This window comes from Enhydra lutris, unplaced genomic scaffold (assembly GCF_002288905.1).
Source record: "Enhydra lutris kenyoni isolate GAN:26980312 unplaced genomic scaffold, ASM228890v2 scaffoldscaffold76, whole genome shotgun sequence".
NCBI classification, from domain to species: domain Eukaryota; kingdom Metazoa; phylum Chordata; class Mammalia; order Carnivora; family Mustelidae; genus Enhydra; species Enhydra lutris.
The window spans coordinates 3,983,112-4,127,290 of record NW_019154160.1 but is presented as its reverse complement, the minus strand read 5'-3'; the positions used below and the strand labels follow the sequence as shown (position 1 = coordinate 4,127,290).

At 42.5% G+C, this 144,179-nt stretch overlaps 3 protein-coding genes across 5 annotated transcripts in view; 1 reads left to right on the top strand and 2 right to left on the bottom strand.

Annotated features, from left to right (window-relative positions):
• Positions 1-2,081, bottom strand: part of LOC111160499 (exocyst complex component 8) — a 4,723-nt gene extending 2,642 nt beyond the window's left edge. The window contains exon 1 of the mRNA XM_022523645.1: positions 1-2,081. This exon is cut by the window's left edge and continues 2,642 nt beyond it. Within this exon, the coding sequence (XP_022379353.1) occupies positions 1-2,081 (2,081 nt within the window).
• Positions 2,082-2,453: 372 nt separating this feature from the next.
• On the top strand, positions 2,454-15,217 carry LOC111160530 (SprT-like N-terminal domain). Its single transcript, XM_022523694.1, has 5 exons — positions 2,454-2,925; positions 3,922-4,021; positions 8,901-9,029; positions 11,710-11,974; positions 12,905-15,217. The coding sequence occupies exons 1-5, from the start codon at positions 2,705-2,707 to the stop codon at positions 13,651-13,653; spliced, it is 1,464 nt and encodes a 487-aa protein (XP_022379402.1). The 5' UTR covers positions 2,454-2,704; the 3' UTR covers positions 13,654-15,217.
• Positions 15,218-26,003: 10,786 nt separating this feature from the next.
• LOC111160510 (egl-9 family hypoxia inducible factor 1) lies at positions 26,004-87,217 on the bottom strand. Of its 3 annotated transcripts, XM_022523657.1 has the most exons (5): positions 86,249-87,217; positions 33,473-33,592; positions 30,392-30,528; positions 27,712-27,779; positions 26,004-26,564 (listed from the first exon to the last, which is right to left on the bottom strand). In XM_022523657.1, the coding sequence occupies exons 1-5, from the start codon at positions 87,143-87,145 to the stop codon at positions 26,500-26,502; spliced, it is 1,287 nt and encodes a 428-aa protein (XP_022379365.1). In that variant the 5' UTR covers positions 87,146-87,217; the 3' UTR covers positions 26,004-26,499. The 3 variants fall into 3 exon arrangements, with proteins under 3 accessions (XP_022379365.1, XP_022379366.1, XP_022379364.1); XM_022523658.1 differs by lacking the exon at positions 30,392-30,528 and having other exon boundaries at positions 26,504-26,564; XM_022523656.1 differs by lacking the exon at positions 26,004-26,564 and having other exon boundaries at positions 26,641-27,779.
• Positions 87,218-144,179: the final 56,962 nt, after the last annotated feature.

Below are 144,179 nucleotides of genomic sequence, written 5' to 3'. Positions count from 1 at the left end.
TCAAACCTTTTCTCTACCACAGGGAGGACGGTCTCATAGAGAAAGGATGCATTCTGTCTGATAAAAGCCTTTTTCTCCGGATCCTGCTCGCACCGAAGGCTGTAATCCACATGCTGCACGGCAACCAAAATGATTTCCACCAGGCTCTCCAAAAGTACCATGTGCAGCTCTGGGAAATAGAGCTTCAGAGCTTCTTCCAAGAAGCCCATGGTCTGTTTGGTGAAGGCAACCACGGTGTAACTCAGGTTCACCCAGCAGTCATCCCCGGTGTACTGCTCAAAGTTTCGGACCCCACAACTCTTCATCTCCTCTTTGAGCTTGCCCAGGGCCTCTGGGGTCATCAAATTCATCCTCCTCCACATCTCCTCAGAGTTGCGATGTTTAGTGGCTTCGATGATGATTTCTTTGTAACTGTGCAAGGCCCCTTGGATGTCCTTCACCAGAAGGGCATGGATGATGAAGGTGAGGTCGAGTCCGATGTCCCCCAGTTGCTGACAGTGCTCCTTTGCCACTTTCACACACTCGGCCGCGGTAGAGAGGCTCTCCTTACTATCAAACACCTGCTTGCTAAAGGCATCCACAAACATGCCCATGGCTGATCTCGCCCAGACCACAAAGGCAGAGTAGCAGCCACTGTCTGTGCCTGCAAAATCCATCTCAAATTCCCGTGCGGTTTCAAGAAGGCTGGTAAAGAAGACATGGCACAGCTTATGAATGTAGAGTAAGGTGGCACCCTCGATGCGAAGCTGACGTATTGCAGTGTGCACAGCTGCTGCCCTGTTTCTCAAAAACAGCTCACAGGCCTTTGTGCACTGGCCCAGCCGGATCAGCTGAGAAACTGCCCTACGTGTAGCCTTGGGACCACCTCTCAGGGAACGATCTGGGGAGAGTTCAAACACCAGCACCTCCGTGAGCTGCCGGACACGCTCATCCACCTTGGCCCTTAGCTCTTTAACAGGAGGTGGACTGGGCTTATCCTCCAGGTAATGGTTTAATTTATCCAGCAGGTCAACAGCTCCTTCAAAGTCCCTCTGGGCAATACAGACATCCAGGTCTTCCGGCAACTCCTGGATCCATTCCATTGAGAGGTCCACCTTCTCCTCTTCTACCTCAGGAACGGCCGGTTCTTCTTCTTCTTCATCCTCAAATGGGTTACTGGCCTTGGAAGTCACCTGGGGTGGTGCTCGAGGGGTCGCTGCCTCCTCCTGCTCCCTTCGTCTTTTCTCACTGAGGGCCCTCTTGGTTTCCTCCAGCACTTCCAGCCACTCTCGTTTGATTTTAGCATTTTCCGCCTGAAAAATACGGCTCTCGGGAAACATGAGCAGCTTGAACATGTCCTTCATGGGCGGGTTGTCCTTGACGTTGACCACGGCCAAACCATCCAGGGGATAGAGGGCGTTGTAGCGGTACATCCCCCGCCGCTGGGGCAGCCAGGTGGCCACCAGCAAACAGTCGTTCATGAGAAAGCCGTGCACCCGCTGCAGCTGGGCCATGTGGTCGGCCTCGTATTCCACCAGGTCCCCGTTGTACACCAGGTACTGCCCCGGCGTCTCCAGCAGGTGCCTGCAGCCTTCCACCTTCTCGAGCAGGGTGGTAAGAGTGCGCTGCTTCCCTTCCTCTCCCGGACCCGAACTGTCGCGGGAGGCGCCCCCGGGAGTGGGGAAAAAGCCTGCCTGGCCCCGCAGGTGGTCTCGGCCCCCCGCGCCGCCTCCCCCTTCCTCCCCGCCGGAGGCCGCGGCAGCCCCAGCGGCGGCGGCCGCCGGCAGCAGGGTGAGCGGGATGCTCTCCAGGCTGCTCTTCTGCTCGGTCAGCAGATGGCTGAGCTGATACATCTCGCTCTCCAGGTAGGAGATTTCGCGGGCTGTCTCGATGAACTGCCGGTAGTTCTGGTAGACGTTGCGCTTCAGGTTCTGCGCCGTCTCCTCCGCCAGCGCCTGGATGCGCTGCCGGTGCTCCTGCAGGTCCCGGTCCCCGTCCGACTGCTGCGAGAGCTGCTTCACGTACAGCCGCGCCTCGAAGCCCCCCGACTCCAGCTGCCGCCGCAGGCGGGTCGCCCCACTGTCCGACATCGCCATCGCCATTTCCGTCCGAGTCTCACGCAGTCACTGTCACTATCGCCACCGCCGGTGCTGCCGCGGTTGAGACCCACCCAAGCCCCGCCGAGCTCCAGGACTAAGGAAGCAGGATGGAAGGGAGACGAGTACGCCTGCGCCTGGGTCTGAGCTTCGGACACCGCGCCTGCGCAGGGGCCGGGCGCAGAGAGCGCGCCTGCGCAGGAACGCCCGCAACCTACGGCTCATGCGCAGGAGGCGCTATTGCGGAAGAGAGTGGAGGGCAAGGCAGAGGGACGTGGGTACTGCGCATGGGCTGAGCGTGATGTAAGTGTTTGAAGTTAGCGGCGAAGCGTAAAGGCGGTAACCAGTTTCCTGAAACCCTCCTCGAGTCCAAGCCCTGGAAACCCAGGTTTTGAACCCACTAGCAGGCGTCTTGCCGAGTTCTCTTTTTTAAGCCCCAGAATCTTGGCTTGGGGCAACCTCAGTTCTCGTTCTACAGCCAGTTATTCCCGAGTTCTCGCGAGACTGGCGGGCCGACCCGAGAGCAGCCCGAGAGCCGGTATCTCCTAGGAGCTCGGCCGGGCCCTCGGAGCTTCGGAGACGCGGAGCCCGCCTAACGCCGGCGCACGCCGCCTGGGCTCCGGGAAGAGATGGATGAGGATCTTGTGCTGGCGCTGCGGCTTCAGGAGGAGTGGGACCTGCAGCGGTCGGAGCGTGACCGGGCCCAGGCGCCCCTGTCGCTGGTGGACGCGTCCTGGGAGTTGGTGGACCCAACCCCGGATTTGCAGGCCCTGTTCGTGCAGTTCAACGATCGGTTCTTCTGGGGCCAGCTGGAGGCCGTCGAGGTGAAGTGGAGCATGCGAATGACCCTGTGAGTCCCGAGCCCCGCTGGGGGAGCGAGAACGGCTGGCAGCCCCTCCGCAGCCCCCGGCCCTGGGCTCCCCTTCTCGCTCCGCCCCGATGGGCCCGGGGGGCGTGAAACGCGGGGTCTTGTTTTGGACCAGCAGCCGCTCTCGGGGTACCTCTCTCTTCCTGCTCCGTCTGTCTCCCGCTCCAGCAACTTTCGGGAGCGGTGTGGCCCATCCCGGTAGCAGTTTGATGTGTAAAGGCCACAGTGAGGGAAAAGGAAGTGTCTTTGGATCTCCCCCAGTTTGGAAGTAAATTAACACATTTCTGACCCAGGAAGGAGAAGCATCCAGAGTCAGTCGCTAAGAAAGAATGCCGAGGAGGCGGGGAAGCCGCCCAAGGACGTGTGTTGCCCTGTTCCACGCTTTTTGAGATAACGCCACTCAGTAGTGAGATCCGGTGTTAGAAGGGGGACGGGCTTGACGTTTCCGTATTTCTGCACCCAGAGGATCTTCGGGGATGCCTCCAAAAGGATGTATACTGAGGTTGAGAAATCCCGATTTGAAATAATCTGTTCCTGCACCTGAAGGGGGTTTGCAAGTTTAGGATGGCGTTTATACCACGTGCTTGTGTTCCAAGTGATACAAAACAGCCTAAAGTAAGACAGATTAAGATCAGACACAGAACTGTGTGTAAAGAACCAGTCTCCTTCACAGTGGCTTCTGTTACAGTTTTCTAGTCGTGCTGTTGGAGATCTGGTTGTTAACACAAACTGATTACAGTTTGTAGGGAGGAGACTGGGAGCCACAGAACAGGATTGTCCTCTTTGGGGCCCCTGCAGCCTGGCGAGGGAAAGGGACGCATTACTGTTGACACATCTCACTGGGGTGAAATGCAAATCTCTCCTAACCAAGAAGATACTTGGTGTGACCTGCCCAAGAATGTATAAGGATTTCCTCTTTCATGTCTATTTCTTTTGTTGTATATTAGGTAAATAATTTTTTGTGGTGTTGTTTTCCAGGTGTGCTGGGATATGCAGCTATGAAGGGAGGGGTGGAATGTGTTCCATCCGTCTCAGTGAACCTCTTTTAAAGTTGAGACCAAGAAAGGATCTCGTAGAGGTATTCTTTGCATAAACTTGATTCTTTAGCTGAGTAATTTGAAAATGCTTATGACTGATTTAGACTGCTGTGACTTAACCTGTAATGTAAAACCAAAACCCAAACCTCTTTTTTTGTCATTGCAGACTTTAACTGCAGGGTAAATGATAACAATTACCTTATATTTTTATAGTTTTTCACAGCGAAAGTCTTTCAGGTGTTTTATCTGATTTGATCTTTGCAACAACCCTGTTTATGTACAACATGTGTTGTCCTCTTTTTTGTAAATGAGGACATTAAAGCTCAGAGAGGATAAGTAACAGGTTTAAGTTGCATACTTAGCGGCGGAGAAAAAATTAGGACCCATATTTTCCAACCAAGGCACACAAACTTTGATTCTCTGTTCAGACACTGTGGTGCTGCCCTCCCAGAATATCTAGCTGAGCTGGTATAACCAGCCAGCACAAGCGAGGGCATGCGTCACTAGCAAAATGGAGGAGTAGGAGCTCCCAGATTAAGGTTAGTTGAGTCTAGAACATGCCTGAAATTCCCTAAGATGCACCCAGTGTGACTGGTCTTGCCCCAGTTACCTCACTTGAAGCATATGCATTACAAAGAGGATAGAGTGGTAGAGATTGGATGGGAAATATGTTAAAACATACTCGGAAATAAAAAAGATGGTGTTTTTAAGGATAATGAAAGGTGATGGGTTTCAGAACAATGTGAATATAATTCACATTCCAGAACTGTACACTTAAAAATAGTTCAGCTGGTAGATTTTATGTCACATGCTTTTTACCACAATTAGAAAAAAAAAGAAAATGGCTACTAAGTATAGAATGGTACAACAGAAATAATTTAAAAAAGGAAGGAGGGATAAAGGAACAAAGTCCTGCAAAGAAAAAAGAGGTAGGCATGAAGACAATATCAGTAGTTATATTACATATAAACGGACTAAGCACTAAAGACTTGGAATGACATACTGGATGAAAAGAGATAGGCTTAAGGTGAAGACACACATACATTATATGTAGAAGGTTGGAAAAAAGTACACCATCCAAACAATAACAGAAAGCTGTTGTATCAAACTAAAGATTTTAAGGGAAGAAGTTTTACTAGAAAAAAAGGTTAACATTTTAGAATGATAAAATAATCTATTAAATAAAAACACATAATTTGATCCTTAAAGTAATAATATAACCTTAAGCTACATGAAACATAAATTAGTAGAAGCAAAAAGAGAAATAATCCACAATCGTAGTTGTGTGTTAACATGACTCTCTTGGTAACACAGTGAATAAGCAGAAAAGGTAGGCATAAAAAAAATTTGAACATGATTAACCTTATGAGGAGCTCTAATTAGAACAGTAGTTGCTTAAAAATGAGTATTTATTGGGCGCCTGGGTGGCTCAGTGGGTTAAGCCGCTGCCTTCGGCTCAGGTCATGATCTCAGGGTCCTGGGATCGAGTCCCGCATCGGGCTCTCTGCTCAGCGGGGAGCCTGCTTCCCTCTCTCTCTCTGCCTGCCTCTCTGTCTACTCGTGATCTCTGTCAAATAAATAAAATAAAAAAATCTTTAAAAAAAAAATGAGTATTTATTATGTAAATGATTAAACACACGAACAATTTTTTTTTAAAGGTAATGGGCGAGAAGAGAATGGGAAATGTGTGGTAATGCTATCAAGGGAGCACTTGCTGTTGGCAGAAAGTTTCAATATCAAATCAGGGTGAGAAGGACCGAGGAGGAACCATGTGACTCTGGTCTGTACATAGAGTATGACCTAAGTTATCATGAAAAGGGTTCAGAAAAGGAAACGATTTTGTGTGGTCGAGGACAAAGAAAAGCTTCATGGCTGTGTATTTTGTGACTAATGACATCGCCATTCCTCCCACTCACTGTTGAGCACATATTGTGGCCAGATTTTGGACTAGATTAACACTAGTTAATAACAATAGTTAATCTAGTGTGTATGGCCCTCCAGGATCAGGACATCCTCATTTTAGGCGTGAGGAGCGCGTTGTAACTGGTCCAGGGTCTTGAGCGTGATAAGTAACAAATCCTTGGTTTAAGTCCCTGACTCCAAAGCTCTTGTCCTATCCCCTGTACCACTTGGCCTCATTACTACCACTTTATAATTGTTACTTCTGCTAATTAGAACATGGAGGTGAGCCTTACAGGACAGACTGGATTCTGACAAGCAGATATGGCGGAGGAAAACTACCCTTGGCAGAAGAAATGGGCATGCAGTGAGCGAAAGCGAGGCCTGAAATTAGGGCATATTGAGGACCAGAAGTAGTTGCTTTTTCCAGATAGAAAACAGTGGTGGAAAGTAGAGGTGTTTTGGGACCGTGCTGAGTAGAGCCTTGAATCTAGCCTAAATGTGGAAAATGGTGGATATATAAAGATAGAAATGGTTTGGTATGGTGCCATGGGCCATTCCATTTTCAAGGTATTTAAATTGTACCTAAAATTAGGAACTAAGTTTCTTTCCCTTTATAAGAATAGTTACTGATCATTACTTTAGAATATAGGAAAGCATTTGAAATGTAGAATGCTCTTTGAGTTTGAGTCCCAAAAGAGAGGCATTTACTTAAAAAGATTAAGTTCATTTTCAGAGATGGAGTTGATAATTTTAAAAGGGATGTTTTCATAGTGACCAAGTTAAAATGTTTGATTCACCCATTTTTCTGTTCAGCAGAATTTGATAAGACTACAATTCATTAATGGCAAGTCTAGTTCTTTTGATAGAAATTCTTTGTAAAAACATTACGAACAAGGTTTGCTCTTGAAGACCTTCATGACTTTCACTTTTTAAGAAAGCATATATATTTTTTAAAGATTTTATTTATTTATTTGAGAGAGAGAAGGAGTGCACAAAGGGTGAGGGAGAGGGAGAAGCTGACTCCCTGCTGAGCAGAGACCCCTGATGCAGGGCTCGATCCCAGGGTCCCAAGATCATGACCTGAGCCGAAGGTAGACAATTAACCAACTGAGCCACCCAAGTGCCCCACTGACTCTCACTTTGTAAAAAATGTATTCCTATTTCTTTAGGATACATTATGAAACGGCAGCCTTAAATACTTCTCTGAATTTTGCACCTACACTTTGGCATCCTTGGTGTGGAAATGAGCAGTAGGCTGTTGTTTTAATTCAAACAAGATTTATGTAAATTCAGATGAAATTTGGGCCAATCACATGATTTTCCGTCAGATGCTATTCACTAGAGCAGTAGATTTTATTGTTTTTGTTCTGAAATTGTCACGATTCAAAATCCCAAAGCTATCGAAAGCTATACACCTAGAAACATTGTCCTACTCCTTCCCTCTATATGCTGAACTCCCCAACTACTATAAGATACTCTTGTTATTAGTTTCTTTGTTGTTTCATTGTTCTGTTTTGCAAATTTTTTTTAAAGATTTATTTATTTGAGAGAGTGAGCATGAGCCTTTGGGAGGGTGGGAAAGGGAGGGAGACAACCTCAGGCAGACTGCGCTGAATGTGGAGCCGGATAGGGGGCTCGATCTCACAACCCTGAGATCATGACCTGAGCTGAAACCAGGGGTCAGACGCCTAACTGGTGCCCTTGTTTGCAAATATTTATGTCCATTCTTATTTCCTCTCCCGACCACTTGACATACTTCTCATACAAAAGACTGTGTACATTCTTCTTTGTACTTTGCCTTTTTCATTCAAAAGCATACCCTGTAGGTTTCTCCAGATGACTTCATAGAGATCTTTGCGTTCTTTTTTAAGTCTCTATAGAATCCCATGTTGTGGGTTTTCCGTGGTTCCTTCAGCCGGGCCCTTGTTGCTGAACACTTATTTCCGGTCTTAACATAATAAACAATGCTACAGTGAAAATGCCTGGTACACGTGACCTTTCCTGTTAGTCTCAGGATTGCTGGGTCAGAGGATATGTGCATTTGTAGTTTGTGAGATGTTACCACATTCTCCACCGTGGGCTTTGGCTCATTTTGCTGTCCCATCGGAGATAGACGGGAATGTTTGTTTCCCCTTAGCTTTCCTAATGGTGTCAAACTCCAGGAGTTCTACTAATGTAGGTAAGCAGAAGTGACCTACTGGTGTAGTATTAGTTTGTATTTGTTTTATAAATGAAGTTGCCCATTTTTTTCATGTTTATGGTTTATCCTAATTTTTGATCATTTTACAGTTTGGTTTCTAAAACTTTCAGCGTTGACAGAGGCTTTTTTTTTTTTTTAAGATTTTATTTATTTATTTGATAGAGATTACAAGTAGGCAGAGAGGCAGGCAGAGAGAGAGAGAGAGGAAGGGAAGCAGGCTCCCCGCCGAGCAGAGAGCCTGATGCGGGGCTCGATCCCAGGACCCTGGGATCATGACCTGAGCCAAAGGCAGAAGCTTTAACCCACTGAGCCACCCAGGCGCCCCTGACAGAGGCTTTATATTTCTTTCTCTGAGAACCCATCTATGACCTTCGCCCACTTAAAAATGGGTTATTGGTCATTTTCTGTTGACTTTAATAGCTCTTTATAGTTTAAGAATTAATAGCCTGAGGGATGCATTGCACATACATTGTTCTGAATTAGTCTTTTCAGTCACCGTGTTTCTCCCCCACACAGAATTTTAAGATTCTTATGTAGTTGAGTTCATTGATCTTTCCTTTTGGGTTTCAGTGAACAGTTAAAAAGCCTTTCTTGGAACACAGAGTTCCAAGTTAACCTGGGATCTGCAGAGCTTCAGAGAATATATGCAAAGTTTTGTGAATGTATGTGTATGTAATTTCTCTAGAAAGACAGTTTATGACTTTTACCAGTTTTTGAAAGGAGCCTGTGATCTAAGCAAAGTTAAGACGCCACGTGGAGTAAGAAAATGCATTTTTATTTTCAAAAGCACCCTAACAAATTAATGTTTTCTGTTTCAGACCCTCTTGCATGAAATGATACATGCCTATTTATTTGTCACTAATAATGATAAAGACCGGGAGGGGCATGGGCCAGAGTTTTGTAAACACATGCATCGCATCAATCGCCTGACAGGAGCCAATATAACGGTATGTGATTTAAATAATAAATATAACATCTATTAATTTAATCAGCTTATTAAATATTAAATAAGTATAACGTTTATGATTTTTAATAGTTATTTATTCAGTAATTCTTGGGATTTAACTAAAAATAGACAACCTGGGTCGGAACAAATACTATCTTTGAGGAATTTCCACAGTAAATGGTAAGACAAGCAAAGAGAAGCTGACCGGCTCGTCTTGGGCTGGGTGTCCCCGCAGCCCCCGCAAGGCCTCTGGTAAAAGGGCGACACTGTACACACGGTGGCTGCAGGCCTGCCCTACCTCTGGGTCATCACAACTGTCCCTCAGCTTTGTTTCCATGTGACAGTCTCCTTCGGTCGCTCCTGTATCATGTGTCGTTCCCATCACCCGAAGTCTTGATTCATATTTCTGCATGACCCTGTCGGAAGCAGAGCCTGGGGTCAGAAAACCCAGGAGTCTGAGGCTGGGGTTCCGAGGCCGGCTCCACGGATGCCGGACGGTGGGGCGTCTGCATAGGAGGAGGAAACGAGGGCCGTAAGGACACTTACCTTCGGGTCCTTGAGGAGTAAAGGAAAAAAATACACACAAACGTTGTAGCCCAGTTTGAGTACAAGGTAAATACTAGAAGTTTCTATTTATTACGGATTCATTTGATCAGGTGACCATCCTGTTCGTTGTCTCTTGCCTCCCACAGCCACGGCTTGTCTTGGTTCTGAGAGAACTTTCCCGCCCCCGCGCCGCCCCTCACACGTGCTCTCCCTCCCATGTGCCACTTCCTCTGTGCTGTCACGTGCCCCTCCTCTTTGCGGCAGGCCAGGACTGCTCTGTCCTTTGAGTGTCCTCAGCAGCTCCTGGACCTTCTACAAAATTTTGTTCTGCTGTCCGACCTCTGAACACAGGGCGGTTCTCCTGGTCTCCTGGCACCTCCGTAGAAGCTGTGCAGCGCCCCCACGAGGGCCTAATGAGTACGACATTGGATTGAACCGAATAGGATATTCATCCCTGCAGACATTTCCTGCCTTTGAAAGGCATAAAGGCCAGTGTGGTGGAAAATGGAAAGTGCTCACCTTCTGTATATATGTTTTTCTAGCTGCTGGCTTTAATATTCTAGAGAGCTCATGTAATTATCGAATAGAGTTACTTCAACATCAAGAAAGTGGCTTGCATTAAAAAACAGTCACATAAAGTCCCGACTAGCAAAAGAATTGTGGAGGTGCTGGTGCAAAAGGCTTTTAGTTTCCTCATCAGCGTTTTCACTGTAAGCAAAGTCCTGGTATACTTCCTACTGTTCATTTGGAAGAGGATATATTCTTTTATCTTGCGCGTCTGTGTTTTCACCGAGGAGCAGTTTCATCGAGTGGACAGCCCTTGCTTTTACAGGTTACATCCTGTTATAACAAACTCCACAGGACATTCAGTTGCACAATTTTATTTTAGTGACGACATCGTTAAAGAAGTCACATCCCCAGGCTGTAGGAGTTACAAGACTTGGAAGCAAAACAGATTCAATGCCCTGGCTGTTTGGCCAGTGAATTAAGTGCAGAATTCTCAGTGTAAGGGAGGAGGGTGTTCCGTACATCTTTGTCCCCAAACCCCTGCCCTCCGGTGTCTCGTGCACCGAACGTAATACGCACTGTTGGGCGCGCTTGCCAAGTCACGCAAGGGTTTTGCTTAAGACGGAGAGGCAGGATGAAACCTTGAGGGAGAGTGACCGAAGGCTTCACGTTCTTTCCCTCGGGAAATTCATGAGAAAGTTAAATGTCTTTGGTTAAAAAAAAACCTCATCCATGGATGCTGCTTATCCTGTACAGTCGTAATGGTTATTTAGGATTTATTTAGGGTTATTTAGGATTAGCAATTTTTTAGTGGTACCCTGCTGTCCGCAGGGCCACCGAGAGGGGAGGGCTCACTTTCCTTTCAGACCACTTTTCCCATAAGTAAGGTTCCTTCTAGAGGGTGAAACTAAAGGATCCTGTGTAAGGACTGAAAAGCACATTCGCAGAGAATGTTCTTTGGGTCAGTGACGAAGCTTTTCCTTTAGGCAGGTGGCAGATGCAACTGAGCACCTTGACTGTGCCAGAGCCTGTGTTAGCCACGAGGGACACAGAGATGAACCAGTTGAAATCTGGGGCGCTCTTTGCCTTAAGCAGATAAAAATGATGCCCCGTAAGGGCTCATTACAAAGACCGGAGCAAAGAGCCGCGCGCATGTGGCATGTGGCGTGGGCGTAGCGGAGGCGGCGTCCGGCAAGGTGCTCGTGGGGGTAGGGGCGGAGCGTTTATATTCCGTATAAACGCACCCTTGGGTGGTGTTACTTGTAGGAGAAAATTCGGTTCAGCGGTAGGAACAATTCTTGCATGTTATGGCTTATATAAAATTGTGTCTTTACCCTAAATTTTGATAATTTTGAAACTTGGTTTCTAAAGCTTTTAGCATTGATAGGGGTTTTTGGGCGTTAAAAATTTTTTTTTTCTAATCTCAGATTTTTCTCTCTTTAGACAGTTCATGAAGTATTAGCTGCTGCTAGTCCATTAAAATGAACTTTTGCTCAGAAGCTCAGTGTAGTCGCTGTCTTCCCCAAAGTGTCACAGAAATGGGGACGTTTTGACAATAAAGGCTGCTTATCTATTTTCTTAAACTTGTTAACGTGCCTCGTTAACACTGAACACGCTCTCTCGCCCAGGTGTACCACACTTTCCACGACGAGGTGGACGAGTACCGGCGACACTGGTGGCGTTGCAATGGCCCGTGCCAGCACAGGAAGCCCTACTACGGCTACGTCAAACGTGCCACCAACCGGGCGCCCTCTGCTCACGACTACTGGTGGGCCGAGCACCAGAAGACGTGCGGCGGCACTTACATCAAAATCAAGGAACCAGAGAATTACTCCAGGAAGGGCAGAGGAAAGACAAAACTAGGGCAGCCGCCAACGCCCGCAGAAAATAAAGGTACCTTGCTGTCTGGTCTTGCCCCTTTGCTGGGACCACAGCTAACCGGGTAAAGCCAGTGGCGGCCTCTGCAGGATGGGGGTTAGGATGACCTTAAGGATTCTTTCTCGTGTAGATATTTTTAAGTGTGGACTTAGGAAAAACAGTTCCCGTTTATGAAGTGACGGTAGAAAAATGTGCTTTGCTCTATGTAGATGTGAGTTAAAGTAGAAATAGTTTCCACGGATAATACTGGAGGGTAAAGTCCCTTTTCCTATCTTGACTTGATGAGTCATTGGGAAACAGAAGGCAAAATGATTGTCAAAATAAAAACAACAATTCAAATAACAATGCCCGGAATTAGTCCTAACTCCACCCCTTCCTATCAGCTGGACTCTAGCCGAGAGACTTCTGCTGGTGATGTATGTATTTTCATTGGGAGAAAAATGGGAAAAGGATATGACATGTATGTGCCGGTACTTCATCTTCCAGATTTATCCCTTTCCTATGAAGTTCAGAGTAACTGAGTTTTGACAGGGGACCCAGGTCACTAACGATAAGGCTTCTTCCCTTGGGAAGTTGTTGGTTGGATCCAGAAACATAATAAACTACTGTTCCTGAATCCAAAATGTTGAGAGGAGCTAGAGAAGAATTTACGTGGAGAGATTGTATATCCTCATTCTGTGGGAGTAGGAGGAAAGGTGAGAATGTGGGAGCGTACTTTTACCTCTAGAACTAAACTTCTAGAATGCTACTGGATTTTCAAGGTAAAAGTTCCTTTGCTGGTAGTGTTTGGATGCTGGAACTCCTTATCTGAATAGGAGAAGATGTTTTTTATCCTTTGTGTCCTCTCCATCCCAGAAGCTCCCTGACCTCTGCAGAACGTCCGTCAGCTTAACATTGGTTACTATATTGATCTCGAGTCAGGAAAAACCTTTGCTTCTTTTGCAGATAAGCCCAACAGAGGTGAGACCCAACTGTTAATCCCTTTCAGTGGGAAAGGATATGTTCTGGGAGAAAGGAGCAGCTCGCCTTCATCTGGGAAGTTTGTCGCTCCATATACAATTAATAAAACCCAAGATCTTTTAGGTCAAGACCATTCAGCAAAAGCCCTCAGACCCAGCTCTAAAATTGAGGTGAAATTTGAACATAATGGTTCAAGTAAAAAAACTCCTCTTGTATCCCCTGTTCTGACTACCAGTCACCAGAATGTCTTAAGCAACTACTTTCCTACAGTCTCAGTTGCCAGCCAGAAGGCCTTCCGAAGTGTGAGCGGCTCTCCCACAAAAAGCCTGACAGTCGGGGACATCCCTAAAAACTCGGTCTCTTCTGGTTCTCAGAGAAGGGTCACCTCTTCGAAGATATCCCTGAGGAATTCTTTAAAAGCCCCGGAATCGACATCTCTGACTGCACCCCCGGACGCGAGTGGGCCCGAAGAGAAATTTCCAAGTAAACGACCCAGGCTAGAAGACAAGACTGTTTTTGACAAGTTTTTTATCAAGAGAGAGCAAGTACAAAGCGGTGGAAATGGTCCAGAGTGGTGGTCCCACCCTACAGCTGCGACTCCGAGTCCCAGCAGCCCAGCCAGCTGCCTCAGGATGGTTGATTGTCCCGTCTGTCAGAATGAAGTTTTGGAGTCTCAGATTAATGAGCACTTGGACCGGTGCCTTGAAGGTGATAGCATCAAAGTCAAGAGTTGAAAAGCTTTGAAGATGGGTGCCACACGCCCACCTGTGTTACCCCGCGAACACGGCGTCAACTGCTCAGGAAGCTCTGGGGAGCTCTGAGATCGGCGGGTTATGATCTAGTTCTGTTTCCCATGCACATGTATGAGATTGTAATGGAAAATGTTCTGTCGGAAGGTGCTGTATTTTTCACTCTTGCCTCGCATATCCTGTGGCCGAGTTTATTCTGCTTGTATACATGCATAATTTTTAGAAACTTTTGTTCTTTCTTGCTCTTAAAGGCATTTGGATATGTTAATCTTTTTATTTATATACTTCCTCAAAATACTCACTGAAGAATCCTGGCAGGTATTTGGTTAAACTGAGTATTTTTTTATTAATATTAAAACTCAGTCCAAGAACTGTAGTTTAATATTCAGAACATGAGACACATTGACCAAAAATACAATCTAGAGGACAAAGTATATCAGTTGTTTTAGGGTACTCAGAGTTTTGGGGGTTTTTGGTTTCTTTTTTTAACCTTAGCAGGAAATAGATTTTCTGTATTTTAAAGAATTTTATTCCTGTCATCACTAAAAGGTGGCAGCAGGTTTTAGGTTAAAGTACAGAAGGAATATAGTGAAATAAAAATTTTAGACTATGACTCCTGCAGTCCTGTAGGCCAGAGTTGAGCGGTTTTCTCAAAATGTAACCAAATGAGTGGGTCGGAGGCTTAAGGAACCGCGTAAGTAACATCACAGAGTTGCCTGGTTGGTGTTAACGGAGGAACATTATCTGGAAACAGTATTATGAACCTTAAACCAAAGTTGTAACCGTTAAAATAAAAAGGAATACCGTTTGTGCATTTTAAAAACTATACAGTTCTTTCTAAAAACATCCTTTTCCATGTTTTACAGCAAAGAGACAAAGATACTTTTATCAGTTTTCTTTCTGGAGGCTTTGCCTCTGGCATGTTGGCATTTTCCCAAGAGTTTAGTTCACAGGTTTTCTGTTTTCTGACCTTCGTTGCAGCATGACCCTCACACACCTGAGGGGCCAGCTCCTAAGCGTGAACTTGGACATCGCGCTCTCCTGGGCGACCGCTGCCCAGGTCAGGAAGGGACACTGCGGCTCCCGCAGAGGGCGGCCGCGTGGGTGCCTCTTCCCGGTTCCAGCCACAACCTCTGGATGAAACAAACCACCGTTTACATCTCCTGTCACCGCGCGTTGCTGGAGCTCGTTTTTGAACTTCACGAAGCACCACCCTGGTTGCCACGTGCGGAAGTTCCTTCTGTTTCACTGCTCTGTAGTGTCTGAATATGCCAGAGTCCATCCCACCATTCTGTTAACTACTCCCCGTGTGGAGCCGGCTGCGATCTGTAATGCTGCTAAGAACATTCTCGCTCCCGTCTGCTGGGTGTACACCCGGGGTCGGACGTGCGGGGGCACAGGGTGTACGCGGGTTTGGTTTGAGTCGATACCGCCGGCGACGCGGGAGAGCTCCGGCTGTCTCACTGTCTTCACGCTACTATCAGGCCTTTTCGTTTTAGCTCATCTAGTTGAGTGTTTACAAGTTTGGTATTTTTTAAGTATGAAGTTGAAAAATGGTATTTAATAAATATTTATAGATAAATGACTTAAAATGTATTATGTTGGATATATGCAACTATGTACTTTCATAGAGGATAATTTTTTCTTAATTCAATTTAGGAAATTACGTGCAGGTAAACAGTTTTTGAGTCTCTATGAGGTTCTGGGGCAAAGAAGTAAACAAGATAGTCCATGTCCTCAAGCTTTCTAAAACGGCCTCGTCGGGTAGTGCGATGAGAGCAGATTAATCTGAACACAGAAAGGGCTCTTGACTGGTTTCTGCTGGGAGCTGCGGGGATTGCAGGACCATCAGCACAGCCAGGCCGTCGGGGGAAGCTTCCTGGAGGAGACAGCTCCTGAGCTGGATCCTCTAGGGTGAGTCAGGGTAGCCTGGAAAGGAAGGATGGAAGGGACCTTGCAGAGTGAAGGAGCACGAGAAAGGCATTGGAGCTAGACCACGTTCTACTGGGGGAACAGCCACTCCAAATGAACAGGCGGATGTGAGGGGTAAAATGGCAGAAGGACTGCGGACAGACCCAGCCAGGCGGAGTTTAGAGGGTGGGGTCATGTCCACTGTATGTTTGGTTTGTGTGGTCCCCGATAACACACATCTCTTGATTCGGTGGGTGCGGTGTTTGGGGAAGGGGGCAGGGGGAGGGGTTGGAAAGGTTTGTAAGCTGTTTAAGAACATTTGAAAAGTGTTTTTATGGCTTCTCTGGGGGCAACATACATGGGAGGAAGAAGGGCAGTGGCAGGGCAGGAGAGAGGATGGGTTGAGGAAGAGCTAGGTGGTAAAATCAAGAGCTGGTCAGTTTTGGGGGGGAGGAGCAGAGAGAGGGAGAAAATATTTTTTTTTTTTTAAGATTTTTTTAAATTTATTTATTTGACAGAGCATAAGTAGGGAGAGAGGCAGAAGGAGAAGCAGGTTCCCCGCTGAGCAGAGCCCAATGCGGGGCTCGATCCCAGGACCCCAGGATCATGACTTGAGCCAGAAATCAAGTCAGACAATTAACCAACTGAACCACCCAGTCGCCCCGCGAGTTGGTCAGTTTTAAGGGATGATGACAACATGTTAGGTGGCAAGAAGAAAGTTAACTTTAAATTTGGAATTAAATAGGCTTCACTTCAATTTGTGTTAAAGCTTTTGAGAAATCTTGCACCAAAAGAATTGCTAACCTCAACTCTGAGTCATTATTATGAAAGAAATAGTGTTCTGTTCGGTTGGTTTAGTTTTTTTTTTACTCTTTAAAGTACACGTCCTGCACTAGTAACAGCTGGTAATCCTGGGTCAACCTTTAAATGCTATCAGCATACATTCTGGAGAGATGGGGTCGGGGAGAAGGGTGGTAGACTGAATTAAGAACTCAAGTCGGGGCTATTCCATTATCTACCTAATTTTAAATTTGGAAAGTTCTCTGTCTTGCTTTGTAGACTATAAATGCGTATCTAAAGTGGAAAGTACAACAAAAAACTCATACTGTCCCATTGTCCTAAAGCGCTGAGCTTGTTTTCTTCAAAGTTTACAGGATTTCTGTTTATTACTGTGCTCAGTTAGCCAACATGTAGAACATCACTAGTCTTTGATGTAGCGTTCGACGATTCATTAGTTGTGTATTAACACCCAGGGCTATATAGGGTGTATATATATATTTTTAAAGATTTTATTTATTTATTTGACAGAGATCACAAGCAGGCAGAGAGGCAGGCAGAGAGAGAGGAGGAAGCAGGCTCCCTGCTGAGCAGAGAGCCCGACGCTGGGCTCCATCCCAGGGCCCTGAGATCATGACCTGAGCCGAAGGCAGTGGCTTAACCCACTGAGCCACGCAGGTGCCCCCAGGATGTATATTTTTTAAGACTGATTGATTTGAGAGAGAGCATGAGTGGGATGGACAAAGGGAGAGAGAGACTCTCAAGCTGACTGCACTGAGCACAGAGTCCCAACACAGAGCAGGACCCTGAGATTAAGAGCTGAGCTGAAACCAAGAATCAGAGGTTCAGGGCACCTGGGTGGCTCAGTCGGTTAAGCATCTGCCTTCAGCTCAGGCCATGATCCTCGGGTCCTGGGATCAAGTCCCACATCGGGCTCCCTGCTCAGCAGGGAGCCTGCTTCTCCGGCTACCCTCTCTCTTCCGCTTGTGCTCTGTGTCTCTCTCAAACAGATAAAATCTTTAAAAAAAAAAAAAAAAGAATCAGAAGTTCAACCGACTAAACCATCCAGGCACCCCGCAAAGCTTACAGGATTTGTTCAGTAAATTTCACTGTCAAAGTGAAACAGTGACTGAGTATCTTCCTGCAAACTTGATGCCTCCCTGGGATCCCGCACCCGGGCGCACACACGACCTCCTCTCCCAGGGCTGCTCGGAACAACGCTGAGCTCCATGTGGTTTGTTTGTTCTCACTGAGGGCCGCTGGCTTCTTGTTCTCGGTTGTCTTGCTTTTTTAGCAGTTTGTTTTAGTTGTTGACTAGCAGCATGTCCACCACTGAAGTGAAGCTCTGATATGACAATTACTATTACCGATTAAACTGCCTAGAGAGTTAAAAGAAAAGGACGCCACGTGGAGGTTAGTGCTGGCTTCTTTTTGCTAATATTCCACCAGAAGGTTACAGGATACATACTTCATCATCATAGGTCTTTTGAAATGAAAAGACTGTTCTCTTTGGGGGACTCTGCAGCCAGATCATTATTAAAGTTCACAATGTTGTGCGCTGTAATTCGGAAACAAGCTGCTGTTGGCTGCCTCGCCGACCGGAGCCAACCCTGCCAAAAGATTTACCCCTCGTCCACTGAGCACCAGGGGGCGCTCTTGGGAAGTTCAATTTCTCAAAAACACCCAAGCAGAGGACAAACCAAATGGACAAAAAACTTACCAACGACGTAACAATAATTACCAGTCCCGATTCGTAGCAAGGAAAGGATAGGTTATGATCGCAATTCCTGTGAGAAGAGACACGGCAGGCCAACAATGTGCTTGTTCCAACAAACAAGGAGCGACATACAGGGCACCCTAACCTCCTAGCCTTGTTTTCATTCCACCTGTCACTCAAGCGCTCTGCAAGCAGGCAGTCACCCACACATACAGCAGAACGGGGCGGTTCATAACAGGAAGGCTTCTAGACAAGGCAAGACCTATACTTTCCTACTATTTCTGAAATTACAGTCTGAGACACAGCACTTTCCTCGTGTCGCCTACAGCAGTCTGAGGGCTTCCCAGGACACCAATACTGTCCTCCGCCCCGACAGCGGAATTGAACAGAACACAGAGGAGCCTCAGACTGTTGGGTGTGCAGTGGCTGAAACGGCTGGGCATCGTCAAGTTCCGTTTCTGTGTGGTTTCTCGATGATACTCCCGTGAACACCGACTCTTGCCCGTACCTCTCTGAAGAGTCCAAGGCTGTGTATTGCCAGCTAAAACACTCTCTAAGACCCAGATCATTCCAGGGGTAAGTGTTCCTTGCAAACTAAATATAGGAAAATCTGCGCCTGATGAAAGAAACAGGGAAGGCATTTGGTTTTTTGTTTTCACAGAAGATTCCTCACATGATTCCTTTATGTATTTGTGTACCTTTAGAGTAGCTCAGTAGAGGGGCACGCGGCTGGCTGAGTCAGTAGAACATGCGACTCTCGATCTCAGGGTTATGAGTTCAAGCCTCATGCTGGCTGGAGATGTTACATAAGAATAAGATCTTAAAAAAAAAAAAAAACAGTTCCAGAGATGAACGTGTGTGTACCTACACATACACACAGGTACAAAATGGTTTCCAGGAATGCATTTATTTTTATCTTTTAAAAGATTTTACTTAGAGACCAGGAGTCAGGGAAGGGTTAGAGGGGCAGAGAGAGAGAGAGAGATTGAGAAGCTGACTCCCACTGCGCCGGGACCTTGGCACAAGGCTCCATCCCAGGACCTGAGCCCAAGGCAGATCTTAACCGACTGAGCCACCCAGGCACCCCAGCACCGCATTTACGAAGAGGGACCCCCCCCCCAAACACCTGCTCAGTTCCATTCTTACCACCACATAGGCAGTAGCCGCAACTACAGGCTCCACAAGGCGATCTTCTTAGCACATCTGGGAGCCCTCCATGCTGTGTGTTGGCCGACTGTCCATGCCCACGGCTGTGTACCAGGTCTCTGTGCGAGCTGCCTCACTGCACACGCACTCATGTGCGCCCACTCTACTCTCTTGTAACTTTTGTTATGTACTCTTGGCTGCTTTTCTACTTTTTTCCAGTACCCGTCACTATTTTCAGCTGAAATGTATTCTTCTTGGCCACCCTGTAATTTAATCTTGAGATAATTTTGCCTTTTTCAATTTTTTATAGGTTGTTGCAGGTTTTCTTGTTTTGTTTTTGTTCTGACATTTTGAAAAATTTTTTTAAAGGTTTTATTAGAGCGAGCGTGAGGGCATGCACATGCAGCAGGGGGAGGGGGAGGGGCAGAGGGAGAAGCAGACTCCCCACAGAGCAGGGAGCTTCGACAGGGGGCTCGATCCCAGGACCCTGGGATCATGACGTGGGCTGAAGGCAGACACTCGACCGACTGAGCCACCCGGGCGCCCCTGACATTTTGAATTTTTAAGTTCCAGTGTTGAGTTTAATTTCTGAATAGTCCAGCTTAAGGATGTCTGACTCAGGCTCGCTCTCCCTGCGGTTTTCTTCGGCCTTCTTGCTGAGGAGGGACTTCTTTCACCCGCTGTCAATGACTCTCATTTTGTTTTCTTCTAATGGCAGTGTTGAGAGATGTCGTCTTCGTTGTCGTGCTCATTTTGGAAGGCGTTCTCTTCCTGACTGGCAGAGCTAGCTGGTTCTACCCAGGCAGAGAGGAGGGGTCTGTGTGGCAGACCGGGTGGAGTCACACGCGCTCTGTTGGTTCAGCAAGTGCAGTGTTCCCCAGAGAGGCACTTGTATTTTTGAGCTGGAGGGGTTGTTCTCTTTGGATTCTGTGAGACTCCCCCCACCGCCCCTTGAGACCCTTGCTTCCTTCTTGCACTTGACCATCAAGCCTCCAGGAGACATCGACGCCTCCTCCCAGGAACAGTACTTGTCCAAACGTCTTCCTCTTGATGACCCAGTGGCCAGTTCTCTGGCGAACCGGGCTCAGAATTATCAACACAGATCTTCTTCCGCTTACAACGGAATGAACCTGTCGTAAGCTGAAGACGCACTTAGTACACTACCCTACGGGGCATCACAGCTCAGCCCCGCTGACTCTGAACCTGCTTAAGAGCACTTAGGTCAGCCTACAGGGAGGCAAAGTCACCTACCACACAGGCTGTTTAGTAATGATGTGCTGCATAGCTCCTGTAAGCGACTGAACACTGCCCCGGAAGTGATGAGCAGAATGGCCATAGGGCTACAGGAGGCGGGAAGGGTGTCGGTTGTTGACCCTCATGATGGTGTGGCTGCCTCTGAGTTGGAAGGCACTGCCGTCACCCAGCATCGTGAGTGACTCTGTACCACGAACCACTGGCCTGGGAAAAGACCCGAACTCAAAACCCCAGTATAGTTGCTCCTGAATGCCCATTGCTTCCGCACCACTGTAAAGCTGAAAAATCCTTGAGTCAGCCACCATCAGTTGGGGACTGTCTGTATATGCATCACTCGAGGTGGGGCCCCTGCCTCCCCCCCAACCCCCCGCTGTGTATTGCCACCTCTAGGCCCCTACTGCTCTCGTCCCTTCATCGTACAGTTTCCACCTGACTCTGCCTTCACATGGGGCCTGACGCTGGCCTCGGAGGCGGACTTCTCTGCTCTCCTGCAGGTTGAACTTCTGTGTGTCACTCCCGGTTGTGGTGTAGGCATGCGCTCTAGGTGACCTGCTTGGTTCTCCTTGTCTGTATGTGTCAGGAAGACTATGAAAGAGATTCCGATTTCAGCGGCTGCCAATATTTCTTGGAAAACCAGAAGCTCAAGTACCTCCCCTTAGACACGAACACCCAGCAAAAATGACCAGACCTGAGCAAAACCTCTGTGAAACAGAAACATTAAAATGGACGCAAAGCAAGGTTAGATACTGTATCTTTTTTAAAAAAATATTTTATTTATTTGACAGAGAGAGAGATCACAAGTAGACAGAGGCAGACAGAGAGGAAGGGAAGCAGACTCCCCACTGAGCAGAGAACCCGACGTGGGGCTCGATCCCGGGATGCTGGGATCGTGACCTGAGCCGAAAGCAGAGGCTTTAACCTACTGAGCCACCCAGGTGCCCCAGAGATACTGTATCTCTTAAGTGGAACTGGTTCTTCTATACTAACCATAGGGCTCTGGGGACAAAGAGCGATTCCACGAGCTTCCAGAGGAAAAGCGGCCTCCTTCTGAAGAGTCAGGCACATAGGAATGGCGTCAGAGTTCTCCACATCCATGCTGGAACCTAGAACCAGTGAGGCGATGCCTTCCAAATGCTGAAGGAAAATGCTTTCCGAACGAGAGTGGGAAGCTTGGGCAAGTTACCAATGAAGTGTGAGGGTAAAACAAAGACACGGGTCTTGAAAAATTTACCACCCACCTACTCTTTCTCAGGAAGACATGTGAAGGACACGCTCCCCCTCCCGGACTGAGGAAGTCGACCAAGGAAGGGGAAGATAAGGGATCCAGGAAACCAGAGACCCAGCAGAGTGGTGGAGGGGGTCTCCAGAACAATGGGGAAAGGAGACCTCAGGAAGACGGCTGTGTAGCAGGCAGAGGGGACAACGGCTCCAGACAACTGCAGGCAATAAGCCGCAGGAAAAGTAGGAAAATCAGGCAGGAGGATACAAGCAAATTGTGGATGTAAAGTCACCATGATTTACTCTGCGTCCCAGCTCTGAGTGTCACCAACAGTCTGAACGATCAACCTGAGCTAAGTTACAGCAGAATTATATGAGGAAGGCGGGGGGTGTGAAGTGTGCTGTCCGTGCGTCGGCGGGGGGCTGGCCTGGGGGGCTGGATAGGGACCTGCAGTCGTACCTTTCAAGTAGGGAACCGGTTAGCAGATAAGCCCTCACCCTGGAAATCCAACACGTGGCAACATGATTATGTCACTAAGAACTAATCAGGCAACTAATTACATCCAAAGAATCACTTAAGAGTTAAAATTTGTCCTCAGGGGAAGCACATGAGGGGCTCATCTCCTTAAAAACCCTTCGAGAACAAGCTGACTTAGCTACATATACAGTAGAACTTTGACTTTAAAAAAAAAAAAAAACAAGAAAAGGACGTCCACGCTCAAGTCCTGGCTCTCTTCCACTTCCTGGCTACACGGTCCTGGACGAGTCACTGCTCTCAGCTGCTCTAACTGTCAACGGAGATGACGTTCGCCTACTCCGTGGGTTCTGAGGAAAAACTGTGGAGCGATTTCACAGAACTCATAATAGTCATTAATTTTGGCAGAAAATGTCTTAATCTCAGTAAAAAGATGACCTGATCCAAAAATGCCCTGATGATCTTTATGACCCCTGGCCCCTTGTTTCAGAGTCGAAAAATCATCCATTTGATAAAAGGAGCTTTGGCTGCCAGCAGCTGGGAAGGCTCTGCTTGTCTTGTGAAGTGGTTTGTCTTGAAGTGTTTTCTCCTCACAAAACTCCTTCCAGCTCCCGAGGCCCAGCCCTTCATACGGGTCATTTGTCCAGTGGTTCATCCCTTGGGCGCTTGCCAAATTTCAGGTGAAATTTACTCGCTGGCGATGAGGAAAAGAATCTGCATTAAAATCATCAGAAGCATGGGGGGGGGTACGGATTCCTGACCTTGGATGTCCAAAGACTGATCCTGAAGCAGTGGAGTCTGGGCATTTCCTCGTGAGTGTAAGTGAATTAAAAACCACCTGCACACAAGGCCATGGTTAAACATACGGTATACATATTTACCATGGTGGCCTCTGGCCACCGCAGAGCCCTCATGCTTGGGCCACGCGCACCTCAGAAGTAATCTGGACTTCATTTAGGTCTGGCTCCAACGGTCACCTAATTAAGTGCCTGGACCAGAGCTAAACCGATTTGTCAGTCCTGTACTCTCTTTACAACACTACCTAATTAAATTAGTCTTCATCTCTGACTCATTTGCCCTCATCTTTAATCCACCCCACTATATTTCAGTACCTTTTCCCACATGCCCCATGACAGGCTAGAACACAACAAAACCACCACACCAAACGTCCTTTAGCTAAGAGATCAATGAACAAGGACACTGATCTCACACTGTAAGAGCTCTTACATTTTAGGCTCTAACCATGACTACATGAATTAAATTTCCATGCATACACACACAGGACACCTATGAAACTGCAGATCTATGCCTAATGCCCCTTCCTGTTTGCTGCAGAGGGGTGACACAGATGTACCCAACAGCACTGGTGTTGGAGTAATTTTTAAAAATCCTATTCAGGGACGCCTGGGTGGCTCAGTTGGTTAAGTGGCTGCCTTCGGCTCAGGTCGTGATCCCGGCATCCTGGGATCGAGTCCCGCATCGGGCTCCTTGTTCAGTGGGGAGCCTGCTTCTCTCTCTCTGCCTAGGCCTGCCATTCTGTCTGCCTGTGCTTGCTCTCTCTCCCTCTCTCTCTGACCCAAAAAAAAAAAAAAAAAAAAAAAAATCTTAAAAATCCTATTCAAAGGGCAAGAATCCAAATGTTGAGAATTCAAACAAAGAACTCATGGATCCCGTGGACAGGCCAATTACCCCCAGGATGTTTCTAGAATTGTTAAGACTCCTGTGTTTACTGTTCTCTCTCTTTCCCTTGTTATCATTTATAAAAAGCAATACCAAACATTCTGGACTATGCCAGAGATGTGTGACAGAAAAGGACCTTATCTGATGGAAGGGCCCATTAAGAAAGTCAATGTATGAGAAAGGATTTAAAAAAAAAAAAAGACAGCTGGAAATAACCACCATAGTTTTTCAAGATCATTTACACATCTTTTTAATTAGATTAGCTTTACAAGCAACTTGAGAGCTCCTTCATAACGAAACACCACTTTTCAAATTACATGACTTCACCATCTATCTGTGTATGAATCCTGAAATTCCTTGCCTGCTGTTGATAAAGGTCTGTGTTTTACAGCTGGTTAATGTGTTGAAAAACAGCATTAGAGGCTTCATCTTTAACCAGGATTAAACACATAGAGGCCACAAGTAGTTTTAAATAGAGTCCTGCTTGGTGACAAGTTAAGGTCCCACTAACATGAAATGAACAGATTTTAAGTGGATACTAAAGAAATGGCTACACCGGATTTCTTGATCCTTTCACAATGATCTCCAAGAAATTAGATACAATTTTCTGAAAAATACCGATTTTAAGACCTGTCTGGAAAGCACACGCACAGAGAGTAGAATCTGACACTTTGCACAACTGCAGACATACACACGCGAATGACCCTGGGGCTCCCAGAAGCAAGGCTGCTGCAGGACCACCCTGATGACCACATGAATCCCCTCAACAGAACACAATCTCTACTAGACCTAAAAACGACAGCGCTTCCAAGTGGCGGCCTAGCGCAGCGCGCCGCAGACCAGATGGCAGAGACAACCCGCACTCCCAGGTCCGGCCGGCAGAGGCACTTACTACAGAGATGTCACATGGCATTATCTGGAACACAGAGAGGAAGGGGAACAAAACCGAACAAGGGCAAGGAAAAACAACAATAAACTCATTTTCTCCCGCATGTTCCTAAGTGAGTTCACAATACTGAAACCTTTCATCCCACCCTAAGTCTATACTGTCAGTTTCACTAAACAACCTTTTTTCATGTTTTACATGAACAACAGCAATCTTTTAATAAAAATTACTGAGCTTTCCATAGAAAAGGTCTCTAATTGAATACAAACTATACAGATGCTAAAACTGTCATGAGTTGAAATATACAAAGTATTTCTGTGCACACATTTTGGCAAAGATCAAGGGTAGACATAGAAAACTGAAGTGGGCAAGGTCTGACCCATAATTCATGTTAAATATGGATCCCACCCTTTGGCCTCTGCTAAAGACTGGCCCAGGAAAACGAAGTCTTGGATGTCCATCCCAGTTCATCCATCAAAAAACAGAAGTCTGGGAGGCCTTGTGTGTTATTGTAATAGTCCCTTTTTTTTTCTGAAAAGTAAAGAAAAGTCACAAAACAGAATAATAAAATTACCTGGTTTTCCACTTCTTTTGTATTTTTAAGCTAAACATCCAGCTACTGACAAAGAGGCGAAAATCACGTCATGCCTGGGGAAGGCCTGCCCTGGCTCGGGGCAGAGGATTCACTAACATCTGGTCTGCGCTAACACCGCCCAGCCCTCGTGCTCCGTCCCCGCTGATGCTAGCCAACAGAAGCCGGGTTCTCCACCGCAGATCACGTGCGTCGCAGGAGTGGGAAGAAAACGTTAACAGCAAAACGGGAAGTCCGATCAACTTGACGGGAAGCAAAAGGAAAAGTCTTAGGAAGGGGACGTCACCTATTACATCTATAGGATAGACCTGAAAAGCATGAGAGAGCCCTTTGTCTTGGGAACTTGATGCTGAGGACAAACTCAAGTTCATTTAGTGCCAGTCACTTTAGTCTTTTAAAAATACTAACTTAAAAGAATAAAACCTGGGTATTTTTCCGTATAAAACATGAACTGAAAGTTATTGGTAGTAAACAGTGATGGTTTTACTGTTAACGTTTCGTTACGAACAATGTCAAAAACACAACAGCAGCAATCTTTTAAGAGCTCAAATTAGTGTAAAAGACAGGACTACAAAACAATCTGAGTTTTCAGTTGGCGATTAAAGTGCTCCTTTTCTTACGGTAAGTAAAAAGGAAAGGAAAGGAATCATCAGTCACTGGCAACAATCATGATAAGAGGTCTTTTTTAGGGCAAAATTTAATAGTTCGAACAAGTTTACAAAAATAGATCGATGCTATTTGGGGGAGTAATACTGTACTTTTTTCTCAATTCAGTTTTGATGTATTGTACCTGATCATACAAAAATTACTTCAAATTCAAACGACTATATAAAAAAGGGAGAGATGAAATGAACTCATCTAAATGACAGATCTGGCAAAATATAAGAATGAAAAACTTCTACCTAGGGCACTTATTTCACGTCCAGATGTCACCCCCATTTTCAGCCGGTAGCTTGTATCCTTCCCATGAGCAATCACAGGTTTGGAAAGTCATGCAGTACAGAGTCACAGTCACAGTCTTCTTTCTGAGGCAACACGACCAAGTTGTTTCTGTTTCCTTATTAAAATGCCAACTGGTTGTCTATTTTTCTTTATCCCATTTATTCGTATTCACAAGTTAACGAAGAGCGTCAACAATTCTTGTAGGTGGAGTGGGGTTTGCTGGACTGAAGGCTCTATAAGACGTCTTTACTGATGGAATCAGAAGGCTTATTGAGTTCAACCCTCACACCTTTTTCACCTGCGAGGTTAAAAAAAAAAAAAAGTCATTCATTCATTCCTTCATTCCTTCATTCATTCAGCACCAGAGAGCTTCTGTTTTTCTGTTGCTGCTTCCCACTGAGCTCCTACCAGTGCGCACAACGCCACAGCTTTGCAAACATACATCATCTGAAAACTATCAGACTTACTACCTTGCAGCATTGTTATAATGAACGCGTTACTCTGAACTGGTAAACCCTCACGGGGGAAAGCCATTCTCTACAGAGATAATAATTTTATCTCCTTTTTACTTAAAAAGCAATTTGAATTGCTATAAAATAGCAGTGTGTTCAGCGTCACTGAAAGCACACCACTAGGGTTCTGCCACAAATAATAACTTTAAAAATACATAGAAAAAGCAATGCACATCCAATTTTATAATTTTACAAAAGGATGATGTGGGATTATCAATGGCTCATGAAAATACAGCACATCAGTAATGTGAGGACGGAGCAGACTTTTGGAGATATAAGATAGGGTTGAAGAAAAGAGGGAAGTGCTCCATCTGATGGAAAACTAAGACCCCCTGCTCTCAGGAGACAGTTGGTGGTGGGGGTTGGGGGGATGGGGCTGGCATCCTGAAGGATCTTCAGATTCGGTTCGAGCGTGTTGATCTACGGACACCACCGCTGGCAGGGATGGCCTCGACGTGCTTGGCTACCTTATGATTTCGGCATTTCAATTCGTCTCCTTTGTATTCACTTTCTTCACGTCCACATTCAACGTGGAAGACCCGGATATTCTCTAGAGAGTGTACGTTTAACAGGGAAAGGGTATTTACTGACTTCCTTCTAACGGGAGAGTGAGAGAAGTCAGATGGCATTACCACGAGCTGGGCAGCCGGTGACTGGGAAGGGTAATCACAGAAAAACTCAGCTTGTACTTGAATCATTTTCTCAGGTTTCTGGCCTCAAACTTTCCTCATCTTCGGACAGTGTTGGTTAAAGAGAACAAGGAAGATGACTTGAGAGAAGTCTCCCTTTTACATCAGGGAACTAAGGAATCTGACAAAAATAAGGGGCAAGCCTTCGTGGAGTTAATAAAGACCGTGCGTGCACTCAGGGACAGCAGCGCGGGACTGTGGGCTGCCCGCCTTACGGTTGACCCTGGCCCCAAATAACGTTTACCTGTTAGATATTTTACTTTAGCTCGTGCTCTCTCATCTGCATCAAAATACCAAACAGTTATTGCGTACCTAAAAGAAAATTTAGAATAGGGTAAGAACGATCACACTGGGGGAAAAAAAGAGTGGTATGCTCTTGCAATGGTCTATGACAACGTGTAACGCCAAAACAATGCCTCGACCGAATGTTATCAGAGGAACACCGAGCTCAGCGGCGACCCACCTCTCCAGGAACCTCGCCGTTCAAGAGCGCAGCGGAGAACCAGAAGTAGCTAAAACAGATGTTGCGAAGTCGAGTTTTGGGGGCTCTTCTTACTACCGGCTTAACCTACTTGATTATTGTTGCGGGTCCACGGCAGATCAGAAACAGACAGTAAGAAGGGCAAAGAATGGCCCCGACAGGAAAAGCACAGCATCACTAGCGAAAGTTCTCAAAAAAGAGAAGAGAAGCAGAAGAGGAGCCACGGCCTGGGGCCCTGTGGCAGAAGGGACGGCTCCCAGTTCCAGCAGCTTCTGAGGACACCACAGTAGGACAGCGAAGACTAACAGTGGGTGTTTATAATTTTATAATCTGGTGTCATCAAGATAGAGGTAAATTATGCTAAGAGTTTTGGGGATTTTTATCAAAATAATTTTACACTGTGTTTTGACATGTGAAGTTTATTTAGCTAAAATTAATTCCTCCGAAAATTTCACTTGTTTGGAATAGCTAGTTCCCCAAATAGAGGAAGAATCTCTGGTTTATTAAATGCTACAAAGCACACTGTGACACCTCCTGGTCCCAATAATGGGGAAAGTGTTCACACACTGTAGGAAGCAGAAACGCACTACACGTGGGGACTGCTCAGCAGAACACAACAGTCACAGCATCTTAACTAGGGCTGGGCGGGGACCCGGGGGGGGCATCAGTGACCGAATGAAGAGCCCGTGCGTGTGACAGACCTGCACCAGGTAACGTATCTGAAGGAAAGAGTCAAATGCAGACTGGAGGCAGAGTCTGGGAGTCTGGGCCAACGGGGAAAGGCAGATCACTCAGCTGCTGAGTGACCAGGCTGAGGTCCGAGTCTGGCGTCCTGACTTCCAGATTCTGCTCCCTCCACGTAGCCTCCTCTATCTTCCCAGGTGGCCTTGGGAAGGGAAAAGGGCACAGACAGATAATTTTCTCTCTTTTTGCCCATGCCCCAAACTTCCAGTTACTTAGTAATTAGAGTCTTGAACAACCTTGACCTTTGTCCCAGGGCTTCCCTAACTGCCATACTCCTTGCTTCTGGTCATTCTGGGCCCCGCTGAGCTCCCGTCTTCACGATGACACCTGGGCCATCTACGCCATCTATTCCGATTAACACCATTTTCTCCCTCCTTGAGTTCTGTAGTATGTACCCTCCACAACTGTCTGACATTTACTACTTAAAAATGTTTGTCATTTCTTCATTTAGAAATGATACAGGCAGACCATACTCAAGACTCCTTAAAAGGGAAGGTTCCTGGAGCAGCTTCTTGGTCAAAAGGGTTGAAGCAGCAGCACAGGCAGAGATGGGCACTGGGAAGCCAGGAGAGATGGGGGATTTAGGACAGCACATCGTGTGATGGGACAGGATGGTTTCCATTCATGGCTTCTTAGGATCTCCAGCCACAAATTACTCAGCTTGCTGCTCACTATGTGAATTAGGGTTAGGGCAACACAGCTCAGAAGGAGGCAAGTTAAAAAGGAGTGCCTGGCTGGCTCAGCTGGTGGAGTGTGCGACCCTTCATCTTGGGGGTCATGAGTTTGAGCCCCATGTTGGGTGGAAGGAAGGGAAAGAGAAAAGAAAGAAAAGGAGAGAAAAGGAAAGGAAACAAAAGAGAAGGAAAGGGAAGGGAAAGGGAAAGGAAGCAGCAAGAAAAAAAGGTGATCAAGTTTTGGAATTGGAACCTCATTAGGCTGGCCCATGCCTGATACCGCCGGGAAAAGCCAGCTCTTCTCCCGGTGTGACTACAGCTCGGCCCCTTCTCACCAGACCCAACCACTGCTGGCCAGTAACTCACAAGATTCAGAGTCCCTTCTACAGTGAAAAACAGGTATTTGCAAAATAGTGCAATTTTTCTACAAATATTTGTAACAATGTCTACAACATCTTCTATTTTAAGAGTCTTAACATTTCAAAGTAGAAAGTGTCAAAAGTATAATAAGGCTCATAGATACTTATTATTAAAGCTACTGGGTTATTTTTCTCACATGAACTCCCACACATGGCAACCTTTCTTCTCCTCTCTTCATTTCTACTCTCCAGGTGCCTCTTATTTTTCTGCTTTGTTTAATTTTTCAACATCTTCCCTCTCATTTTCCTCCCTTTGAAAAGCTGTCCTTTTCTTTCTCTATCGAGCCTTTCTGTCCCCCAAGTAAGTCCTCTCACAGAATCAGAACAGATTATAGGTAGAGATGCACAAAATAATGAGACAGGATAGAGAGAGGAGAGGGCCTGTACTTCAATTTCTTACCCCAAATGGAAGTGGTTACACAAAGAAAGTCACAAACATTAAGCACTAACCGAGAATAAGTAGTAAATAAAATTATTCAATTTTAAAAAGTCACGACTGAATAAAGAACAGAAGATGCTCACTAGAAAACTCTCAAGTACATCCTGTCCATCCCCTCCGCTCCTACCACAGTCTTTACCAACTTTTTCTTAAAAGGAATACTACACCTTGTAGAATATGCTGGTTGTACTTCGTGAGGGTTGCGACGGTCAGACCAGAAAAACAGCAGTCTATCAAATTTGGGTTCAATGTCAGCAAACTGGGCTTTGCCTTCTGGAAAAATTCGAAGTATACCTCCACTTACCTATGGAAAAGAGCCCAGTATGTAAGTATGAGAGCAAGAACGCTACCAAATGAAATTTAGGGAGGGAAAAAAAGACCATTTCAGAATTAAAACTCTTAGCTGGATTATTCGTAAAATAAAAGGTATGAAGAGAAGCTGAGATTCCAAGTACACTCACTGATAAAAGGAAAAATTCAATTCTTGTTTTAGGGATTTCTGTAAATACCGATGAAACAGATGAGTATTATCTGAATTCAAAAGGCTTAAAATGACACTGGAAAAAAGTTTTAAAAACTAGCACATGTCTTTTATGTAGGTATGTTTATGATGTGCTTAATTAGCCTATTCTTTTAAAATGTGTCCATTTCAAATTATCTTGAAGTGGTGATGTCAACTCAGCAGTTTATTGTGTTTCAGGGTTCAACAGTAGTAAGACAGCAACAAGTTTAATACCTCTTATTTGAAGAATTCAACCAGGGACACGTGCACACCTGGCTGGATCAGTCAGTTAAGCATCTGTCTTGGGCTCAGGTCATGATCCCAGGATCCCGGGATTGAGTCCCGCATCGGGCTCCCTGCTCCGGGGGGAGCTTGCTTCTCCTTCTCCCTCTGCCCCTCTCTCTGACTCTCATGAATAAATAAAAATCTTTTTAAATAAATAAGGAATTCAACTACATCAGTAGAAGGTGTCATCACTTATTGTCACCACCATCATCACTGTGGTCATTACCAGAGATTACAGGTCTCCCTTTCTAGCCTGGGCCTGACACACTGATGGCCACCTGTGTACAGAATGGGATTCCATCCAGAAATGATAATTACCATTTACCTATCTATCTGGGATTAGATGGACTCACCTATTAATTCCTAGTGTTCTAGGACCTGAGGGGGACCCCGGGTACAGAGTAGGGAGTAATGTACACAGACGTCATCCTCCTGATAATTAGTCTGGGGGGAGTGAGAGTGAGGCACAACCCACCTGCAACTGAGGAGCTCTTTACCCTTGAAGAACTAACTCCTAAGCAGGTAGATGCTCGAACTGAAAGGAACTTTCATACTTAATCTACACACCATGGACGCTGACCCTAGAATGTCTAGCCAGACAAGCTGTTCATCAGGCTCATCTTTAAGTTAAATTCAAAGTACCCGAACCTTCCTCAGGTTCTGTTCAGACTGATTCCCACGGCACTCATGCAAACATCTAAAGAATCTCTAGACTGTGACCAAGAACACATCCTTTTCTTCCCCCTGACCGCTGACTGCAGGCACGGGGAGTATCACAGTGATCTGCTGCAAATGTTTAAAGAGATAATTAAAGCTTCCAATCTTCCTCTGACCCCTGAAGCAGATGTCCTCCCGCCCCCTCATGCAGTCGGTCTCATAGCAATCTGTCCTGTGCTGGGCAGAACCACTTATCAGTCGGTCACTGTTCATCTACTGCTAGCTTTCCTCTGCTAGATCCCAGGCTCTGTGAAAGCTACTGTATTTCTCTTCCATCTCCAGCACCCAGAACGGTATCTGGCACACTGCACACATTCCTGTAATCTTGCAAAGAAGTTTTCAGTTCTACCTACAAAAATACTGGGGAGTTTTCTCAGCTCAGGCACTAATTTAAAAACTATATTATTAATGACCTTGGCTGGGTCAGATCAAAACTAGAAAGAACCTAACAAAATACAGAAGTTAGGAGTTGCTCAAACATTTTTAGCTTTCAAGATATTCACAAAATTGGGGAAAAAACAAATTTTGAAGTTTTAACTAAAGTTACACCAATCTGTTTTGTCTATTGGGCTCAAGGTGAATGACCAGATCTATGTTTCTATTTTAAACTTTGAAAACTAGACTGGAAAAAACAAAATTTACTTAGCAATAAAACTTACCTCCCTTTTCAACTCGGACTGAGGAGAATCTTTAAATCTGTATGACACAGAAAGATTACTGAGCCCTGTGAGCATATCCTACATTTTAGGACAGGACTAGGTTTTTACATATTTAAGACTTGGTGGTTTTCCCTCCTGTGTATATGTTTGTGTGTTGGGGGGAAGTGTTTTAAAGGTTATTTGATTTTTAAAACTTGCCCTGGCTACCCAGGTACGTTCATGCTGTGAAAATCCACTGAGCTATACAATGTGTTCACTTTTCTATTTGAATTTCTTGCTCCAATAAAAGTAAATAAGGATTTCTAAAAATCAACCAAACATTAGTTTAGACAACCTCCAAAGTAATATAAAAGCATGACATACTTCTGAAGTTTCAATCATTTAAACTCAAGTGAAACTCAGGCCAATATTAAGGAAATAAACATTTAAAATAAGAGAAAATTAAATGGATACTCTAATTGGTTTTAAAGGATTTGTCAGTATTGATAAACTTCAAGTTTTTTCCCACAGTCAGAAAAAGAAGGAATCCTGCCTCCAATATTCGACTCTGCAATCCAATGCCAGATAACATCTGTGCAAGAGGAGTAAGCAGGAAATAATCCGCCAACAGCTATTTATACATAATCTCTCTCAGAAGCCATGATTAAACAGTTATTCTCAGCAGAGTTTTTTGTAAAAGCTATTAAAAGGTATATATTTTAATGAAATCCACTGTGGTAACAGTTAAATTCTGGGGAGCACCTGGCTGGCTCAGTTGGTGGAACGTGTGACTCTTGACCCCGGAGTCATGAGTTCGAGCCCCACGCTGGGCGTAGAGCTTACTTAAAAAACAAAACAAAACAGCAACAAACAAAAAAAGTTAAATTTTGTATGCATGCCTCAGTATCTGAAAAAAAGGGAATCCACTTTTTGAGATAACATAATGTTTCAAGTTATAAAGATACCCTCCTAAGACCCAAAACCGAAACAAATCTAAGAAAATTTTAACTATTCCATGTGTTAAAGTAAAGACAGTCTCCCTAAGAAGAGTATGAGTCTTAACAGCTTCGGGAAAAAAAAAATAAATGGTCAATGAAGTTGCATACCTTGGCATCCCAGTCTTGATTAAGATAATATATACACGTCACACATCTTCCATCTCCATTTGGATTATCAACATGACGCACATAACCCGTTCCATTGCCAGGATAACAAGCAACCATGGCCTGTAATAATAACGATGGGGATTTTAAAAGTCTATACATTTATGACTAAAAAGGCAAAACACCTTATAAAAGAAATCTCTGATTTTGGCTAATCTTACACTTAAATTCTTCTAAATAAAGATCATATTTTGTAGATAAGAAAGGGCCAAGATAGCCTATGTTGAAACTTATGAAGAACACACAGGTAGGCCGGTAAATAACCCAAGGCCTGGTGAGGTCCGCTTCACGGTGACGGGAAAAACCGACATGAGAGGGAATCGGAGGCCAGAAGGATCGCAGGACACACTTCCAGGATCTTTATTCATACTGATGATCGAGATCAAGTGAGTTTTTGTTCCGCTCCACGGGAGACTTCTATCCTCCCTGGGCTGACGGCAGACAGAACACCGGCATGACTGTATGACAGCCAAACACCTCATCTAACAGTCTCTGAATTTTGAAGGTCAACTCCAAACAGTCACTCATTCAATGTCAGTGATTAAAGAAAAGGCCAAGTGACAAATTAGCATGGAACTAACTCCTCTTCAAACCAGAAAGTCATTTTTTGCTCACATTGTAACAAGACGTAGTTCAGAAGATTGATGGGTATTAATAAGCATGAAGACGGAAAAAAGGTCCAAGATAAGCACCAGAACTCACATGTTCTAGGACTGTAGTACATAATAATCGACTGAAATCAGAAAGCATGGTTACACAGAAAAAAAAACCTCAGGAATTATGAAGAAAACTAAAACAAAGATGGTCAAGGTTATCACTTATTCTGAAATCTTTTATTTCATGTTTCTTCAGGTATATAATTTCTTCATGTATTGAAGTCAACTGATCAGTACTGTCAATGAATTAGTACAAAGCTATCAAACAGTAATGAAATTACATTATTTAACATTATATTACATTATTAATTACATTATTTAACATAAAAGGCAAATACTAATTTGTAAAACTCATATTCAACTGATTAGGGAATAGGTAACTCGGTGTTCCATCTCTAAGAGACTAGGAAGCGTTTTAAAACTGAAAGCTTAAAAAGACTTACATGCTTTCTCTTGGGACTTAAGGTTGTTAATAATAGGCAGAAGAACATGGGTTTGTGGATTTAATAATACTCAATAAAAGAAAAACTCAAACAATTTCCCTGTCACCAGCTGCTAATGGTATAGCACATGCAAAAGACCCTGAACAGGAACTATAAGAAGATACCTGCTTAACAGTGCAATTAATCCACCTGTGATTAATAAAGACAATTATCGTAAATCACATGATACATTCTTATCCACGAAAAGGATGGAAAAACAAAAAAACAAAAACCAAAAAACCCAACCCAAATTCTTTCCTAAAGTGGTCTCATCTCAAAAAAGTTCACTCAAGCCTCTCCAACTATCTGGTAACCTCAGTGTCTCTTGTGCAAAGAACAAGGGGGGAAAATCTTCCTTCGTCCAGCCACCCTACCCATCCCACAGCAAACACCTCCTGAGCACCAGCTGTGTATCTGCGAGGCCCTGGTGGGAGGAGAGGGGAGCGGTGACTACAGTGATGAACAGAACGGAGTCCCTTGCTTTCATTCATTAGGGAACCTAGTGTGCTGAAATAACCAGTCAACAAACATGTGTAATATACTGTTAGGTAGTTATCTTTTCATAAAGTTGAAGGATATGGAGAACAGGATGATTTCTAGAACAGCAGTAAAGGAAGACCTATGTGAGGGGCTCACATCTGAGCACAGACTTCAATGAAGGGAGTGGCAAGTCGTGTAAGTATCTGTGGGGTCAGCATTGCCAGCTGAGGGAAAAGGAGAGCAAAGGCAGAAGTGGCTGGGCCGAGTGGAAAACCACAGCAGGCCAGTAGGCCTAGGAGAGCAAAGGCAAACTATGGTGGGCTCAGCAAGCCATGGTCAGGACTTTGGATTCTGTTCTAAAAGTGACAGGAAGCCAACGGAAGAGATGTCTGATTGATGTTTTAAGAAGGTCAGTTTCAGTTCTGTATGAATAAAAACTAACAAGTGCAATGACCTCCGTATCACCCACTACCTAGTATTTTTCAGATGCTGTTTGCCACACACTATTTTAAGTAATCTGTGTCTACTAACTCATCTGGCACAACCACATGAGGTAAATTAGTATCATCATCCCCATCTTTATTCAACTGATAAGGAAACTGAGGTCCTGGGGGCGCCTGGGTGGCTCAGTCGGTTAAGCGTCTGCCTTTGGCTCAGGTCATGATCTCAGGGTCCTGGGATCGAGTCCCACATCGGGCTCCCTGCTCAGCGGGGAGCCTGCTTCCCCATCTCCCTCTGCCCACCCACCCAGCCCCCTCGTGTTGTCTCTCTCTCTCAAATAAAAAAATAAAATCTTAAAAAAAAAAAAAAAAAAAAAAAAGGGACTGAGGCCCAGAAAGGCCAATTAGTGCTCTCGGTGTCTAGACAGTAAAGCAGGTAGGAATGCAGGCAATGTACCTTCAGAACCCACACAGCTAGCCGCTACTGCAGACTGTGGGCAGGAAGGAGAGCGAGAAGGCGGCTAGCTGGCTACTGCAGCTTCTGGGAGAGAAACCAAAAGAAGGCCTGCCCAGGGTGACAAAGTGGGGTGAATTCTGAAGGCAGAAAACCAATGGGATCCACTAATGGATCAGAAGTGGACTGGAAGAAGAGTCAAGGACAGCTCTGAGGGTCTCTCCCACGGAATGGAATGCATGGAGTTAGGGCTTTCCAGAAATGGAAATATGAGTGGAGGAGTGGTTTTAATAACACGCATCCTGGAGGAAGGAGTTTCTCAGCAATGCTGATGACACCCTAGAACAGAACCAAGCTGCAGACATCAGGTTTATGCCTCAACATGGGAGCCGGCTGTATCGGTCACTTCTAACCTGCCTTCCCTGGAGCCCTTGGGGTACGGGGAGGTACCCGGGGGTGGCGACCGGTGGAGGGCTGCAGTGAAGACAAGCAGATTCTGCCCCAGCCTTCAACTAGGGCAGCATTCATCTGCATGCTGGGACATAGATGAGAGGGCAGCAAGGCAGGAGTAGGAGTCCTAGAACCTGGACAGACAAGCCCCTCCAGCCGTACAAGGAGAGACTACAGGAGAAGGACAGAGCCTAAGCACACCCAGAAAAACCACGCTATCACAGAAAATCTGAGACCTGGGGGGCCACACTCCTCGATAGATGTTCTGGGGAAGGACAAGCCCTGTAGGAAACCTGCAAGGGTCTGGAAGGGTCGTGAGTTTATGCAAACAACTGCACGGCCCAATAATGACCTAGTGACACTGCGTTTAGTAACTGATGCATGCACCGAGACTCTTCCCCATTGGGACTGTAGCAAACAGAAACAGGTATATCTCTCGGAACGGGGACTAAGGAATGCACTTGGGATGAGTCCCGGGGGACGTACGGAAGTGCTGAGTCACCACTATATAGCACATCTGAAACTGAGGTAACCCTATGTGTTAACTAACTGAAATTAAAATTAAAACTTAAAAAAAAGGGGGGGGGCATTTCTCTAAGTCTCATGAAATCTGGCAGCTACGAAGATTACAACCAGTATTCATACTTAAACAGTTATCCTTAGCTATGATCTGCATCATCAAAATTTAAAGTTCCTTAAATGTAACATAGCTTTTCCAGTTTTGAAATAACATTCATGTTCTGTTTCTTAACTGGTAATTTTGTTTTCCTGGTGTCTTTTACATATATGTGCATGACGAAAATTCTGATGTTGCTGTTCCAGTATTGCTTGCCTTTTATATGCAACTAACATACTCTTATACACAATACTTTCAGTAAATTCAGTTTATTTTCTATTAATTTCTTGGTAAAGCAACCAATAACCACTCATTCTCTACTCATAAGGTGTGCTCAAACACCTTATTAGTCTAGATGTCGTGGACAGCGTTAAAAAATACTTATGGCATTGACAGGAACTTAAATAAAAAGTCTTAAAAACGTGGAAAAATATATCTACGGCATACCTATGATATCACCCTACAACAAGGGCTGTTACGGTATCTATCTGAAAGGACCTAAATGGAAGAGAGAAAAGAGAGGAGAAAAAGATGAAAGAAAAGAGGAAAGTGGGCACACACAAAACGAATGATGAACTGAGTAGTATAAATAATAAAAAGAATTTGGAAAAATGTTGGGTAAAATAAAATAAGGGGACGAGGCTTTGAGGTACATATAAGACCTAAGGTTATCTTTAAAGGATAGATGTGATTTGATACAGGTGAAGAGAAGAAAAGCAAAGTGTCTGAAGATTACAAATACGCCGTTAAGGGACAGTGGGGTCGCTTTTAAGAAGGCAGCTTCTTGGGGCGCCTGGGTGGCTCAGTGGGTTAAGCCTCTGCTTTCAGCTCAGGTCACGATCTCAGGGTCCTGGGATCGAGCCCCGCATCGGGCTCTCTGCTCAGCAGTGAGCCTGCTTCCCCCTCTCTCTGCCTGCCTCTCTGCCTACTTGTGATCTCTCTGTCAAATGAATGAATAAAATCTTTAAAAAAAAAAAAAAAAGAAGGCAGCTTCTTTATTCTAGGATTTATGTGGAAGATATTATAGAGCACACTGCTTGGGTCTGCATGTGGATATCCCCCCAGATTCACAAGCTGAAATCCTAACCCTCAAGACGATGGCAACAGGAGGGGCCTTTGAGAGGTGCGAAGGGAACAATGGTGGAGCCCGCAGGACTGGGATGAGTGTCTTGTAAGACACTCTGCAGGGATCCCTGCCCCTTCTAACCCTGGAAGACAGTGGGAAGTCGATGGCCATGAATCAGGAAGAAGGCCCTCACCAAAGGTGACCAGCGTGGTGGCCTTAATCTTGGACTTTTCAGCCTCCAGCACCGTGAGCAAATAAACTTCTGTGGTTTATGAGCTACCCAATCTGCGGTTTTTTTCGTTGCTGTTTTAAAAGCAGCCCAAATGGACTAAGACACACCTATAAAGGATAAAACTGTTCCAACAGATTTTCGTCAGATGTACCGATTCTAAGGCTAAGGAAAGGCACTAGTGTCTATCAAGAAAAATTAAAATGAGACTTAATATTAAGTTATTAAGGACTGAAGTGATACTCCAGGGCTGTCCTGTCCTTTCTCAGGAGAAGCAGGACAAGGAAGGACTCTGTACTCCTATAAGGTCTGGGGTAGAGGACAGCAAAGAATCTAGGCATTTCCTTGAAAAAGAAACAATGCAATTGCTCCTTTACAATTCTGCGGTATGTTCCTAATCTGCCATCTCTTTGAGATGCCAGCTTTAAATATTTCCATTTCCCACTGGGAAAAAGCCTATTTCAACATAAGCAAAACAATTAAATACTATTTTTTCCTTTTTGATATGAAAATATACATGATTGAGGATGTTCTTAAGATAAGAAACACCATAAATTTGTTTTTCACTCTGAGAATAAAAGGAAGGAAGAGGTTTGTGATACCACTTTGGAATCTGAAGACATTTATTTCTGGCATTGGAAGACTTGTATTCAGTGTGAAGCTGAACCAGGAAACTTTAAAAAAATTTTTCCTTTTTGAACAGAATTATTTTAAAACAGTGATTCAAACCTACAAGAACGAAAATTTTATGGGCTATCAAAGCAGTATTTTCCCTGAATGAGGGGAAATGGTGTACTATCTGAAAATTTATCCTATTAAAATGTACTTCCTAGGGGCGTCTGGGTGGCTCAGTCTAAGTGAAGGGTCAGACTCCTTTTTTTTTTTTTTTTTTTTTTAAGATTTTATTCATTTATGTGACAGAGAGAGAGAGAGATCACAAGTAGGCAGAGAGGCAGGCAGAGAGAGGGGGAAACAGGCTCCCCGCCGAGCAGAGAGCCCGATGCAAGGCTCGATCCCAGGACCCTGGGATCATGACCTGAGCTGAAGGCAGAGGCTTAACCCACTGAGCCACCCAGGTGCCCTGCACCTGACCTTTGAAGCTTCTTCCCCAACTATCCCGAAAGCACGCCCACCCACCACTACTGCTGCCTCTGGGTTACATACATCTATCTGTCTCAAATATGAGGAAAAAGAGGTCACCAAAGGAAGTGAACTAAGAATAGGCTGGTATTTACTGTAAGAGCAACCAAATTTTAAAACTGCAGACTTCAATTATACCTGTTTAGGTAACACTCATTTCCAAAAAAATACAATTAAAAACTTTATAAAAAGTCATGTATTTTGTTCATTAGGACGGGATGGGTAATGGAGGAGTTCAATCTAGGTACATTAAAAATTTTACATCTCAACTTAGTTGCTAAACTTTAATATTATCAATAAATATCCCACCATAAATGCCTCAGACTGTGTGTTTTGGGAGATACATTTTTCAAACCCATGTCATGACAAAAATGAAACTCACATTGATAAACAGTATTCGGCAATAAGGACAGGGACAGTTTCTCTTGGTTCAGACCTCTAGTCCACGCAAGGCAACGAAGCCTGTTCAGAGATCAGCACTGCCTGAATGAACTAATTCCAAGTAGAAAGAGAAGACTGTGAGGAGGCCCTGAGAAAGTACCATGACATCACAGCCAAGTTTATGGATGAAGCCGTATTTGAATGAAGCGGAAAGGAAGTATGTAAGCTGGAGAGAGGGTATTTCAAACAGAATGAATTATGTAAAGCAAGTTCTAAATGCGAGAAAATACAGAACCATTTGGTGACAAGGAATATTCAAGATTTGCTAATAAGCACAGAGTTCTTGAGAAGGGGGAAGAAAACTGAAAAGGTGAGAGGGGTCAGCCTGGGGACACACCTGAGTGCCTTCTTATTCTACAGGGAGAGGAAAGCCAGCACTGTGGGGCAAGGGAGCAACATGATCAGAACTGTGGGTCAAGACACAGGGACAAGAGGGACGGAAGAAGCCTTTGGGAAACGGGGCAGAAAAAAACAAGACCTCGAAAAGATCAGACAGAACCCAAGTGTTACAGACAAAGGCAGCAGTCTGATGTAGGGGAGGGGCTTTGGGAATGGTTGAGAAAGAGGAGCAGGAGCTGAGTGGAATGGGGGGGGGTCATGGCCATGAGATAAGAGAGGGGACTTGGTAAGTGCTTTCACAGTTGGGACGGGGGATGTGGCTGAACCGAAGATAGTTTCTGAGAGTCTGTGTCTGGTTGAGAGTAACAGACCATTAACGGAAGCAGGGAGCACGGGCTGGGGGAGGCCAGTTAATTTTTGGACATTTTGGACATCTGCCATGCTGGTGGACCCTCTGGGTGGAGATGTTCAAGGGCGGTTGGAAACGCAAGTCATGGCTGGAGATCTTCACATGGGATAGCAGGAGTCATGTGGCTGCTAGAGACTGCCAAACACCAGAGTGTAGGGAGAGAAGAGACCAGAGGATAGGTTCTTAGGGAACAAACTCATTTAGAATAAAAATGGATTAAACTTTGCTTTCCTGATCACAGCAAAAACAGCTTAATAACCAGGCAAAAGCTGACTAATCGTAAACGATAAATACACAGTACAAAACCACAGGACCACAAGGGCATTCAGGTTGTTTCTGTAAAATGTTTTAAGAAACTTCTTGCCATTATAAATAACATCGCAATCAACAACAGTTCTGTTGATGTGTCACTGTAAACATCCTCAAGGCCTCCCTAAAATTAAATTCCTACAAGTGAAATTATAAGTCTTTAAATGTTTTTATTGCCGCAATGTTCTCCTGAATGGTTCTATTAGCTGATACTCCCGCCAGCCTGCAGGAGTAGACACATCCTTCCCACTCACTTGCTATCCTGGCTGAATCTTATTCTTCTAAAAACTGTGCAATTTGATAGGTAAAAATCTGTATCACTATTTTAGTTACATCTCAGTTTGTGAAAGCAAACATTTTTCGTATTTTTATTGGCCATTTAGTTCTTATTAACTGCTTACTCACATCCTTTACTCACTTTCCTCTCGGGCTGGTCATCCCTTTTCTACCGATTTTTAAGAGCTCCTCAGCTACTAGCCTTCCATCCTGTGACATGACAGCAATTTCAACATTTTTACTGCACTCCTACAGAATATTTTAATACAATATAGTTATTTGTGCAGGAAGACAGAGTATAACCATATCAATTATTAACATAAACTAAAGTTTTAAAAAGTCCAAGAGACTTTCTGACTATATTCATAGGAATGTGAAAAATGCAGGGAAAAAAAAGCAAAGATAATAAATAGCATTGTTCCAAATTATTCCCCAAGTGGCTCAGGAATGATGGACTGTTTTAACACCACACACACTACCTTCCTTACTGGGCCCTCATTCTAGCCCAAGAGAAAAGAACTTCTATATACATTTGAAAATCAACTTGCTTAAGGGCAAAGCTTCCAAGAGGCAATGTGATCTAGAGATGTATAATGATGCCTTATTAACTCTCCCTTTTAGGAACTGCAGTTACATACTTTATAAATTAGGAAGCCATCTGGTGAAGCTGTTTCTATTTGAGCTGTCTAAGCCCTGCTGTCAGAACAGAGACCTATAATTTGCTAACCTCGGTTCCAATCTCACCAGCTACACACAACCCTTCCCCGGGCTCCTAAGTGGGGCTCTGTATTTATGCCACTCACCGTCCCCTGCCCCCGCCCGCCCCCACTAACCACAAACTTGAGGAGGAGGACAGAGCAACCTCTCTCCCATGAGGAGGCTGGGGATCCCAGGCAGGCCTCAGCTTGATCCCCACCCAGGGAGTGTCGTGGTTTCATTCGAGCCCATGCCAGGAGGTATCAGTGGTAAGACACATACTCAGACAGCTAGGGTAAACCTGTTATGTTATTAATACAGCTCCCTGGCGGAGTATGCAATTTAGCATTAAAAGAGAAACAAAAAGAGAACAAACAAAATACTCAGCTGTTTCACATTACAAATATCTGCTTCAGCACTTCCCTCGGCCTCCTGAGCCGGCACTGCACTCAGCATGGGGATACAGATCCTTCAACACCTGTTTCGATCCCAGAGTCCAGAAGAGAGGCGTGATTTTAAACTCTTCTTTATACATTATTATACTATATACATTATTTATTTATATTATTTAAATTATTATATACATATTATATTATTTATTATCTTTATACATTATTTATTTATACATTATTTCAGCACAGATTATAATGCATATTTACTTATTTTAAATGGACTGGAGGGCATAGATTAGAGGTTCCTGACATGCCTCCTGGAGCAGGAGGTTAACATCTGCAAAACCCCTATGGAGATACACAATCACTAGTTAATGCTGAAGCTGCTGTTAAAAAATCTCACTCCAGGGGTGTCTGGGTGGCTCAGTCGGTTAAGTGTCTGCCTTTGGCTCAAGCCATGATCCTGGTGGCCCCGTGCTCTTGCTCTTGCTTGCTCTCTCTCAAATGAAAAACAAGCAAACAAAAATCTTAAAAAACCAAGCAAACCAAAAAAAAACCCAACCCTCACTCCAGTGGGATAAGCCCAGTTTTCTCTTCTCTGCTCAAATCCAGAGGGTATGGTAGCTTACCTAACAGATACCAGAAATGACTATAGTAGCAAAGAGTGGTGTTCAGGATATGTGGTTTGGCTACAGGTTATCACAAAGGGGACCGCTGCTCCTGCGTGAGCACATGTATACGACTCTAATGAACCCTGTGGCATATATACTTTGGAATGCACCCCAGGCCTCGGAATTCTTGCTGGTTCTGTAATTAGTTCCCTATCAGGGAATTTTGTTGTCTGATCCCAACGAGGTTAAACTGAATCCTACAACCAGATCAGCACTTCTGCCTGGAATAAAACTCTCAGAAAAGGTACCTGCTAGAGTTCCTAAAAGAATGGGGAGGAGGGACTTTATCCAGTTTAGAAAAGTTTGTAAGACTATGTTTGCGCTGGGGCACCTGGGTGGCTCAGTGGGTTAAAGCCTCTGCCTTAGGCTCAGGTCATGATCCCAGGGTCCTGGGATCGAGCCCCACATCGGGCTCTCTGCTCGGCAGGGAGCCTGCTTCCTCCTCTCTCTCTGTCTGCCTCTCTGCCTACTTGTGATCTCTGTCAAATAAAAACAAAACAAAACAAAACAAAAACTATGTTTGCGCTTACTGGCTAATACATGTTTGTATGTGTGGCAGAGCTCCAGCTGAGTTCTGCTTTTCCAGTAATGTGCCTTTTGAAGATTTTATTTATGTGACAGAGGGAGACACAGCGAGAGAGGGAACGCAAGCAGGGGAGTGGGAGAGGGAGAAGCAGGCTTCCTGCTGAGCGGGGGAGCCTGATGTGCCCTAGTAACGTGCCTTTTGAAAGTCAGGTTTGGGGACAGTAGATCCGTCATCCTCACTTCCCTATACCTTGCAAACATGCGTAGTATCTCTCAAAAAGAACCTACTACTCAAACAACTGCAAGCTGGGTCATAACAGGTGGAATCCTGCAAAAGCATCCAGGCCAATGGGGTAAACACAATAGTCGCACTCACACAAGGTACCCAGACAGCCAAGATGATGAATGCTCTCACGGGAACCGGTGTCAGAAAAGACTATGCGGTCAGAGTGACAGAGGAACACGATTTTGAAGGATAAAAATACAAGTTTTCCAGAGTAGGGGAAGATTCCCAGGAAAGGGAACAGAACAGCTGCAAAAAGCAAGAACAGACATGGCACCCCAAGAGAAATGCCAATGGGTAAACAGTGTTGTAAGAGGAAGTGTGCAGTGCAGAGCAGCTGGAGACGGGGCAGAAAAGATAGGCAGGGACAGGGCAGAAAGGCTCTTACTGACTTGCTGGGAAGCTTTGTTTCATAAGCTCGTGTAACCAAATGTGTTTGGCAAGAATCACTTGGTGATATATGACACCCAACCCCTCCACCTGAAATCATCATGTAGTGGTACAGGATGAGACCTGGGATCTCGGAATTTTAAACAAACACTCCAAAGATTCGGAGTAGCAGAGGGCCAAACCAAGTATCGGTAGCAAAATAACCCAATTTCGATCTTACCAACGTCACTTGGGCTACTGGTAGGGAACAGATGGGATGGCATGGATCAGGGGTTACCAGCAGGTGAGAGATGAGAGCTTGAATGGAGGGGAGTGGGACTGCTGGGGACAGGGCAGCCGCAGCAAAGTTAAGAATGTGAAAGACAGATTTGGTGGTGGTGAGACAGAAGCCAGAACTCATTGAACAACGAAACAACAACAACAACCAGGGCATCTGGCTGGCTCGGTCACAAGAGCGGGCAACCCTTGATCTCAGAGTCATGAGTTTGAGCCCCATGCTGGGGGTAGAGTTTACTTAAAAAATAAAGAAACAACTACCACAATTTAAAATATATCCACTATTTGTTTACTGAGCGAATATTTTCCAAGCACCTACTATATGCCAGGCACTGTTCTAGACCTTGGGGATACAACAACGGACAGAACAAAAAAGTGACTGCCTTTAGGCAATACATATTCTAGTAGGAAAAATGACAAACTAATTACATCAGCATCGAGTATAAAATATAGTCTGTTAGAAGATCAACACTACAAGAAAAAACAACAGGAGTGGGGAATACAAGGCTGGGGCATAATTATCAATAGGGCTGTCAGGTCAACCTCATTGAGAAGTTGACATCTGAGAAAATGTTAAGAGATGAGGAAGTGAATGTTCCACGCACACCTTGCACCTGACATGTCTGAGGAAAAGGAAGGTCAGTGTGGCCAGAGAGGAAAGCAAAGCAGGGGAGACTGGGAGATAACATCAGAGAGGCAAGGGTTGGGGACACAGATCACATAGGGTTTCAAGGACTACTGTAAAGACGAAGCAGAAGGGGAAGTCACTGGCGGGTTTTGAGTAGTCAGGCTGCCATGTAGAGCAGAGACCGGCAAACTACAGCCAACAGTCCTTGGAAGTAATGTGTTATTGGAACACTCCTTCGTTTACATTTTGTATGGCTGTCGTCACGTTATAACAGCAGATCTGAGCGGCCATGATAGAGACTGTGTGGTCCTAAAATGTTTACCACTTGGCCCTCGGCAAAAAATGTTTGCTGACCCCTGGTGCAGAAAACGGAGAGAAGGTAGCAGGAGTGGAAGACTAGTGAGAAGGCTACTGTACTACATCAGGTCAGGTGAGGGACAATGACTGCTTGGGCCACGGTGGTAAGAAGTGACTGGATGAATAAGCAGGACTTCCAGAAAGACTGGGCTGTGAGAGGTTGACTCTTAAGATTCTGGCTTGAGAATCTGGAAAACTATAATTACTGTAAACAGATGAAGACAACAGGTGAGGATGGGGGGGATGTGGGAGATCAGAGGTTCGGTTCTGAACACGTTCACTGAGGGTACATGTAAAGCACTGTTGTAGGAAGGCAGTCCCTGCTTTTAAAAGAACTTACATTCCAGTGGGACAGAAAGGAAAACTAGTAATTTCAACACAACTAACAGTAAAAAGGACCAAGGCAGGCATGGGATACCATTCCATTGCAGGGGAAGTTGGGGTCAGAGAAAGCTTCTTTAAAAATGGGCCTTGAAAGAAGAATATGAATTAGCCAGGCAAAAGAGGTCAGGGAGACTATTCCAGGAAAAGAAAAAGCCACAGACGAAGACAACAGACAGCACGGTGTGCGCGCCCCGGTCCCGTGTGCAACTGCAAGTGAGGGGCCCGAAGCACCGGCAAGGAGCGTGACGATGCTATCCAAGGCCACCCCCTTGGAAATTTAGTGTTCCCTGATAATCAACTTGGACTTTATCTCAGGGGTAAGGGGGAGCCACGGAAGAGTTTTGAGCAGGGAAGTGACTTATCAACTCTAAGTTCTCACTCCCTTGAGCGGGTGACTGCGAGGCACGGTGCTGCAGCACAGCTAGAAGTCACGAGCCTGCTTTTCTTCCTGGAGCTGGAAAACCACAGCTATTTCCTTTTGTGGGGTACTCTCCAAAGGAATGTTTGTGTTTTGTTCTTAATTAGATATTCTTGATGCATAATCAATGCAACAATAATAAAGAATGGATTTTTTAAAAATTTCCCAAAATGAATGGGGCGCCTGGGTGGCTCAGGGTGTTAAAAGCCTCTGCCTTCGGCTCAGGTCATGGTCCCAGGGTCCTGGGATCAAGCCCCGCATTGGGCTCTCTGCTCCACGGGGAGTCTGCTTTCTCCTCTCTCTCTGTCTGCCTCTCTGCCTATTACTTGTGAGCTCTGTCTGTCAAATAAATAAATAAAATCTTTAAAAAAACAAAAAAAGAAAAGAAAAAATTTCCCAAAATGAATGAACGCACTCAAATGAAGTGCTTCAAAGTGTCAACTTGGCCCTAGCCCTACTGCTGGGAGAGAGATTCAGTAATTACTAATACGCTTCTTTCAGTTTAGGACTTAAATGGGCACAGAATGGGGACTCCTTCTTAGCTAAAAAGACTGGTCATGAAAAACACACAAATCAGACCCTTAAGAAATCGGTAAGTCCAATAATGAACTGAGCTTTTCACTAATAACAGTAATGATAATGATGATAATAATAACAGCATAACTCCCTTTGCGGACAGATAACCAGACACTTCTGGAACGTGTCTGTGGTGTGACCAACAGAGATTCCAGCCACCGCCCTTGTAGGAGCATGGATTTATTTTATGGGACTTTAGTTTACAGAACTTGCACCTGGGGCAGCTCACTTCAGTCCTGCCACCCCCGCCCCCCGAGTGATGCGGTGAAGTCCCGTCTCCATTTTACCAGCAGTGCCGTAGAGCGCTCTCCGCAGAGCCTTCACACTACTGCACAGACGTACAGTTCCTGCAAGCACCAGATCTGGTCCCAGAAAACAATGATGGCCCTGTTCCAAAGAAAATTAACTTCTACTCTGCCTTTACCACTCTGAACAAGTTAAATGTTCATTGCTTTCTCCTGAATTACTTATAAACCACCATACCTAGACACCCTTGTAATATTTATTTTCTGGGTTTCCCCCATCAGATTTTGGACTCCTACAGAACACGAAGCAGATCTTATTAATCTGTGGCCAAATACAGGTGCTCATACCTCTGTTGAGTCAATCAATTAATGATTAACGGTAGAGAGAAAAGGGAGAGTAACTTCGACAACTTTAATATGATTTATTATTTTTTCTTCTGCCATCAGCTGTGCCAAGTGGCTTTCTCAGCAGTGCCCAGGGTGAGCACCTGAAGACCATCGTGAAAAGACATCATTTGCACTTTAATACAAAATGCAAGTTGAGTTTTACCATCTTCTGCTAAAAGTTGACAGGATGACCAAAATAATACACATACACTATGCACGTGTGTGTGTGTGTGTGTACATACGCACAGAGGCGTAGTTACTAAATTACGCCAACAGACTGGTTTTCGTTCAGTACCACATGGCTTTATTTTGGGGCTAGGCACAGCTTATCTTTAAGAATGTTCAAGTAGGGGGACGCCTGGGTGGCTCAGTGGGTTAAGCCACTGCCTTCGGCTCAGGTCATGATCCTGGGGTCCTAGGATCGAGTCCCGCATCGGGCTCCTTGCTCGGCAGGGAGCCTGCTTCCTCCTCTCTCTCTGCCTGTCTCTCTGCCTGCTTGTGTGTACTCTCTCTCTGACAAATAAATAAAAAAAATCTTTAAAAAAAAAAAATTAAATAAATAAATAAATAAATAAATAAAAAGAATGTTCAAGTAGGGGGTGCCTGGGTGGCCCAGTGGGTTAAAGCCTCGGCCTTCAGCTCAGGTCATGATCTCAGGGTCCTGGGATCGAGCCCCACATCAGGTTCTCTGCTCGGCGGGGAGCCTGCTTCCTGCACCCCCTGCCTGCCTCTCTGCCTACTTGTGATCTCTGTCAAATAAACAAATAAAATCTTAAAAAAAAAAGTTCAAGTCGGGGAGCGTGGCGGGCTCAGTCAGTAGAGCATGTGACTCTTGATCTCAGGGCTGTCTGTTCAAGCCCCACGTGGGGTGTAGAGCCTACTTTAAAAAAGGATGTTTCGCCAAAGGCAAGGGAAGCAAGGGCAAAAATGAACTATTGGGATTTCATCAAGATCAAAAGCTTTTGCACAGCAAAGGAAACGGTTAACAAAGCCAAAAGACAACTGACAGAATGGGAGAAGATATTTGCAAACGACATAGCAGATAAAGGGCTAGTGTCCAAAATCTATAAAGAACTTAGCAAACCCAACACCCAAGGAACAAATAATCCAATCAAGAAATGGGCAGAGGACATGAACAGACATTTCTGCAAAGAAGACATCCAGATGGCCAACAGACACATGAAAAAGTACTCCACATCACTCGGCATCAGGGAAATACAAATCAAAACCACAATGAGATATCACTTCACACCAGTCAGAATGGCTAAAATTAACAAGTCAGGAAATGACAGATGCTGGCGAGGATGCGGAGAAAGGGGAACCCTCCTACACTGTTGGTGGGAATGCAAGCTGGTGCAACCACTCTGGAAAACAGCATGGAGGTTCCTCAAAAAGTTGAAAATAGAACTACCCTATGACCCAGCAATCGCACTGCTGGGTATTTACCCTAAAGATACAAACGTAGTGATCCGAAGGGGCACGTGCACCAGAATGTTTATAGCAGCAATGTCCATAATAGCCAAACTATGGAAAGAACCTAGATGTCCATCAACAGATGAATGGATAAAGAAGATGTGGTATATATACACAATGGAATACTATGCAGCCATCAAAAGAAATGAAATCTTGCCATTTGCGACGACGTGGATGGAACTAGAGGGTATCGTGCTTAGTGAAATAAGTCAATCGGAGGAGGACAACTATCATATGATCTCCCCGATATGAGGAAGTGGAGATGCAACGTGGGGGGTTGGGAGGGTAGGAGAAGAATAAATGAAACAAGATGGGATCGGGAGGGAGACAAACCATAAGTGACTCTTAATCTCACAAAACAAACTGAGGGTTGATGGGGGGAGAGGGGTCGGGAGAGGGGGATGGGGTTATGGACATTGGGGAGGGTATGTGCTATGGTGAGTGCTGGGAAGTGTGCAAACCTGGAGATTCACAGACTTGTACCCCTGGGGATAAAAATACATTATATGTTTATAAAAAAAATAAAGATGAAAAGAAAAAATAAAAAAATAAAATAAAAAAATAAAAAAGGATGTTCAAGTGTACCTAGTGAATGGTTGAGGAAGAGAATCTAAACAGAATACAAGATTTCCATAACAAGCATTAAGCAGTTAAGTTCTCTAAGCTTTCACCCCTCGGACTTGTAGACATCTTGCCAGGAACCGGGAACCTCCAGTGTTTGTCTTGAGCCCACGTCCCCACAGCCTATCAGAACAAGCGTCCGTACCAGTCTGCTGCTTCTCCCCAGCTCTTCCGAGCCACAGGCTTCTTTGGGCCCCAGTTTTCTGCTGGCCCAGGCTTAGTCTTTCCATCACAATGTTTACTGAATCCTCTTAAAACCTCATCTACCCTGCTCATCGGATCAACATTACGTGTCAGTCCGCTACAGGTCAAGTCCCACAGACTATCATTCAATATTATGTCTAAACAGGCTGTTTCTTCTTATTATGTTCTGTTAGCCAGCATACAGTACATTATTAATTCCGATGTGGTGCTCAGTGACTCATCAGTTGCATATAACACCCAGGGCTCAGCACAGCACGTGCCCCCCCTTAATACCCATCACCCAGTTACTCCATCCTCCACCCCCTCCCTTTTGTAACCCTCAGTTTACTTCCCGGAGCCCAGACGCTCTCATGCTTTGTCTCCCTGATTTCTTCCCATTCAGTTTTTCCCTCCTTTCCCCTGCGGTCCTCCACATTATTCCTAATGTTCCACACATGAGTGCAACCATAAGGTAACTGTCTTTCTCTGCTTGACTGATTTCACTCAGCGTAATAAATGTGCTGTTGATAGGAGAGGAAGTTGTGTTTTGGTTCTAGGTGGGGCCCAGGGACTCTCTAAGCAGAGCGACTCACCGGCCGTAAGATAGTAACTGAGGACGGCCGCTCTAAGGACAGGAATTTGAAGAGAATGTTGCAAGTCTTAAGGTGAAGTATTAAAGGTCAGGCTCCCCTTTTGCATATAATTTGAGAGACTTTTAAGTAAACTAATTATGAAGAACCAACCAGATACATTTGAAAGAGTCTTGAAGAAAAATCCTCCCCGCCATGTGACTGATAAGATGGTAAGGTGTGAGCTGAGCAAAGTGACCATTCACTTCTTTGAATCCCCATCCAGGCCTGTGTCAGCAGGGAGGACAGCCTACTCTCTATAGCCTCTGGCCAATTAAATTACATTTCTAAAAGATTTTATTTATTTATTTGACAGACAGAGATCACAAGTAGGCAGAGAGGCAGGCAGAGAGAGAGGGGGAAGCAGGCTCCCCGCTAAGCAAAGAGCCCGATGCAGGACTTGATCCCAGGACCCTGAGATCATGACCTGAGTCGAAGGTAGAGGCTTAACCCACTGAGCCACCCAGGCGCCCCTAAGCTACATTTCTATCAATGATTTTGAATGAATGAGCATAACTGTTCTGAGGAGGAGAAGTTTAGGTAAGTGCCCTTTACAGGAAACCTACCACCAAGGACTGAGTATTACTGTGTGCCAGTCACCTCACAAAGAACTTTATGTTCGTTCTTTCACTTAATTCTCAGAATCCCTGTGAGGCAGGTATTATGCTCACTACATGGCGTAAGCTACATGGGGGGATAAGATGGTTTAGCAGAAAAGATACCTTAAAAAAAGAAGACAAAACAAAAAACCGAGGCATTCTGGTTGATCCTAAATTTCAACTAGCCACTGGGTTGCTGCTAAAAAGCTCCAGCCCCATTAAACTACATCAAATAGCAGGACGAGACTCCATACTTCCCAGTCCCTATTCGCTTCTGAGGATACATCAGAGAGTATTTTTTTTTAAATGGCCAAAGTGCTGAGGGCAATGTCCAGTAAGGAACAGGGCAGGATGCGAACAGGTTTAGCCTGGAGAAGACACATTCCCTGTAGACTGTAATCTCCAGAATACAGGGACCGAGTCACATAAAAATAGCACCACATTTTACACAGTGCTTTCCAGCTTGCAAATTGGCTTTTACTTTCCCTAAAGGCCGCCTGAAATAAAGGCAGCACACTGAGATTCAGAAGACCGGGATGTGAAGCCCGACTGCCTGCACTCAACCCCAGCGCTGCCCCTTCCGGGCTGCGTCACTCTGGACAAATCATTTAACTTTTCTGAGCCCGACTTTCCTTGTCTGTAAAGGGAAAATAACAACGGTATACCTGCATGGCAAACAAACTAGTACACAAAACAGTGCTTAAAAACGCTGCCTGCGCCATAGTTAATGGTAACTACGACCAACACCTGCGGGGCGCTGGATGAACCCCAGGCCTCCAGAGCTGTGTCCTCTTTCGAAAAATTAGGATTATCACCACCTACTCACAGGGCTATGAATTAAATAATGCAAAAAAGGAAAGTGTTCTGTAAATCTTAACAGCTCTGCTCTTTCATAAACGCCTTCACCATAATCTCTGAGAGCCTACTCTGCACCATGCACTATGCTAAGCATAACCTGTACTGTATCTCATTTAATCCTTCCCACAGCTATAGGAAATGTCTGCTTCGACTAGCCTCGCTTTACAGACAAGGAAACAGGCCTTGGGGTGGCTAGTTTACACGGGGCTCAGAGCTAATTGGTCAGCGAGACTGAGGACCCAGGTCTGCTGGACTCTGCAGCCCAGCTTAGAGCCTCTGCTGCGTGGCTTTCCATACACATTCCTGCATTTACACATCTCCGCACCTGGCAAAATGCCTCACACATGTAAGCTGTTCAGTAATGTCCCTTAGTCAAATAAAAGAATGTTAGCTGTCTTCCCCCAGTACGAGCATTGTAAGGAAAGAGGAGCTGTGGTAAAGCCTCTGTTCCCGCTCCACGACTAAGTGTGCAGAGATCCGGCATCGCCACACCTGGGCCACGTTTCTTCATTTCTAAGATAAGGAACCTGAACTGTACAGTCTTCCAGTCTGGTTCCGAGACTGTATGGTTCCATCTGACAACACTACCCTTTTAAAAAATATTTTATTTATTTGTTTGGGAGAGAGTGAGTGAGAGAACATGGGCAGGGGTAGGGACAGAGGGAGAGGGAGAAGCAGAGTCCTGGCTGAGCAGAGAGCCTGACGTGGGGCTCGATCGTGGGACTCCAGGATCATGACCTGAGCCAAAAGCAGATGCTTAACTGACTGAGCCACCCAGGTGCCCCCCATCTGGCAACACTTCTGACACAGCATTCTAAAGACTCTAAAATTTCAATTTGAAAGAGACCATAAGGGTCTGTCCCACACTCTTCAGACATGGGAATCCCCAAAAGACAAAAATCTGGGTTTCCCAATCGATTTCCAAACCTACATTGCTTCTTTCGTAATGATACAGAATAGACAGTTCAAACAGGACTAAAGGAAATAAACTGGCATCACAAAGTCCAAAAATAATGGGTTCCAAAGTTAAACAGTACTTAGTAAATTTTATATTCTAAAAACTCAAACTAAATAAATAAAAACTTGTTTTATTAGTCACTACGAAACACCAGGTTTTATTGCTTAAAATACCACCTCAAAGACACATTAAGATATTATTTTCTAATTTTGTGAATACCCAATTCTGATAAACAGGCAACCTCAGAATAAATTATTTTGATAATAAAAGCCTTGCAGTAGCACTAACTACCTTTTGAAAAAGTTTTTAAGGATTTGATTTATTTGAGAGAGAGAGAGACAGAGCACGAGAAGGGGGAGGGTCAGAGGGAGAAACAGACTCCCCAGCGAATAGGGAGCCCAATATGGGGCTCAATTCCAGGACTCTGGGATCATGACCTGAACTGAAGGCAGACGCTTAACTGACTGAGCTACCCAGGAGCCCATTCGCTTTTTAAAAAAATTTTTTTTTTGAGAGAGAGTGCAAGAGTTGGGGGGTAGGCAGTGGGGCAGCAGGGAGGGACAGAGGGAAAGGGAGAAGGAGAATCTCAAGCCAGCTCCCTGCTGAGCAGGGAGCCCAATGTGGGGTTCATCCACAATCCTGAGATCACATCCCTTTGGGGTGTATACTGTTGTTATGCCCACATTGAGATAATAAGTCCTGTTTGGACTTTAGTTGGAGCCCTTGGTAAAGAGAAGCTCTCTTCCGATGTACATCTCTAGGATATACAGCTAAAACTATTGGGACCAACTTGCTGTCACATGAAAAGTTTGCAAGAGAAGAACCAACAGAAAAGACGAGTAGAGAGAGCACGTTTTGATAGTATCATTTGCGACTTTGGTTCCAACTGTGCCAGAAGGTTGATCCTTAGAATCTATAATCATGGGTACCAATAAATTTTTTTGGTTGCTCAAGCCCATTTAAGGGATTTTTCATTTTGTTTTTGACATTTGCATCTGAGATCTAACACGTCTGGTACCAGTCACCTCCCAGAAGCTGGTGATCAAGGATGTAGTAAAAGTTCTACCATGAAGGGGATGGACTTGAAATCAGCAACATCTGGCTCGAATCCTGGTTCTACCACTTACTAAACACGTGAACCATTGGCAATCTGTCTAGGCCTACCTCCTCAACTGTGAGGGGGTTTGATACCTGCCTCAAAGGGTCCATTAAGAGGGGTACCTGGGTGGCTCGGTCTGAAAAGCATGCTATTCTCCATCTCTAGGTCGTGGGTTCGAGCCCCATGGCAGAGAGAGAGAGATTACTTAAAAATAAAACAAATAAACAGGGACACCTGGGTAGCTCAGTCTGCTGAGAGTCTGGCTCTTGGTTTCAGTTCAGGGTATGATCCCAGGATCCTGGGATCAAGCCCTGTGTGGGGTTCTGCACTCAGTGGGACGTCTACTTGAGGATTCTCTCCCTCTTCCTCCCCCCCGCCGCCGCTCTCTGAAATAAATGAATAAATCTTTAAATAAATAAATAAATAAACATTAAAAAAGTAAAACAGGTTGATGAGAGGATAAATGTGGCAATGCTTTATAAACTCCTCAGCCTTCCACCTGAAGGGAGTAACACTCAATTAGAAGTTATTATTATATCATTGATCTCAAGTCGATCTTCATATCTGACTTGAGTCCCATGTCTGTATTTCCAGTGTTACCTACACAGTCACCTACGCTCAAATTTAACATTGCCAAATCTCCTCTCCTATCTCCACACTGCCCCTTCTCTCTCCTTGCCCTTCCAAAAAAAAAACCCTCAGTAGAGATCAGTTCTTCACCAATTAATAAGTATGCGTTCCTGGGATCCTAGGAGTCATTCTAGAGACTGATTCTTCTTCCCTGTTGGCCAATCCATGTCTGAGTCCCGCTAAATCTGTGTAGCCTGACAGGAAAGAAAGTTCCTCTTCCTGCTGGATAAGAACAAGGGCAGGATCCCTCCCACTCCCGGATGTACTTTCTCACTGGCTTTTCAAGGAGACCTCCGGTCCTCTTACCCCTTCTAACCCTCACCTTTCTCCTTTTGGCTTCATCTCTTTCCAGATCCAGGACAGAAGCCGTACCAGCCCTCTGTACGTTTTCCTTCACCTCACCCTGAAAACTAGCAAGTTTAAATGAATCCGATCCTCGTAGCTCCTGCACCCAAGCTACCAAGTGCCACTGCAGGCTGTCTCAGCCGTTATTTCAGTGCCAACATTTTAACTCACTAGATGGAGATGTCCCCTATTTATCTCAGGTACTTAAGGCAACCAGGTAGAAACTTTCTCAGCTTCTTCCTCCCATGCGTCTCAATGCATCTAAATATAAAAGCCCCATCATCTCATTCCCCTCATCGGAATGGCTGGTGTGTACCAGATACATAGTGTGGTGATGGAGTAAGTAGAAGACGTGTCCTTTCCCCAGTGCAGGGCTGACCCTGCCTCCTACAGTGATTCTGAAATATTAACATGCATACACATCACCCGGGGATCTTACCGAAAATACATACTCTGGTTCAGGAGGTTAGAAGATGGGGCCTGACATTCTGCATTTCTCCCAACAAAACAAGGCGGCTGGACTGAAGCAACATTCAGAAAAGCAGGATCTAGATTCCATCCTGTTTCATTTCCTCAGAGACGGTTTACTCCAAGTCAATACCTTTATCCCTGTCTCTTCAGCTGCTCCTTGCCCCAGCATATAACATACCTGTCTCTTCTACTTTAAAACAAACCCTCCTCTGCTCCTCCGCTATTAACTGCCATCCAAGTATTTTCAACTGCTTGGCCCCATGGTTTCTAGAAAGTAGAGTTTAGGTCAGTGGTTCTCAAACTATCTTGGTCCACAGAGTAATTAATGTCTCAGCAATTTTTTCATGACACTTGTAAGCCAAAAAAGTATTTATTAGTTCTCTTGATTAAGTAGTATGGGCCAAACCACTTGGCAGGTATAAAGGTCCTAACAATTTTGCACCTTGGGGGCCTGCGTAACTTTTCTAACCCTGGAATCAGATTGGACACAACAGCCTCATTTCCTGCCTCGCTGTTATTTTTAGGCAGCACTTACTTTTTTATCAGAATGAGTACTGAAAACCTACGTTCCAAAGGTATGACATCAAGCAAAGGAACACAGTGATTTAATACTGTACCATCCAAGAGATGTTGCCATATTTCCCTTGAAGTTTAAAAATATTCCGAGGCAACCCTGTGAGTCTGCGGCAGTGCCCTGGGGGACCCGATGCACAATGAGGGAACTGTGGGTCTGGGCAGTCCTCGGAATAGCAGCATCCCCACTGCTGGGGATGTGGCTGGAAATGCATGATCTGGAGACTTCCCCCAGACTCACTGACTCAGGCTACTTGCACAAGATCACCGAGTGACTGAGACAGCACTAAAGCTTGAGAAGGCTGGTCTAGAGTCCCTGCTGCCTTCTTCTCACTTCTACCGTTCCCACTCAACTCACCGCATTCCGTCGGACGTCTCACAACTCCCGTGAAACTGCCATGGGCAAAGTCCCAAATTATAACCTCCCCCACCTTTTTAATAAAAGCAACACCTGTCTTCCAATTCCAATGCTAACGAAGCCCGTCTGTTGTGTCTGATACTAGAGATCTTCTTGTACCTCTATTCTCCCTTGGTTTCAAAAACAGTCTTCGGGTTTTCTTCTTTTTCTGCCAATACTACCTACCCCCACCCTTTTCCACCGATGATGAAGTTGTTTTCCGCTAAGGCTTCTGTGATTAGCATTACTCTTGCTCTGTAAAACGTTCCTCTCGGGGGACTGCATTCCATCCTGTGGTTTTAGCTACCATCTATATGCCAACCGCCACAGTCCAGATGGCGCTCTGGAGTCTTAGACCTCTAAAACCAACTTCTCCTTGTATAGCCCACAGGCAAAGCAAGCTCCACTATGCCGAAACACCTTACCTGCCTGTTTGCCCTGGCCTTCAGGTGGCTCTTCTTTATAAACCCTTTCCTTTCCCCTCTCCATGTCCCTTCCCTGACACAACAGATCAAACCGAACATCCTTGCTTTGACTCCAACCTGTTTCAATCTCTCCATCTTTGTTACCTCTATCTTAAAAGAGGTCCTTATCATTTGCCTGGGTTCATGTAACAGCATCCTAACTCGTCTCCCTGACTCTGGGATGGCCAGCTCCTGCTCCAAATTTTTCTCTATGCCCCACTCAAGTTAGCCTTCTAAAATTAGAATCTGGTGTCACCGCCTTCCTCTAAATCCTTCAATGGCTCCAATGCCTAGCAGCACTTTTCAAACTTTTCCAACAAACCGCAGGAGAGTTTGCAGATACAGATCTAAGCAGCTCACCACAAGCAAGATACTTCTTGCAAGGCTCAGTTTCATCTCCAATAGTCCTTTCAATTTTACATTCTAGTCTAGGGGCAGCTTACTTATGCTATTCAAAGAATCTTTTAAAATTACTTACCAATTAAAACTACTTAACTTTTTCCGTATGTTAAGGGAGTAAAACTGACACTCAAGGAAGATACACTGGTTACCTGTGGTTTCAAATATCCTTTGGCACAATGCCACCAGGCCAGGGGTTGGCAAACTACAGTCTGCAAAAGCCAAATCTGGCCCCCTCATCTCTTTTTGTAAATAAAATTTTGTACTAGAACACTGCCAAGTTCAGTCATTTATGTATCATCTATAGCTCTTCTCAAAGTACAACAGCAGAGCTGAGAGATGCAACAGAGACTATGTAGCCCACAAACCCTAAAATACTTACTATCCCGCCCTTTGGGAAAGTCTACAGATCCCTGTCCTTAAGCTAGGACTGTGTTTTACTTATCTTTAGGCCCCAGCATGGTCTAGAGAAAGTACCAAAGAAATATTTAATTTGAAGCATTAGAATACTGCCAGGAAGATTTCCAAGGCCCCATAAGGGATGTGCCCACAAAGCTGACGGAGAATACGTCCAAGCCCTAATGAAGACACACAGGGCCAGCGGTGTTCCTGCCTCACCCAGGGAACTTAGAAAGACTGAGATGAGGCAGGCAAAATAGTATCCTACTCTATGGAGGTCATACCATGTTCTGAAGAAATTGACGGGCCCATGAGACCTAAAACCGCCTTCCCAAAGAACTTCATACAGTTCCGTATCACTAACACGCAAGTCTGGTTGCGTCGAAGAGTTAGGAGCGAACACTCGGAGAAGCTGCTAGGAGAACTAGTCTTTCTGGAGCCTGGGCAACCACATCACATTTTTCTTCTCCAAATGGTGGAAAGCAAAACGCTTAACACCAAAATATTTTAATGAAGGGTAAGAAAGTGGGGCACTAGGAAGACTGTTTATCCTACCTTGCCATCAATATTAAAAAAGAGAATCATTTGAAGAAATACTGTATAGAGTGGTCATTAGAGAGGGGGGCTTGGAGGGAAAAATAGTAAGGAAGGATGCTTACTCTAGGTCAAGACCAACAAAAGAACCATGAGATGCCCTAAAAAAGCATGGCATGTCCCAGGAACAGGAAGTAGTTCCATTTGCTAAAATAAAGAATGTAGGGTGCCTGGGTAGCTCAGTTGGTTAAACGTATGCCTTTGGCTCAGGTCATGATCCCGGGGTCCTGGGATAGAGCCCCTCATTGGGCTTCCTGCTCAGCGGAGCATCTGTTTGTCCCTTTCCCTCTGCCCGCCCCCCCCCCTGCATGCATGCTCTCTCTCTCTTCGAGTTAATAAATAAAATCTTAAAAAAAAAAAAAAAAAGAAAATAAAGAATGCATGATGAGTGTACAGAAAAATAAAGCGAAATCAAGGCCACATAACAGCAGATCTTACATACTCTGTGCTAAGGAATTCATGCTCCGTTTTTCAAGCTACTGAACGCCTGAAGTCATGTAAGCAAGCACAGATAACAATCTGAGCGGTCATTTAGGACAGGAGTCAGCAAACTCTGGCCTGTGGGCCAAATCTCGCCCACCAGCTGTTTTCTAAAATAAAGTTTTATTGAAATACAGCTGCTTTCCCATTAGAACAGCAGAGCTGAACAGTCGCAACAAAGAACATATGGATCACAAAGCCTGAAATATCTATTTAGCCCCTTGGGGGGGGAAATCTGCTGATCTCCCACTTCAGGAACAGGACTCTGATAAGGGAAAAATGTAAAAAATAGAGTAGGAAGGACAAGGCATAATGGAGGTGGGGAGATGACCTTCGTGGCTTACTGGGGAAAAAACTCCCAAAAAAGACAATGAAGGTCTAAATACAGTAGTGAGAACCGCAGGCCAAATACAGGCTGCAGCTGGTGTAGGTGAGAATGGAGCCTACACCGATAAGAACCAAAACCAGATTGAACGGCACCACGAACCAACCTAAGGCTTAGTCGTACCGTGACAGGAGGATGTCAAGAACATGAATTTTAAAATGGAACATAGGGTAGTTTCAGAAGGAAGATGACAGAGGATTGGCTGAGATCAGATATGCGAACTCTACAGTATCACTACAACCTACAGAAAGCACACCTTCGGGGCGCCTGGGTGGCTCAGTGGGTTAAAGCCTCTGCCTTCAGCTCAGGTCATGATCCCAGGGTCTTGGGATGGAGCCCCACATAGGGCTCTCTGCTCAGCAGGGAGCCTGCTTCCCCCTCTCTCTCTGCCTGCTTCTCTGCCTACTTGTGATCTCTGTCTGTCAAATAAATAGAATCTTTAAAAAAAAATTTTTAAAAAAAGGAAAGCACACCTTCATGGCGTGAGAAGGAAAACCAACGAGAGGAAAGCATCAAGGCACCACAGTTCCGTGATGACACCTAAAAAGAAGTCGGTGGGAGCGAGGGGGAGCGAGGGGGTGAGATGAGCTGGAGAGAACAGCAGGAGCCACCACGGCGCAAACCCTCTACTGGGCCCCGGGTTCGCACTCATCCTCCCAACACTCCTGCGGTGTAGGAAGGAATTACCCCAGTTTTACAGATCAGACGCCCAAGCACGGAAAGGATTCAGGTTAAGTTCTGAGGTCTCATGGCTAATACGCGGCAGGGGTGTAACTGAAACCCGGGTCTACTTGATACCAAAGCCAGTGGCCAAGCTCCATATCCCATGTGAAGAGAAAAATGCTGACACCAAATCAGAGGGAAACACCTACATTTCGTGAGAAGGCAGGCAGCAGAGGCCCGGTTCAAGAGACAGAAAGCCAGGCCAGCGCAGCATCACGACACCCAGGATAGGAGAAAAGAAGGAAGGGGGTGCACAGCAGGCCGCGGGAATGCTGACAGCTCCCTGCGTGCCAGGTACGATGTGCTACACGTATCAGCTCAGTTAGTTCTCGCCAAGGTCACGACGGAAGCCCACTGCTTCCCGCAGAACACATGTGAAAACAAAGCACGTAACTCGCCGGGATCACACAACCGGCCGGTGGCAGAGTTAGCCTGTGTATCCAGGCACTGTCACTCTGAATCCTACACTAACGCACCACACTACCTCGGGGGTCCAGCGCTACAAAACAGCTAAGGAGAAAAAAGATGGGAGACAGAAACGGACAGGTCCTCTTGTAAGAGCGAATAGTCGCTTTCAAAAGATCGGTTTCAGAACAGCGCTTGAAGACACCTGTCATTTTATCAGCGAGGTGAAGGAATAAATACCTGAAGAACAAGTAAAGGCAGATGATACCGCCTACTTGTAAAAGCCCTGGGGAAAGGTGAGAGAGTATCAATTTATGGGAAGAGAGCATCAATCGTGAAAATGTAGACCAGCTGTTTTTGTTAATTACAGATCTTTTTTTCTTTGCCAACCTTTTTGCTGCTAAGAGGTGTTTAGAATAGTTATTCAACAAATCTCCTTTGGGTGTCTGATATATCAGACATCACATTTTTAAGATCCCTTATCGATTAAGAGTATGCTCTAAACCAGTTTTCTCAGACCCAAATGGGAATTCGAAGCTCCACTTGAGTTCTAAGAAGTCGTCTGGTCTTCACTCTCGATCAAAATCTCTGATTCCGAAGCTCTACAGAGGGCCCCCGACACTAGTGTCACCTGGAGGACCCTCTGCCCACCCTGCCTGTTGGAAGATAGGAGCGTGGTTAAGTGTCTGAGGTTCATATGAACTTACTATTTGATCAATACTCTTTACATGATTTAAGTGAAAAAACCAATTCAAAGAACTGTACACTGTATCTGTATACTATCAAAGGAGTGTTCCTTTAAGTGAATGGTTGGTATTCTTCTCGACTGTGAATGTGCCTGTGTTGAAATTAAACAACATTCTGTGCCTCAGTTTCCTCAACCAAAAAATGAGAAAAAACAAGTACCTATACATTAAGGAGAGAGAATTGTTGTTGGGAGAATTAAATGAGATAATCCAGGTAGAAAGAGTACTTTTAACATAAGCATTCGGTAATGTTGGCCATATACGTATATAAAGATCTACTCTAACCCAGCAGGTCTACTTCTGGAAATGTCTCTTAAAAAAACTGCAGACATCTTCAACGGTATCTAATGCAGAATTACTTGTCACAGCAAAACACCAGAAAGAACACCGACTTCTACCACAGAGCTAGTTAAATAGTACAGTATTTACTTAGCACAAGGTTTCTGAGATTCCCCCGTCTTGTTGCCCCAGAGAGTACAGGCCATTTCATTCTGTAGCTGAACAGGATTCCGCTGCATCATGTACCACATCTTACCGATCTAGTTACCAGATGACAGAACCTTGGGCTGCTTCCTATTTTTGCCTATAATGAATAATAATACTCAAGTCTTTGTATGGACAGGTTTTTCTTTCTCTTGGTAGATACAGAGGAGTGAATACTTAGATACTTAGAGCCATATGATGAGTCTATATTTAACTTTTTGAGAAAAGGTCGACCTGTCTTCCAAAGTGGCTGTACCATTTTACATTCCCACAAGTAATGAATGTATCCGTATGAGGATTCCAACTGCACTACATCCTTACCAAAATCTGGTATTGTCAGTATTTAAAATCGAGCCATTTTAGTGTATGTACAGTGACATCTCATTGTGCTTTTAACTTTCATATCCCTAACAACCAATAATGCTGAGAATCTTTTCATAGATTCATCTATGTATCTTTTTTTGTGAAATACCTGTTCAAATTTTTTGCCTCTTTTCTCTTAGGTTGTTTCACTTATTACTGAGTTGTAAGAAATATTCATACCTCTCTCCCTCTCTCACCCACTCTGAGGAAAGTCAGCTACCATACTGTGAAATTCTGTCATGTTTCCTACCCTATAAAAGGTCAAGGAAAGGAAAAAGTCTCCCAGCTAACAACAGTCAGTGAGGAACTTTGGCTTTCAGTCCAACAGTCTTCAAGGAACTGAATGGATCCTACCTACCACCAAGGAGGAAAAAAGAGAGACAGACACATTTACGGGAGAACAGAAAACAGTATGATTTTCCCACCAGCTCTCTGCTGCTATGTAAGTGAGCCATCACTGACCTATTTCCATGACTTCAACATCCAATAATCACCCTGACCACTTTCCCTTTAAAAATATTTTTTAATAAAAGATAACAGAAGCTAAGTGACAAAAACTTAAGAGCAAATTATAAAGAAGAAAAAATTAGCCGTAACAGCACAACCCAGAGAGAAAAAAGGAATATCAAGACATTAACAGTGGTTACTTCTCTCCTTTTATCCCCATGTATGTGGATTATAACATAGGTTTATATCTAAAAAAATTTATATATTCCAGATACAAGTCTTTTGTCAGATACATATTTTGTAAATATTTTGTCCCCAAAGGAGATAAAATAACATCTTCTTTTAAGTTGTGCTTTTCTATAAGCAAAAAACTTTAATGTTTAGAGTTCAATTTGCCAGACTTTTTCTTTTATGGTTCATCTTTTTGTTTTGTTCTAAAAAATCTCTGCCCATCTCAAGGTCACAAAGATTTTCTCCTATGTTTTCTTTAAAAATTTTTATGGCTTTAGGTATTACATTTAGGTCAAAGATCCATTCTGAACTTAGATGTGTGTATGGAGTGAGGTATGGGTCATGTTTATTTTTCCAGATAGATATCCACATATTCCAACAACATTCATTAAAATAAAACAAAACAACCCTGTACTGAATTACCTTAGGATCTTTATTAAAAAAACAACAAAAAATATCAATGATGTTTCAAATATGGGTCTATTTCTGGACTCTTAATCCTGCCCACTAACCTAGATGTCTACATCTGTTTCTTATCTGACTCCTAGATGACTTAGGAATGTGTTGTTAAATTGCCACAGATGTGGGATCTGCAAGATTTCTACTATTTATCTACAATATAATTCCATTGTGGCCCAAGAATATATTCTGAGTGATTTTAATCCTTTCAAGTTTATTGAGACTTGTTTTATGGCTAAGTATACGGTCAATTCCTGTGATGTCCCAGGTGTGCTTGTGAAGAATATGTTTTATTCAGTCATTTCGAAGAATGTTCAACAAATGTCAGTTAGGTCAACTTGGTTGACAGTGTTCAAGTCTTCTATACCCTGGGTGCCTGGGTGGCTCAGTTGGCTAAGTGACTGCCTTTAGCTCAGGTCATGAACCTGGAGTCCCAGGACTGAGTTCTGTATTGGGATCCCTGCTCATTAGGGGGTCTCCTTTCCCTCTGACCTTCCCCTTCTCATGCTCTCGCTCTCATTCTCTCTCTCTCAAATAAATAAATAAGTAAAATCTTTAAAAAAAAAAAAAGTCTTCTCTACCCTTACTGATTTTCTTCTACTTGGTTGTAACAATGACTAGAAGGAAGTATTGAAATCGTCACCTGTAATTTTTGTCTATTGCTTTTCTACTTTCTTAAATAAATATTTTATGTATTTATTTGAGAGAGAAAGAGAGAGTACATGAGAGGGGGTAAGGTCAGAGGGAGAAGTAGATTTCCCACTGAGCAGGGGAGCCCGATGTGGGACTCAATCCCAGGACTCTAGGATCATGACCTGAGCCAAAAGCAGTCACCGAACCAAATGAGCCACCCAGGCACCCCTACTGCTTTTCTATTCTGTCAGTTTCTGCTTCATGTATTTGAAGCAAAGCAGCATCTGCTTTTCCACATGTAAGATTTTTACAGTTCAGATAAATATGCAATTCCCAAATTGAAAAGATAGCAATCAGGGCACTTGGGTGGCTCAATAAGTTAAGTGTCAAGACTCTTGATTTTGGCTCAGATCATGATCTCAGGGTCATGAAATCAAGCCCCACACTGGGCTCCACGCTCAGGAGGGGGTCAGCATGAGGATTCTCTCTCCCTCTCCCTCTGACACCCCCCTCCACCCCGTCCCCACATGCTTGCATGCACACCAGCACGCACTCTCTCTATGTCTCACAAATAAAGACAGCAATCACTAAAATTACCAAGTATTTAAACTATATTAAATTACTAAACTATGATGTAATTCAAAGCCATTATTCTTCTATATGCTATCTAGATAGATAAATTTCTATAAGAAAAATTCAAGTTATGGACACATGCAGTTTTCACTTCACTTGCCCTTCCATTCCTCTTTTTTTTTTTAACTAGGCTCCATGCCTAGTGTGGAAGCTCAATGCATGGCTTGAACTCACAACCCTGAGATCAAGATCTGAGCTGAAATCAAGAATCAGGCACTTAATGGACGGAGCCACCCAGGCACCTTTCCATTCCTTATTTTCAAATAAGCTTTATTTTCATTGTAAATGACTAAAATGATCTTATCCAGTGTCAATATAAACAAGCTACATACTGGGGCGCCTGGGTGGCTCAGCTGGTGAAGCATCTGCCTTTAGCTCAGGTCATGATCCCAGGGTCCTGGGACTGAGTCCCACATCGGGCAGGCTCCTTGATTACCAGGGAGCCTGCTTCTCCCTCTGCTTGCGTTCCCCTTCTCTGACAAATAAACAAACAAAATCTTTAAAAAAAAAAAAAAAAGCTACCTACTATAATATGTAGAATTCATTTCAATGGTTTCATGTTTCCACTGTTAACAATGTTAAGAACAATCAATTTTAGAAAAAAAGTGTGGAACCTACAAGCAATTTCCTAAATCAAGGGCAACATAGGCTTCTTAAAATGCATTTTTCACTATAAGCACAATTCTCATGAGTCAAATTCAACAGCACAGACACCAAAGTAATTCTATGAACTGATGATCAACTACAAGATGATGCTATATTAAAGGTAAAGTAAAATTTCAGCCACAAAGCCTGGCTAAAAAATAGCCAACCCCAAACCCTACCCCTCGTTTTAGGGAAGCAAAAATTAACCTTTAGGACTTTAAAAGCCTCTTATTAAGTTACAGACTATGTGGTAAATAAAAGAAATACTAAGTAATACCAACAAATTATGAAACTATTTAATCTATGTGTACATCAATACAAACTATAAAGTCAGTATAAACTCATTTGTGTGAGATCTAATCCAATTGTTTTATAGGAACTAGCTTATTTATATGCATGACTGGCTTTCTAAATTAATGCCTAAGAGTTTCAATTTTTTAAAATGCACTTTAAGTAATTAAATTACTAATAAATAAAATATTAACTGCCATCTGACTGTGTTATGCTAAGGGGATGCGGCGATGGTGCAGGGGGTGGTGGGGGAGAGGGGGCAAGAGAGAAATCCTCTGATCAAGGTATCCCCAGTCTGTTATTTCACGTCCTGGTGTAACACAACAATGTGAAATTCAGCGCAAAACACCCTTATCAACTGACCATTTCTTTTTTCACAGTGCCAAAGCTATGTGCCAACTGCTTAATCAGCAACAGATTTGTTTTGATTAAAAATAAGATTCTGCATCGCCAAAGGCAGGGGAAGCAAGGGCAAAAATGAACTATTGGGATTTCACCAAGATCAAAAGCTTTTGCACAGCAAAGGAAACGGTTAACAAAACCAAAAGACAACTGACAGAATGGGAGAAGATATTTGCAAACGACATAGCAGATAAAGGGCTAGTGTCCAAAATCTATAAAGAACTTAGCAAACTCAACACCCAAAGAACAAATAATCCAATCAAGAAATGGGCAGAGGACATGAACAGACATTTCTGCAAAGAAGACATCCAGATGGCCAACAGACACATGAAAAAGTACTCCACATCACTCGGCATCAGGGAAATACAAATCAAAACCACAATGAGATATCACCTCACACCAGTCAGAATGGCTAAAATTAACAAGTCAGGAAATGACAGATGCTGGCGAGGATGCGGAGAAGGGGGAACCCTCCTACACTGTTGGTGGGAATGCAAGCTGGTGCAACCACTCTGGAAAACAGCATGGAGGTTCCTCAAAATGTTGAAAATAGAACTACCCTATGACCCAGCAATCGCACTGCTGGGTATTTACCCTAAAGATACAAACGTAGTGATCCGAAGGGGCACGTGCACCCAAATGTTTATAGCAGCAATGTCTACAATAGCCAAACTATGGAAAGAACCTAGATGTCCATCAAAAGACGAATGGATAAAGAAGATGTGGTATATATACACAATGGAATACTATGCAGCCATCAAAAGAAATGAAATCTTGCCATTTGCAACGACGTGGATGGAACTAGAGGGTATCATGCTTAGCGAAATAAGTCAATCGGAGAAAGACAACTATCATATGATCTCCCTGATATGAGGAAGAGGAGATGCAACGTGGGGGGTTAAGGGGGTAGGAGAAGAGTAAATGAAACAAGATGGGATTGGGAGGGAGACAAACCATAAGTGACTTTTTTTTTTTTTTTTTAAGATTTTATTTATTTATTTGACAGAGAGATCACAAGCAGGCAGAGAGGCAGGCAGAGAGAGAGGAGGAAGCAGGCTCCCCTAGAGAGCAGAGAGCCCGATGCAGGGCTCGATCCCAGGACTCTGAGATCATGACCTGAGCCGAAGGCAGCGGCTTAACCCACTGAGCCACCCAGGCGCCCCCATAAGTGACTCTTAATCTCACAAAACAAACTGAGGGTTGATGGGGGGAGGGGGGTTGGGAGGGGGGGGTGGGATTATGGACATTGGGGAGGGTATGTGCTATGGTGAGTGCTGTGAAGTGTGTAAACCTGGCGATTCACAGACCTGTACCCCTGGGGATAAAAATATATTATATGTTTATAAAAAATAAAATTTAAAAATAAAATTGAAAAAAAAAAAAGGTTCTGCAAATGTTGTTTGGAAAACCGGACTGCTACCTGCGAAAGAATGAAACTGGACAACTTTCTTACATCATACACAAAAATAAACTCAAAATGGATTAAGGATCTAAATGTGAGACCTGAAACCATAAAAATTCCAGAAGAGAGGACAGGGAGTAATTTCTCTGACACTGGCCATAGCAACATTTTTCTACATATGTCCCCTAAGGCAAGGGAAACAAAAGCAAAAATAAACTACTGGGACTACATCAAAATAAAAAGCTTCTGCAAAGCAAAGGAAACAATCAACAAAACTAAAAGACAGCCTGCTGAATGGGAGAGAGTATTTGCAAATGACACATCTTTTTTTTTTTTTTTTTTTTTAATAAAGATTTTATTTATTTATTTGACAGACAGAGATCACAAGCAGGCAGAGAGGCAGACAGAGAGAGAGGAGGAAGCAGGCTCCCTGCAAGCAAAGAGCCCGATGCGGGACTCGATCCCAGGACCCTGAGATCATGACCTGAGCCGAAGGCAGAGGCTTTAACCCACTGAGCCACCCAGGCGTCCCGCAAATGACACATCTTATAAAGGGTTAATATCTAAAATATACAAAGAACTCATATAACTCAACACCAAAAAGACCCCAAGTAATCCAATTAAAAACTGGCAGAAGATGTGAACAGACACTTCTCCTAAGAAGGCATACAAATGGCCAACAGACGTGTGAGAAGATGCCCCACATCACTCTCCATCAGGGAAATGCATATCAAAACCACAATGAGGTATCGCCTCATGCCTGTCAGAATGGCTAAAGCCAAAAACACAAGAAACAACAAGTGCTGGTGAGGATGCACAGAAAAAGGAACCCTCATGCATTGTTGCTGGATATGCAAACTGGTGTAGTCAAAACTAAAAATAGAATTACCATATGATCCAGTAAATTCCACTACTGGGTATTTACCCAAAGAATACAAAATAATAATAATAATTCAAAGATATATGCACCCCTGGGGCATCTGAGTGGCTCAGTCAGTTAAGTGTCTGCCTTAGGCTCAGATCATGACCCCAGGGTCCTGGGATCAAGCTCCAAATAGGGCTCCCTGCTCAGCAGGGAGTTTGCTTCTCCCTCTCCCTCTGTGATCTCTCTCACTCTTGCTCTCTCTTAAGTAAATACATACAATTAAAAAACCAGATATACGCAACCCTCAGTTCACTGGAACATTACTTATAATAGCCAACTTACGGAAGCAGCCCAAGTGTCCATCGAGAGATAATGGGTAAAAAAGATGTGGTGTATACATACACACAATGGAATATTACTCAGCCATAAAAAGAATGAAATCTTGTCATTTGCAGGACATGGATGGAGCTAGAGAATGATGCTAAGTGATGTAAGTCAGAGAAGACAAATACCATATAATTTCACTCAGACATGGAATTTAAGAAACAGAACAAATGAGGAAAAAAAAAAAAAAGACAAACCCAAAAACTGTAGCTGCAGAGAACAAACTGGTGTCACCTGAGAGGAATGAGAAGGGGGGGATGGGTGAGACAGGTGAAGGGAATTCAAGAATATATTTAATAGCAATTTAGAGAATTACTGAATCACTGTATTATACATCCGAAACTAAGAGAACACTGTATGTTCACTATACTGGAATTAAAATTAAAATGAAACAAAAATAAATAAATAAAAATAAGGTTCTGATATCCCATTAAAAACAACTCAAGAATTCTGACTCTGAAACTGAACTTTAACTTGTGATGCTAATGTTAACCAACACAACTCCGGGAGAACAAAGGTCTCCAGTTAGGGGCAGGGAGCCAAATCCCAACAATTTGATAGGGCATGGCTGAAAGCTCAAAGTATAATCACTTTTTTTTTTTTTTTTTAAATATTTTATTTATTTGACAGAGAGAGATCACAAGTAGACAGAGAGGCAAGCAGAGAGAGGGAGGGAAGCAGGCTCCCTGCCAAGCAGAGAGCCCGATGCGGGACTCGATCCCAGGACCCTGAGATCATGACCTGAGCCGAAGGCAGCGGCTCAACCCACTGAGCCACCCAGGCGCCCTCAAAGTATAATCACTTTTAAAAAAGCTTCTTACGGGGGTGCTTGGCTGGCTTAGTCAGCGTAGCATGCAACTCTTGATCTCAGAGTTGTGGGTCTGAGCCCCACATTGGGTACAGAGAGTACTTAAAATCTTCAGGGGCGCCTGGGTGGCTCAGGTCATGATCCCTGGGTCCTGGGATGGAGCCCTATACCAGGTTCCCTGCTTAGTGGGGAATCAACTTCTCCCTCTCCCTCTGCCCCGTCTCTCACTCATGCTCTCTCTCGCTCACTCTCTCTCAAATGAACTAAAATTAAAAAAAAAAAAAAAAAAAAAAAAAAGCCTTACAAAAAAAAATTTTTTTTTTTAAGATTTTATTTATTTATTTGACAGACACAGATCACAAGTAGGCAGAAAGGCAGGCAGAGAGAGAGAGAAGAGGAAGCAGGCCCCTTGCTGAGCAGAGAGCCCAATGTGGGGCTCGATCCCAGGACATGACCTGAGCTGAAGGCAGAGGCTTTAACCCACTGAGCCACCCAGGCACCCCACAAAAATTTTTTTAAATAAATAAAAAGCTTCTTACAATAATCAACTGTTCAATATTTCTCCTGTTAATTAGATCAACATGATTCCCATTTCATAGCTGAAGAGACTGGGAGAGATACTGAGTGACTGGCTGAGTGCTCAGAGAGCCAGAGGACCAGAATCCAGAGCAGAGCAGGGCTATCCCCATTCCTGGCTCCTGTCAACAATCACCTCCTTTTCCCATTCCTGAGACAATTCTAAGACCAAGAAAAACCTGTAAGAATCTTTAGAGTGCATTAGAGAAATACCTTACTGTTATTTGCCACATCAAAACACAGTTCCTGAAAACTAGCAATGTGAACAAATTATTCTTACATATTTAAAGATATTTCCTACCAAATCTATCAAGAAGTCCTTCAGCTCTAACAATTACAGGAACTACTTTTAATATAAATAAAACCAACCAATATGAATTCCAGTTTCATTTTTGTAAGAGGACCCCTACTCCTGGGCTCCCGGGGAACTGTTAGGAAGGTGGGGTTTTTTTTGCTTTTGTTTTTGTTTTTGAGTTTTTGAAAGAGAGCATGAGCTCACAGGGGGAGCAAAGGGAGATGGAGAGAGAGAATCACAGAGACTCCGTACTGATGAGCAAGGAGCTGGACCTGGGCCTTGATTTCACAACCTTGAGATTATGACCTGAGCTGAAATCAACAGCGGGGATGCTTAGCCAACTGAGCCACCTAGGTGACCCAAGGTTTTTATTTTTATTTTTAATTTAAATTAATCTTACTGATGCCACACGTAAAAAACCAAAACAAAAGCAAAACAAATGAACGTATGCAATGGGAGCAGGGAATAAGACAGTATAAAGGGAAGAGAAAAAAGAGAATCACAATCCAGTGTTAACCATGAGTGATAAAAGGTTCTCAGTCTTTCATGGTAGAACTGCATACCTAGAATTCTAAAGCAAGGTTTAGCCTAGCAACATGTGCTTGGAGAGGTACTAAGGTCATGGTTTCGACCTTGGTACATACCAGTTAACTTTGTTTTGTTTTATAACCAGACTGTACAAGGCAAACATCTTTCAGAAGTCTGTACGTACAAACCACCAATTTTAAATTAAAATGTATATCCCTGGGGTGCCTGGGTGGCTCAGTGGGTTAAAAGCCTCTGACTTCAGCTCAGGTCATGATCCCAGGGTCCTGGGATGGAGCCCCACATCGGGCTCTCAACTCTGCAGAGAGCCTGCTTCCTCCTCTCTCTCTGCCTGCCTCTCTCCCTACTTGTGATCTCTGTCTGTCAAATAGATAAATAAAATCTTAAAAAAAAAATGTATATCCCTTCATCTGGGTCTCTGTAACTTAAAATGACTACTACCAGAGGGGGGAAAAATCTAAAAATAAATAAAATAAAATAAAAATAAATCTAAAACATAGTTTTATAGACATGGGGGAAAAAGAGCAACTGAATAAAGAAACCTCACTCTACCATAACCAGATATTAAATGCTTAAAAAATGTTGTTTTCTTTTATTCTTTAGAACTCTTCTTGCAACATGTTCTTAATGTAGGGTCTATGGATGGGCCTTATTATAAGCAAAACATTATGTGTATGTTCTTTTTAGGGTGAGAAGGTACACAGCAAAACAAAGTTATGAATCACTAACTTACATCATTACCTTGAAAAAAAACTACTAAGCTCTTGGGTGAGGGATGCTATTTTATTATCATACATGATTTTTAGCCCAAATTTTCTTTATTCAAAAAATCTGATATAAAATAATCTGGGTTGCATGCACCTAAAACTATAACCATTCTTTTTTTATTTTATTTTATTTTATTTTTTTTTTTTTAAAGATTTTATTTATTTATTTATTTGACAGAGAGAGATCACAAGCAGGCAGAGAGGCAGGCAGAGAGAGAGGAGGAAGCAGGCTCCCTGCTGAGCAGAGAGCCCGATGCGGGGCTCGATCCCAGGACCCTGAGATCATGACCTGAGCCGAAGGCAGCGGCTTAACCCACTGAGCCACCCAGGCGCCCCACCATTCTTTTTTTAATGTTTTATTTATTTATTTGACAGACAGAGATGACAAGTAGGCAGAGAGGCAGGCAGAGAGAGAGGAGGAAGCAGGCTCCCCGTGAGCAGAGAGCCCGATGTGGGGCTTGACCCCAGGACCCTGAGATCGTGACCTGAGTCGAAGGCAGAGGCTTAATCCACTGAGCCACCCAGGTGCCCCAAACTACAACCATTCTTTTGCAGATAATCTTTAGGCCATCTTCCTTACCAACCCAAAAATCGTACTCAGAGAATGAAAACATTTTAAGTTCCAAACTTCAGCAAAATTAGGAAGTGCAATTCCTTTAAAGCATACAAATGTTTGAGTGCATTTCAAGATCAAATTCGAACGACCATTACACTGTCCGTCCAGGTACTATCATCTGCGTTACCAGTGCCCTCTCTGAACAGTTAAATCAACTGTTTCTCCCAAGCTGATTAAATGCTTGAATGCAGTCAAAGCCAAGGGTCTTCTGATGATAAAGAAATACTATTCACCTTGTTTAATCCATGCCCTCTCTTGTTAAATATCACTCTTAAACCTCCTTTAATGTTACTTGAAAATCTGAGTAAATTATAGTTCTAAAACCAAATCAAAACTATGGTAATTTCAGAAGTTTAAAATTTTGTTCTTGAAAATTTTTACTTTGTACATGAATCATGCGGTATCAGTGTTGAACTCTGGGTCAGTTTGCTAGCCACAAGCTTCTCTCTTCCAGGTCATGCACAAGAAGATACAAGAGGTCACTTTCAACATCATGCCTATTATGTTGCTTTGTTTCAAAGTGACGCGTGTTCTCTGGGGAGTCTCATGCCCCTGGTGGGGGCGAGGCCAGGGAAGACCTGCTGGCCCTTCCCCTGGAGGTTCATGGACGTGCAAGGTCCCACCACGGTCTGTAACCTGATCCACTGACTTTGGGCCTAGGCAATGGCATGAAACTTCACTCCACCTTCACAGCAGAACTTTCTCCCCCTATTTGCAGTTAAAAATAGTTTAGGCCTTATTGGACTGGGTTATTTTTATCTGGAAAATAGGGACTAGAAACAGCATAGTAAGCACAAAAAGGAGAGTTGACCGCAATAGGACAAAAACCCTCACAGACTTTCAAAAAGTGTAGTTTTCAAAATCAGATGGAAATAACGGGAAGCAGGGTAAGGTACCTGGTGGGGCAGTAGAGTACCATTCACTTAGTGTTAACACATGAATAATAAAAGCCATGACAGAACGGAAGGAGCTTTGTGTAAGACAGAGTACTATAAACAGTCCCCTGCCCTTTTAACTTTCTGGAGAAGACACCTTGGGAACAAAAGGTATACATATGAAGTTTTAGAGAAAAAAAGAGACTGGTGGAGGTACAGCACTCAAGGCAGTATTTGGGAATGGGATTTAAGATCTATTTTAAAGACTGAAATTGCTGGAGCAAGGGTGTGGGAGTCATAAACCAGTCAAAGAATTCGCAGATGTGCTGGGAGGAGGAGGAAGCGACAGAAGAAAACAATCTGGCAGAAAAAGTGGTTGTTTTTCCAAGAGGAGGAGCAATTAAGAATGGACAGACGGTGTGGGACCAAGCAGTTGCTGGGCATTAGGTGCACAAGAGTCAAACTGTGCCCTTGGAAGTACAACTCAGGAAGGTTTTTGAGTACATTTTTATGAAGGTCGGTAAATTCATGTAAGATGGATAGAAGTGTTACATAGGAAAGAGTGAATTAAGGAAAAAATAGTAACGCTGGGAAACAACCCAGGTATAGAGTGACCAAAATGCCAACCGGAGTAGCGCAGTGGAAATGCGAGTACCATACGGGACGCCTGATGCAAGAAGCAGCACGCGACAGGGGAAAGACAGGTCCTGTCCTGGGGTGGCGCACAGTTTGCAGAGGAAACCCACCACTGGAGAAAGGTTCTATCAGTGATAAGAAGTGTCACAGCAACAGGCTGGTTAGAAGTACAATTCTGCTTAGAGGCACTGGGGCAAGAATCAACTTAGAGAAACCTCCTTACCACCTTTCCACACAGCAAGCGCCAGGGAAATGTGCTGAGGCAGAAAGCGAATACAGGTTCAAGGAACCTGCAAGAAAGCTCCAGTGCCTGGAGGAGAAAATATGAGAAATGAATTTTTTTTTAAGATTTTATTTATTTGACAGACTGAGATCACAAGTAGGCAGAGAGGCAGGCAGAGAGAGAGGAGGAAGCAGGCTCCCCGCCGAGCAGAGAGCCCGATGTGGGGCTTGATCCCAGGACCCTGAGACCATGACCTGAGTTGAAGGCAGAAGCTTTAACCCACTGAACCACCCAGGTGCCCCGAATTTTCTTTTTTTAAAGTCTGTATAGCATACAAAGACTTTGGGGGAAACAATGATACGGACTATGATACGATCTGTGTTTTGGAAATACAACACCAGGATAGAAAGGACTGGAAAAGAAAGACACCAAAAAAAAAAAAAAAAAAAAAAAAAGGCTTTTGTAATAATCTAGACAGAGGAGAAGATACGTCTCAACCGGAGAGAATAAATGTAAACAGGAACAAGAGGGATAGGGAATAATTTTTAAAGGAGTACAATTTCCATATTGATAAAAGAAGGTATGTTCTTCTAGAACATCGTGCTCTCTTCAGACTTGGAGACTTTGAAAGGACTTCCTCCACTGGGAACGGACTGAAAGTCTCAGTCTTAAATAATGCCTCCAGGAGACCCTTCCTGGCTTGCAAACCAACTTAGGCCCCCTGTGGGCTCTCATGGGATCCTGTCCATCTTAGCAACACCCATACACATGCAGGCTCAAGGCTGTCTTCCACTCCAGAATGGCAGAGAGAATTACCTTGGCTTGGGTGCTCTGGAGCTACCAGTGCCCAGCACTGGTCCTGGCATTATACTGGGCACTCTATAAATGGCTGTTAAAAAAAATAAATGTAGTCCACAGACAGGATCAATTCTGAACCTGCTCCCTCCTCTCCCCACCAGACAGACCCACCAACTCTGTCCCCTCTGGCAGGAAACTTGGGAGGACTTCAGTCTCGATCATGCTGAGTTTGCAGTACTTTGAGGACATTCAGGCGGAGTTGCCCCTTAGTCCTCTACAGACACCAGGGCAAGGCACAGATCAAGGAGCTCCGACAAACCCCAACAGCTGAAGTCATGGCTGTTCCTCTCTCATCCTCCTCCTGTTACCAGCGCAGTTCCAGCTAACGTTAAATGAGCACTAACTGATCTGCTGAGCATTTCTCATGCATTATCCCCTCTATCTTCAAACAAACCTTATGGAATTACATGCTATTAACTCCTGTTAAACCAGTGAGGAATCTGATGCTTTGTAAGAAAATTTGCCTCAAATCAGAGTGCAACTAAGCAGCTAGACAAGGTTCTGAACACGGGCAAACTAACTTAAGAACCTGTGTTTCCCAGGCACGTCATCATATCAGCCAGGGAGGAAAAGTGTTGACTAGAGCAAAGACAGAAGACAAAGCACAGACCATTAAGAACAATAACATTTGGGGCGCCTGGGTGGCTCAGTGGATTGGGCCGCTGCCTTCGGCTCAGGTCATGATCTCGGGGTTCTGGGATCGAGCCCCACATCGGGCTCTCTGCTCAGCAGGGAGCCTGCTTCCCCCTGACTCCCTGCCTACTTGTGATCTCTCTCTCTCTGTCAAATAAATAAATAAAATCTTTAATTAAAAAAAAAAAAAGAACAATAACATTTAAGGGCAGACACTGCAAAGGGAGAAACAACTCAAGAAATGGCATTCAGAGCCTGGTGTAATTCCTTCCCCTTGAATGTGGAGTCAACCTAGGGACTTGCTGCTAACAACAGAACACAGTCGAGGACGGCTGTCTGTCCCTCAGCCTGGCTGCTTCTGCCAGGGACCTCAGTCTTGCTAGGGCGTTTCTGGCTTGCATACTTTGATGAAGCGAGCTGCTATGTTGGGAGAGACCCACATGGCAAGGAACTGAGGTCCTCAGTCCAACAACCCACGGGAAAACGAACGCTGCCAACAGCCACAGAGAGAGCCTGGAGGCAGACAGACCCCATTCAAGCCTTGGAGACCATAGAGACCATAGACCCTGGCCGACACGTGAAGGATGAAGCCAGGCTGTGCCCAGATTTTGTTTGAAGTCACTACAGTTTGGGGTAGTTCGTTATGTAGCAAAAGGTAAGTAATACAAGTGGAGAAGAAAACTCTAGAAATATAGATGTTTCAAGTTCTTCCCACCTGTGGCTTCTGACAGTGATGAGGAGAAAGTTAAGAACTGAGCTGCAAGAAAAAACTACGGTTAGAAGTTGCGAAAAGAGGGGCTCCTGGGGGGGGCTCAGTCCATTAAGCGTCTGCCTTTGGCTTAGGTCATGATCCCAGAGTTCTGGGATCACTGGGCTCTCTGCTCAGCGGGGAGGGTGCTTGTCCCTCTCCCTCTGCCTGCTGCTCCCCCTGCTTGTGCTCCCTCTCTGTCAAATAAATAAATAAAATCTTAAAACTTCGAAAAGAAGGAGAACTCTGGGAGATGGGCATAAAGGAGGGCAGGTGATGTGATGAGCACCGGGTGTCATACGCAACTGAAGAATCAAAGAACACTACGTCAAAAACTAACGACGTACTACAGTTGGCTAACTGAATTCAAATTTAAAAAAAAAAAGAAGGAAAACTGAAAAGTATAACGAGGAAAAATAACTGAAAGGCTAAGACCCAGACTAGTGAGCAAGCTGTTTGGGATTCTAGAGGCAGTGTGGTTAATTGTGCTAGTGAAGCAACAAGAAGACCTGGTCTAAGGGGGTAAAAGATCACTGAATTTTCTAATTAAAAAATTCTGGGGGCACCTGGGGTGACTCAGTCGGTTAAGCATCTGACTCCTGGTTTTGGCTCAGGTCGTGACCTCAGGGATGTGAGATCAGCTGTGTGGGCTCCTGCTCAGCAAAGTCGGCTTAAGATTCTTTCCCCCTCCCTCTTTGCTCCTCTCCCCCCAACCTGCATGCTCTCTCTCTCTCAAATAAATAAAATTTTTTTTGATTGTATTTATTTGAGAGAGAGAGACAGCCTAAGTGGGCGGGGGTGGGGGGGGAGAGGATAGGGCAGAGGGCGAGGAGGAGCAGACTCCCTGCTGAGCAGAGAACCCAACATGGGGTTTGATCCCAGAGCTCTGGGATCATGACCTGAGCCAAAGACAGATGCTTAACCGACTGAGGCACCCCTCAAATAAATAAAATCTTAAAATAAATATAAAATAATTCTTAAAGGGTGCCTTCAGTGGCTCAATTAAGCATCTGACTATTGTTCAGGTCTTGATCTCAGGGTCTTGAGTTAAGCTCCATGTTGGGCATGAAGCCTAATAAGAAAAGAAAGAAAGAAAGAAAGAAAGAAAGAAAGAAAGGTAATTTTTAAGACATCTATTTCAGAGAAATAGTGCTAAGAAGTCAGTGGAAGACACAATAGAAAGTAACAAATGCCTAGAGCTAGAATGAAGGACACTTATATGACAAAACTACAGACTCAGAACTTCTACTTACCATTTATAGACCAGAGTGGAGTACCAATACTGAGAAAAAAATTCAGATGCATGGTCAATCTCTGAAGACTCCAAAATCCTGACCAAACCTTTTCAATTAATTGGCTAGATTTGATATTTTCTACCTAAGTTTTATTATACAAAATTCAGTCTTAGGGGTACCTGGGTGGCTCAGTGAGTTAAGCCTCTGTCTTTGGCTCAGGTCATGACCTCAGGGAACTGGGATCGAGCCCCACATCCGGCTCTCTGCTCAGCAGGGAATCTGCTTCCCTCTCTCTCTGCCTACCTCTCTGCCTATTTGTGATCTCTGTCTTATCAAATAAATAAATAAATAAAATTTAAAAAAAAAAAGGTTCAAAATTCAGTCTTAAATTGAAGTTGTCTGAATTAAGTTGAGAATACAGATTCCTGGATTCTATAGCTCATGTTTAACATCAAATAAATAAATAAATAAAATTTAAAAAAAAAAAGGTTCAAAATTCAGTCTTAAATTGAAGTTGTCTGAATTAAGTTGAGAATACAGATTCCTGGATTCTATAGCTCATGTTTAACTTTTCAGGTTTAAATTTTTTAATTTTTATTTTTAGTCTTTTTAAAGAGTTATTTATTTGACAAAGAGAGAGAGAGAGAGCATATGCACAAGCAGGGGAGCAGAAGAGGGAGAGGGAGAAACAGACTCTCCACTGAATCAAATAAATAAATAAATAAAATTTAAAAAAAAAAAGGTTCAAAATTCAGTCTTAAATTGAAGTTGTCTGAATTAAGTTGAGAATACAGATTCCTGGATTCTATAGCTCATGTTTAACTTTTCAGGTTTAAATTTTTTAATTTTTATTTTTAGTCTTTTTAAAGAGTTATTTATTTGACAAAGAGAGAGAGAGAGAGCATATGCACAAGCAGGGGAGCAGAAGAGGGAGAGGGAGAAACAGACTCTCCACTGAGCTGGGAGCCCAAAGCAGAGCTCGATCCCAAGATCCTGGGACCATGACCTGAGCTGAAGGCAGATGCTCAACTGACTGGGCCACCCAGGCCCCCTCAGGTTTAAAATTTTTAAAAACCGCTTCATACACGATCACCTAATGTTCATCTATACTTCTTTCTGGAGTCAAAAGTGAGGCCTTCTATCCTTCAAAGTCCTGGATACAATATTCCAATTTTAACACCATTAGCTTCCATTTGATAGTTGGTACTTTTAGTTCTAATTCCAGTATCAGGATCCACAGCAAGGGGATGAGAACACCTATTTCTCTAGCATTTTTTAAGATCACTGAATATGGAGCCTAACGCTATCCTCAACTTATCCCCTCTTTCCTTACTTACTATATGAAGCTACCACATCGTCCTAGGTACATGTCAACGGGATTATTTTTTTAATTTTTAAACTTTATTTATTCTTTTTATTATTATTATTTTTTAAAATAGCTCCAGGCTCAATATGGAGTCCAATGTGGGGCTTCAACTCATGACCCTCAGATCAAGACCTGTGGTGAGATCAAGAGTTGGAAACTTAACTGACTGAACCACCCAGGTGCCCCTCAATGGGATTATTTTTGGTATTTTATATTCCTTCTTCTTCTTCTCAATTTTCTACAGTAGTTTTCTTTTCTTTTCTTTTTTTTTTTAAAAGATTTTATTTATTTATTTGACAGAGAGAGATCACAAGTAGGCAGAGAGGCAGGCAGAGAGAGAGGAAGGGAAGCAGGCTTCCCGCTGAGCAGCGAGCCCGATGCGGGACTCGATCCCAGGACCCTGGGATCATGACCTGAGCCGAAGGCAGCGGCTTAATCCACTGAGCCACCCAGGCGCCCCAGTAGTTTTATTTTCAACAGCATTTTTAAACCAAGGTGTTTTATTTCTGACTTTATTTTGACATTTAATCTAAATCTATGTTTGTCTCTCACATGCAATCCATTTTCTCCAATGTTTCCCTAAAATTTCAGAATTTGTGTAATTCTCTCTTTTTTAAAAGATTTTATTTATTTATTTGACAGACAGAGATCATAGGCAGGCAGAGAGGCAGGCAGAGAGAGGGAGGGGGAAGCAGGCTCCCTGCTGAGCACAGAGCCTGACAGGGGGCTTGATCCCAGAACCCTGAGATCCCAGGACCTGAGCCAAAGGCAGAGGCTTAACCCACTGAGCCACCCAGGCGCCCCCTTGTGTAATTTTTACATGGTATGTATCTATAATCCGTCTTAACTGAGCAACTCATACAAGACACAGCCTCAGTTGCTGACAGCACCAGAAATGCTGTAGTAACTCCCAGACAGCATCCATGGCAGGGCCAACGAGAGCAAGCGTGTAAAGAAGCCACGCAGCCTCTGCAGAAGAAGAGGACGGGCTGTAAGGTCCACAACAGCAGCAAGCACAGGCAGTCAGAAGGAATGTGCGAAGGAAGAGCAGAGAACTTTTCTCTGTAGCTTTGGCTGCAAATTAAGTGTCAACCACCTTATAAATGGAAACTGAAAAAGTGGGGCAAGAGAAGAAAGGCAGAAGAGTTAGGGCAAGACAAAATAATCATTATTTCCTTCCCACTGCCTGAGCCAAAAACCCAGGAGTCATTCTCGACTCCTTCCTTCCTGTCTTTCAGACCTCACATCAAATCCATCAGCAAATCTCACAGACTCTACTTTTAAAATCTATCCAGAATCCAACTCATTTCCACCATGTCTGCAGATACTCCCCATTGCCTACAGGATAAAACCCAGTTCTTGCCATGGCTTATAAGGCAAAATCCTACATCATGTGACCTTACTTCCCATACCACCACTTCCGGGATCACATCTCTTACCCTACTCCCTCCTTCACTCTCCTATAACCAGAGCGGCCCCCTTTTTGCTGTTTTCCAAACCCATCTAGCACATTCTGTGTCAGGGCCATAGTATTTGCTATGTAATATCTTCCTTTGGAATGTTCTCCTTGCACGTATCCACATAACCCAGGAGTCTACTTCAGTGTCTACTTAAAATATCATCTTAGTACTTTATCGATCCTAAGAGACTACCCTCTGGTCACTATCTTTGTTTATTTTTTGCCTTAATATTTGCCACCTAACACGTTATGTATTTACTTATGCATCTGTTTAGTGACTGTCTTTCCCCACCTCTCGCCCACCTCAAGCAGAATTTAAGCCCCATGAGAACAAGGGCTTTTCGGTATTGTCGTTGCTCAGACATTCCTAGCTCCTGGAACAGGCAAGTCCTCGCTTCGTATTTGGTAATGAACAAATGAATGGAAGGACTATCAAAACAGGACTCAGAGAATACAACAAGGCCAACCAAGAGCACATACATTTTGCTTTGGCCAAGAAATGGGGTTTGGGACATTGAATAAGGAAAATGAGGATTCCAAACTCATGAAAATTTCATAGTGGCCTCAATGAGCAAACACAGACCACAGATAATATCCGAGCTCTTTGGAAACAGAACTGTGAGTCGGTTCTGGGAAAATGTGATAATGAAGTACAAAACATTCCAATAAAGGTGGGAGAACAGTTCCCCATTTGGACTAGGAAATACAAGTGTGGTAACAACGATTTTAAGGGAAGGCTTTGGTTAACCATCTGTCAGTTTTCTGTTTGTCTGTTTTATTTATTTATTTATCTATTTATTTATTTAGAACAGGAAGGTTTTAGCTGGAATAACAGTCAAAGACCATCTATGAATATAGTTCATAACTGATATGAACGCCATCCCATAGTTACAGACAGTATTTCAAGTGCAGAAACAAAGGCATAGTGGGAACGGAGGTAAATGCAAGCATAATAAAAACAAGGCAGGCATAGCAGTAAACTGCATCTATGAAAACCATCTAAGCATCTGGTCAAACGCAAGACTGGAACATTTGGTGTCACTTTAAAGGCCTAAAGCAAAAAATTAAATAACGAAGCTGATAACATCTATCCAAAGGCATACCAGAAAGGCACAAGCTTCAGAAAACGCTGGAGAAGATGAACAAAGACAGATATGCAGCCTGATAGTGGGGGGAAAAAAGTAAAGGAAAAGAGAGAATAAATGTGTAAATCACAGAGGCAGAACGGAAAGATAGTTCCTACTCAGGAAACAAGAGAGGGAAGGCCTGATTCAGGAAAATGGCTTTAATGCTGGAGGAAAGAAAAGAAGGTGAATAAAGAACATCTAGGGAAATTACGGAGGAATTAACTAAAGAAGGAAAATTTAAAGAAAACTTTTTAAAGATTTTATTTATTTATTTGTCAGAGAGAGAGAGCATGTGTGCCAGCACACAGGCAGCGGGTGTGGTAGGCAGAGGGAGAAGCAGGCTGAGCAAGGAGCCTGTCCCTACGGAGGAAAATTTAAACTAGAATGTCAGGTAAGCCATACTGTACAATGACAGGAGTAAAAGGGAGAAGAAAAAGGGAAGCTGTAAATGGTCAAGCAATTCTCAAAAAACGGCCCCCAAATACCCCCAAAATTAGCTAAGTAGGGATATGTCGTTTTTACACAAGATCCAGCATAAAGTTGCAGAGAAGTGATAAGAATCAACTGGATCAAACATCGGTCGGTTTTGTCAGTAAGGAACTCTACGGCCTTGAACAAGCCGCTCAACCTCTCCAGGACTTATTTTCTGTTTAAAAAGAAATGTACGTGTTTTGGGAGGAGTGGTCAGATAAAAAATGGGTGATCATTCTCAGTCTTTTTTCCCTCTAGCTTATAAAAGGAAAGACAGGAAAAGCTCATTCTTACAGAAAGATTCAGAAAAACAGGAGAACTTTCAGATACATGGAGTAATAGTTAACAACAGTTTAACACTGGGCTTTACCATTTAGAAAGCACTTTTACACGCATAATTATACGTACTGCTCACAGCAAGCCTGCGAGGCAGGAAAGGCGACTATGATTTAACACCAGTGGACAAGCGGAGTCACTGAGATGCAGCAGTATGAAGCAATAGGCTCAGGGACACAGAAGCAGCGGCCGACCCAGGATCCCTGCCAGATGGACCAGCAGCGCCCAGTCCACCAGCCTTCTCCGTTCAGATGCCGTCCTCCCAGGACTAAGGTCTTACAGCGTATTCCTGGGGCTTACTAGGTAACAGGTGGATGAAGAGTTTAAAACGTCCAAAAAACACAAACCCTTTTAATTTAAAATAGAATTCTTTAATAGTTCAAGAAGTGAGGTTATATGTGAACTACATGTATACTAATTCGCTATACAAAATGTTTTCCTACAATGTTGAACTTGGTTCAGTCACAACCTATGAAGACGGCTTTTTCAGTCCGCACATTTCTCTTAAACTGTAAAGCGCTACAGGAAACTTATTACTGCACTTGCAATGTTTTCGACCTTTTCACATACGGAATAATGGACTCTGATCTTTAAGACTGATAGACCTATTAAAACACTAAACCAGCTGCTCCCCTTCGTGCATGGTGGATGCCAAGAGTACAGAGAAAGTGGCAGAAGTGGACCGAGAAGGAAGTTATGTTTGGTTTTGTTTGTAACATCTAAAAGGCCTGTCACCACATCTCTACTACAATAGTGAGAATAAAGCCAACAGGATTTTCCTCATCCTATTCTTTGCTCTGAAACCATCGCCAGCCAGAGCTGACTAAGGGCGACACTAACGAAAAATCTTAGGAATATAATTTGCTTCTTCTTAGTCTCAACCCATTTTATCATTCCTTTTCTTGATGTACATTTGAACTGAACAGAGTTAAGTTTTGGATGAATTCCAAAAATATGTATATGATTCTGGCATTTCTACTCTAACAGGCACATCTTCCTTCACAGTAGCTGAGAAACTCCAACTGAATGGTTCAGCATTTTCCCATGATCCCCGCTCATCTGCATTCCTTTTCCTCCTCTCCCCAAGTGGAGCCTCCTATGATTTCTTAGAGCCCACATGACACTGCTCTTCAAAGATCAGCAGACCACGATTTCTTCCTACTGAACTCACTGCCGGCTGAAGGAAGGGTGTGAGAAAGGAAAAAGGATCTAAGGTCAGTTTAAGGGCAAAAGATGGGAAAATCCCGAAAAAAGGACCAGAGAAAGTGGAAGCTGCAGCTCAGTTACATGTGTCCTAGAGTGCATTACTTCATCCTTCCCCACAGTTCCTCTTTTAAAGGAGCTGGACAGACAGTGGGCCAGATAAGCATGTCTGAAGTAGAAACTTGGGGGAAATCAAAGTTTAACACTGAATGAGCCACAGCCAAGTATAAATCATTGATTATCAGGCCCTCACACACACAAAGACCACTCAGAATAGACAATATAAATAAAAAAGGATATTTGTTCTTGGTCAGAAAACTTCAGTTTAACTCTCGGTATGCGGCATGATTTCCCACAAGCGCATGATTTCCTGAGGCTCACCTTTCTAAACGATGAACAGGAAAAATATATCAACAATCTACCTATTTTACAGTGTTGTTGTGAAAATCTAAGTGAGAAAAACAGTACACATTTGGGGCAAGTAACTTTTTAAATTACTATAGTGGTGTAAAGAATGACAAAATTCTTAACTGAAGATCCTCTCTTCAATCCCATTAGTGCCCATATTCTGCCTCTCTTAAAAGTTACACAGAAATGAGCATGACTCAAATGGGTAACTATAAAGCGGCTTTTCAGACACTGAAATATACATCGGAAATAAACACTGCGTAGTCATCTACTAAAAAGTTTATAGAGGCCAACCATAAAGTAGTTATTCACACACAAGGCTAATGCTATCACCATCAATAAAATATAGCAAATTTTAGTCCCAGTTGTATGCTAAGTAATCCACAGCTCATCTACTATCCTACCTATATGCAGTATAGTAGAAAAAGCCTGGGGCTTGATACCTGAATCACCTAAATATGAATGCCATCGAGGTTAGTACAATTGGCTGTCCTTAGCCACGTCTGACCGGAAATATCCTCAAATGTAAATTAGCCAAACTACCACCGACACTTCAGAAGATTGATTATGGTGATCACGTCTGCACTGGGCCCACTCCAGTGCCTAGCCCACAGTGGTTGCTCAATATATGGTGGCCAACAACCCGACAGCCCTCCCATTCCCCCAAAGCAAGATCTTCGTTTTTTTTAGGAATACTAAAATTACATGATTGAACACAATTAACAAAAGCTCTCTCAAACAAATACAATGAAAGAGGTTCCCTAAAAACATTCATGGATTCTCAAGTTGTGTGCTGAAAATTAATGTAAGCCTAAGATCAGTCTAAGGAGTTTAAAATCTGCCCTTCTGGGACGCCTGGGTGGCTCAGTCAGTTAAGCGTCTGACTCTCGGTTTTGGCTCAGGTCCTAATCTCAGGGTCATGGTGAGATTCTCTCCCCCTCTCCCAATGCCTGGCTCCGCCCCACTGCCCTGCCCCTCCCCGCCCCCATGCAAGCTCTCTTTCTCTCTCTCAAATAAATAAATAAATCTCTTAAAAAAAAAAAAAAACCCGAAATAAAATAATACGCTAGAGTGATTTAGGACCTCAACTACTGTTCCCTTCAGGCACCAGGATGCCTGATGCAGAGGTGGCTATTTTCTAACAACCTCTAGGTGAGAAGCAACTGCTCTAAGATCTTGCCGGGCTAACTACTATCCCTTCCCTGAGGCCACACTGAAAACAGGGGGTCAGGAGAGGACTTAACTCGGAAAGCTAAATTAACCAAGGAAAGCAGATCAAGGAAGATTTAGGACATTAACTTCTTCGTAAATTAGCCTTAAGTTTATACCCCAACTAATGACCGGTCGGGATCTTCCCGCAGGCCGGTTTCCTTCCTGCTCTAGAGTTCATGACTATATTAAGATTTGATCCATGACAAAAGTTTTGTTTTTTTATATAAATGAAATTCTTATTGCAGACTGAGACTGAGGTCTAATCAGGCTTCCTTTTCCTCCTCTAGCTTAATATTAAGCGGCTGTTCACTTTTTTGAAACTACACATGAAGACATGTGCCTTCATCCAGTAATGAGGCGGCAATATATAAATTAGAGTTTACACTGTATTTTTCCCCACAAGATTTTAATGTTTAGAACTTTCCTCACTGCCTTATGCTCGGCCTTCAGGCAGCCTGAAAGTCACCCATGATGCTGGCAAAACAGATGCCCTGACAACACACAAAAGAACCAGTGGGCAGAGTCCGTGTGTGTGCACAAACACACACGTGACGGTCTCCTAAGACAAGCTCTTAAAACTCAAACTATCAGACACAGATTGATGGTGGAGGAGGGTGGAGCAGGGCGGCCTGGGGAGGAGCTGGATACAAAGAAAAGATTAAGACCTGGGAAGCAACATGAAAAAGAACTGCGAGAGAGAGCATTAAGGAGGGAAGTCTCGGTTTTACCATAGAGAGGAGGGAAGAGGAATTAGACTAGGTACCAGCAGAAGAATGGGGGGGGGGGGGCTACAAGAGTAAAGAGAAAACAAAGAGATTCCACCAAATTGAGATTTTAGAACGAGCCCTCCCTCCTGCTCCAATTCCGTGGGTTTTTTTTTTTCCTAGCAGGAAGCTACAACACACTTCTGTTTCAACAGAAGGATTATATTAAGAAAGCGAATAAAGGAAACCTATGCTAAAAATGTAACCCACCTACACTGCAAGGTCTAAAAACGGAAATACTTCTTTCCCCGTTTTGTGGGGGGTTTCAAAACAGTAGGGATAGGGAAGGGGAAGGAGACAGGAGAAGGGAGGGGAGCAGCCAAGCTCTTCCTGAATACACGAGTCTTTTGACCAAGTACTGATTTCAAATTTACCTTTTCGCGGTCAGGCCGGCATCTCCTTAAACCAAACACAGCATTCCACTCTGTAAACCAGAACCTGATGAGCGGCTCCGGCACCACAGGGAGAATTTAGGGGTGTAGGCAAACACTGGGCAGATGCAGAACCAGCGCTGGCTTTGGGAACTACTCTACTACCCGCAACGGGAGGCTAAAACTCCAGTAAGGTTTGAACCGACAGTGCACTGGAAAAGCAAAAACAGCAAAAAACAGCAAAGTGAAAGGGCGGGCCTAAGGTCAGCCACAAAACCATGCCATCAGACAGAGACGTTTGTAAAGGGGCAGTACGCGGAAAACAGTGGGCAAGAGAGAAAGGATATAAGCACCTATCTCCGGACTGGAACCGTTTTCCCGATGGGGTCTACATACACAAGAAGGGAATTACTTTCTACAGAGAAACCACGCTCCTGTCGCGGGGCCGGGGGCGGCCCGCGCAGTTACGGGACGCCCAGCGCACCCCCCAGCGCTCACTTACTTTCGTCCGGCCGTTGATTTTGTAGTTGCCCAGCTTCCCGTTACAGTGGCGGATCAGGTCGTCCATGCTGCTCATGAGCAGCCCGATGGTTTCGCAGCCCGGCTCCTTGCCCTCGATCCAGGTGATCTTATCGCCTCGGATGTCCTTGGACGAGTCGCTCTTCTGGCTGACCAGCTGGCCGTCCGTGAACTTGCCGGTGTCGTGCAGGGCGCGCACCTCGTCGCCGATCTGCTGCCCGGTCTCCTTGCCCAGGAAGTCGTCCACCACACAGATGCCGTGCTTGTTCATGCACGGCACGATGTACTCCAGCGCCAGCTTCAGCGCCGGCAGCGGCTTCGTCTGCCCGTTGGGCCGCAGGCCGCCGCCGTGGCTCAGCCCCTCGCCCGGCGTGTGGCTGGGCGGGTACAGGTTCGTCTTCTCCGGGTCCTCCTCCTTCGCGGGCTCCGCCTCGACCGCCGCCGCCTGGCTCTGGCCGCCGGCAGCCGCGCGAGGCGGGGACGCGGCCGCAGCGGGGTCGGCCGCGGGCTTGGCCTTTGCCATGGCCGAGTCCCCGGCGGCCCGCGGGCCCGCCTTTTCGGCGGCGCTGTCCCGGCGCGGCGCTGCCTTCCTGGCCTCCCTGGCCCCGGCCCCGCCGGCCCTGGGCGGCGGCGCGGAGGCGGCGGGCGCGGGGCCGGGGTGCCGGTGCTGGCCCGCTCCGTGGCCGGGGGCGCCCTCGCCGCCCTGGCACACGAGCTTGTGCTTCTTCCAGTCCTGGCGCTGGTGCTCCTTGCTGCAGTAGAAGGAGCTGCGGCAGCGGCTGCAGCGCAGCAGGTTCTCCATCTTCCCGCACAGCTCGCAGTACTGCCGGTCTCGCTCGCTCGGGCTCGGCCCGCCGGGCCCGCCGCTGTCATTAGCCATGGCGGCGGCGGCGGAGGCGGTAGCCGAGCAGGAGAGGTGGCGGCCGGAGGGCCTCGCCCGGGGACGGGGAGCGGGCGGAGCGACAGAGGCCGTCACTGCGCCATGCACCCGCCACTCCCCGCCTGAGGGAGGCCGGCGCCCCGCGCCCTCGGCCCGGCCGCTTCCTCGTCTTCGGGTCCGGCCGCGCAGCGCCGGCGGCCGCCTCAGCGCCTCATCACTGCCGCGAGCTGGGGCACCGCGGCCTGCGCGGCGGACAGAGACCTCCGCTCGGACACGCGGGGCCCGGCGCGCGAGACCGGCCGCCGCCGCCGCCGCCTTAACGTCCGCGGTCGCCCGGCTGGGCCTGTGGAGGAGCGCAGGGCGTGCGGGCGCCACTCGCTCTGCGCGCTCTGCACGTACACCACGGCCCCGCCACGACCCGGGCGGGCGGCGCGCGAGGGCGGAGGGGGCCGAGGGGAGGGCCGAGGGGAGGGCCGAGGGGGCGGCGGCCGCGCACACGCGCTCGGGCGCGGGCGGCGCCGGGGCCGCCTCCGCTCGCCGGCACTCGGCGGGGCTGGGCCTGGGAGCCGGGTCCCGGCAGCCTGCGCCCCCCCCCCACCCCGCCCCTGTGCGCGCTCCGCCCGGGGCGGGCCCGGGACACGGAGGCCGGCGCGCTGCCACCGCCCGCCGCTGCCTGCGCGGGGACGCCGAGGGGCAGGCCCGCGAGAGCGGAAGGGCGGGGCCGCCGGGCCGCAGGGTGGCCCGGCGCGGCGGACCGTGCCTACACCTGCTGGGGAGAGCGCGGGGGCGGGAGCTGCGCGGAGCGGGGCCCGGAATATGGCAGCAGTCGGTTTAGGACCCGCCAGGTGGGTTCTCGGCGCGCCCCAGCCTGCGCTGCAAGGTGGTTCTCGCCGTCCCGGTCTTGCATAGGAGGAAACGGAAATTCAGAGAAGTAAAGTAACTCGCCCGGGGTCACGCAGGACTGGGACTGGATCCAGGAATTAGGCTCTGTCAGATTCCAAGGCTGCTTTTTCCATGACACCAACACGGCCTCTATTTCGAGGCCTGAAGTGGTTAAAAACAAAAAATAAGTCTCGCTGCAGCGTTCATCCTAGCCCCCATGCCCCGTGTGAGGCACATTTACAGGTACTGAAATTTTACTTTATTTTTTTTTTTAAAGCCATTTCTAAGCCTTACGAGATGTTGCCGAGCGTCAAATCCTCTGAAGAAATTTTTGGCTGCCAAGTTCAAATTAATCAGTGGTCGTTCCAATATCCACATTCAGGCACTTAAATTCAAACTGATGGAATTTCACCCGAGAATTGGGATTTTGGCGGTCAACGAGCATGAACGACTTCTTAAATGTAAAAAATCTCGTGTTAGAATCCGTGCACGCCCGATGAACCTATTTTTGTTTTGTAAGACATACAAATCTTATCAGAAATAAAGCCAAAGATTTCTTTCCACTTTGCCACTTAAGAATAAAAAGCTGCAATTTAGATTTTCACAATTTTTATTGAACGCCTGCTACTGGGAAAATGCTGTGCTAGGCTTGCGCATCATCCGAACAGATTGACAGTAACATCAGTCCTGGAGATGAAAGCCTCTCAGACTGACAACAGAGCAGTTGAAAGGTCAAAGGCAGGAGAATACGAGGAATGATTGTAAATTACTTTGTAGAATTCTGTTTTTTAACTGGCCTGAGTCAAAAACATCACAGCTCTCGCACCAACTATACAGAACTTAGAAGTGTCCCTAAATTCTTCTATGTAACTAAACAGTCTCCCGGCGATCCAGTCGTCTGTCCTGGTGACTGAGGACAGTAATTCCAATTAGCTTGGACTTTGGGAGACTGAGGTAAATGTTATACTCACAGCTTCAAATTCCAAACCAAACTAAAAGTCCAACTTTCTGGAAAGAATCAACACCCGAATCCATCTCAATTGTGTATCCAGCTTTCCCAGAGCTTAATTAAATGCAGTGAAATATTGTTTCAGATACTGCTAATTAGGCTTTTTCAACAAATGCCTTAGAAGCACACTACGTTCCACACTGTGCTTGGCACACAAATGAACTAGTTCTACTATGTACACTCGACAGGTATATGGTCCAGTGCACGGGGCAGACACGTAAACTAATAATGATAACCTAGAATTTGGACTGTTTCATAAGGGAGGGGTGGGTAGAAGGGGATCGGAACAAAGAGAAAGCAATTGCTAGGTCTGCCTTGTGCACTAAGCAAGATTCCAAGCAAATTAGTTAAGAAGTTCTTAAAAATGTAAAGAAGCTGTTCAATGACTTAAAATAGCAAACTTTTAAAACATTTTTGATATACGTAAATTATATGAACTATAATTCCAATACATGTAAAAGAGAATACTTCATAGGCCTCCTTTTGCTAGAGTAATTATAAATGATTCTTAACTATCCTCAAGGGCAGGAACTTTACTGAAGAACACTCATTCCACAAACGTGATTCTTCTAAATTTAGTTATTTGTAGGTACTAAAAGTAGCCCAACAATTTTGTTTAAAATTACTGTTTAGGTCTATGGTGTGCAAACAAGTGTATTTACATGCCTGTGTGCTTTTTTTCTTCATGTCTAGTTAAAAGAACAGATACTCATATCAAAACCTTCAGTAGTGGGTCACCTGGGTGGCTCATTTGGTTAAGAGGATGCCTTGGGCTCCGGCCATGATCCCAGAGTCTGGGATCGAGCCCCATGTGGGGCTCTCCGCTCAGTGGGGGAATTGTTTCTCTCTCTACCTATCTCTCCGCCTGCTTGGACGTGTTCTCTCTCTCTGACAAATAAATACAATCTTAAAAAAAAAAAAACCCTTCGTTTGCTTCCTTTTTGTTCTAAGTACACAAAATCACAAACTGAACATGTATACCTTGAAAATACTTAATATGACACTTCCAAAATTTTCATGAACTGAGCAAATATAAAATATTATTTCAAATATTTCCAAAGATCCACAATTTCTGAATTTTCACTTATGTAGGCTCAATAATCTGTGAACTAATTCCAAGTTAGTGAGAATCTCACCAAACCATCTGCTGGCAATGCTACAGCCAGCCAATGAGAAGTTCACCAAGAAGATTCTGGAACTCTACCAACATTGTAGCAGTGGCCACTTTACTCAGATGTTAAGAGATTTACATTGTCATGTAGGAACTTATAAACACTTCTATGGTGCTTATGTCAGTCTCTGTTCTAAGCATTTTACAAATACTCATTTAATCCTCATGAATACACTATGAGGTGCGTACTGTTATCATGCTCATTTACAAAGGGTGAAACCAGAGTAAGGCAACGAATGAGTGTCCCTCTCAATTCTCGGGATTATATGATTAGTAGCATTAGGAGTGTTACCTAATACTCTGGGGAGAACAAAGGCTTGCGTCTCCCAAAGCCAGGAATTATTACGAGTTTTTTCCTGCCCCCAACCTAATCCAGATCAACTGTTCTAGAAACGGAAGGATGAATTGAAGTAAAAGTGCTGTCATCCCCATACCTCACTGGCTTGGGCCAAAGCTAACCCACCACGGATCTGGCTTCCCTTTGCTCTTTTCTGGCAATGTTAACGTAAGCTATTAAGCAATCACCACTATAAACTGACAAGAGACTTACAAAGATTGCGGCAAAGCTGAGAGTCGATGCGCAGGACAGACTTAAGTGAGGACGTGAATGGACAAATGGTTGTGTTGACTCTTGAGGAAAGCCCAGGGAACAATTTACCTTCCAGGGACTAGCCCCATTTCTCCTTTAAAAATATGTTAAAAATTCACAAGAGAGTGTATCTTGGCTGTTCAGGAAATAAAAACCAAACATCTGATTGTTAACTAATGGCCTCTTGTTTCCCCATCTGTGACGATCTTGTTTTAAGATTCCAGACCACAAGATAGACTGGGACTGTCTCCATCTCTCTCTCTCTCCCTCTCTCTCTCTCTCTCTCTCTCTCTGATTTTTCTTGAAATTAGCTTGGGCATTTTAGCTACTGTTTTAAAGGACTAACAGATTAATGAGTTACTGTTATTGGCACCCGCTCTGACCCAACCAACCTTCGATAAGATTCACAACCACCAGAATGGGTTGGTTCCTTTTCTCTGGTTTCCTTAGTCATCTCTCCTGCCTGACTCCTTCCTAAAACAAACAACTTTATATATACTCTGTGGACCACAAAAAGGTGTTTTTTTGTTTTGTTTTTTTTTAAAGTAAGGAAATCCTGAGGTACCCTTTAAAGATGGTGGCCTTGTAGTGGATTATTTGTATTCTCCAATTTTAGCACGATATTTTGGTGTTCCTTTTGATTTTGAGTCTCAATCGAATTTTATAGATGTCTGTGTAAGATTATAATCATGACATACATTTAACTGTGTCTTTTCATGAAGATTTTCCATGTTGCCACATCTTCAAAATTACTGTTTGTAAAATGACCACGTAATATTCCTTCTGTAAGATCAAACAGGGACTCCATAATGTCAGATGACAGCTTATAAACTCATTATTAAAAAAGTGCAAAAAAAAATTCTCTGTAAATTTTCTGTTACAGAGAACAGAAAAATCACAAGTATAACATAGGCATCCCCCCAAGATAAACAGGAAGACGATCTTTGAGTTCTGGGAAAGCAACTAAAAATCTGAGCCATTTTCTAACTATAGTATTGGGACGCGCTCAAGAAGGTATTGTTAGGAAATAGCACCTGGTTTTCTCTGTACTGGGGGTTCTGCCAGGTGCACACATAAGCTGTGTGCTTCCCCACGTATGTGGAGCCGACTCTGCTGTCTACTAAGGTTTCTTTAGAAAATTAGATATTTCAAAAGACTTTTTATGTATTCCAGAAAATGTATCTATCACCCAACTTTATCAGCTTATGATTTAAAACTTACCAATCCAGTTAAAAATTGATGAGTTCATCTCAAGAAATAGAACCTAAAACTTTAAACAATTTCTCACTCTAGTGATTTTTTTTATTACTCATAAACACCGATACTATGTTATATGTTACTGTAATCACACAATGAAGGATCCACCCCACCCCACCCCCGCCCAACAAACATTACCTAACGTTGAACTGACTTTTAGTATATTCCCAGTAAGTAACTTAAACCAGTCCAGGTCAGAGACAGCTAAATAATTTTTCCGTAACATTGTTTTATGTGAAAAAACTGTAAACATACATAATAATAGAGAAAATCGTATAATCTAACTCAATTCTGATTAGTTCAACAGTTATCAATAGCCCAATCCTGCCCCCATTTTGCCTTTTTTTAAAAATTATTTCTTTACTGAGATATAATTGACAGAGAACCTTGTATTAGTTTTAGGTGTACAACGTAAGGATTTAACACATGATTATATTGTGAAATGATCACCACAATAAGTCTAGTTAATATCAATCACCGCATATGGTTACAATCTTTTTTCTTGTTGTAAGAACTTCTGAGATCTACTCTCTTAGCAACTTTGAAATAGTTACTTATCTGACCGGGGGCGAGAGAGAGAGAGAGAGAGAGAGAGAGAGAGAGAGAGAGAGAGAAAGCACAAGCAGGGGAAGCCAGACAGGGAGAAGCAGGCTCTCCACTGAGCAGGAAGCCTGATGCAGGACTCAACCCCAGGACCCTGGGATCATGACCTGAGCCAAAGGCAGACATTTAACTAACTGAGCCACCCAGGGGTCCTGGTTCCCGTGTGTTTTAGATGTGTTCACACTAATCCTTGATAATTTTCTTGTCTTCTGGTATAAGATGGCCCAGACTTACCCTGTACATTTTCCTGCTCCTCACCTGAAATCAGTCATTTCTTCAAAAACCCTGGGTTCCTTCTAGAAGGAAATGGTAGTTAGAAACCACCATCAGTAGTACTCATTGCCACTGGGTTGTTATTGCTCCTAGATCTTTTCAGTGATTAGAGCTAGGAAATAGGTAATTTTTTTCAAGAGAAAAAAATCTTGAATTCATACTAATATTACATATTACAATTATATATTACATATTACAACATATTACAATATTACATATTACATCCTTGAACATAGTACATGTTCAAGAAAAAAATCTTGAATTCATACTAGTATTCCAGTTCAAATGTAACATTATAGGGTTGTATCTTAATTTATTTGATTTTATATTTGTGTTTCATTTTCTCATAGGAAACTTTTTTTCCTGATGACATTTACAAAACTACTTATCTGCTTTATTCCACCTAAGAGTTTATTGTATTCTTTTTGTTTATGTAATATGTCCCATTAGGGACAGATAGTGAAGACAGTGTGTTTTAAAGTCACCTGATCTAATTATTTTCTCTATATGACTGCGCCATCAACTTGAGATGTGGTTAGTTTACTTTCAGTTCTGTTTTCAATTTTTAGGGGATTGATTTTTTTTTCCATTTTGGAATTATTCCTTTAATTATGCAGTACATAGCATATAGCTAGATATTGTTCTGAATTCTTCCCATGCATCATCTAATTTAACCCTCACAGTAAACCTGTGGGTGGGTATTACCACCTCTGCTTTATGCCTAGGAAGAGTGAAATACTAACAAGTTCCATCATTCCCTAGATCGCAAGGGGCAGGATGAGGATTTAAACTGAAGGATCTGATTTATAATCCCCTGGCAAAACATGATAAGTTCCATAAGAGAGATAAATGTGAATTAATATGGGGGAGTCAAAGAACGGAAACTGCATTTTTTAAATTTCATGACAGTTATCCTAACAGGTGTGAAGTGATCGCTCACGGTGGCTTTGATTTGCATTTCCCTGATGATTAGAGATGTTGAGTGCCTTTTCATGTTGGCCTGTTGGCCATTTATTTATCTTCTTTGAGGAAATATTTATTCAAGTCATTTGTCCATTTTTAAATTGGATTATTTGGGGTTTTTTTTTCTATTGAGTTGTAGGAGTTACTTACGTATTGTGGATATTAACACATTATCAGATATATTGTTTGCAAATATTTTCTTCCGCTCCATAGGTTGCCTTTTCACTCTGTTGTTTGTTCCTTCTGCTGTGCAGGAGGTTTGAGATTAATGTAGGTGCATGTAGTCTCCTATTTTTGTATTTGATGCTTGTGCTTTTCATGTGATATCCAGGAAATTACTTTTTCCCTATGTTTTTTTCTGGGAGCTTTGTGATTTCAGGTCTTACATTTTTGTGAGTAGTGCAAGATAGGGGTCTGATTTCTGCAAGATAGGGGTCTGATTTCATTCTTCTGTTTTTGGCTGTCCGTTTTCCCAATATCATTTATTTAAGAGACCATCCTTTTCCCATTGTGTGTTGTTGGCCCCCTTGTCCAAAATCAGCTGACCATATATGCAGGGGTTTATTTGTGGACTCTCTATTCTGTTCCACTGATCAATGTGCCTGTTTTATGCCAGTGCTATACTGTTTTGATTGCTACAGCTTTATACTATAGCGTGAAATCAGGTACTGTAATGCCTCTAGGTCTGTTTTTTTGGGGTCTTTTGTGATTACATATACATTTTAGAGTTGTTTGTTCTATTTCTGTGAAAATAACCACCCCTGGAATTTTGAATGGGATTCCTTAAATCTGTAGATTGCTTTGGGTGGTATGGACATTTTCGCCATATGAATTCTTCCAATGCAAGAATATGGGATATCTTTCCCTTTATTTGTGTCTTCTTTGATCTCTTTCATCAATGTCATAGTTTTCACTATACAGGCCTTTCATTTCCTTGGTTAAATTTATTCCTAAGTATTGTTTTTCATGCTATCTTAAATGGAATTGTTTTCTTAATTTCTCTTTCATATAGTTCGTAGTATATAGAAGTGCAGCTGATTTCTATATGTTGATTTTGTATTTGTATTCTTATTGTACAATTTCACTGAATTTATTTGTTAAATTCTAACACTTTTTAGTAGGGTCTTTAGGGTTTCTATATATAAGACCACATCATCTGTGAACAGAGATAACTAATTCTTCCTTTCTGATGTGGATGACTTTTATTTCTTTTCCTTGCCTACTTGCTCTAGCTAAGACTTCCAATAGTATCTTGAATAAAACTGGTGAAAGTGTGCATCCATCTTCATCATGGAGGAAAAGATTTTAACTTTCACCATTGAGTATCACTGAGGGCCTGTTATATATATGGCCTTTGAGGAACATTTATTTCTTTGAAACCCAATTTGTTGAGTGCTTTTATCATGGAAAAAAAAAGGATTTTGTCAGTTGTTTTTTCTTCATTTATTGAGATGATCATATGATTTTTGTCACTGATTTTGTTAATGGTGTATCACATTGGTTGATTTGCAGATGTCGAAACATCCTTGCATCACAGGAATAAATCCCATATGTTCAAGGTGAAATGATCCTTGTGATGTGCTGTTGAATTCGGTTTGCTAATATTTTGTTGAGAATTTTTACGTTTACATTCATCAGGCCTGTAATTTTCTTTTCTCAGAGAATCTTTACTTGGCTTTGGCATCAAGGTAAGGCCATCCTCATAAAATGAATCTGGAGTGTTCCTCTTCTTCAGTTTTTTGGAAGAGTTTGAGAAGCATTGGCATTAATTCTTTGTTTGGCAGAATTCACCAGTGAAACCATTGGGTCCTAGGCCTTTCTGTGTTGGGAAGTTTTTTGATTGCTGATTCAACCCTCTTACCCCTATTGGTCAGTTTAGATTTTCTTTTTCTTCATGATTCATTCTTGATATACACTATGTTTCTACGAATTTATCCATTTATTGTAGTTTATCCAGCCTGTTGGCATATAATTATTTATTGTAGTCTCTCATACTCCTTTGTATTTTTGTGGTATTAGTTGTAATTTCTCCTGTATTTTTTATAAATAAATCTATAAATATAATAATAATTTTACAAATATATAAGTCTCTTCCTCTTCTCTTATGTAAAAGGTAGCATATTACATGTCCTGATTTGCATTTTACTTAATATATTCTGGGAACCACTGCACATTTCTTCCCCAGAGACCTTCCTCATTTGTTGCTATAAATGCACGGGTCTCCATCATGTGAATATGCTGTAGTGCATTCAACCAGTGTCCTGTGTTTAAATGTTTGGGTAGTTTCCTTATATTGATAATTTTATTTTCTTTATTTTTTTCCTGATTCATCTAGCTAATGTATTGTGAGATTTATTGGTCTTAACAGAACAATTTTGGTTTCATTGATTTTCTTTATCATTTATTTTCTATTCACTGATTTCTGCTACTTTCTGAGTAATTTCCTTTTTCAATTCATTCCAGATTTAACTGTCTTTTTCTGGTTTGTTAAGGTGGAAACCTGGGAACATGTTTAGACTTTCTTCTTTTCTACGTGAACACTTAAAGGTATAAATTCCTCTATAAACATTACATTAGCTGCAATCCATGTATGTTGATACGTTGTGTTTTCATTTTCATTCAATAAAATGTGTTTTGAGATAATATCCCTTGTGATTTCTTCTTTGACCCATGACTATTTAGAAATGGGTTGTTTAATTTCTAAAGTTGTGTGTGTGTGGTGTGTTGATTTTTATATGTTTGGAATTTCCAGGTATCTTTCTGCCGTTGATTTCTAATTTAATCCCATTTGGGATGGAGAACATATTCTTTATTATTTCAATTGTTTTTCAATTTATTGAGACTCATTTTATGACCCAGTTCTGGTGAATGGTCCATGTGTGCTTGAAAAAAAACTGTTTTCTACTGTTGCTGAGTAGAATGTTCTGTAGAATTTAGTTGGGTCAAGTTGGTTGACAGGATTCAAGTTTTCTATATTCTTACTTATTTTCTGTGTATTTTCAGTTGTTGAGAAAGGAGTGTTGAAATCTCCAGCTATAGTTATGTGGGGTTTTTGTGTTCTCTCTTGTCTGAGAGCTTTTGCTTTTACATTTTGATGCTGTTATTAGATACACAATTGAAATTGTTATTTTGTAGTGAATTGATTTTTTTTTTTGCCAGAGAGAAAGAAAGAGTGAGAGAAAAAGCACAAGCATGGGGAAGAATATGGGGGAAAAAAGACCGAGGAAGAGCGGGCAGGGACATGGGGAAGGGATTAGGAGAGGAAAGCGTCCTGGAAGCTAAGAAATGCAGGTGGTGCGGGGAGGCAGAAGCCGCCAGCTATGACAAATGCTGCTAATACAGTGACTGAGATGAGCCCTGGAAGTGACCGGTGGCTCTGGAAAAGTGGAGATGATGGGTGACTCGAGGTGAGCAGCGTAGGAGTGGAGTGGGTGCACGAGTGTAACCAGTTCAGGAGAGACTGGAAGGAGAGAACTGCTGATAATGACTATAGGACCTTTATTCTAAAAAGGGCAGAAATAGGGCAGTCATTAAAATGGGTCGTGGAGGGACGCCTGGATGGCTCAGTTGGTGAAGCATCTGCCTTAGGGTCATGACCTCCCAGGGTCCTGGGATCGAATCCCACATCAGGCTCCCTGCTCAGCGGGGAGTCTGCTTCTCCCTCTGTTGCATGTGTATGCACTCTCTCTTTCTCTCAAATAAATAAATAAAATCTTAAAAAAAAAAAAGGAAGGAGTTGTGGAATGGAGCAAGGGATATTTTTGACAGATGGGAGAAAAAAGTATTTTCTGATAGGAATGGCCTAAGGAATCTTTATAAAAAGAGTGTCTAAGAGTGACCTGTGAATTTCCTTGAAATGTTAGGATGAGGGGCGCCTGGGTGGCTCAGTGGGTTAAGCTGCTGCCTTCGGCTCAGGTCATGATCTCAGGGTCCTGGGATCGAGTCCCGCATCGGGCTCTCTGCTCAGCGGGGAGCCTGCTTCCCTTTCTCTCTCTCTCTCTCTCTCTCTGCCTGCCTCTCCGTCTACTTGTGATCTCTCTCTCTGTCAAATAAATAAATAAAATCTTTAAAAAAAAAAGAAATGTTAGGATGACAAAAGAGGCGAGGGAGAGAGTTAAAGTGCAAGTCATTCTCCTGAGGGTAGCCACAATGTGTACTGCAAAGAAGCTGTGGTTGTGGCTGTGGCTGGTGATTAAGATTTCCCTCACAATTAATCATGGTCCATTTGTTAAAGAGCCTCATACACTATGTAATGCTTAAGCTTTTGTTATTACCTCTCTAGCTGTCTGTAAGACAAAGTGGAGTTGCTTGCATTCCATCTACATTGGAGGTCATTAAATATTGCGGTAGTGAATGATAAACGCATATAGTGTATACATATAGCTATATACTGTACATATACAGTGTGTAATAACTATACAGCTATCTATATATATACTATCTCTCTATATTATATACAGACATATACATACATACATATCTATGCATCAAATATGTAAAATTGAGATTCTCATAGCCATATACACATATGCACGTGTGCGCACGCACACACACACACACACACACACACACACACAATGGGTGCTGTATATTGCTGTGGTGGGTGCGTGCTATATGTCTGATGCAAATAGTTGAAAACCCCAAATTCCTTTCCAGTTCTTTTTTTTTTTTTTCCTTTCCAGTTCTAATAGTCTTTGAGCTTATCACAGCACATAAAACATATGGATCATTTATTAAAGTGACAAGTGGAAAGTATACAATATGTGGGGAAGGGATGGAAAATAGATCAAAGGTGTAGACAAGAGCCAAGCACGTGTGGCCACAAATGGTCACAGCATGGGTGAGGAGTGCTGAAATGTGCGTACAGTGTTAGGAGCTTGCAGAAGAGCCACAGCCAATCCACCTTGCAATGGCCCGGGAAGGTTTTCTGGAAGAGATGACACCAGAAGCTTGGTATGGTATTGTCTGTCCTCTGGGAATGGAGCTCTCCTTCACCGAGTTTCAATTGTGTCCTTCCCATCAGGGCTGATAATAATCTCTTCTCTACTCGTGTAGAGAAGAGCATAAACTCTCAGCATAAACTTTAAAGGATTCGTGTTGATCTTGGCACCATGAATTCACAGGTTCATCATGGAGCCAGATTTGAATTATTGAGGCAGAGTATAAATAAATCTAAATAAAATCTATGGTCACACCACTTCATTTATAAAGCATTGCACACACGAACACAGTAGTTCAATATTATGCTGAAGGCACTGTGACTTAAGACAGACTTCAAAAGGATCATCATCAGCCTATATTAAAAAATTCATGAAGTTATTTATTATACAAAGCAAAACAGTTTAAGTGGTTTTAAGTATGTAGGTCTGCTTCTCACAACAACTGCTTTGAGCCAAGCAGGGCAGCATTATTAACTTATCACTACTTTTAGGGACAGACGATAAATTTGGCAACTAAACAAGGTAGTCTGTAAATTAGCGAAGGGGGTACAACTGGTTGGCCAGGAAGTGCCCAAAAGAGATACCAAGGGCTTAGTGTGAGGGTAAAAGGTTGAAATTCTGGGAAGCCCCTAACAGAAAGATAGAGGGTGGGACACATTCTGTCAGTCTTGCAGACAGGAAGCCTCCTGATAAGCTTTTTACATACTGTCTAATAGGACATGTGGGCACTAGTCAGGCTACTGAGAATTCCGTCTACATCCAGTTGTTTCTGTGATTTCCCCCTCCTCCTCATTGGCACTCTAGGCTGGGTCTCTCATATGTGGATCAATGGAGCTTTCCCCTTTAGTGTTTCAAAGATGTTGCTTCAGCTGGAGCACAACTGACCTTCCCCCAGGTCTCTCTAAATTACTGTAGCTATCTTCTGACCAGTCTCCTTCCTTCCAATACCTGTCTCCCACTATCAATCCACCTTCTGAACCTAGTTCAGAAGTATCTTCCTCAACACAGAAATTACACAGTGCTCCTGTGTGAAAACAGACTTAGATGGTTGTCCATTCAGCGGGATAAGTTAGACTCCATATGGCTGGACCATATTGGACCCTCCCCCAGTGGCTCCACTGATTTTCCACTCAGGCTCCTGCCACAGCTCCCATTATGCTCCCATGAGTTCTTCCCAAATAAATGCAGTTTCCTCATGCCTGTTTCTGGTTACATTCTTCTGCCTGGGACTCCCTTCTTTTTTTTTTTTTTTTTCTTCCTTTCTTCCTTCCTTTCTTCCTTTCTTCCTTCCTTTCTTCCTTTCTTTCTTTCTTTCTTTCTTTCTTTCTTTCTTTCTTTCTTTCTTTGTTTTCCTGCCTGGAAGATAGAGAGGAGAGAGATAGGGAAGAGAAATAGATTTATTAACTAAATAGGAATTTTGCTAGAGTGAAAAATAACTCCATGGAAATAAAAATTTTCAACCTTACTAAGAAGCCTAACATAGAATTCTTTTAAGTATGTCATGAGAATGAGAACTTGAAGAAATACATAGAACAAAAAAAAAAAAAAAGAAAGAAAAGAAATCAATCAACTCAAAGGCGCTTAAATATAACCTGATTACCTGCTTCTATAGGGTAAAGAAAAAGTACTCTCATGAAACCACTGCTTATAATAAAGACATCTCGTGTTGACAAGTGGACTATATGGTGGTTCAAGAAGTATATTGGTTCTCCACGTTCCTCCTAATTAAAGTCATGCTACACACCATTAAGCCAAAGTTACATTTGTCCAGGAAGAATGTCTAGCCAATAATATGGGAAATAACCTGGACAGGAACTTCAGTTTTTTAAAGAAATACATTCTGATGTAATGAAGAAAATTCGAAACTTCCAGATATTTGAAAATCAAGGTCTGAGGTTTTGATTAAAATTCTGGAGGGCAAACATTTTTTTAAAAAGATGGTATATTAGGAGTAAATATTTGAAGAAACCAATAAACGGAAATACAGATATCTCTACTAGAGGGACTGGTACTAAAGATAAAACCCTTGAGGGACACCTGGGTAGGTTAGTCAGTTAAGCATCTGACTGTTGGGGGACGCCTGGGTGGCTCAGTTGGTTGGACGATTGCTTTCGGCTCAGGTCATGATCCCGGAGTCCGGGGATCGAGTCCCGCATCGGGCTCCCAGCTCCACGGGGAGTCTGCTTCTCCCTCTGACTTTCTCCTCGCTCATGCTCTCTCTCACTGCCTCTCTCTCAAATAAAAAAAAAAAAAAAAGCATCTGACTGTTGGTTTTGGCTCAGGTCATGATCTTGTGAGGTCAAGCTGGGCATCGGGCTCTGTGCTCAGGACAGAATCTGCTTGAGATTCTTCACCCCTCCCTCCCCTCTCCCTCTGTTCCCCTCGCTTGTGCTCTCTTTCTCTCCCAAATAAATTAAATAAATAAAATCTTAAAAAACAAAACAAAACAAAAAGATGTGAAGCGCCTGGGTGGCATGGTCAGTTAAGCGTCTGACTGTTGGTTTGAGCTCAGGTCGTGATCTCAGGGTCCTGGGATGAAGCCCCACATCAGGCTCAAACTCAGCGCCCAGTCGGCTTGAGACTGTCTCTCTCCCTCACGTTTTGCAGCCCCCCTACCACACACTCTCTTTCAAATAAATAAATCTTAAAAAAAAAAAAAAATACAGCCCTTGGGCTTGATGAAGATGGCCAAACCATGTTTGAAATATATGCTTGTCATCTTGAAAGCAAGAAAGAATACAGTGTAAAGAACTGGGATAAAATATTGAAAAGATAGAAATCCATACACATTACGAGGAATTAAAAGGAATTCCACAAAATTTTCAAAAATATAAAAATATCCCTAATGAAATAAAGGCAATAAAGACAATGTAAAGTTGAAAGTCCTCCTTCCTACTGGAGAAGAAAATACAAGACTGAAGAGGAGCATGTAGGAGGGCGTAGCAGCCTGGAATTCAGAACTCACTGAGAGGACACACTTAATTAATTCAGAAGTCTCAGAAAGACACAGAAGAACTCTTGTTTACAAGGAAAATGAAACTGAACATTTTAATCATTGCATTGTGAGACTGAAATAGCCAGATCTTCCATTGGAAGCAGGCGGCAAATACCATATAATAAAAGAGAATATGAAAGGTGTAAATTAGTTGACAATGGGTAGATCATCGGAATGAGGTACTAAAAGATCAGAAAAAGAGGATTTATGTCCCATGTGCAGAAACTATATGAATATTAGTTGAAAAGGATAGATTCACATCACAATTCAAATCCCAGTCCAAAATGAGTGATAGGCTGTGAGCTGTACACATGGATGGAGAGAACAACATCAGAGAGTTGTAAAAAAAAAAAAAAAAAAATCAGAGAGTTGTTACCTTGAATTCTGACCTCTGCAATTAACCAAGGCACAACTGGAAAAGAAACACAAAGCCCTCTAGCCGAAAATAGAAGCTCTCAAAGAACTCCCTGAGCAGACAGACATTCTTTAGAAGAGACTAATTTAGGAAGACTACAAGGAATGAACTGAAATGGTCGATGTAGAGGAAACAGAAATTTACAGGCAGAAGAATTCAAGACACAGAGGATAATTTCAGAAAACAAAGTTTCCATGAATAGCAATTATTATTTTTTTTAAAGATTTTATTTATTTATTTGACAGACAGAGATCACAAGTAGGCAGAGAGGCAGGCAGAAAGAAAGAGGGGGAAGCAAGCTCCCTGCAGAGCAGAGAGCCCGATGTGGGACTCTATCCCAGGACCCTGGAATCATGACCTGAGCTGAAGGCAGAGGCTTTAACCCACTGAGCCACCCAGGCTCCCCTCCATGAATAGCAATTATTAAGAGAGAGCCCATGACAACTGACTCCCTGGTTATGCTACGGAAAAAGCCCTTTCTGGAGAAAAGAAAAAAGTAATCAGCATAAGATAGAAAAAAAACCCCTTCCCCCCAATCACGAAGCTTCTAAAAGCAATGATCAGGAAAACCTGACCCTCCACTCCCTCCACAGAGAAGTCTTCTGAGTTGATTCTTTTGAGATCATTCCTGTGTCAACCTATACCACCCTCATTAAAAACAGTTTCATGGACTCTGCCATCTACTTTTTTTTTTTTTTTTAAGTAGGCTCCATGGGTGTGGAGCCCAACACAGGGCTTGAACTCATGACCCTGAGATCAATACCGGACATCAAGAGTTGGGTGCTTAACCAGCTGAGCTGCCTTGGCGCCCCTGTCACCTCTTCACAGTTAAACAAATGTGACGAGAAGGATTTGAACACCATGAGTAGGGCTCCATCTACTCTGAGGTCTTCTTAAGAAAGGCCTATATAAACATCTACCTCTGGTTCATGGTCTGTTAGCTTCATTATTGAAGTTGGAGGCCAAGGTCTTCAGCATCCTCCCACCTCTTCATGGTAGAGCGTCCCATAAGCCCCTCCCCCCATGCACCTTAATCAAAGAGATCTGACCCAAAGAGACTGGGCACATCTTTTTTGATTTGAGGTCGGGAAAATACACCTACCACCTGCTCTTATGATGAGTTATGAGTAATCCATCTCAGCGGTGAGCAAACTTTTTCTGTAAGGGCCATATAGAAAACACTGTAGGCTCTGAGGGCCCTGTGGTCTCTGATGCAACTACTCAACTCTACCATTGCAGGCAACAGTGGGAATGGGTGTGGCTGTGTCCAGAAACCTATATTTACGAACACATGTGGTGGCCTCATTTGGCCCTCAAGTAATAAAAATTTTGCCTCATATCAATTTTGTGCTACTTCATTTAGGAAGAGTGATCACAACATCCCCTTTAGCCTACCCACTATGGGCATTAGAGAATCCTGTCCTCTACTGATCATGGAGATAACTGTGACCAAACTGACCATGTCACCACCTCATCAAAAGACCTGGAGGCAGATTTATGTCTTTTCCAAAAACAACAGTAATGACAAAACTGCAAAAATATTTCCAGTCTTACATACTGTTGCAGAAACTTGCCTCTCACCCAGTTAATTGGTGGAAGGTCTTTTACCCTTCAATCATGGTTCTCTGTGATGACCTCAGAAATAAGACCTTCAAAGTTAAGTCACAAAAGACAATACAGTTCCCATCTGGCTCTTTCGGTTTAGGAAGTATACCCTTACATTTCAGTGCCATGAGGAAGGAACCCCAAGCCACACAAAGAGGCAACATGTAAGTCTTCCAGCTATTAGTCCAAGTGCGGTCAAGATGACAGCCAACATCAACCACCAGAAATGTAAATGAGGAAGGTTTTGAGATGATGCTGGCCCCCTTCTGACTATATAACTATGAGATCAAGAGTCATAAGTACCCCTGAGCTCATTCAACATGCCCCCAACTATGGGAAATAATACAATAATTATTGTTTTAAGCCATTAAGAATGGGGTGATCAGAGGTGCCTGGGTGGCTCAGCCATTAAGCATCTGCCTTCGGCTCAGGTCATGATCGTAAGGTCCTGGGATCGAGCCCCACATTGGGCTCCCTGCTCAGTGGGAAGTCTGCTTCTCCCTCTCATACTCCCCCTTGCTTATGTTCCCTCTCTTGCTGTGTCTCTCTCTGTCCAATAAATAAATAAAATCTTAAAAAAAAAGAATGGGGTGATCATTATGCAGGGACAGATCTTGCTAACTGTAAGTGGGGTGCTGCTATAATAAAACATGGAGTGGCTTTGGGAGGAGGAAGCAAGACGAAGGAGTAGGGCCTTAAAGATTCCGTTAGCTGAATCCTAATGGCCGTCAAGGAGGCTGCTGATGAAGACTTAAAGGAAGTGAGGAAAATATTGGAAGCTGGATGAAAGGAGACCTTTGTTATGTAGTGGTGGAAAGGTTAGCAGTGATGCTACCTGTAGTAACATGGACAAGAGATGAAGTTCCTAATGAACCGATGGATCCAGCGAAGGAGATTTCCGGTCAGATGTCAGAAGTGTTATCTAGTTTCTTTAAGCTGCTTGTCATAAAGTACAGATAGAGATAAGCCAAGGAAAGAATTGTTAACTAGTAAGGACTGAGCAAAATTAAACATAGAACTACCATGTGAACCAGCAACCCCACTTCTGGGTATATATTCTAAAGAACTGAAAATAGGATCTTGAAGATCTGCACACCTATGCCCCCTGTAAGATGATTCACCGTAGCCAAAAGGTAGAAGCAATCTACATGGCCATTGATGGATGAATGGATACAGAAAATGTTGTATTTATATACAATGGAATATTCCCGCCCTAAAAAGAAAGGAAATTTTGTCATGTGCTACAGAATGGGTAAACCTTGAGAACGTTTTGCTAAGTGAAAAAAGCCAGTCACGAAAGGACAAATACTGCATGATTCCATTTGTATGAGCCGAAGTAGTCCAACTCATTGAAACAGAAGGGAGGGTGGTGGTTGCCAGGAGCTTGGGGCAGAGGGAGGGAGGGAGGGAGTTGTTGTTCAGTGAGTGTATAGAGAGAGGGTTAGTCAAGCCGCATGGGCACGGAGCTCTTGAGAGATGTTACACAGCATTGTGCAGTGGCTCAACAGTATCGTACCCTTGGGAATTTGGGGGAGAGTGAATTTTATGATATTTTACCACAATAAGAAAATACTAAGGATCTAGGACTTAACGGGTTAAAACAATACACTGTTTCTTATTTTCAGACTCTCCAAGTGAAAAACGTGTTGAAATTAGGAAATTACTTTCAGGCAGAGATCAAGTCAAGTGTACTGTCAAGAAAACAAGATCTAGAGGGGCGCCTGGGTGGCTCAGTGGGTTAAAACCTCTGCCTTCGGCCCAGTCATGATCCCAGGGTTCTGGGATCGAGCCCCGCATCGGGCTCTCTGCTCGGCAGGGAGCCTGCTTCCTCCTCTCTCTGCCTGCCTCTCTGCTGCTTGTGATCTCTGTCAAATAAATGAATAAGAATCTTTAAAAAAAAAAAAAAAAAAAGAAAACAAGATCTAGAGATGGCACCAAGAGTGTGACTATAAAGCTTTTTGTTAAGATCTCAAAAAGGTTTGGGGCACCTGGCTGGCTCAGTCAGTAGAGCATGTGAGTCTTGATCTCTGGGTTATGAGTTGGAGCCTTATGTTGGGCATGGAGCCTACTTTTAAAAACAGATAGAAATAAAAACATAAAAAGATCTCAGAAAGATTTAAGTGCTGCATCACAGACCCTCTCAAATAGACAAAAGTCTCTCTGAAATCTTAAAAACTTGCCTTAGGGATCCTCTGTATTAAACAATAGGGCTTCTAAGAATCTGAAAGTTGTAGTTCCACAGCAATCTTACTGGAGCACAAGAAAGAAAGAGCTTATCTTTGTGATATTTGTGTGTGGTGTTTGCTGAATATAATAAACCCCGATAAGATTCTTAGGAATCCATTAAGTTCTTAAGTCCATTAAGTTTGTAAGAGAATCGCATTAGTGGAAATATACTAGCTTTGTTTAAGAGGGACAGAGACATTACAAAATAAAAGGTGGCCTTTTGATCTCTGAACTACCACGATCAGGAAGCAATTGAAAAGCCAAAAACTCCAAACCAGAAAAAAACCATTCAGCTGCAAGTGCCAGTCCCTCTGTTCCTTCCTTCTTCCTTCCTTCCCTCCCTCCCTCCCTTCCTCCCTTCCTTCCTTCCTTCCTTCCTTCCAGGTTAGCTCAATGTCCAATGTGGGGCTTGAACTCATGACAGTGAGATCAAGAGTTGCATGCTTTACTGACGGAGCCTGTTGGTAAAGCATGTGACTCTTCTCTGTATTTCTTACAGAGAAGAGAAGATGACTTACCTAGAACTTGCAAAAATAGTACAGAGAGTTCCTATGTACTCTTCACCAGGCTCTCCCCAAAGGTAACATGTTGCATAAAAAGAAGGACAATTATGAAAACCCAGGAAACTAACATTAGTACAAGACTATTAACTAAATGACGGACTTCTTTTAGATTTCAGCAGTTTTTACATTTTATATGGCGCATCATTTTGATACTTCTCTAACTTTATATTTGAAGTGTATTTCTTGTAAATAACATAAAGTCTTGCTTTTTGCCATTGAATAAAGCATTTTTTCCATTTACATGTAATATGATTATTAATATGGTTGGGTTTAAGTATCCTATCTTGTTATTTGGTTTTAATTTTCCATTTGTTCTTTGTTTCTCCGTTCTTCCTGTATTTTCTTCTTTCGTATAAGTCACATATTATTTTTAGTATTTTACCTTATCTATACACTTTTTAGTATTATATCCCATTTTGTATTATTTTTAGAGGTTGCTCTAGAAATTTTAATAAATGTTTTTTAGTTTCCATGGTCTATCTTTAAATATATTAACTTTATGTATAAGAACCTTATGCTTGTATAATTCACTTACCCACTTCCACCCTATGTATTCTTATGCTCTTATATTTTCCTTCTACATACATCATAAACCCTACACTGTTTTATTAATGTTTTAAAACACCAATAATTTTTAAAAGGTAAATCAAAATATATTTAAGAGATGAAGACTGAAACAAAGCATTTTTTAAAACCACATTTTAACCTTTTCTGCTCCCTATTCTCTCCTGCATATATTTGAGTTTCATCTGGCATCATTCTACTTCAACCTGAAAAACTCATAATATGGGTCTTCTGTAGATAAATTCTCCTCACTGTGGTCTATTTGAAAATGTCTTTCTTTTCCCCTGGGTTTTGAAGGATATTTTCACTGAATATAGAATTCTAGATTAAGTTTCTTTCTTTTAACATTTTATCTTTTATTGTCATCTATTTGATGTTGTTCCTATGAAAAATTAGCTATTGTTTCCTATATTTAAAGATTTAAAAAAAAACATTTTATTTATTTATTTTAATGAGAGAAGGAGAGAGCACGAAAGTGGGCCAAGAGCAGAGGGAGACAATCTGTAGCAGACCCTGCCCTGAGCGCAGAGCCCCACGAAAGGCTTGATCCCATTACCCTGAGATCATGACTTGAGCCAAAACCAAGTCAGGCACTTAAGCCAACTGAGCCACCCAGATGCCCCTGATTCTTGTATTTAATGGGCCTTTTTTTTTTTTTTAAGATTTTATTTATTTATTTGACAGACAGAGATCACAAGTAGGCAGAGAGAGAGAGAGAGGAGGAAGCAGGCTCCCTGCGGAGCAGAGAGCCGGACGCGGGGCTCCATCCCAGGACCCTGGGATCATGACCTGAGCCGAAGGCAGAGGCTTTAACCCACGAAGCCACCCAGGCGCCCCGGGCCATTTTTTTCTTTAGCTGCTTTTTATATTTGCTCTTTTTAAAATATTTGCTCTTTGTTTTTCAAATTTTTTATTATGATGTGCCTACCTTTTTTCCTTTGGGGTTTATTCAACTTCTTAGGTTTATTAGTTGATACCTTTTACCATCAAATTTTAAAAATTGTCTTATCTCATTATATATTGCTTCTGCATTCTTTCTCTCTCCTCTCCTTCTGAAGCCTAATTACACATATATTAAAGCATCTGATATTGTTCCACTATATTGGGCATTCTGAGTGTTTTTATTTTTCCTTATTTTTTCGCTACTTGGACACTTTCTATTATCCTGTATTCTAGTTCATTGATCCTTTTTTCTGTTCTGTCTGGTTTGCTGTTAATCCTACCTAATGAAATTTTCTTTTCTGATATCATACTCTCTACTTCTAACTCTTCCATGAGGCTCTTTTTATGATAGATTACATGTTTCTGCTAAATTTTTCTACATTTGCATGCAGATGTCCACCTTTTCTACTAAATCCTTAAACACAGTAACACAGTTATTTTAAAGTTCTTGTCTGGTCTTTCCAACCTCATGTCCATCTCTGGTTTGTTTCTATTGACTTCTTTCTTTTCAGTGGGTCACATTTTCTTGCTTCTTCATGCATCTTGTAATTTTTGATTGCATATTGGATGATGTGTATAAAAAAAATCACAAAGGGGCACCTGGCTGGCTCAGTCAGGAGAGCATGAGACTCTTGGAGTTGTGAGTTCAAGCCCATGTTGGGTGTGGAGATCACTTAACAAATCTTAAAAAAATAAATAAATAAATAAATAAATAAACAATATCTTCTTCTAGAAAAGTACATGCCCCTTTTATGTCAGGCCACTAGAGTTGGGGGCTGAGTCAATTTATTCTGTAGTTGACCTGGGTCTCAGCTTTGTTGCATTTATTTGGATTTAGTTAAATGTTGTCTCTAAATATTTTGATGGTGGAATGAGGACTTTCCATTTTGCAGGGCATAAGGTCTGAGTAATGGCAAGTTTCCAGAGATTGCTTTGTACTTTATAGCTGGACTATTGGTTCTATAAACCATGGGTGATCTCTTTGTGCTTTACAGCTTGGTTGCCAACTCTTGGGATTATTGAAGATATCTTTGCTCTCTAGAACTGACTCCAACTTTCTATACATCATGAAATCTCTGTCCTTCTGTAGTGCTACCAGTCTTTGGATCACAGTTGCTTTCCACTCTGTGCAAACCTAGATTGCTTGAGCAGAGCAGTTCTTTTCTTCTTCCCTCAGCATTTAGAACTGAAAGTCACAGGTGTCTACTACTGCACATATTTATGACTTTTTTTCTTATAATGGGAACTTCCAAGATCCACTCTCTTAGCAACTTTCAAACATACCATATGGTATTGTTAACTATAGTCACCACACTGTGTGTTACATTCCCGTGATTTATTTATTTTATAACTGGATATGTGTACCTTTTTACGACCTTCACCAATTTTCTGCTATTGACTTGTAGGTGTTCTTCATATATATTTTAGATAGTAACCCCTAATCAGATACATGATCTGCAAATATTTTCTCCCATTCCATAGACTGCCTTTTCATTTTGTTGACAGGTTCCTTTGTCATGCAGAAGCTTTTTAATTTGATGTTGCCCCACTTGTTTATTTTTGCTTTTGTTGCCCTTATTTTTGGTTAAATTCAAAACATCATTGCTAAGACTAATGTCAGGGAGCTTATTGCCTATGGTTTCTTCTAGGAATTTTATGGTTTCAGGTCTTTATTCCATTTTCAGTTGATTTTTTCTGTAGGGTGTAAGATAACGATCTATTTCTTTCTTTTTTTTTTTAAGGTTTATTTATTTTAAAGAGAGTAAGAGGAAATGCAAGTTGGGGGAGGGGCAGAGAGAGAGGGAGAGTTTCTTACTGTCCTCTGTGTTTCTGTGGTATTAGTTGCAATGTCTCCCGTTCATTCCTATTTTATTTATTTGAGTCCTCTTTTTTTCCTTGCTGTATCTAGCTAAAGGCTTGTTGGTTTTGTTATCTTTTCAAAACTCCAGCTCTTAATTTCACTATTTTCTTTTGTCTTTTTAGTCTCTATTTCATCTATTTCCATTCTGATCTTTGTTATTTCCTGCCTTCAACTAACTTTGGGCTTATTTTGTTCTTTTTTTATAGTTCCTTGATGTATCGTTTAGGTCATTTACTTGAGATCTTCTTGTTTCTTAATGTAGGTATTTATTGCTGTGAACTTCCCTTTTAGGACTGCTTTGTTGTATCCCATAAATTTTGTATATTCCCATTTTCATTTGTCTTAAGATTTTTATTTAAGATATTTTTAAATTAATCTCTACATCCAGTGTGGGGCTTGAACTTACAACTGCAAGATCAAGTGTTGTATGTTCTACCAAGTGAGCCAGGCATCCTTAAGATAGTTTTTGATTTCTCCGTTGATCAGTTGGTTGTTCAGTAGCAAGTTGTTTCGTCTCCACATAGTTGTAGTGTTCTGGTTTTCTTTTTGTAATTTATTTCTAGTTTTATAACACCGTAGTCAGAAAAGACGCTTGATATTTCAGTCTTCTTAAATGTATTAAGACGTGTTGTGTGAGCTAACGTATGACCTGTTCTGGAAGTTGTTCCATGTGCACTTGGAAAGAATGTGTTTACTGTTGCTTTTGTTAATGTTGATCTAGAATTTCTGATTGTTATCGTGACTGCCAAATTCATGTGATCATCAGGTTAGTGGTGTTGGAAATAGCAGCCTACTCCATAGTCATACTGTACGTTGGGCATGTACCTACCTATTAGAGTGATGGTAAATAGTGCTAGGCTTATGCTGGCAGAGGCGAGAAATCATTCAGAGTTTTTCTCTGAGGAATTATCTACTTTGATAAGAGAATATTCATTTATGTTTTGTCAAGTATGTACAGAACAGTTTGTAGAAATCTAGAGGACGTGACAAAACAGTTCTAATTTTTTGAAATGGTGTTTTAGTGACTCTTTGTAAATGGGGGACCTGGGCAGCTTCCCTGCTGGTCTGTAGTTTAACCCAGTTCTGGTTCTACTTCAGGAAGTTCCCTCAAATAAATTCTTAACTTCCGTATTAGTCCTAGTAATCTCGTTTAAGTCCACATTACTCTAATTTGGATTATGATAATACTCCCCTCTTTAGCCCCTGTCTCTTCCTGTCCATCATGCGTATCACCAGAATAATCCTTCTATAAGTATTAATTTATAAATCAGTCTTTCCCACCAGACTGAGTTTTATATTCGTGAATGTTTACCTAGGACCTAACACTGTGCTGACTATAGGACAGATGTTTAAATGTGTTTGAGTGAAGAATGGACAAATTAATGAACTAATATTAAAAAGTTGGTATTTAATTTTGAAATGTTGGGACATCTGCCCAGTCCCCTTCCTCCACCATGCAAACTCAATTTTCTATGTGTAGGATTAAAACCATAGTTTTAGCTTTGTGTAACTCACAATAGTCCAAAATTGGAAACTATAATCTAGACATGAGAGGGCATGGCCAATGACCAGTCTGGATGGGGAGAAAGTCAAAAAAAGAAAAGTGCCCCTGGGTTTTTATTCAGACCATCCATCAAGGGAAAATCCACTTGCAAGAAAGTGAGAATTAATTGCACATTGTCAGTATTTTTTACAGAATTCTGTAGTTTCTTATTTTGCATTTTTTATCCTTAGTTATTTTTTTAAAAATAACTGATAGCCCATATTTTGGACTATTAAAAAGAACTGATCTAGGGATGCCTGGTTCGCTTAGTTGGAAGAGCAAACAGAGCAAACTAGCTCTTGATCTTGGAGTCATGAGTTTGAGCCCCATGTTGGGTGTAGAGATTACTTAAAGACAAAACAAAACAAAAAACCACTGATCTGCAGTAACACCATTGGGGCTGTCAGAATTCATAGTTTTATCTCTTAACTCTCTAGAATTGTATTTATCCCAGGTTGCATTCCTTCATGTGGAACTCCTCAGTACACACTGATTAGCAGGTAGAATGTTCTCTGACTTAGAACTCTATCTTACTTTACAATAAAATATTTATGTTTTACAATATTGTTTATAGTATTTATACTATCTTAATCTCAAAGTTAATATAATCATTACTAGGAATAATAGCATGTAATATTTTTTTTTCTCTTATATTTCTGCATTTAAGTCCCTCTCCTTAGCTGAAAATAGTAATCTGCAGAAAATCAGGGAATGTCAATTCGGACAGCATCAGAAAAATGTAAAAGGAAAGTTGAGTTTATATTCAGCTTGTGACATTTTCAGATGAAATTTCACACAAAGGCAGTAATGTTGCAAGAGAGACTTTGTTGAGATAGAGGATTTTTCAAATTCCTTCATTTCCCCCTTAGCATATCTATTTTTTTTTTTTAAAGTAAACTCTATACCCAACGTAGTTTGAACCCACGACCCCAAGATCAAGAGTCACATGCTCTACCAACTGACCAACCTGGTGACCCTTCCCCCACCAATCCAGCATATCTTGATCCAGGCTTGAGGGAAAGACAGGAAGGGGAAGATGGAAGTGGGGGAAAGCTTGCTATAGGTCTTGAAGTGCTGTGGGGAAGAGGAGACAGCTTGAATCAGGAGGAGGAGGATGGGTCCTGATCGCTGTCCCTTTTTGCCAACAAACCAGGTCAAGACCATATCACATTAACACTGGTGGAGGAGTGTGGCAAGGCAGATGAAAGGCAGCTCTTTAACTTTCCTTAGCTATCCTCAGTTCCTGGGTAATATGAGAAGGATCTAGGAGTTCCTATGAGCCCCTAATAGAAAGGTAGGTAGCTGCACAGGGGCGCAACGGGGAAAAATAGTCATATGTGAAAAACAGTCTTAGCTAAGCAGTGGTTACCTGGGCCAAAACATAAAGGAAGGCAAAGTAAAAATGCAGAAGGATCTTCATTAACATGAAGCCCAGTTATACAGGGAGTTCCACCAGCATCCCAAAGCCAGGAGCCCCAACTATAAATTACACTGACTGCAGACCTCACCCCAGGGTGCTGGGAAGACAAAATATGACCAGAAGGGTACTGTCGTCACTGCAGAGGCCAGAGAAAAGAGCACATTTCCAGTAAGCCACACATTTTCCTTTCTTGTAGAGAAGTAAGGGAAGGGCAGAGAGGAAATCTGAGACGGGTGATTTTTATCTTAAACAGACGAAGATTTATGAAAAAGCCCTCTTTAAAGTACTGCCTCAGGCAAAAATTACCGTATTAGGATAAAAATTAAATGTTATTTCATACTCCTCAAACAATAAGGGCTTGTCGAGAAGACCAAAGTCAGTTATAAAGATAAACATTTTTTTTTCTGTTCATGCAGGTTGCAGTGTGAGTGAAATTTACGGACCGCCCCCCCGTAAAACATATATAGAAATATTTTCAAAGTTTTACAACATATTCATCTTCTAAGCAACTGAGTGAACTCTGAAAAATAAATCAAACTCATTTTTTAAAAGATTTTATTTATTTGAGAGAGAGAGAGAGAGAATGAGAGAGATAGAGAGAGAATGAGAGGGGAGAGGTCAGAGGGAGAAGCAGACTCCCCGCCAAGCAGGGAGCCCGACGAGGGACTCGATCCCAGGACCCCAGGATCACGACTTGAGCCGAAAGCAGTTGCCCAACCAACTGAGCCACCCAGGGGCCCCACAAAACTCATTTTTAACATGACTTACAGAGTGCAGGGCTCATGAAACAGGAGGCAATCTGTGATATTGGATCAAGTTAGGGTAGGCACGAAAATCCTGAGCTACAATGACTTCAAACTGGTCACCGTAAGAACAAGGATAGACTTTTCACCCTGCCGGAAGTATTGCTGTTCACTTTGAGAAAGGAACATCTATCACTTATTTCCACAGACATTACAAATCATCTTCCTTGAAATGTCAAAACAAGACAGAACGATCTAATAGTCTATCATTTGGGAAGTTTAAATCACTTCATTACATTTTTAATAAGTTTATCGACATTCATTGGGTAAGGACAAGGTTAAACAAGACCAGAATTTCTATTTCACATCAAGTTAATAATTATTTAAGAATTTATGACATATAAGGCATCTTTCCAGGTGCTGTAGAGGATCCAATAAGAAGAACTCAATTTTTATTTTAAAATACGACAATAAAATAGATGCCACAAGGCAGTAGGTAATTATTGTTAAGAGAATGTGTTGGAGGGGCACCTGGGTGGCCGAGTGGGCTGTGTCTGACTCTTCCAGGGTCATTAGGTTGAGCCCCATGTCTGGCTCTGCGGGCTCAGTGCTCAGCAGGGAGTCTGCCTGAGGGTCTCTCTCTCTCTCTCCCTCTGCTCCTCCCCCTGCTCACAATCCCTCTAAAATAATTATAAGCTTGGCTATGTAACACTGTCTCCCCCACCCCCCTTAACTCTGAATATGGTCCCTAACAACACTAGTGTGCTCCAGCATATCCTTGCCCATCATTTAGTGTGAGTTTATAATTTCCTTTTTCCTGGGGTGCCTGGGTGGCTCAGTGGGTTAAAGCCTCTGCCTTCGGCTCAGGTCATGATCCCACGGTCCTGGGATGTAGCCCTGCATCGGGCTCTCTGCTTAGTGGGGAGCCTGCTTCCCTTCCTCTCTCTCTTCCTGCCTCTCTGCCTACTTGTGATCTCTGTCAAATAAATAAACAAAAAAATCTAAAAAAAAAAAGAAAAAAAATTTTCCTTTTACCTCCTTGAGCATCTGCCATGACAAATAACCAGTCACAAAGGTGTTTCTTGTAGCATATCTGCTTTTGAGAGTCTCGCTTTTGATGCTAAAAAGCCCATGTTGGGGACGCATGAACATTGCTCGTTGCTGGTTAATTCTCTTCTGGAGATAAAAATTATTCATTTAGGTACAGGCAGTACACCTTTGCCCAGTTTTTCAAATATCTAGCAAGACAGTAGGTGGGAGAATTCAAGCAGGAGAGGGGATGGATATTATTATCGGGTGGGCCTGTATGATAGCCCATTCTCTGGATTAGGAGTTCAGAGGCTTGGATTCTAGTCTCAGTTCTGCTCTCAACTCTCTGTGAGACCTTATTCACTAAAGTCTGCTGGGTGTTAGTTTCTTCATCTGAAAAAATGAGACAGTTGGGCCAGATCTGTAAAGTCCCTTACAACTCTGTAATTCAAACTGTACAAAATGATAATGAGATGAGGTTAAAAATTAGAAACATAAAAATTACATCAAAATTATAAAGTATATACCCCAAATAATGGAAAACAGGCACACAAAGAACTATTTGCCCACCTGTGTTCGCAGTAGCATTATTCATAATAACCAAAAGGTGGAGGAAACCCAAGTGTCCATGGACAGATGAATGGATAAGCAAAATGTGGTCTATATATACAAGGAATATTATTCCACTTTAATAAGGAAGGAAGGAAGCTCTGACTTATGCTACACACAAAGGATCCTTAGGAACATCATGTTAAATGAAGTAAACCAGTCACAAAAGGACAAATACTGTATGATCTCACTTATTTGGGGTGCCTGGAGGAGTCAAATTCATAGAGACAGAAAGTAGAAAGTACTGGTTGCCAGGGGTTGGAAGGAGGGGAAAATGGGGAGTGGTCATTTAGTGGGTCTGAAAAAATCCTGGAGATTGGTTGCCTAACAGTGAGCCGTGCACTTAAAAACGGTTAAAATGGTAAATTTTATATTATGTACATTTTGCCACAATTTAAACATTGTAACAACAACAACAACAACACATTACAAGGAAATTTTGTAGAAGTTTGGCAGTGATCCTGGGACCTTGCCAAATCTGGTTCCAGAAATAGCTCTTAGTAGGTAATGGTAGGTCTTCATAATAAAGTCATGAGTATAAATTAACTTCCTGGGGATTTCCAGTGAAGTTGTTAGGAGACACTGTTTATATGTGATGACTAAACCTAATATTCTGAATTTTAAACATTGTAGACGTACTGAGGTGAGGATCAACTAAAATTTGAAGTATCCGTTTTCTCTGATGAGACTGTCCTGAAGAACAACTCGAAGACGAGCCAAAGCGAAGACAGACATCCAGCTGTGAATGTGTGTGCCCCCAGCTGCTTCGATCCATCTCTTGCCGAATGCTCACGTGTAGGCAATTTAACCCTCCCCGATGCTCACAAATCCCTGATGGCAGCTCAGGCACAGGACGGTGCCAGGCAGCCTGGCATCTAAGAGAAAGTTCTGAACATCTGGCTTTGTCCCTCCCGTGGTACATTCCTGAGTCACCTCTGCTGTAACAAAATGCTGGCTTTTTGGAGCAGCGTAACATTTCCTGAATTTTGCTCTTCACTATCTTGCAAATGAGGCATGTAAGGAAGGGGGAATGTCGGTGACAGTTCCCAGTAGTTTGCTTTTAGCTGCCTCTTCCACCCAGGAAGGCAGTGGCTGTGCTGCCATCTAAGGTGATGTAAGGTCAAGGCCCTTCCTTTGAATATAGACCCACTGACTGGAGTTCCGTGTCACCTTTCTTGTGCAAACTGCATACTTTTTATTTCCCATTTTAGTTCTTGAAACTACAGCAAGAGACAAAAAAGCACTGTGAAGAGAGGCATTTTGAATACAAAATTTACCCAGATTTTCATTTTTTCCTAGTCTCTTAAAGTTGTCCTACCCATACTTAATCCTACAGAATGAAATTTTTTTATTAATAATTTTTTTTAGTCATTTGCCATTGTTGAATATATCTGAAACTTACTAGGAAACGGGTGTTTTTTTTTTTTCCTTTTCTTTTTTCAAAGTTTTATTTAAATTCTAGTTAGTTATCATACAGTGCAATATTGATTTTGGGAGTGAATTCAGTGAGTCATCACATATATCCAACACCCAGTGCTCATCACAACATGTGCCCTCCTTAATGCCCATCCCCCATCCCGCCCATCCCCCATCCACCTTCCTCCATCAACCCTCAGTTGTTCCCTGTCATTAAGAGTCTCCTATGGTCAAAGAAACAGGTCTTACTTCAGATGAGTATTAATTAGTTCTTCTAATGTTCACTTGAATGTTGTAACGATGGAAACAGATCAACTGACACAAGAGGTTTGGGAACAGATCCGGCTAAGTGATTTACAAGTCTTGATATATTTACAAAAGTCACAATATTTACAAGAATTCAATATTCACAATATTTACAAAATTCCCAATTTTCTGTTGGTGGCTATGACAGAAAGTTGCAGACTAGCCCAGCAGCAAGCAGCCAGCTGCCTGTCTCTCCTCTCTCTGCACTCACTGCCCAGATGAACTCTTCTTGTCCCACAGCTTTAAATGCCATCTATACAAGGATGCCTTCCGGAAATATATCTTTAGCCTGGATCTCCCCCCTTGAACTTCAGTCTCGCATATCCAGATTCCCACTCTACACTTCCATTTAGATACCCTTGTAGGAGGCACTTCAAGTTGAACGGGTTCAAAGTAGAACTCTTCATTCCATGTCCTTCAAACTTGCGCCCCTCCCTTTTTCCCATCTTAAAATAAATAATCGATAAAACAAGACGCAACCCCATTCTTCCCGTTGCTTAGGCTAATAAACCTGCCTGTCACACTGCACACTCAACATGCAAGTATATTCTGACAACTTTACTTTGGAGTTATGTCTTAACCCTAACACTTCTCTCTACTGCCAAGAGAATGGCGCATTGACCTCTTGCTGAGACCATTACCATAGCATCCTCATTGGTCTTCCTGCCCTCTGCCCTCTAGAGCAGCCAAAAAGATCCATTCTAACATGTTGTTAGATCTTGTTCCTCCTTCACTCGAAACCCTTCCGTGAACTCTCTTGTCATTCAAAAAAATAAAATCTAAATAATGTATCGTGATTTCTGAGGCTCACTGTGATTTACCTCTCAACCCCCTCCACTGAATCGCATTTCCTAAGGATTTACCCTCCTTAGTATCACTGGTCCACACAGACTCCTTGAGATCCTTGAATGCACTAAGCATGCCCTCCCCTCCCAACTCCAACCCTGCCTCTGTTCCCAGGGCCTTTTCACTTTAGGATCTGCCTGGAATGGTCTTCCCTAGATAGCCACATGGCTCCCTCCTTCAGCTCCTTTAGGTCTTTCTCAAATATCACACTCTCACCAGCTTGTGGATTTAACTGAGATGATAATGATATTAAGATCCACATTTGCTAATTCATTAGCCTCCTACCTCTAGAGTCTGAGCCCCCAGGCATTTCTGAGTCTGTTCAGAAGCAAGCCTAGGAGTTTCCACTCCATCTGCCTCTTGGAGGTTAATTTCAGCAATGCACTTGAGAATATGGGTCAGCCCTGGTACATGTCTGCTCTCTCCTCTCAAAATACCAGGACCACCCTCTCCCATACCTTGTTTTGGCTTTGTGTTTCCACCTAGGTGCCTAAGCACAAAAAATGCTTCCTACCTCCATCAGTCTGAAAGGAAAAGCCCATCTGGGGAGAACCTTTCAAAAGTATCAGGCTCAGAGGCTGGGGAGTGTGGACGAACACTCCACAAATAGTCACAAATTATTTCAACATAAGAGAACCACAGAATTACTGAATTTGGAGCTAGAAAAAACCTAAAGAGCATCTAAAAATAAATGAAAACCATCATTGTGAATATTTTTAATGAAGTTGTATAAGAATGTCAACGAACTTACTCTAAAATATCAAGTCACTTGTATGCACAATAAATGCAATGTGTCTTTGCTATTTCTGGGACAGATGTAAAGACCTCAGCTGATAAGTAAAGCCATCCATCAAGTGGCTCCCTTTATGTGCATCTGTACTACCCCTATCTCCTTCTCTCATCTTCTCTTCCTTTGTTTCATCTTTCAAGTGTTTCTTCTGCATTCCACAGTCTTGAGTGAAAAGTTTAAGCTACTTCATTTTTGAATACCTTATGGATTGTCTTATTTTACTTAGCTAGAATGTTTTTAAGGGTGTGTACCATGCTTATTTCTTCTGTTGGCTCTCCTCCCAGTTCTATGTTCATGGTAGATGGTTAAAATAAATTTTTTACATGAATAAACTATCAAAACATTTCACCATTAAGCCCACCTATGAAATGTGTTCTTTTGCTATAAGTCATTCATTAGTTCCTTTCATTTGTTCAGCCAAATGTTTGCTGTTATGGGAGATTGAATAAGGGAGTGAAAAGAAAACTTGTGCAACATCCATAATAGACAAACTATGGAAAGAGCCCAAATGTCCATATGTCCATGGGTATTGAATAGATAAGGACAATGTGGTGTGTATATATATAATGGAATATTACACAGACATCAAAAAATGGAATCTTGCCATTTGCAACAATGTGGATAGAACTAGGGGATATTATGCTAAGTGAAATAATCAGAGAAAGACACTTACCATATGATCTCACTCACGTGGAATTTAGGAAACAAAACAGAGGATCATAGGGGAAGAGAAGAAAAAATAAAACAAGATGAAACCAGAGAGGGAGACAAACCATAAGAGATTCTTAATCATAGGAAACAAACTGAGGGTTGCTGCAGGGTGGGGTGGGGATTGAGTGATGGACATTAAGGACATTAAGGAGGATATGTGATGTAATGAGTACTGGTTATTATATAAGACTGATAAATCACTGACCTCTACCTCTGAAACTAATAGTACATTATATGTTAATTAATTGAATTTAAATAAAAATGAAAGGAAGGAAACTTAGGGTATTCCCTTGGCTTCTGTTTGACCAACTGTTTGTACCATTTATTGAGAGAGGATGACTAAGAGAGGGAGAAGCTCGAGGGCATTTGGGAATTCAGATTCCTTAGAGATAATTCAAGCATCCCGCGACATCAAGTTACCAGATCTTCCTTTGGACCGCCACATAGGTACGGAGCTCAGAATAAAGGTTCAATCCAGACAGTTTTGAGAAATAGCAGGGGATAGATGGCTTCCAAGAAACTTCAATGAGGGACGCAGCCTTTAGACTATTGGTGTTAAGGAATAAAGATAAAAACAGGATTGATAACAGAGAGGGAGGAAGGGAAAATGATTAAAAAAAAAAAAAAAGGACTGTAGACAGTCTAAATACAGTGAATCTTGTTTGCCTTTTTTTTTTTTTAAATGATTACATGGCAGCTAGAAAACAGTTGGTCTGAGCATTTTGTTGTAGAGAATCCTACAGGGTATCAGAGATTTTCCAGCACCCGCTGAGAACCTAGCTATGGAGGGGGGCCAACTTGCTGTTCCAGTAACATCCACAAATATTCTTCCATTTGCACGGCACATCCCTACCATTTCCCTTTCAGGATTTCTCAGTGGAACTGAAAGTTGTGGAATGGATGCAATCACCTAGGGAGGGAGTACATACAGCATGGGACAGAGGCCCACAGTGGAGTCTAAATTTACTAGAAATGTTAGAGATCAAGTAGAGGAGGAAGACCAGCAAAGATAAAAAATAGTTGTCAGTAAGTAGAAAGAAAACCAAAACACTGTCATACCTTGGAAGTTGAGAGTGGAGAGTCTTACCAGAAGGGAGTGATCATCTGTGTCTAACGATGCTGAGATGTCTGGGATTTAATTAATTCTCTTGTGCAGTGTATTAGGTAGCATTGAGATTTTCAACCCAAGGTCACAACACAGAGAAGGAAGACATTGACAGGTTTGTTTTCAAAAGGGTTTAGATTAATTAGATATGGAGATCATTGCAATGAGCATAAAGAAGCTGCTGTAATAAGTCATATATTCCTTTATTTTAAAAATTCTGGTAAAATACACTCGTGACATAAAATTTATCATCTTAACCATTTTCAGTGTACAGTTCAGTGGTATTCAGTACATTCCCATTGTTGTGCAACTATTACCACCACTATCTCCAGAATGCTTTATATTTTGCAAAACTGGAACTCTGTACCAATGGGAGACTTCTCCCATTCCCTAACCCCACTCCCAGCCCCACTCTAGGTACCTTTTTATAAATGGAGCCATACAATATTTGCCCTTTTGTGACTGGCATATTTCGCTGAGCATGATGCCTTCTAGGTTCACCCATGTTGCAGCATATGTCTGAATTTCCCTCATTTTCAAGACTGAATAGTTACCCATTTTGTGCATAAAACATATTTTCTTTATCCATTCAACAGTCAATGGACATTTGGGTTGCTTCCACCTTTTGTGAATAATGGTGCCATGGATATGGGTGTACAAATATTGCTTTGAGAACTTGCTTTTCATTCTTTTGGGTATATACCCAGAGGGGATTGCTGGATCATATATTCTATTTTTTATTTTTTTGAGCAACTGACATACTGTTTTCAATAGTGGCTGCACAATTTCACATTTCTATGAACAGTACACAAAGGTTCCAATTTCCCCACATCCTTGCCAATACTTGTTTTCCATTATTTTGATAGTAGCCATCCTAATGGATATGAAGTAGTATCTCACTGTGGGACTTTTTTTTAAAGATTTATTTATTTATTTATTTATTTATTGCATGCACATGAGAGGGAGAGAGAGAATGAGCATGGGAAGAAACAGAGGGTGAAGCAGACTCCCCACTGAGCAGGGAGCCTGATGTGGGACTCGATTCCAGGACCCTGGAATTTTGACCCAAGCTGAAAGCAGATGCTTAATTGGCTGAGCCACCCAGGTGCCCCATCTCACTGTGGTTTTGATTTGCATATCCCCAATGATTAGTGATATTAAGCATCTTTTCATGTGTTTATTGACCATTTTTATATCTTCCTTGAAGAAATGTCTATTCAAGTTTTTTGCCTACTTTTTAATTGGTTGGTTGTTTTTTTATTGGCAAGTTATAGAAGATTTTTATATATTCTGAATATTAACCCCTTATTAGATATATGATTTATAAATATATTCCCCTATGCCATAGGTTGCCTTTTCACTCTGTTGATTATGTCCTTTGATGCACAGAAGTGTTTTGGGTTTCTTACCATGTATAAGATGGAACTCTCCATTCCCCCCTGATTATTGAGAAATCATTTAGAAGTTTTTAAATTTTGATATAGAAAGTCCTATATCCTTAAAATTGATTTATTCCATCTCAGTTCAGTGTGGTTTATGGATTATGAATCAAACAACCAGAAAAAGAATACTGAGTTCTTTCCACATTTTACTGAGAATGAATTTGACAATAGCTCTGAACATATTGTTGACCACCTGTGATTCTTTTCCCACCAATAAAATGTATGGTGTTTCCTTGGAAAATAAATATACAGCCCTTTCAGTATATTTTAAGAGAAATGAATACCTCAGAATAAGGTTTACCTTATTTTCCCTATGTTTTCCAAGCAGGTTGATTTTACACTTTTAAAAGTGGTCATTTAACAAAAATCTAATTTTCTGAATCTATTTTCAAAACTTGTTGAAGGCGGTGATAAGGACTTTGGATATAATAAAATGGACTGACAATACTGTCAATGTTGTCAACATTGCTTTGGTAATGAAAACTGTTGACAGCATCTACTCCCCTACCCACAAGCTCCATCAGAACCTAGTGGCTTGCTGATGACTACCAATGTCAGGTTTTCCGTTAAAGGTAGTCTTACGCAGGATTTCTGGGGAAGATGGCAGTGTGGGAGGATTGTAAATTCACCTCATCCCACAGTTACACTTAGATAACACCCACATAAGTGTAAATAACCCGGAAAATGACCCCAAAACAGGAAGAACAGACTCGCCACAGATAAACATAGAGAAGAAACCACATCAAAAACAGAAGGAAGAGGGAGCCTGGTGGCTCAGTTGGTTAAGCATCTGCCTTCGACTCAAGTCCTGGGATCGAGCCTCACAACGGGCTCTCTGCTCAGCAGGAGCCTGCTTTTCCCTCTGGCTTCTGCTCCCCCTGCTTGTACTCTCTTTCTCTCTGTCAAATAAATAAATAAATAAAATCTTAAAAAACAAAAACAAAAAAAACAGAAGGAAGGGTGGAGACGTGGATGGGAACAAAGTTGACCTACAAGAATGGCTGTGGGAGGGACACTGCAAGCAGGGAGAAGAGAGAGGAGTGGACCCCACACAGGGCACCCCAGGCACAGGAGATCTGCACTGGGAAGATAAATCCCCATACCATTTGGTTTTGAAAGCCAGAGGGGCATAACATTGTGAGTTTTTACAATCAGTGGGACTTAACATCTGGAACTTTAAAAATCAGTGGCCTGGTTCTAAGAAAGGTGGAGGGTGGTGGGATACTGAGTCCCTACCCTTAAAGAGACAGCACAACAAGCAGTCCCGCTGAGATATCACATAGAAACAGCCGTTGGAAAAATGCCTGGGGTATACTGGAAGATTTATCTACTAATCTCAGAACATGTGCTGGAGGGTTAGAGATCTTTAGGAGATTTCTTCAAGAACAAAAGAGCTGGGGAGCACCATTTCCTTCCCCTGGCCTCCAGGATAGATATAGACCAGTGCCAACTCTCTCCACCCAGCTTGCTAACACCAGGCACCCCACCCTTTCTAACCTGTCCTTAGCAGGAATCCACCCAAGGCTGACATTGTGCAAGCAGCCCTGACAAGGGCCAGCAGCATCCCAAAATGACTCCTACCCTGTAGAGAAGGTAAGCTAACCACATACACTACTTCCACTGTGCCCCAAGCAGTAGGTTGGGGGCAGACATATGGTCTGATTGCAAACCCTGCCCACCAACAAGTCTTCTCAGGGGATGACACAGGGAGACTACATTTTGATGCTACAGCATCTCTGGTAAGTGCCTAGTCTGACTCAAGCCCAAGGCAAACCCAGACTGGCCTACTAACAACACAGGGACCAAACCCTGCCCACAGCAGGCAAAGAGAGCCATTGCCGATAACTGGATTGAAGGCAAATGAGGCTCAGCCACAACAATAGGGTGCATGTGATGGACATAGGAGATACCTGCAAAGTGCCAGGTTCTGTTGAACAGGCAACACTGCATTACAGGGCACCATAGGACCTCTATTCATAAGGCCCTTCCTTCCTCTCTCTCACTTTTTCTTTCCTTCCTTCCTTCCTTGGCCACTACTTTCAAGATCAGGAGACATAGCTACTTTCCTAACACATAGAAACAGACACAGAGAGTTAGACAAAATGAGGACATAGAAGAATATGTCACAAATGAAAGAACAGGACAAAATCACAGCAAGAGTGCCACAAGAAATGGAGCTAAGTAATATGTCTGATAGAGTTTAAAGTAGTGGTCGTAAGTTACTTACTGGACTTGAGAAAAGAGTGGAGGATCTCAGTAAGACCCCAACAAAGAAACAGAAAGCCTAAAAAAGAACCAATCAGAGATGAAGAACTCAATAACTGATATTAAAAATATACTAGAGGGGGCACCTAGCTCAGTTGGTTAAGCATCTGTCTTTGGCTCAAGTCATGATCCCAGGGTCCTGGGATCAAGCCCCTCATTGAGCTCCCTGCTCAGCAGAGAGTCTGCTTCCCCCTCTCTCTCTGCTGATCCTCCTACTTGTTCCCTCCCTCTCTCTGTCTGTCAAATAAATACATAAATAAAATCTTTAAACACACACACAAGCACACACACACACACACACACACACACACACACACACACACACTAGAGGGAATAAATAGGAAAGACTAAATGAAGCAGAAGAATGGATCAGCAACATGAAGGACAGAGTCATAAAAAGCAATCGAGTGAAAAAAAGAAGGAGAAGAAAAAGCAATCAAGTAGAACAGAGGAAAGAAAAAACAATGAGAATAGACTAAGGGAACTCAGTGACACCATCAAGCATAACAACATTCGCACTATAGGGATATCAGGAAAAGGGAGAGAAAAGGGAGCAGAAAATTTATTTAAAGAAATAATAGCTGAAAACTTCCCTAGTCTGGGGAAAGAAACAGAAATTGAGATCCACACCAAGGAGGTCCACACCGACACACAGTAATTAAAATGACAAAAAGTAGTGATAAAGAGAGAATTTTAAAAACTTCAAGATATAAGAAAACAGTTACATACAAAGGAAACCCCATAAGGCTATCAGCTAATCTTTCAGTAGAATAATTGCTGGCCAGAAGGGAGTGGCATGATGTATTCAAAGTGCCGTAAGAATAAAGCCTGCAGCCCAGAATACTCCATCCAGTAACGTATCATTTTGAATAGAAGGAGAGATAAGACTTTCTCACACAAAAGGAATTCATCACCACTAAACTGGCCATATAAGAAATATTAAAGGAGATCCTTTGAGTGGAAAGGAAAGACCATAAGCAGGAGTAACAAATGTATGGAGCACAAAAGCAATAAAATTAAGCAAATCTATAAAAATCGGTCAAGGAATTCACAAACTAAAAGGATATAAAGTATGACACTATACACCTAAAACATGGCGGGTAGGAGAAAAGTAAAAATCTAGTGCTTTTAGGATGGGTTCTAACTTAAGCAACCATCAACTTAATATAGATTGTTATATGCATAAGATGTCATGTATAAACCTAATGGCAACCACAAGTCAAAACACTGGTAATGGATACGCAAAAAGTGAAGAAAAGAAATCCAAGTATATCACTAAAGACCAGCAAACCACAAGAGAAGAAAGGACCAGAGAAGAATTACAAAAACAACCATAAAAAAGTAACAAAATGGTAATATGTATGTATTTATCTATAATTACTTTGAGCATAAACAAATATATGCTCTAATCAAAAGACATAGGGTGACAGAATGGATAAAAAAGCAAGACCCATCTACATGCTATCTACAAGAAACTCATTTCAAACCTAAAGACAAATGCAGATTGAGAGTGAAGAGATAGCAAAACATTTATTATTCAAATGGAAGTGAAAAGAAATCTGGGGTAGAATTACTCATATTGAACAAAATAGATTTTATTTTATTTTATTTTTTTAAAGATTTTATTTATTTATTTGACAGAGAGAAAGATCACAAGTAGGCAGAGAGGCAGGCAGAGAGAGAGGGGGAAGCAGGCTCCCTGCTGAGCAGAGAGCCCGATGTGGGGCTCGATCCCAGGACCCTGAGATCATGACCTGAGCTGAAGGCAGAGGCTTAACCCACCGAGCCACCCAGGCGCCCCAACAAAATAGATTTTAAAACAAAGCCTGTAACAGGAGACAAAGAAGAACACTACATAATCATAAAACAATTCAACAAGAAGATATAACAATTTTAAATATTTATGTACCCAACATAGGAGTACCCAAAGATACAGAGCAGTTGATAACAAAGATAAAGGAAATAATCTATAGTAAAAACATTAATAGTAGAGGATTTTAACACCCCAATTACAACAATGGATAGATCATCCAAACAGAAAATCAACAAGGTAACAGTGGCTTTGGATGTCACATTGAACCAGATGGATCTAACAGATGTATTCAGGACCTTCCAACTTAAAACAGCAGAATACATTCTTTTATTTTTTTTTTAAAGATTTTATTCATCTATTTGAAAGAAAGAGATCACAAGTAGGCAGAGAAGCAGGCAGAGAGAGGAAGGGAAGCAGGCTCCTTGCTGAGCAGAGAGCCTGATGCGTGCGGGGCTCCATCCCAGGACCCTGGGATCACGACCCACTGAGCCACCCAGGTGCCCCAGAATACATTCTTTTAAAGTGCACATGGAACGTTCTCCAGGATAGATCACAAAACAAGTCTCAACCAACTCAAAAAGACTGAAGTCATAGCATTCATCTTTTCTGACCACAATGTTATGAAAATAGAAATCAACCACAAGAAAAAAATCTGGAAAGAGCACAAATACATGGAAGTTAAATAACATTCTACTAAACAATAATGAGTCAACCAAGAAATCAAAGAGAACATTTAAAAAAAAAAATACATGGAGACAAATGAAAATGAAAAAAAAATGGTAAAAAATCTTTGGGATACAGTAAAAGCAGTTGTATGAGGGAATTTGAAAGCAAAACAGGCCTACCTTAAGGAGCGAAAAAAAAAAAAAAAAACCTCCAATTAACATTCTAACCTTACACCTAAAGGCGCTAGGAAAAACAAATCAAGATCACAACTCAAAGACAGTAGAAGGAAGGAAATAAAGGGAAGATTAGAAATAAATGAAATAGAAACTAAAAAACAATAGAGCAGATTAATGAAACCAGGAGCTGCTTCTTTGAAAATATTAACAAAATTGATGAACCTTAGGCCAGACTCATCAAAAAAATAAAAACAAAGAGAGAGAGAAAGGGGATACAAATAAAATTAGAAATGAAAGAGGAGATACATCACCACAGAAATACAAAGGATTATAAGAGAATATTATGAAAAATTATATGCCAAAAAATTGGACAATCTGGAAAAAAATAGATAAATTCCCAAAAACATATAACCTATCAAAACTGAAACAGGAAGAAACAGAAAATTTGAACAGACCAATTACCAGCAATGAAATTAAGTCATTAATCAAAAAACTTCCAACAAACAACAGCCTAGGACCAGCTGGCTTCATAGATGAATTCTACCAAACGTTTAAAGAAGAGTTAATATCTATTCTGCTAAAACTATTCCAAAAAATAGAAATGGAAGGGAAACTTCCAAATACATTCAATGAGGCTAGCTATTACCCTGATACCAAAACCAGATAAAGACACTACAGAAAAAAAAAGACTTGGGCCAATATCTCTGATGAACATAGATGCAAAAATCCTCAACAAAATATTAGCAAATCAAATCCAACAATACATTAAAAATATCATTCACCACGAGCAAGTGGGATTTATTCCCAGGATGCAAGGGTGGTTCAATATTTGCAAATCAATCAACATAATACATCATGTAAATGAAAGAAAGGATAGAGGTGCCTGGATGGCTCAATCAGTTAGAATGTCTACCTTTAGCTCAGGTCATGATCCCAGGTTCCTGGGATGAGCCCCACACCAGTCTCCGTGCTCAGTGGGGAGACTGCTTCTCCCTCTCCTGCTCTCCCTGCTTGTGCTCTCTCTTTCTCTCTGTCAAATAAATAAATAAAATCTTTTTTAAAAATGAGAGAAAGAATAAAAACCTTTCATTTCAATAGATGCAGAAAAACCATCTGACAAAATACAACATCCATTCATGATAAAAATCCTCAACAGAGTAGGTTTAGAGATAACTTGCCTCAATATAATAAAGGCTTTATATGAAAACCCACAGCTGATACCATAATGGTGAAAAACCCACAGCTGATATCATACTGGTGAAAACTGAGAGCTTTTCCACTAAGATCAGAAGGAAGACAAGGATGTCCTGTCTCACCACTTTTATTCAACATAGTACTGGAAGTCCTAGCCACAGCAATCAGACATCAAAAAGAAATAAAGAGCATCCAAATTGGTAAGGAAGAAGTAAAACTTTCACTATTTTCAGATCACATGGTATTATATATGGAAAACTCTAAACACTCCACCAAAAAACTATTAGAACTCATAAAATGAATTCAGTAAGTTCACAGGATTCAAAATCAATGTACAGAAGTCTCTTGCATTTCTTTTTTTTTTTTTAAGATTTTATTTATTTATCTGTCAGAGAGAGTGAGCACAGGCAGAGGCAGAGGGAGAAGCAGGCTCCCCGCTGAGCAAGGTGCCCGATGTGGGACTCAATCCCAGGACTCTGGGATCATGACCTGAGCCGAAGGCAGCTGCTTAACCAACTGAGCGACCCGTCTCTTGCATTTCTTGCATTTCTAGACACCAATAATGAAGTACCAGAAAGAGAAATTAAGAAAACAATCCAATCTGCAATTGTACTAAAAAGAATAAAATACCTAGGAATAAACTTAACCAAGGAGATGAAGGGACCTGTACTCTGAAAACTATTAAAACACTGACAAAAGAAATTGAAGATGACAGAACCAAATGAAAGATATTCCATGCTCACAAATTGGGAAAACAAATGTTGTCAAAATATCCGCATTATGCAAAGAAATCTAGAGATTTAGTTCTATCCCAATCAAAATACCAACAGCATTTGTCATAGAACTAGAACAAATAATCCTAAATTTTGTATGGAACTACAAAAGACCCCATGTAGCCAAAGGAATTTTGAAAAAGAAGAGTAAAACTGTGATACTTCTATCACAACTCTGGACTTCAGGTTATATTACAAGGATGTAGTAATCAGAACAGTATAGTATGGGCACAAAAATTGACACATACATCAGTGGGACTGAATAGAAAGCCCAGAAGTATATATACAATTATATGGCCAATTAGTATTTGACAAAGGAGACAAGAATATGCAATGGGAAAAACCTCTTCAACAAATGCTGGGAAAAGTGGACAGCTACATGAAAAAGAATGAAACTGGACCACTTTCTTACACCATACACAAAAAGAAATTCATTACTTTATTTCATTATTATTATTTCTTAAGTAAGCTCTGTGCCCAACATGGGGCTTGAACTCAAGACCCTGAGATCAAGAGTCACGTGCTCTAGTAACTGAGACAGCCAGGTGTCCCACAAAAATAAATTCAGAGTGGATTAAAGACGAAATGTGAGACCTGAAACCATAAAAATCCTGGAAAGCAGAGGTAGTAATTTTTCTGACATAGACTGTAGCAACATTTTTCTAGATATGCCTCCTGAGACAAGAGAAACAAAAGCAAAAATAAATGCTTGAGACCGTATCAAAATAAAAGGCTTCAGTGCAGCAAAAGAAATAATCAAGAAAACAAAATGACAACCTCTTTAATGAGAGAAGATATTTGCAAATGATATATCTAATAAGGAGTTAGTATCTAAAATAAAGAACTCATACAACTTAACACTAAAAAACACAAATAATCTAATTAAAAATGGGTAGGACACATGAACACACATTTCTCCAGAGAAGACAAACAGATGGCCAATAGACACGTGAAAAGATACTCAACATCATTAATCATCAGGGAAATGCAAATCAAAACCACAATGAGATATCACCTCACAACTGTCAGAGTGACTAAAAAAAAAAACCACACGAAACAACAAGTGTTGGCAAGGATGTGCAAAACACCCGAATCCTTGTGCACTGTTGGTGGGAATGCAAACTGGTGTAGCCATTGTGGAAAGCAGTATGGAGGTTCCTCAAAAAATTAAATAGAATTACCATATGATCCAGTAATTCCACTACTGGGTATTTACCCAAGGAAAATGAAAACATTAATTCAAAAAGCTATGTGCACCCCTATGTTTACTGCAGCATTATTTACAATAGCCAAATTATGGAAATAGCCCACGTGTCCATCAATAGACGAATGGATAAACAAGTGGTATATATATATACAATGGAATATTACCCAGCCGTAAAGAAAGAACAAAATCTTGCCATTTGCAACAACATGGATTGATCTAGAGAGTACAATGCTAAGTGGACTAAGTCAGAGAAAGACAAACACTAGTATGCTTTCAGTCATATTTGGAATTTAAGAAACAAAACGAACAATTAAAAAAAGAGACCAAAAAAAGAAAACCCAGACTCTTTTTTTTTTTTAAGATTTTATTTATTTATTTGACAGAGAGAAATCACAAGTAAGCAGAGAGGCAGGCAGAGAGAGAGGAGGAAGCAGGCTCCCTGCTGAGCAGAAAGCCCGATGCGGGGCTTGAACCCAGGACCTGGGATCATGACCTGAGCCAAAGGCAGCGGCTTAACCCACTGAGCCACCCAGGCGCCCCGAAAACCCAGACTCTTAACTACAGAGAGCAAACTGGTGGTCACCAGAGGCAAGGTGGGAGGGGGGATGGGTGAAATAGGTGAAAGGGATTAAGAGTTCGAGTCTCATGATGAGCACTGAGTAATGTATAGAACTGTTGAATCCTTGAATCACTATACTCTCCACATGAAACCAATATAACACTATGTTAACTTTACTGGAATTAAGAAAATAAGTAAATTTTTAAAAAAGTAGCCCAAGACAGGCATACTTTTATAGATTAATATAATAAAAATAATGATATAAATTAATAAATTTAATAATTTAGGACTACTTCTATAATCCTGTCAAGTATTTTCACACTGGTAAAACCAAGAAATTAGATATCTTGATATTCTCTCTACTTATAAAACTAGTGAGGGGCACCTGGGTGGCTCAGTTGATTAAGCAACTGCTTTCGGCTCAGGTCATGATTCTGGAGTCCAGGTATCAAGTGCCACATCAGGTTCCCTGTTCAGGAGGGAGTCTGCTTCTCCTTCTGACTTTCCCCCCCTCTCTTATTCTCTCTCTCATTGTCTCTCTCCCATAAATAAATAAATAAATAAAATCTTAAAAAAAAAAAACTAGTAAGAAGTGTCACAGCAGAAATCAAACTCTATAAATGTCACATAGCTATTATTATGCTACATTGGTAACTTTATGGACAAAGCTATGGGAGCCACCATCTCTGTTAGAGGGCCAGAGATGTTTCCAGAACATGCACTCTATAAATAAAATGGAAACGGATATTTTCCAATGGAAAATTCCACTGGGATCGTGACTTACATTATGCTGCTCCTTTCCAAAACTATGATTTGATTCTTCATCAAGCTGGCTAGTTTAAAATGGTTAAATATTTGTATCAAATAATTAGATTCAATGACTCCAACAATTGAGCTGTTCAAACAAGAGCCAGCAGTAAGCGTTCTTAATTTTTTTAACCACATTCCAAAATTAAGATGAACGTTTCACATCTGCTAATAGTCAGATGGAGCTAAACGTGGTGGAGGTAGGAAAGAGACAGGCTAGAAACTTGACTTCTGTCTATGTCCTGAACTCTGCTTTTGCTACAGTTCAACAAGCCCCCAGCCTGGAGAAGCAACAGAGGGGAGACGTGGTGTCTGGGCGGCTCTATTACAGAGTAGAAAGAGCATGATCAACCGTGAGACATCCAAGTTCAAATCCTGACTTGACCAAGTAGTTGGTATGTGAACTTAGGCAAGTTATTGAGCCCTTCTAAACTTAGTTTCCTCATAAGTCAAGCGAGGATTCAATGTTTACTTAACCAACATGGGCAAGGGTTGACTGTGAGCAGGACGATCTTGGGTGAAGTCACTTTTTCTCAGGCAAACTGGTGTCTAGAGTCCCACTCCCAGGATGGATACCCGGCCAATCTGTACTTAAAAATCTTCCAGGGACAGTCTATTTAAGTTAAATGTGAAACCTGGTGCTGTATAATCTTCATGTTTAGATGATTCACATACATTTTTTCCAAAACCTTTTACTGGTTTGTTTGTTTTTTTTTTAAAGATTTTATTTGTTTGTCAGAGAAAGAAAGCACAGCAGCAGAAGCGGGAGGCACAGGGAGAAGCAGACTCCCCGCTGAGCAGAGTGCCTGCTGATCCCAGGACTCTGGGATTATGACCTAAGTCAAAGGCAGACGCTTAATGGACTGAGCCACCCAGGCACCCGTGTTCTTAATGTTGGGAAGAGTATAGCATATTAGCTTAGAGAATGGACTTTTGAGTCAGTCTCATGCAGCTTCAAGTACCAAAACCAGTGTATTAAAGTAAAGTGAGTTGCCTTTACCTTATCTGAGATCAACCTTAATTTTCAATGGCTTCATGCAGTAAAAGCACCAGCATCTTTGCTAAGTCCTGGGTACACGTTAGTGCAAGAGATACATATGGCCCTTAGTCCCCAGTGGAATAATAACACTAATCTCCCGGGGCTCAGTACAAAAATAAAAATAATAGTAGTAATTGTTACGAGTAATTGAGTGCTCTCAATGTGCCAACTTTAATCATTTTATGTAAATAATTCATTTAACCTGACAATAACCTTATGGGTTGGACATTCTAATTACCTTCCTTTAGCAGATGGGGAAACTTAGGCAGAGAATGGTTAAAGTCACTTGTACAAGATCATGCATTTAAAAAACAGGAGAGCTGGGATTTGAACACAAGAAATCTAGCTCGAGTCTGTTCTCTTAATTATGTTCAGAGTCACCTCTAGAGGCTTGGGATCTTTTCAGTCACCCCAAACCCACACTTAGAAGCATCTTCATGGGGTGCCTGGGTGGCTCAGTGGATTAAAGCTTCTGCCTTTGGCTCAGGTCATGATCCCAGGGTCCTGGGGTGGAGGCCCGCATCAGGCTCTCTGCTCAGCAGGGAGCTTGCTTCCCCCTCTCTCTCTGCCTGCCTCTCTGCCTACTTGTCATCACTTTCTATCAAATAAATAAATAAAATCTTCAGAAGCATCTTCACTTAGTTACATGTGCTGCTGTTGCCCTCTTAAAATTTTAAAGAATTTTGAACAAGGGACCCTGCCTGCATTTCCATTTTGCACCGGGCTTTAAGAATCATGTGGCTGGCTCCTTACTAAGACTATCAAAGCCAGAGAAGCCAGGCATTAAAAAAGTTAGAACATACCAGTCAACTCTAAAAACACAATGTAAATTGATTTTTTTTTAAAGATTTTATTTTTTGGTTGAGAGAGAGCACAAATAGGGGGAGCAGCAGAGGGAGAGAGAGAAGCAGGCCTCCTACCAAGCAGGGAGCCCGATGTGGGGCTCAATCCCAGGACCCTAGGATCATGACCTGAGCCGAAGGCAGTTGCTTAGCCGACTGAGCCACCCAAGTGCTGCATAAATTGATATTTTTATTTAGTCAAACATTTTCTAATCTACCCTGTGCCATGGACAGTAATGGGCACGGCCAGGAAAAGAGATTTACCCTTGTGTAGACCCCAGGTCAAAATGAGACTTAGCAGAATCTCTATTTCATTTTCCATACAACATCAGAGAGAACTCATTTTAGTCTACATTCACAGATGACGAATTTGCAGCTTAAATGATTTTCGCAAGGTGACATCATTGTTGAGAGCAAAATCAAGATTAGATTGCTGATACATTTCCCACCGCTGTGTATGGCTTCCAATTCTTGGAATGTCAGAGTTAATGCAAATTTCTGAATAAGAAAACTACGGGGAACACGGCTTTGTTAGAGTAATTCTCATGATCAAGATCTAGTTTCTACTTTTAACTCAATACCTAAGTCAAAGCCAGAGAGGTTTTTAATGATATAAGATATCTGCAACAGGAAAACCTCTCCACTGTAGTTTATCGAGTAAAATGCACAGACCAGGCTTATCTTCTTAACAAACGGTCCCTGTTATGGCATCTGACCAAGCAGATTTGTAGAGAACAGCTCATAAACGTGTCTCAGGAAATGTCATTATACTGGAGTTGCCAAACTGTTATTACCTGGGTGGTTGCCTGTAGAGGTTGGGTGACAAGAGAGCAGGAGCTGAGTGTCTCAAAGCACCTTCTCCGTGGGTTCTTGTCCAGAATGTTCCAAAGATAGTGTGAGACAAGAGTCTAGGGGTTAAGCTTGAGCCAGTGACCCAGGACTGAATGTAAGTGAGAGAGTCTTGGATGAAGTCACTGTTTAGGCAAACTACGAGGTCCTCCAGTTCCCACCCCCAGGATATACAGAATGGTGGATAATGTATGCATGGCTCTCACCCCGTTCTACGTCTTGGACTTCTCTCCATTCAGCCAGCAGATTACATACAAGAGAGTCTGTGGAAGATCACGAAGGAGTTTTTCATGGGCCAGTTCCAGCAGAAGTCTGCATTGCTGGTCCACATTGTTAGGCAGAATAGTCACAGGGCTCCTCTGACATGTAGAGGAACCTGGCGGAGGCAGTTTCCAGAGAGGCAGCCGCTTCCCAGCAGCTGCTCCTCACCGTGGACAGGAAGCATGGGTCTTTGGTGAATACCTTGGCATCTCAGCCACAATGACCTTGGCTGCTTATCAGCAACATGGCCTAAGCTGTTTCTCATTTTCCCTAAGCTTCAGTTCTCAATCTGTGAAATGGGAATAAAATTCCAACCTATTGTGCTATGTGTCTGTTTCTCTAAGGCAGATTAGCCCATATGCAACTGGTAAACCAAGTAATTCTATCTCTGAAAGCAGAAGTAGCATCGGCTCACACTGTGTACCTCCACACAGTAGCAGCTGATTGCAAATCCACCAATGCGGCTGGGTCAGCCAGGTACCTCAAGCCCACATGCTTTCTCCGGGCTCAGTCCGACCGCATGCTCTGTCTTGGAATTTCTTACTGCGTAGTTTTCCCTGATTCCTGTATATTTTCCCCTTGTCTCCATAAATCATCAAACTCAACTTTTCTTTCCATCCCCTTCCATAAAGCTGCCTTCACTCTTTCACATTCTTTTTTTGAAATAATTTCATACTGACAGAAAAGTATCAGTAATAATACAAAAGTTCCCATATATCCTTTACCCAAATTCCCTAAATGTTAACATTTTACCACGTTTGTTCCATCCATCCATCCAGCCATCCATGTTGTTTTTTTTCTGAGTTGTACAGAAAATCCCTAAATCCTAATTGTATATTTCCCCCAAACAAGGACATTCTCTTCCACAACCAACAGTAGGATGATCAAAATCAGTACATTGAGACAAGGATACTTTTTTTCTTTTCAAGTTTTATTTAAATTCCAGTAAGTTAACATACAGTGAGGATTTAGTTTCAGGTGTAGAATTTAGTGATTCAACACACATGATGCCTGGTGCTCACCAAAAGCGCCCTCCTCAATCCCTATCACCTATTTAACCCATCCCCTACCCACCCGTGATAACCATCAGAAACAGACTCTACAGTTAAGAGTCTGTTTCTTGGTTTTCCTCTCTTTTGTCCCCCCCCACCAATCACCATGTTTGTTTGTTTTGTTTCTTAAATTCCACATATGAGTGAAATCATACGGTATTTGTCCTTCTCAGACTGACTTATTTTGCTCAGCATAATGCTTCCTAGCTCCATCTACATCACTGCAAATGGCAAGGTTTCATTCTTTTTTATGGCCGAGTAATATTCCAGTGCGCGCGCATGTGTGCGCACACACCCACCCCCTCACCCCACAACTTTTTTTTCCCAAAGAGAGAGAAAGCTCATGAGGAGGGGAAGTGGGAGAGGGAGAGAGAGAATTCGAAGCAGGCTGCATGCTCCTTGTGGAGCCTGATGCAGAGCTGGAACTCAAGACCCCAAGATCATAACCTGAGCTGAGATCAGGAGTCAGATGCTCAACTGACTGAGCCCCCCCCCTCCAGTATACCATATCTTCTTTATCCAATCATCAGTCAACGGACATTTGGGCTCTTTCCATAATTTGGCTATTGTTGATAATGCTGCTACTGGGATGCTAGACACTGGGGTGGACGTATCCCTTTGAATCAGTATTTTTGTATCTTGTGGGTAAATACCTGGTAGTGCAATTGTTGGATCATAGGGTAGTTCTATTTCTAACTTTCTGAAGAACCTCCATACTGTTTTCTACAAACCTGCACCAGTTTGCATTCCCACCAACAGTGTAAGAGGGTTTCCCTTGCTCCACATCCTGGTCAACACTTGTTGTTTCCTGTGTTGTTAAACAATTTTAGCCATTCTGACAGGTGTGATGTGATAACTCATTGCGTTGATTCACATTCCCCTGAGGATGAGGGATGTTGAGCATCTTTTCACGTGTTTGTCGGCCATCTGGATGTCTTCTTTATAAAAATATCTTTTCATGTCCTCTGCCCATTTTGAAACTGGATTATTTGTTTTCTGGGTGTTGAATTTTATAAATTATTTATATCTTTTGGATACTAACCCTTTATCAGATATGTCATTTGTAAATATCTTCCCCCATTCTGTAGGCTGCCTTTTAGTTTTGTTGATGTTTCCATTACTGGGCAGAAGCTTTTTATTTTGATAAAGTCCCGAGCTTATTTTTGCTTTTGTTTCCCTTGCCTCAGGAGACAGACATATCTAGTAAGAAGCTGCTCTGGCTGGTGTCAGAGGATATTGCCAGTGTTCTCCTCTAGGACTTTGATGGCTTCCTCTCTCACACTTAAGTCTTTCATTCGCTTTGAATTTATTTTTGTGTGTGGTGTGAGAAAGTGGTCCAGTTTCATTCTTTGAACGTGGCTGTCTATTTTCCCAACCCCATTTCTTGAAGAGACTGCCTTTTTTCCATTGACTTTTCTTTCCTGCTTTGTCAGAGATTAATTGGACGTATAGTTGTGGGTTCATTTCTGCATTTTTCTAGTCTGTTTCATTGATCTATGTGCCTATTTTTGTGCCAGCACCAGACTGTCTTCATCACTAGAGCTTTGTAATATCATATGAAGTCTAGAATTGTGATGCCTCCAGCTTTGTTTTTCTTTTTCAACATTCCTTTGGCTACTTGGGGTCTTTTGTGGTTCCATACAAATTTTAGGATTGTTTGTTCTAGCTCTGTGAAAAATGCTGTTGGTATTTTGATAGGCGTTACATTAAATGTGTAGATCGCTTTGGGTAATATAGACATTTTAACAATATTTGTTCTTCCAACCCATCAGCATGGAATGTTGTTCTATTTCTTCATGTCATCTTCAATTTCTTTCATCAGTGTTTTATAGTTTTCAGAATGTAGATCTTTGACCTCTTTGGTTAGGTTTATTCCTAGGTATCTTATGGTTTTTGGTGCAGTTGTAAATGGGATCGATCCTTTATTTCCCTTTCTGCTGCTTCATTACTGGTATATAGAAATGTAACAGATTTCTATAGGTTAATTTTGTATCCTGTGACTTTATTGAATTCATGTATCAGTTCTAGCAGTTTTTGGTGGAATCTTTTGGGTTATCTATAAAGAAGATCATATGATCTGCAAACAGTGGAAATTTGAGTTCTTCCTTGTTGATTGGTATGCATTTTATTTCTTTGTGTTGTCTGATTGCTGTGGCTAGGACTTCTAGTACTATGTTACATAACAGTGGTGAGAGTAGTCATCCCTGTGTTGTTCCTTAATATAGAATAAAAGCTCTCAGTTTTTCCTCATTGAACATGGTGTTAGCTGTGGTTTTTCGGCATATGGCCCTTATTCTGTTGACTTATGTTTCCTCTAATCCTACTTTCTTGAGGGTTTTTATCATGAATGGATGTTGTACTTTGTCAGATGCTTTTCCTGCATGTATTGAAAGGATTATATGGTTCTTATCCATTCTTTTGTTAATATGGTATATCGCATGGATTGATTTGAAAATATTGAACTACTCCTGCAGTGCAAGAATAAATCCTATTTGATCATGGTGAATAACTTTTAATAAACTATAGGTTTCATTTTATTAGTACTTTATTGAGAATTGTTGCATCCATGTTCATCAGGAATGTGGGCTTGTAGTTCTCTTTTTCAGCATATTCTTTGTCTGATTTTGGTATCAAGGTAATGCTGGTATCATAGAATGAATTTCTTTTTTAAAGATTTTATTTATTTATTTGTCAGAGAAAGAGAGAGAGAGAGAGAGAACACAAGCAGGGGAAGCAGCAGACAGAGGGAGAAGCTGGCTCCCCTCCAAGCAAGGAGCCCGATGCAGGACTTGATCCCGGGACCCTTGGATCATGACCTGAGCCAAAGGTAGACACTTAACCAACTGAGCCACCGAGGTGTCCCCACAGAATGAACTTGGAAGTTTTCCTTGCATTTCTATTTTTTTGAATAATTTGAAAAGAATAGTATTAATTCTTCTTTAAATGTTTAGTAAGATTCACCTACGAAGCCATCTGGCCCTGCTCTTTTGTTTGTTGGGAGATTTTTTGATGACTGATTCAATTTCTTTGCTGGTTGTAGTCTGTTCAGCTTTTCTATTTATTCCTGTTTCAGTTTTGGTAGTTTTTATGTTTTTTAGGAATTTACCCATTTCTTCCAGGTTGTCAAATTTGTTGGCATGTAACTTTTCATAACACTCTCTTATAATTGTTTGCATTTCTGTGGCATTGGTTGTTATTTCTCCACTTCATTTGTGATTTTATTAATTTGGGTCCTTTCTCTTTTCTTTCTCATAAGTTTGGGTAGGGGTTTATCAATTTTATTGTTTTTCAAAGAACTACTGGAGTAAATTATAGCAGAGACCTTCCCTAATTTAGGGAGAGAAACAGGCATTAAAATCCAGGAAGCAAAGAGAACCCCCAAAATAAAAAAAAAAAAAAGGTCAACACGCCAACATCTAATAGTAAAACTTACAAATCTCAGAGAGAAAGAGAAAATCCTGAAAGCAGCTCGGGACAAGAGGTCTGTAACCCACAATGATAGAAACATTAGACTGGCAGCAGACCTATCCACAGAGACCTTGTAGGCCAGAAAGGACTCACATGATACATTCAGGGCACTAAATGAGAAAAATATGCAGCTAGGAATACTATATCCAGCTAGGCTGTCACTGAAAATAGAAGGAGAGATAAAAAGCTCCCAGGACAAACAGAAACTGAAATAATTTGCAATCAGCAAACCAGCCCTACAAGAAATTTTAAAAGCTTCTCTAAGCAAAGAGTAACATAGACCAGAAAGGAACAGAGACAACAGACAGTAACAGTCACCTTACAGGCAATACAATGGCACTAAATTCGTATCTTACCCTGAATGTAAATGGACTAAATGCCCCAATCAAAAGACACAGGGTATCAGATTGGATGAAAAAATAAGACCCATTGATATGCTTTCTCCAAGAGACTCATTTTAGACCCAAAGACACCTCCAGATTTAAAGTAAGGTAGTGGAAAACCATTTACCCTGCTAATGGACATCAGAAGAAAGCTTGTGTGGCAATCCTTATATCAGACAAATTAGATTTTAAATCTTTTTTTTTTTTAAATTTTATTTATTTATTTGACAGACAGAGATCACAAGTAGGCAGAGAGACAGGCAGAGAGAGAGGAAGGGAAGCAGGCTCCCTGCAGAGCAGAGAGCCCGATGTGGGACTCGATCCCAGGACCCTGGGATCATGACCTGAGCCGAAGGCAGCGGCTTAACCTACTGAGCCACCCAGGCGCCCCCAGACAAATTAGATTTTAAACCAAAGATATAATAAGAGATGAGGAAGGACACTATATCACACTTAAAGTATACTTTAAGTATACTTTATACTTATACTTTATACTTACCCAACTTCTACTTCTACTTTATACTTACCAACAAGAAGATCTAACAATTGTAAATATCTATGCCCCTAACATGGGAGCAGCCAATTATATAACAAAATCAAAGAAACACATAGACAATAATACAATAATGTAGGGGACTTTAACATCCCCCTCACTGAAATGGACAGATCATTTAAGCAAAAGATCAACAAGGAAATAAGGGCTTTAAGTGACACCCTGGACCAGATGAAGTTCACAGATATATTCGAAACATTCCATCCCAAAGCAATAGAAAACACATTCTTCTCTAGTGCACATGGAACATTCTCCAGAATATATCACATCCTGGGTCACAAATCAGGTCTAAACCAGTACCAAAAGATTGGGATCATTCCCTGCATATTTTCAGACCACAATGCTTTGAAATCAAACTCAATCACAAGAGGAAAGTTGGAAAGAACTCAAATACCTGGAGGCTAAAGAGCATCCTACTAAAGAATGAATAGGTCAACCAGTAAATTAAAGAAGAATTTAAAAAATTCATGGAAACAAATGAAAATGAAAACACAACTGTTGAAAATCCTTGGGACATAGCAAAGGCAATCTGAGGTGGAAAATATAAAAACTTAAAAAAACATTAGAACAGATAGATGAAACCAGGAGCTTGTTCTTTGAAAGAATTAATAAGATTTATGAACCCCTCCCCAGACTGATCATAAAGAAAAGAGAAAGAACCCAAATTTTAAAAAATCACAGATGAAAGTGGAGTGATCATAACCAACACCAAAGAAATACAAACAATTATAAGAACATATTATGAGCAACTATATGCCAACAAACTAGACAATCTAGAAGAAATGGATGCATTCCTAGAGACGTATAAACTACCAAAACTGAACTAGAAAGAAATATAAAACTTGAACAGACCCATAACCAGTAAGGAGATTGAAGCAGTGATCAGAAATCTCCCAACAAACAAGAGCCCAGGGCCAGACAGCTTCCTAGGGGAATTCTACCAAACATTTAAAGAAGAATTAATACCTATTCTTTTAAAACTGTCCCAAAAAAAAGAAATGAAAGGAAAACTTCCAACTCATTTTATGAGGCCAGCATTACCTTGATCCCAAAACCAGACAAAGACCTCATCAAAAAGGAGAATTACAGACCAATATCCCTGATGAACATGGATGCAAAAATTCTCACCAAAATACTAGCCAATAGGATTCAAGAGTACATTAAAAGGATTATTCACCACAACCAAGTAGGATTCATTCTTGGGCTGCAATGTTGGTTCCACATTCACAAATCAATCAATGTGATACAATACAATAGTAAAAGAAAGAACAAGAGCCATATGATACTCTCAACAGATGTAGAAAAAGCATTTGACAAAGTACAGCATTCTTTCTTGATTAAAACTTTTCACATTGTAGGGAAAAAAGGTACACACCTCAATATCATAAAAGCCATCTATGAAAAACTCACAGCAAATATCATTCTCAATGGGGAAAAACTGAGAGCTTTGTCCCTAAGGTCAGGAACATAGCAGGGCTGTCCACTATCACCAATATTATTCAACATAGTAATAGAAGTCCTAGCGTCAGCAATCAGACAACAAAAAGAAATAAAAGCCATCCAAATCAGCAAAGAAGAAGTCAAACTCTCACTCTTTGCAGATGATATGACATTCTATGTGGAAAACTCAAAAGACTCCACCCCCAAACTGTTAGAACTCATACAGGAATTCAGTAAAGTGTCAGGATATAAAATCAAAGCACAGAAATCAGTTACATTTCTATACACCAAAAACAAGACAGAAGAAAAAGAAATTAAGGAGTTGAGCCCATTTACAATTACACCCAAAACCGTAAGATACCTAGGAATAAATCTAATCAAAGAGGCAAAGAATCTGTACTCAGAAAACTACAGAATACTCATGAAAGAAATTGAGAAAGAGGGGCGCCTGGGTGGCTCAGTGGGTTAAGCCGCTGCCTTCGGCTCAGGTCATGATCTCGGGGTCCTTGGATGGAGCCCCGCATCGGGCTCTCTGCTCAGCAGGGAGCCTGCTTCCTCCTGCCTCTCTGCCTACTTGTGATCTCTCTCTGTCAAATAAATAAATAAAATCTTTAAAAAAAAAAGAAATTGAGAAAGATACAAGGAAATGGAAAAATGTTCCATGCTCATGGATTGGAAGAAAAAATATTGTGAAAATGTCTATGCTACCTAGAGCAATCTACACATTTAATGCAATCCCTACCAAAATACCACCAACTTTTTTCACAGAAATGGAAAAAACAATCCTAAAATTTGTATGGAACCAAAAAAAGACCCCAAAGAGCCAGAAGAATGTTGAAAAAGAAAAACAAAGCTTGTGCCATCACAATTCCAGACTTCAAGCTCTATTACAAAGCTGTCATCATCAAGACAATATGGTACTGGCACAAAAACAGACACATACATCAGTGGAACAGAAGAGAGAGCCCAGAAATGGGTCCTCAACTCTATGGTCAACTAATCTTTCCAAAGCAGGAAAGAATGTCCAATGGAAAGAAAAATACAGTCTCTTCAACAAATCGTATTGGGAAAATTGGACAGCCACAAGCAGAAGAATGAAACTGGACCATTTCCTTATACCACACACAAAAATAGACTCAGAATGGTTGAAAGACCTCAGTGTGAGACAGGAATCCATCAAAATCTTTGAGGAGAACACAGGCAGCAACCTCTTTGACCTCAGCCACAGCAACTTCTTCCTAGAAACATTGCCAAAGGCAAGGGAAGCAAGGGCAAAAATGAACTATTGGGACTTCATCAAGATAAAAACCTTTTGCACAGAAAAGGAAACAGTCAACAAAACCAAAAGACAACCGACAGAATGGGAGAAGATATTTGCAAAGGACCTATCAGACCAAGGGCTAGTATCCAAAATCTATAAAGAACTTGTCTAACTTAACACCCAAAGATCAAATAATCCAATCAAGAAATGGGCAAAGGACATGAACAGACATTTAGGCAAAAAAGGCATCCAAATGGCCAACAGACATATGAAAAAGTGCTCCACATCACTCAGCATCAGGGAAATGCAAATCAAAACCACAGTGAGATACCACCTCACACCAGTCAGAATGGCTAAAATTAACAAGTCAAGAAATGACAAGTGTTGGTGAGGATGCAGAAAAAGGGGAACCCTTCTACACTGTTGGTGGGAATGCAAACTAGTGTAGCCCACTCTGGAAAACAGTATGGAGATTCCTCAAAAAGTTGAAAATAGAGCTACCATACCACCAACCAATTGCACTACTGGGTATCTACCCCAATGATAGAAATGTAGTGTTCTGAAGGGGCATATGGACCCTAATGTTTATAGCAGCAATGCCCACAATAGCCAAACTATGGAAAGAGCCTAGATGTTGATTGACAGATGAATGGATAAAGAATATGTGCTATAAAGAAGATATGGTACACACACACACACACACACACACAGAGGAATATTATGCAGCCATCAAAAAATATGAAATCTTGCCATTTGCAATGTGGATGGAACTAGAGGGTACTATGCTAAGCGAAATAAGTCCATCAGAGCAAGACAATTATCTTATGATCTCTCTGATATGTGGAATTTGAGAAACAAGGCAGAGGATCATGGGGGAACAGAGGGAAAAATGAAATGGGATGAAACCAGATAGGGAGAAAAACCATAAGAGACTCTTTTTTTTCCCCCAAGATTTTATTTATTTGACAGAGAGAGATCACAAGCAGGCAGAGAGGAAAGCAGAGAGAGAGAGAGAGAGAGAGAGAGAGAGTGGAGGAAGCAGGCTCCCTGCCCAGCAGAGAGCCCTATGCGGGACTCGATCCCAGGACCCTGAGATCATGACCCGAGCCAAAGGCAGAGGCTCAACCTACTGAGCCACCCAGGCAGCCCATCGTAAGAGACTCTTAATCTCAGGAAACAAACTGAGGATTGGAGAGTGGAGGGGCTGTAAGGGAGTGGTGGCTGGGTGATGGACATTGGGGAGGACCATGTGCTATGGTGAGCACTGTGAATTGTGTAAGAGTGATGACTCACAGACCTGTACCCTTGAAACAAATAATACATTCTATGTTAATAAAAATTTTTTAAAAAATGAATGGAAAATATCAACATTTTTCATATACATGTTGAAATGACAACATTTTTAGAAATATTAGGCTAAATAAAATATAACATTAAAAAAAAAAGTTGCATGCTCCAGCAAATGAGCCAGTCAGGTGCCTATTATTCTTTTTCTAGCTCCTTTAGGTGTAAGATTAGATTGTTTGAGATTTTTCTTGCTTCTTGAGGTAGGCCTGTATTGCTTTATTTCCCTCTTACTACACCATTTGTTGTATCCCAAACATGTTG

Bases quoted from the DNA above. Each gene is read 5' to 3' on its own strand.
- LOC111160530 (XM_022523694.1), top strand. From the start codon at position 2,705: ATGGATGAGGATCTTGTGCTGGCGCTGCGGCTTCAGGAGGAGTGGGAC. The intron at 2,926-3,921 runs GTGAGTCCCGAG...GTTGTTTTCCAG, and splicing joins TGGAGCATGCGAATGACCCT to GTGTGCTGGGATATGCAGCT. The intron at 11,975-12,904 runs GTACCTTGCTGT...CTTCTTTTGCAG, and splicing joins AACGCCCGCAGAAAATAAAG to ATAAGCCCAACAGAGGTGAG.
- LOC111160510 (XM_022523656.1), bottom strand. From the start codon at position 87,145: ATGGCTAATGACAGCGGCGGGCCCGGCGGGCCGAGCCCGAGCGAGCGA. The intron at 33,593-86,248 runs GTAAGTGAGCGC...TTATTATTACAG, and splicing joins AAATCAACGGCCGGACGAAA to GCCATGGTTGCTTGTTATCC. The intron at 30,529-33,472 runs GTATGCAACTTC...TCTTTTCCATAG, and splicing joins ATCAAGACTGGGATGCCAAG to GTAAGTGGAGGTATACTTCG.